The following is a 144,179-nucleotide window of genomic DNA, read 5'->3' on the forward strand; positions in this document are numbered from 1 at the left end:
TCTTTATTGCTTCCTTTTTGTTCACTTCCCCATGAAACAGCTCTCAGAAACAACAGGTGAATGCCTATGATTATTCTTGCACTGCACACTGTGGGCAAGGAGGCATTTTACACACAGTGATGGCACAATAATGTTTTCTCTTTCATTTTCAACTGGATTTGTGCTAATAGTCACTGTTAATTCTAAGTTTAATTTTTGGCTGCCAAGCATACATGTTATGTATTTATTCTTACAAAATTGTACTCATTAAACTCATAAGAGTGGTCATAATCGGTTTTGAACTTAATACTTACTTTGTGAGGTTAGTATTTTTCTTGACTTGTGTGCATTGCATGTCTCCAGGTATAATTTTGTCCATCAGTTTACTCAGTCAGGTCTTAATAGGGTCTTGTTATTTTTCACAGTAAGACATTTTCTTAATGAAATTCTTCAGGATGGTATAATGAAAAACCTTTTCTTCACAGGGTACTTACAAATATGTTGAACATGTCAGCAAAAATACCTGTAGAACACATTTGACATCACTCCAGTGGATGACCTGATCATTTATTGTTCACATCTTACAGTTTAACCAGTGACTTATCTCTGCAAGACTTCTGTCATAATAAGGCTGTTTTATTCAGACATGTTGTGGTAACCTCTGAAGCACCATTCAGAGAACTCCAGCAGAGACTGTAAGGCAGAGCTGCCTTTGCAAAAGCCAAGTGGAATCATGTTCAAATACTGGCTTGATCCTTTGCAAGTATGTAGGAATGGGGTTAGGACAGCCAGGTGTATCAGCAACAGGAGGAGGAGGAGAGAAAACCTGAGCCTGCAGCTGAATAGGACAGGGGACTCAGTAATGAAGGACACAAAATACAGTGACAGTGACAATACAGTGGCAGTAACTTTCACTAGGTGATTTCTTTTCCTCTTGGCCTTTAAAATAGGTGTGACAAGATAAATATTACAGATTAGAGTCCATGACTTGGGTGAGAGAGCTAAGTTAAATCCAGTGTTCATTTTTGAAACTTCTGAAGCATAATATGACTCAGGCTTGAAAAAAATCATTCACCCTCCTGCTAAAAGTTACTGCAAAACTTTATGGCTTCTTAATAGCAAAATTTTCAATGCTTATAAAATGAGACAGGAAAACATTATTATAGCCAGCTGAAAGTAAAATCCTAGTATGATTTTGTCTTAGATCTATGATGCTACTTACCACAAGTTCAGATCCTCATTTTAATAACCAGATATTTTGTTTGTAAATGTAAAAACACCTTTAGAATTTGAAATAGTATTTTCCATAAGATTATATTCTTACTTTTTCTTTTTTTTTTGTTTTTTTTTCTTTTCTATTTCAGTACTTGTACCCAGGAAAGATCTGCTACAGGACAACGTTCCTTACTTAGATAAACCAACAAAAAAGCAAGAATCCTGAGTAAATACTGCTACCACGAAAAAAGAGACTGAAATCAATTCACTGATTTTATTGAGTGCTGGAGTATCATCATGCACTTATTCAGTGGAAGATGGTTAATACTTTCACACTTACTTAAAAGTGTGAAAAAGTACACTTACTTAAAAGTACACTTACTAATTGTGTTACTTCAGCCAGGAATTTTTCTGATTATGACAGCTCTCAGACAGAGATTGTTTCCTAACAATGTCGAGTTTTTCAGAACTAAAAATTATAAAAATTAGAGTCCTTAATACTGATAATATTTATTGTCAATCATAAGCTTTTTTGAAGTAATGAAAAACCATCTTGTGGCATTTAATGTTGAATTTATGCTTTGCACCAAAAGCATGATTTCTGAAGTTGTCATTAATTGTACACTAGTATGCTGTGATGCTTGAGAGAGTTCTTAAAGGTTTATCTGAATAAATTATTTGTGTTTTACAGATGGGAGAGCATGTCTAGTGTTTTCTTCTCCTACACACTCTGGAATGAGCAGGAATAGTAGGGTTTGAGTTCTCAGATGACAGCACAAGAGAACACAGACACAACATAACCTAAGCATGTTGGTTTAGATCATATGGTTTATGAATTTGTGGTTTGTGTTTTAACTTGCAATCATTGAGTGACTGAGACATTTTCCAAAGAAAACTAAACTTGCTGTTTAGTTGCAAGTGAACTTGCCTAGAGTGAATATATGAAAAGTGTGATTAGTAAGGCCTAGTAATTTGCATGTTTTTAAAGGATACTTCCTTGGTTCTTGTGGAGTTCATTGCAAAGATCTGTTCACTTCCATTTTAATTTGAAGGAGGTACAACTGCAGTGATACATATATTTCTTCATGAAACTGGTAGCAGGCACCACCCTAGGATCTAAGTAACTCACCAAGTATTCAAGGATGAGGCAGTCCAGCAATGTGTCACCTCATGAATCCTGCTGTATCTGTTATCTCAAGTCTCCACGATGTCAGAATTGCCTGTGTGTGTACTTGGCTTGACTGGCTGAATAAACCAGAAAACTAGTGCCTTCATCCAGTCTCTTTCTCACAAAACATGTCAGTGTGACAAGTACTCCTTTCTTTAAAACTTGCCACTGGCTGCAATGGCCAGGGCAGCCAGCAGCAAATAGAGCTGTCAGTAACCCTCTTTGAATTGCACTCATATTCCCTGCACTGTAGCTAAAAGGCACCAGGCACACGATGGGAGAGAGAATTAAATTACTCAGTTCTTGCCATTTATTGTATTCTAGTGGCTCCACTGCAAAACAAATGTCTCTGTTTGTAGGCAATGTCCTGTTCTAGGCCCCTGGTATTTTTTTACTTTCCTAAGGACTAGCTATATTCTATGTCTGGCTTCCCATCCTTCTGCAGCCTGCCTGTATTGACCTTTTTTTTACTCCATAAGGGGCATAAGAAAGTCATATGCCAGAGAGAGAAAATACAAGGTAGTGGCAACTGTAAAAAGAAAGCAGAGCATTGCCGCAGGTGAAATGACTAACTTTTAAGCAGAAGTAATTAAACAGGGTTCTGGCAAAACTGCGAAATTATATAACCATTAAGGTGTACATCCCATGGCATGTTGGAATTGGGGGGAATTCACCTCTCATAGCTACTGCCTTAGGCTCTGGGTGTAGCTTTAGAGATTTTATCCTTCAGACTTAAAGGAATGTGCCCCCTGTTGACAGAGTAAACAAGTCACCCTTTGTCTCCTTAAAATGGACAAAAGTCCAGAGGTTTCTCTTCTCGATTTAGTTAAGACACCTCATAGGACCTTAGAGACTTCAACTCAAACTTAAGGATAGCTAATTGGACAGGAGCCAAAAAGTCCTGCCTAAGCAATTCCCTCAAAAAAGAAGAGAACAAAAGAAGATAATCGCTTTTGTGAAGTATTTTAGCAGGAACAAGAAACTCTTGCCCCACCTTGGTTTTTCTCTGTAGAGCTTTTTTACTTTGCCTTTTATTAAAACCTTTTTGTTTCCAACACTGTCACAGGAGCCATCCTATTACTTTTATGCCACCTGAGGTAGCTAAGCTATCAAGGGTATGATGTTTGTCTATGAGAACTTATAAGACCTGCCTCAAATAGATAAAACACAGATTGATTTTTTTAGACTGATGCCTGGTAAGTTTTCAGTACTGATGTAAGACAGTATTGCCCATTACCATGCAAAATAGGTACTATGACTTCAGTGATGTCAGTGGTAGATGGTGGTCTTCTATATGCTCTTTGAGGAAGCCACAAGTGGAGAAATTTGTCATGGGACTACTGCTTTGGTATCCTTCTGCTGTCATGTGTTCCAGGGTTTTATTTTTTAGTAAGAATACATCATAAGAAATACAGTAGGGAAGTGTCAACTTACAGGATCAGGCTTGCAATTCAATGGGCATTTGTGTACTTCATCTTACATATATCTTGAATACTCATAATAAAAGTACAGAATGAGTCACTTGAATAACATACACAACTGGTGAAAATAAAGTACCTTGTAAAAATAGTTGGTACAGTTTGTTGGTCTTCAGAATGATTGTTCTTACACTCCTGTGCAGTATCTTTATGGTATGTGCATTAATATTCCATGTTCCTGCTGTCCTTGTGCATTCCTGGCAGTAAAGACAAACCAAACTGCAGTGATGAGATTATGAAAATCAAGATGATACAAAAAAGGCTATTGACATAAGAGACTGACAGGCCTATTCCTTGCTCTTATTCAATGTGATCTTAAATAGGAATCCAGGGGGTATCTAGGCCAGGGTAAATGGGAATCCAAATATGTTACTGAGCCTAAAAGTATCTCAGACTTGGTTGCTGTCTGGGCCCACTAAGTGTTCACTTTCTTCAAATTTAACTTTTCAGTCTGAAAGAATCTCACAAACCTGCTTAATGAGCAGCTGCTTATTAAGATAATCAAAGGCTTCTTTGTGCTAGTTGGTCATAGTGACTATTCCTCTTCCCCTTACTTCATGGTTACCTGGTTTGCATTCCAGAATCCAGCCATCACCCCAGTTTCCATTTCCCATTTTAATTTCACTCTGGGTATGAATTTGTTCTTGATATTGCTAGGATTGTGCTCATACTTTTTTTTTAATTAATACAAATTATCAAAATTAAAAAGGAACTGTTGCAATCTCTCTTTGCAAAGGTTGAAGTAAACTGAAACTTTTCAAATCATTACAGGAGTTTTCACTTAATGGCTTGGGAAGGGAAAAGGGTTCTCTGTTTACAACAGAAACTGTAGTTGGATAGGCTCACAATAACACAATTCAATCACATTTAAGTTTTTTAGGTTTACTGGAACAGCAGAATTTTTAAAGCAAATGCATGTGCCTTTCCTTCTAGAGTATATATCATCAATCATAAAAGATACGCCTTAAATGGTTCTTTAAACTAGTTTTATTAGGTCTGTATTAAAAAAAACAAAACAAAACAAAACAAAATAGAGGTCTTCTGCAGGCAGACAGGAGGTGCTCTTGGAAAAGCCTTGGTGCTTGTTCAGCTCTGCTACAGCCCGGCTGCCACAGCCAGGGCTGGTCAGTGTGGTCTGACCAGCACACATTGCTGTGCAGGGGTGTGTCCATGACCAGTGCAGAGACACCAGCAGTGATGCTCAGCAAGACCTGGGGTTGTACAGGCGAGTTTCAGGTCTGCTCAAGGTACTCGCGTGTGTGCAGAGTTTGGCAGAACAGATGCCACCTCAGTGATTCCAAGCAGCACAATTCTTTTGTGCTTCAGCTTTTGTCTTTGTCTACCAGAAATGCAGCTGTTAGAGCCTTCTCCCTTTGTATTATTCTCTTTCATGAAGTGCTGACTTCATATACACTGTTGCTTTATTGAGAGCATGAAGTACATCCAAAGAGTATTTCTGGTTTAAATACTAAGTTCTGGTCTTGTGCGAACCACCTTTCCTTCTAACCACCTATTTACAAACAAAATAAAAGGTTCCTCCAGTTGTTTTTTACTGCAAGATTAGGCTAGGGATCAATCATGCTGTTAATATGCTTTGTATAGCCTGATGTTCATAAAATACAGGTGATAGATTTAATCTATGAATTGATTTGATTTGTGTGGGTAGGATTTGTGTTGAACTCTTAAGGGTTTCAGGTGAAACAAGGTATTTGTTCTAATGTAGCAGGGGAAAATTAATCCCCCTCTCTATTCCTGTGCATCTTGGTAAAGGAAGCATTTAGTTGCTAATTTTACAGGGAGTGCCAAACTGATTTTACAAAGATTTGATCTGGAAGTAGTATTAAAAGTTTAATATGGAAAGGTGGCTTGTACCTTCTCTAAGGAGCTGAATTCTTAGTTTTTCAGGTAACATGAGATCAGCAAACCTGTGGGAACTTCAGTGACATAATCATTTAGTCTTTTTCTTAGAGATCCTGCCAGCTGAAGGAGCAGAAGTAGTCTGAATGCTGCATTATTAGCCCTGTTTGTATCACACTGGACTTGTAAATACAGCTTCAAGTACCAGCAGTTCTTTAAACTTCCTCTACAAAAGGAAAAGACATGTTGACAATTGAAAACTAAAAATAAAGACTGACCAGCTTACAGGAAGAGCTGAGACCTAATACTTCCCAGCTTCAGAAAACTGTTTTAAAACTACTTGCAAAATCCAACCCTTAAGTTTGAAGTTTGGTAGGCTGTTAAATCTTTGGTCTTTAGTTTTATGGGAAGATAATTATTTAAAACAAAGCAAAAGTAGGAACACAATTGAATATTAAGGTTGGTGTTTGGTATTAAGGATATTGAGGTGCTGGAGTGTTTCCAGTGCAGGGCAACAAGGCTTGTGAAGGGTCCAGGAAACTTGCCTTATGAGGAGTTGCTGAGGTAGCTGGGTTTGTTTAGTCATGAGGAGGCCCAGGGGAGACCTCATTGCTCTCCACAACTCCCTGAAAGGAGGCTGTAGTGAGGTGGGGGTTGGTCTGTTCTACTGTGTCTGCAGTGAGAGAATCAGAGGAAATGGCTTTCAGCTGAGGCAGGGAATCAGATTAGATATTAGAAAACAAAAATTTCACTGTTAGGGCATGTCAGGCATTGGAATAGGTTGCCCTGGGAGGTGGTGGAGTCACCATCTCTGGAGGTGTTTAGGAGGCATCTGGATTTGGTGCTGGATAATGTTGATTAGTGCTTTAGGGGTTATGGTGGTAGTGCTGGGTTGATGGTTGGACTTGGCAATCCTGGAGGTCTCTTCCAACCTTGATGATTACATGATTTTACAGTTATTACAGGTTTGATATTTTAATAGTTAAAATCCAGTCATCTTTGAGGACAAAGTATATTTAGCTTCTTTGAGGGTAAATCTGTGGCATAGATATCCAAATACCTAATTCTGTTGAGAGACTTCACTAGTGAAGCATGTGTGTCATGATTTTTTTTTCTGCCAGCAAGAAAAAGTCTACCAAGCAGAAAACAGAGGAAGGTTATGTCTTTACACTTTGAAAAATAGCAGTAAGTTTAAATAATTTGCTCTTTTTAGAAACAAGTATTTCTATTTAGTTAGAGCTTCAGAAACCTGGTTTGCCTCAAGATGGTGGAGTAAAAACACCTACTTTTCAAATTATGCTTTCCTTTTTCTTGTGGTATGTCCTTCAGGTATTCATTTTATCTACAGAGAAAGCTGTGGCTTGAATTCAGGATTAGTCAGATTAAATCAACAGCTGATGAAATGGTGGCCTCTTGAACCTGGGGGAGAGGATGGCGTGCTTTGACACACTTGAGGCCATGAAAGTGGGAGGAGTTCTGCTGTCATACCTGCAGCTGTAGCAGTGGCAGCCCTGTTCTCTGAGGTCAGTGACTGTGGGTGAAGGTTGGCTCCGCTGCCCTGAACCACCCTTTGCAGCTGAAAGTCATCTCCGTAGCTGAGCGTGGGAATCTTGTCCCTGCTCACTGTGCACCAGAACTGTGGTAGTCAAAACAAGCAGTGACCTCTACAATACTCTGCGCTTCCCCCTGTCAGTTTGTAAAGGGAAAAGACAAAAAGGTCATTGCAATGCTTCCTTACTGTTCCAAGTGTGATTTATTAAGTGGTCTGTTGTTCTCCACCTGCACATGAGCCAGCACTGATGTTGCTGTGTGGCCCTTTTATCCATCCATTCATGTGTTTTGTACTTGGCAAGGCTGCTATCCTCTGCTTCAGATTTTCTCCTGATGCTTAAAGTCTGAAGTCAATTCCTGAGAGGATTTTTGGTGATTCAGCACAAACTACCCATGAAAATAAAGTGCTTTTAAGGACAAGGGAGGGACAAACCTGCATTTTTCACACAGAGCTGTGTCTATCGGTGTCACAAGGGGAAGAGCATGGCTTTCCACCTGTAATGCCCCAGGATAACATTTCAAAGGCGACATAATATATATAGTAACCCTTGTAGAAGTTTGCCTTGTTATTCTGTAAGATATCACACTGCATCAGCAAAAGAGATCTCGGATATTGTACTGACAAGGGACCAAGAAAGAATTCTCACCTACCTGAAAATGCCCACTGAAGAAATTTCTCTTTAATATTAAGAATATGCTAGATTTTTTTTTTTTTTTCTCTGTTTAGTTAATTATGCATGTGGTTTCCTCAGTAATTTTCCTCCAAACATGCTTTGTGGAAATACAAGCAGTCGTGTCACTTGATACTGCAGTATTGTCCACTAGCAGCTGGGGTAAGTCTGGCTTCTGTCAAACCAATAAATAAAGTCCAGAATGAGTGATCATGGGAATGAGAGCAAGAGCATTAAAATGCATAGAAGGGAGAGTAAATGGAATAAAGGAATATTAAAAACAAACTCTGCACAAGTGAAACAAAAATTTCTATGTACCAAGTGGTTTTTTAAACAATTTCCCTCTATAGATAAATCCCTTTATAGATTTTCATTGTTTAATTATAGGCTACAGTGCAGGCTGGAGGTAAAAAGAAGACTGATTATGTTCAGACTAAAGAGGAACAGAGGACTGAATATGGAAATAGTAAAGGCAAAGAGTATATTAATTTGTGCTTGGTCTGGATCCATTGCAGTTATAATTAGAACTGCAGCATGTCCAGAAAATAATTTCTTTGAGCAGAAAGGTTTAGGGTCAAGTACCTGTTTTGCAGTCATTTTTCTGTGTAATTTTGCCTGTTTCTCCTTTATTTCACGTGCATTCAATGGGACTTAGATAAATAATTACTTAGTTGTAAAGACTTGTGGAGATTTCTGGCTGTATATTTTATTACTTATGGAGAATGAAGGAAGAAAATTTCCCCTATAAGAGGACTATAAACCTCTTATATGTTACAATGAGGAAGATCATATCAAAACTTTACCCATATTACTTTCTGATAATATTGTAGATGTGCGCACATTAGGTAGGAAGCCCTCAGCTTCTCACAATTTCATCAAAATGTGGAATTAAATCATTATAAGCTTGTTAGGTATGAGAAAATAAAATGTCAACTTATGTCAGACTAACAATACAAACAAAAAAAAAAAGGACTAGAAATTGTGAGGCTCCTTTTGCAATGCCTTTAATGTGTGTTCAGAGAAGAAGCCATGTAGAAAGGCCTCAGGTGGGCAGAACTGTGACAGGTATGCTTCTCACTACTGCTGTGCTTTAGCTGCTGTGCAAAAGGTAAAATTGAGGGAATTTGTGGCTCCAGTGACAAAACACTTGACACATAGCTGTAAAGGGTGCATTATTACCCGCCTTTGTCAGATGGGAAAAATGTTATGATGCATCAGCTACACCAAATGATGAATCATACTTTAAAGCATGCTGTTTGATGTATTTCCCATTGCCCTAAGAGAGAGTTGTTTGAAATTCTGTTTTAAGATGCATGTTGCAATTTCTTTCACTATTTTTCATAACCATATTTCAGTGAGTATTTCGAACTGCAAACAAAATAGAGAAGAAACATGCAAATGCTGCCACGTTTTTTCTCCATTTCAGGGCATAACACCTCAAATATGCAGAAAAGGAGTGCAATAAAAGTGCCCAAAAGCTGGGAAAAGGGTAAACAACACTGTGTCTGCAATCAAGATATCCAGTAAAGGTTGTTGCATATTTCATAATTGTTCTTGTATAATTCCATTAACTTAAAACTCACTTTTCTAACAGGTGAAGTATTTTATCAAACATACAGTAACTAAAACCACGAAAGTTAGGTCATGTGGTCTCTCAGGGATTTCTCCAAGTGCTATTTCTCCTACTCTATGTCAAAGAAAGAAAATAATCAGGGAAAGACAAAATTTTAAAGAAACAAGCAACAAAAACCTCCAATAGCACCTCCAATAGCATTTCAACTGGATATCTTTGGACCAGATACAATATCTGGAACAGATTTGAAACTAAAATCCCTTTGAATCCTAAAAAATTCCATCTTTTTGGAAGTAATGGGGCTCTGCAAATTTTAGAAACAAGAAAATAATAAGAATTTTTGTGTTTAATTTATTTATGTATTTATTTTTGTTTTATTTAAAGGACTGTTTCATATGTAGAAATTGCTAAAGCCTCTAAATAGAGATGCAAAAGCTATCTTAAAAGTTATTAAACAGGTGAAGAACCAATGTTTTATATTTATTACAATCTGAATTTAGGAATAAACTAAGATAAATTAAGCCGTTTATTTAAATCTCCACGGCAGTATCCATATATATAAGGAAATAAAGAAGAATGAGCTGCAGTGCTGGCTGGTGTAAAATAGCACAGTTGTGTGCTGTGATTACTATGCAAATACATGCTCTCAGAAGGTAAAGTAAGGCTGGGACAATTTAACAGCTATAACCAGAGCTAAGAGGAAAATACAGAATATCAAGAAGTGCAGTTCTCACTGATGTCAGACTGTGATCAGTGACTTCTCATAGTGAATTATTGTCTCTTGTAAAGCAGTCACCCTTTTTGCTAGGATGTTTGAAGTCTTAACACCCACAGTATCAGGGCATGTTCAATAGAAATATTAGAATGAGTAGGAATGAGGATTCAGCTGGAGGCTTAGAAAATAATGTGTTATGCCAGATATATATTTGTTAAAGTAATTTAGAAGCTATGTGCTCAATCACACTGAAGGCAGCAGAAGCTGAAAGGGAAGGAGATTCCTACATCTCCACCATTGCTTACAAGAAAATTAGGAGAAAGAGAGAACAAAAGGAGATGTTGTACTGCACTGGAGGGAGTATTCCTATACCCCTCTGTAGTCCATGATCTCTACAGTAAGAAGTATTCCTGCCAGGTGACAAAAGATGAAAATCCAATGAGATGCTGGTCTTATTTTTTTTGTCTTAATGGTTTTTGTATGAGCATTGCACATTGGACGTCTACCTGTGTGTGGTGTGTTGACACTGGTTGGATGCCAGGTACATACCAAAGCTGCTTTATCCATCCCATCCTCAGATGGACAGGGGAGAGAAAATATAACAAAAGGCTTGTAGGATAAGGACATGAGGGACCACTCACCTGTTACCATAATGGGTAAAACAGGATCCATGTGCATAGTTGAATTTATTAAAAATAAACTCAGATTACGATAATGGGAAAATAAAACCAAGTCTTAAAATACCTTCCCCATCCCATTCCCTTCTTTCCAGACTTGTCTCTTGGTTTTCTCTGCCCCTTCCCCCTGGTGAAAAGGGATCGGGAAAAGGTCCTGCTTTATTCCTCACATTCTTCCTTTGCTCCAATGTGGGATCCCTCCTATGGGACACAGCCCTCCACAAATTTCTCCAACATTAGTTTTTATCATAGACCTCACTAATTACTCCAGCATGAATCCCTTCCACAGTGTACCATCCTTCAGGATCAGGCTGCTCCGTAGTGGGTCTCCTGTGGGGTCACAAGTCCTGCCAGCAAACCTGCTCCAGCTGGGCTCCTCTCTCCACAGGACCTGCCAAGAGCCTAGCAGAGCTTTCCCACGGGGTCAGGGTCTCCTTCAGGCACATTTACCTTCTCCAGAGTGGGTCCTCCATGGGCTGCAGGAGGATCTCTCCTCTGCTGTGGAACCACGCAGGCTGCAGGGGCAGAGCTGCTTCACCATGGTCTGCGCCAGGGGCTGCAGGGAAACGTCTGCTCCAGCCCCTGGAGCACCTCCTGCCCCTCCTTCTGCACTGACCTTGGTGTCTGCAGGGCTCTTGCTGTCATGCGTACTCATTCTCTCCCCCATTCTCTGCCTGTGATTGCTGCTGCACAGGTTTTTTCCCCCTTTGTAAGTACATTGCTCCAAAGGCACTGCCACCATCACCGATGGGCTTGACCTCGGCCACTGGTTGGACCATCTTGGAGCCAGCTGGCATTGGATCTTCTTTTCACAGAAGCCCCTCAGCCACCAAAACCTTGTCATGCTAAACCAATGCAGTGCACTCTTTATGAACTCCATGCAGAGCCAGTTTCACAGATGTTGTAACTTTACAACTAACTACTAACACTGTATTAGCACAGGTTATTTAATCTTCACCCAGCAGATGGATTCTGAGCATACTACTCCTGAAATGATAATGGCTAAAAATAATTTCCCGGTATTTCCAGAAAGTTAAACATGAGAAAACTCAACCCCACATATCAGTGGGATTCCACTGTTCTCACTCCACATTTCATGTTCATTCAAAAGCTATTCAGGAATGTGAGAGGGTTTATTCTAAGTATGAATTTCTAGTTCTGCTTACCTATGTAATGTTGGCCCACAGCAGACTCTGACTTGGGTACAAGAGCCAGAACAGACTTAAACTACGTACAGAAAAGAGTATTTTTTTCTCTATCTTTCCTGTCTTTCAGCCACTATCTCTCTTGTCTTTCTTCCATCATGATTTTTATAATTTTCTTGCTGATGACCAAAATTCTCCTTTTTATCAGTATATAGGGACTGATGATAACCATGTACCAAATACCTCAGATGATTGTTTTTGAGTGATTAATGGTTTCTGCTACCCCTACTAAGTTATGAGAAGAGTTAACTCCATGCCAGATAGTTGTATATGCAGCATGTAAATCACTGTGGATATCCTGAGTCCATTAAAACCAGAAACGCTGGTGCTTCTTGTTGCCTTATCTTTGCTCATCAATCTCACAAGGAAGAAGAAAGGTGCTGTATGGAAATACTATTTTAAAGCCCCTAGTTGTGTGGCCCTCACACACACCATTACTGCTGCAGCAGTGGGAGAGGGCTTTCAGAAAGGAGTGTCTTCCTTCCTTGAAGCATGACTTCATATGGAAATTTCAGCTGTGGCATAGAATTAGAACTGAGTAGCATTTGAACAAATACATGCTTCTGCTTATATAAACAGCCTAATTAATTCCACTGCTTAAAAGCTTGCAGAACTGGCAACATGCTTTATAAGGATAGTTTGCCAAGAAAATGAGGAACTGGGGACTAAATTTTTTCAATCTTGTGTACAGGAGCAATATCATTGATTTCACCATCTTGCATAAAGCAAGCAGAATTTGGCATAACCTTCAAAGCATGCCGGGCTCCTGTGTGCACTGCATGCCTTTGGGTATGCAGTAGTCTAAAAGCAATACAGAAATCAATAGGAAGAATGCATAACCACTCGTTTTATTTTTGGAGCCATTTTAAATTTTACACTGGAAAATATCTATATTGATCTTCAACATGGTGATTGATTTACTTTCAGAGAAAGTAGCTATGTGCTTCATGTCTTGTGTGTTTTATCTCTACTGACAATGTGGCTGTTATCTAAGAAGTATATCTAGTGCAGTTAAATATATACATATGTGTGTGTAACGTATCATTCCAAAAAGACAGTCCTAGAACCAACTGCAGAGAGCACCAACAAAGCCTTTTTCAGACCTTCTAACCTGTGCTTGCACATGGCATTATGGTATGGAGCAACAAAATTGTCCAGGAAACTCAACAAAGCTTCACACTACAGAATGCCTCCACAGCTGTGCAGCTGTGGACATGCTGCTTCAAAGCCAAGTTAGACACTGTCATATAAGTTCCCTCATTTGTTATGCTCATCTTTATGCCTTTACATATGGCATATTAAGGTAGCACATGACTTAAAGGGTATTTTGAACTATGTGTTTGATTTTATGAACTGTGCATTTGAAACAATAAAGTATTCTAGTCTTCTGCCCATCTTTGTACCTGAGCAGCCTTAGATAACCTTAGATGGACACAAACACTAACACAGTTGTCTTATGGCTTTCAGCTGTGCTCTTAGCTCCTTTATTATATGTAATAATGTGTCCTTGCAGGAAAAATAGGAAAGCTAGAGATGTGAATGGAGAACTGATCATTGGCATTCTAAGTAAAATGAGAAGTGCCTTCGCAGAGCTCCAAATGGCAGACAGTACTCTGGCCTATCTCCAGCTGACCCTAAGGGGCCCAGTGAACAAAACTGGGTGAGGGATATTTGAGGCAGTCCCTAGGGCACTGCACAGGGAAGAGCATGGCATGAGAGCAGGGAGGGATAATTGTACCCACACTCAGCCCAGAGATGCTGTTACTGGCACTTGGGAGTGGGTTGTGCAGACTCAGGAGTGCTGCACTTTCCAGGGTCCTAACCTCCTTGCACAATCATCCCCAGACTTTCAATATCCCAAACAATCCTGCTGCCATGATAGCCTCTCCCATAGTGTAACAGGCAGGATGGGATCCTGCCAGCATCATGTGGCACCTTGGTCAGTAGCTGGCCCCTAGCTCTGTTAGACAGGAGTGGCTGGCAGTGACCAGCCTCAGAGTCACTGCCCATTCCTGGTGTCAGAGCATGAGGAGAGAGAGGAGCTGCTGGGGAAGGCATGGGAGGTGACTGGTGTTTTGTGGGAGAGGGACATTGCCCCAGCACGAAGAGCTGGGTAAGACAGCCTTAAAGAGGATTTCTGGCAAGATCATAATGCTCTGCAGTGTCTGTCTCCAGACCCCTGGAAATCTACAGGGGTTTTTTAGTTCCCTTCAGTAGCATAACAGCTTCCTGCCTGGAATTTCTTTATCAGCTAAGCCAGGTGAGTGCAACAACCAGAGGAAGAGCTAGAAAAAGTGATTTTTATTGATCACAGAAAATCTTCTCTTTGGCTAAAATTTTTCTACCTTTAGCCAAAGAATTTGAGGTGATCCAACAGCTTCTGGGCCTACCGAGCCTTCTCTCAATGAATAATCTGTCAGCAGCAGGTTCTGCATGTATCTGGACTGTTTGCAAGCCATAATCAGCTTAGGAAGCCCAGATTTGTCCTGTTGCAAATACTTTATAACTATGCAGATTACATTTGCATTTTGATGCCACTATAGAGGCTGAGGACTAGTTGCACCTCTAAAATACTGAAAATTTCTTCATTCTTCCTTCTTGCTAGGGACAGTACTCTAGGACAGACACTATTTTCCCTTCCCTTCCCTTCCCTTCCCTTCCCTTCCCTTCCCTTCCCTTCCCTTCCCTTCCCTTCCCTTCCCTTCCCTTCCCTTCCCTTCCCTTCCCTTCCCTTCCCTTCCCTTCCCTTCCCTTCCCTTCCCTTCCCTTCCCTTCCCTTCCCTTCCCTTCCCTTCCCTTCCCTTCCCTTCCCTTCCCTTCCCTTCCCTTCCCTTCCCTTCCCTTCCCTTCCCTTCCTCTTCTCTCTGGTACCCAGGGACAGGTCTCAAGGAAAGAGCCTAAAGTTGTGTAACTGGAGATTTAGGTTGGATATTAGAAAAAGATTCTTCACCCAGAGGGTGGCACTGGATCAGGCTCCCCAGGGAAGTGGTCACAGCACTAGCCTGGCAGAGTTCAGGAGGTATTTGAATAATGCTCTTGGGCACATGATATGATTCTTGGGAACATCCTGTGCAAAACAAGCAGTTGGACATGATGATCCTTGTGGGTCCCTTGCAGCTCCATATACTCTGTGATTTTGTGTGATTCCATGATTTTCATGAAGAAACAAATCCAAAGATGCCAGAAAGAGACTGTGGGCACCTCCAGAGAAAGAAAACCATTATGTGAGGGTAGCAGCCTGGTAGTATAGAGGGTGAGATACATTAGAAGCTGAATTCCTAGGGGGGAGCTGGTTCTCACTTGACTGGGAGATCAGAACAGCAGCCCTGAGCTAAAGGTAATGAAGAGGGTTGACGAGGCCAGGTTGATAGACAGTTCTAAGATCTGCTTTATAGATTAAATGACAGTGGGGAGCGGAAGGGAAAGAAGTTTTAGCAATCATGGTAGTAGGTTGTGGGAATCCATATTCACAGCTGGGTTACCAGAACAGCAGAAAGAGAGCAGGTCAAAATCTTTTGTAGAAAAAATACTTTGTGTGTTGTTATTTCTTCATATTCTGATCATAGCAATCAGTAGTGTTTAGGATAAAATCTGCCTGACCTAGCAAGGATAGAAATACTGCACTGGTTGTAATATAGGACTGTTTTGAACAGAAAACAGGAAATTAAGCTCTGATTGAGATCTGTTTCTTATCACTCTTGTCCTACTTTGAAGTTTCTATGTCCAAAGTATTTTCCCTGCAAGCACAATATTGTTTGCATAGTAGTAACTCCCCTCCTTTCCTCCCTTCATGAAATTAGCTGTTGATTCCTTTACTTACATATCCTGTCTGAAGAAAACATCTGGAGCCAAGACAGGAGTGAGGTATCCACGTCAGGGTCTGGAGTATCCATCTGTGTGGCAACATGAAGGCACCAGGGAGTGTAATGAAACCTGCCCACGCTGCCTGGTCCAGAGTGAAGAAGAGGTCAAATGCCACTGAGCTCCAGATGTCTGGCTGAGTGAGCGGATGAATGCTGGCTGTGTATCCACAGTGCATTAATGGCCCATGCATTAAAGGCAGCTGAGGGTAAAAAAAATAGATGCTGTCAGCAGAAAGGACTAGAGCAGGTTATAGCTCTCAAAGGCAGAGAAAAGTAGAGAGCCACAGTCAGGTTGTGCTGTCTGCACAGACTTGCTTTTCATAGTGCCTCTGTCTCTCTTTTGTCTTCTACATTTAGCTGTAGGAACAGAACCATTGCAAAATCCAGCAGTGTTGGGTGTGTGTTTGCATGCAAAGCACAGAAGCAGAGGGTGATGAGTGTGCACCACAGTGACTGTACAGAATAACCAGAAATTGCTTTATTTTTCCCCCAAATACCCTGTACAATGTCAGGACACATGGGTGGGATTGAGTGATAGTCCTGGGAAAACTGAGTATGAGTTATAGTCATCCAGGCACATAATCACAACACAGAGGACACTTCTTAAATTGGAACAGAATATGCAACATGAATAGCACAACCTTGCAGCTGGCCACAAGCAGACTTGTGAAAGGGGGCTAGGAAAAAGAGAAAGATTATAGTGGCATTGAAGAGTTTCCTTAGGGGGAACTGTCTCCTCCATATTCATTGAATCAAGAGCTTGGTTCTTCAGGGCACAGGAATAAGGCTATCTGTTTGAAAGTGCTGTTTTTCATTGTGCAATCCAGGACCTGCTCATGCACCTGGGTAGCCATCCCTGCACAGCTTTGAGAAGATGTATCAGCAGAGGCAGCTCTCATTTCTCACCTTTAAATTCATTTGCCCACAAAGAGGAAGCTGTGTGAAATAATATGATGGGGTTTCACTAGTTTGGTAAGAAGAAAACACTTGCCTTTATCTCTTTAACCTGGTTTTCCATTACATGTCTGCAGACCTAAAACCAGCATATAAAGGCCTGGAGGAAAGGCAAAGGCCTGGGCTTTGGGTAATGTTGGGGAGGTCAAGTAATTTTTTTATGTGTGTCCAAGATGACTGTAACAATACTGTTGGGGGAGAAAGCTCCCACTCGTAGAGGTCATGTCTGTGTTACTTTAGTCTACTTCTTGTACAAATAACTGTACCTTGTCTTCTTATTCATCTTGTAGTGCCTAGTTTTAGAACCCTCCTCTGTTATATGAGGAGCCTGATACCCATGCATATGATTTTAATGTTTGTGTATGCACTCACAAACACATACATGAAAAGTGTTGATAGCTCTTATTGTCATCTTGTCATAGATCAGGCTTGGTAAGGCTGAGAGGTTACTTTCTACTGGTTTGTACAGTGAAATAGCAATACTTTTTAGGCTTTGTATCTGCAATAGGAAATCTGGGATCTGAAGAATACATCTGCAGGGGACCAATACTGCTCCAATTTTTCTGCTTCTCACAGCAGGAATTTTCATTAGAAATCACTCTTTAAAGTCAGTCCCAGGAGATATGGTGCAATGCTACAGTTCTCTGATGAATTACATACAGCATCACTGTGCTACAAAATATTTCACATGGAATGTATTTTCTGAGCAAAAATTATCTGTCAGATATACATTATCCAGAATAAAGTTGGGGAGAATCTGCTGGTGCCCACAACAAGGTAGGAAAGATGATAGAAAATTGCTGGAAGTTTACAAATCAAAATTGTTATAATTGTTATAATTGTTATAATAATCACTGTGTAATAATTGTTGTGTGTGCTTGTGCTTGATGTCATACACTCCTACAACATAAAGAAAAAATACAGCCCGATTGCCTTTAGCTTGTCCTAGAAGAAGTTCTGAAAAGTAATTATGTGATTAACAAAATGCCTAGATTATGGTTCATGATCTGGGGTGCTTGCATGTTTATATATAGGTAATGCTTGAATGTCTTGAGCCATCAGGTGAGACTTAGATCATGGGGCTCTATCACTGGGTAGCTGCCCTTGTCAGTGCTGAGCTCAGCTCAAGGTCTGAACTCTGTCTGTGGGTTTCTTGCTGCACAGCACAAACTGGACATTGCCTAAGTGTAGAGCTAGAGCTCTTGCAGGGGCACAAACACTTCCTGCTGCAACATCCAGGTTTCTCATGCAACTGCAATGGTTGTGTTTGAAGTCAGCTTAACCAGCTGCTGACACTGGCAAGCTGTGTTTGACAAAACTGTACTTCAACACCCCTAGTGCTAAAGGAAGTTACATAAGGAAGCACTGAAGACATAAAACCAATTGTTTCTGGTCATGCAAAATGTGTTCAAGACACTTTTTTAGCTTGGGTTAAGCTTCTGATGGAATTACCACTGAAAAGGGGATTATGTCTTGGTCTCAGGAATGTGTTCTCTTTCCTGTCAAAATTAGAAATTTTTTGGTAAGTGAGATAAGCTTGTGGATCTGGTTAAAAACTGTGCCTTCAGGAAAGAAATATTGGCCTTCAGTAAGATCAGAGAGTTGATGTCTCCTGGCTGAAGGACCCCTACAGACTTGCAAATATATAGCAAGCTTGAGCAGCTGGATAGCACAGGAGAAGCTGAACTGCTTCTTTTAACAGCAACAGGGTCTAAGATCAACTCAGGGTGGGTCTGAAACCACACCCTCACTCAGGATCAACTCAATGCTGCTCCTGACTCCCGGGGGTAATGGAGCACCTGGAAAAAAAAAGCAGCTACTGGCCTGTTTCATAAGGAAACTCTATTTTGGGTTGAAAAAGGTCTAAAAGTAACCACAGACAATTTATGCCTCTGCATTTCCTTGAGGAATTGGATATGACTGTCATTAATTCAATGGTTTTCGGTTTGGATTGTTTTTTCTTTCAGTTATAGCTGGGGACATTTGCAGATTGGCTTCAAGCCCTCTAAGGTAGTATTAGTCTTTGTTGAAATTTTCACTGACTGGTATTGCTGCATGCTTGTTATTGAAGGAAAATAAAGGAGGGAAAGTAAAAGAAAATTAGATCTAGGCCCTCCCAGCAGCTGCCACAGCTGACACTCCCATTTAAAATTATCTGAGCATATATTTTTGTGGAGTTGATGTCTCGCTTTATGACCTCTGCCTGCCTGGTCCCAGAGGGTTATTATGGATATCTATCACATAAAATTTATTCATTTACCTTGTGGTGAACAGCATTGAACAAAAATAACTTTGCCTCGGTAACAATATGAACCAGTTCCTCTTTTTTCACTGTACAAAAGCTTGTTAAAAAACATTAAGTTTTATGTTATTAGCACTTTTTTGATACCTAAAACACCTTGGGAAATGAAGGATTTAATGGCTTCTAAAAGCTGTACTCAGAACAGTTGTCAGAAGTAAACTGATTCATAATCAATGTTGCCAGGAAGGCATGCTTGAGGCAAAGGAAGTATGTGGGCAGAGGAGTAAAATAAGTACATTAAAGGAAATAACAGCTGCCTCCATATATAGAAGTTGCTGGTAATAAATACCAATAATATGAAATTTAGATCAATTATAACTATGAAATTTATTACTCTGATGAGTGATACATGATTCTTTTTTCCTGCTTATTCTTCTCCCTTCCCTACCATAAGGTACCCAAATAAGACCTATATTGCATTATGGAGATATTCCAGCTATTGCCACTTGTGAAAAAATTCTAGAGGCATCTAGACAGAAGGACAAAGCCTTTCCACTTCTGAATTTTGTATCCCTTATGTTTTTGGTGTCTAATTTAGTGGTGGAATGGAGTTGGCACCCTTGGCTTTCTCATGACTGCTTTAGATAAACTATGTGCTAAGAAGTGAGGCTCATAAAAGCCATCATTAGGAAGTTCTCAGTACAGAATTGCATAATGAGAAATCAAGTGCCAAAGTTAGCCTGTTCCTTTCAGCTAAGTGACTTTCTCTCTTTTGATCTCCAAGGAACTATCTATCTCTCCTATCTCCTTTCCATAAAACAGCCCTTGTGTAAACCATTGGTTTTTTGGTTTAAAAAATTGGTGAAATTTAGATGTATCCTTTATTTAACCAGCTGTGACCCCTCTAGTGTTATTGCATAGTGGTATAATACAGCTCACATAGCTGAAACTAATTGCTAGTGTCAGAAGACTGGCAGTGTTTTAGCAAAAGGGAACTGTACCATCAGTTAAATGATGGCTCTTGAGAAAGAGCCTTGGGAGGGAAAGGGGAAGAGAAGAAAAGAAAACAGTGAGTCAGGAGAACAGGGCAGATTGGCAGAGTGATAATCACACCTTCTCAAGATCATTTTCCACTTTTCCCAAATGCTCCATATATTTCTCAACTTCAGAAAAACTTCAACTCAAGAGTCAAATTGTATATATAGTAAAAATTATATTCATATTCAAGATGCACCAAAAAAAAAAAAAACCCACAAACAAAACCAGACTACTTTAATAGATTAAAACCCTTGGGAAAAAAATTAAATTACTAATATTTTTACTTTGGTGTTTCTAAACTATTCTCTGCCAGATTAGTGTAGGACATCTGCTAAAAAATTTACCTGCAAAATAACTCCTAGACCTACAAACCTGTGAGGTAGGTTCTGCAATAAAGTGATTGTAGGTCTTCACTATAGTATCGACCTGCAAAGTAGCCATGGTTAGCCAGCTGCACAAACCCCCAGCTCAGACCAGGGTCATGTCTGTCCTTCATAATGTGCCAAGTCCCCCAAGGCCTGGGCAGTAACACCTGGCTCTTGAGAGTAGTTCTGAACTCATGAGCTGTAAAAATACTTTCATAGTAAAATGTAGCTGGTAAGCTTGGACAGTATTGCCATTCTCCTCTGACAGGTGGAGTAACAGATGTGGAGAGGTTAAGTGGTTAATGAAGGTCTCAGATAAGGTTGGTGGCAGAGCTGAGAGTATTTCAAGAAGACCAATTCTCATGACCTTGATCTAAGTGACACTCTTTGGAAAGCATCTCATTATTCACACCTGTTTTTTTTTGGTATAATTACAGGAAAGGAGAACTATTAGAAATAGTAAATTATGAGAACAAGGCTAAAATCATTAATAAAACAGAGGAGGACATTTAGTGCTGAGAGACAGCTATGTTGAGTAAACTGGGAGCATGAATACTACTAGTTCTGGCTTCTGCAAATAGAATCTGTTAAATTAAAAACTTGCACCAGTGATCTTTTGCTGCATTTCCAGATATGGGCTTAGTTTCCCAAGGGCTGTCCTCCATGTATTCATGTTTTAAATCATATAAACTATGACTTCCTGAAAATAAAAATAGCTTTGTTAAACTTAGACTTTTAATAATGTACGTCAGCTTACATGAGGCAGGAAAAATATTTCTTTGCATAATAAAAGCTTCTAGCTAGTAACAAAGCATTTTAAGACTTAAAACATTGCTATATCTCAGCCTCTTCTCTTGTTCACCAGTTCAACTCTGAATGTAATGAATGCTACTTCTCTCTACAATTTATTTTGTCCTCGTACTGAATTTTAAAACAATAATAAACCCCTAAACTCTTAATCTGAATTGTTCTATCAGACAGAGAAGTGAAAAAACACAGAGCAGTATCAGTGTTTTGTATTTTCTTCTTCATGCACAGCAGGACATTAATCTGCATTCAAATTTGTGAACAGTCTTACTGAAGGCAATGTAACTATTCCCATACTAGGGAATAAAGAAGAAAAACAGGCATTTTTAGTTTGTGAGGCAGATCGCCATTCTGGAGTTATCCACAGGCAATCTCTTAGGCAAAATTGCAGCTTCTGGAGGTGGACTACCAGGTCATGTTGGCAGCATTTAACTGCTGGGCTACCTGCACTCCCTTCAGAACAGGCACGTGGTGAGTGCAAGCAGCACAAAGCCAGAGCACGGGGACAGGCAGAGTCAGACACGAGTGGCTTAGTGCTTTAGGACCTGTTAAATGAACGAGACAACTTGTCTGTATGAAGTTTGACATGGATGTGTGAAGGGCTAAGGCCTTAGCAATGTACTCGAGTTATTGCAATTACATTTTCAGGGAAAAACTAGAAGTGAAAGCTAAATCCTACAAATATCCCCTGAGACCCAAACATAAGCAACATACCACACCATCTTTCTGAGTTTGTTTGCAGGCCTGAATCACAGAGGATTGTTTGCATTGCATTTTGTCTGTTTACAATGTGTGTTTCAAGCAAGTTAGGGAATTTGGTTTTTATTCTTGTTCCCTGGCTAAGAGATAGGAGGACACTTTGCATCATCAAAGAATGGATGTTCATTCAGTCTAACCCAATAAAAATCACAAGCCAAGGAGATTATTCCCTTGCTGAAGAGGATACTGAGGAGAGGGCTGTTTTTCCACAGGTACTTTCATTCCTCCCTGCCAGTAGCTCTCTTTCTTGCATTTCTGCATTGCTGCAAGAGGTTTATAAGTGTTGGCAAGTGCAAACCCACTTCACTAAAGACAGCAGAGAGAAGTGACAACTGGGAAAGATGGAGAAGGAGAAGCAGCAGCTAACAGCAGCTAAGAAGAGAGCTTTCTATAGCTCCCCGTTGCCAGCCTGAGGAGACATTACAGAGCTATTCACAACATTTTCTGCAGTAGCTATTTTATCTGGGATAATAGAAGCACAAAATGATAAAAACTCAGCGTACAGAATTAGCAGCCTTGCAGTATTGGCATATTGTGACTATATAAAGACAGCAATCACTAAAGTTGCTTCAGTAGTTTCTCTACAGATAGCAGAGAGAATTGAGCATTGGCAGTGACTCAAAAATAGAATATGAATTGCAGCAGAACCAAAGAGAATAAACAAGAACAATGGGGATGTTTTTAATCAACGACTTGCTCTTTTACAGGCAGTTTAAAAAGGTTATTTTTATGATTACTTTGTATTTATACACTGTTAATTGCAAATATGCTTCTGCTAGTACATACCACTGACTCAGTTTGAAAGGCACTTCTCTACTTTTTTATATCCTCACAGCAGTACGGAGTTGTTGAAGCCTCATGGAAATAGTTCTTTTTCTCTGTCAACCATGCATGCATGCACGTGGATTTGATCTAAATATTTATTAATTCTCTGTAGAGAATATAAATACAACAATCAAATAGTCCTTGTATGGCCAGAGTCTGACAGTCTAACATTTCTGAGCAATATTGAAGTGAAATATTCTATGCATAGCTGTTCAGTTTACATCTTTTATTGTACATCAGTGAATTCGGGTGGCCTAAATCAGTTTTTAGGGCACTCTACTATATTTTGAGATCTCTATGTCATAATAGGTTTATCTGAATCTTAAACAAGTATATATAAAAGAGGTTTATTTTTGTACTGACAAATGAGGATCCAACACTAGTTCTCTTTTTCAAACATTTTCTGAAACCGAATCTGTCTCATTCCTGAATTATAAATTTGCATGTTTAACGCAGAGGTAGTTTTGAGAAGGGAGGGAGGAATTTTTTCACTTCAAGAGGAGGGTCTGGGGTTGTGTGTGTGTGTGTATGTGTTTGTATTTTTTTTAAGTCTCATTTGAGAGAATTGGTAGGAGGAAATATGTAAATAAAGACCAGGGCATATTTAGCTATTCTCTTCCTGCACCAGATCGTCTGAGCATAATAAATGGAATACAACCCCATGTCTTTAATTTGATACTTTGAAAGTCCCACACTCTCTTTTTGCCTAAGGTAGACAACTATTCTGCTATTAAAGTTCATTTAATACTACCAACGCTGAACCCAGGTCCCACTGAAGTAAATGGGAATTGTTAAACTGTGAACTGAAATAAGCCTTCAGGAATACATCCTTCCATTGCTACTTATTTCCTTTTATTTCATCACATTATGTCATCATAAGTATATCTGCATTCTTGAGGAAGTGGCATGGAAGATAAGGAATTTCATTTCCCAGGAAAAGTCACATTATTTTCCAAATCTAGAATGAGTTGGGGGGGAAAAAACTTGGAGAAGCCTTCCAAATCTGTCCTGTAACCCAAATTAGTTAGTCTTTGTTTTTGTTTAAACACCAATTAACATATGCCTAAATATTAAATGTAATTTGCCTCTGCAAATATCTTATAAAGTATCCTGTAATACCAATCTGTAACCTTTTGCTAGAGGCTAGAAATTTTTTTTGTCAAAAAATTCCAACTTTTTCTGATTGGTGTGGATGTGGTGGTGTAACACTACATGGAAAGCTCTGGCACTATGTGGAACAGGTTTGAGCAGCATTGGTTGCCAGCAACATGTCTTTGCTGTTGCTCCCACTTGTTTTCCACACTACTGAAGTTGCTCTAGCACTGACAGCATTCAGGTTAAAAAATATCTTTAAACAAAAGTTCAGTGCCTGAGATGATTTAAATAGTTTTAAAACATGACCCCACTTGGCATGGGTAAATTGGGCTATTTTCCAGCAAGACTGTGGTTTAAACAGAGATGTGGCTATCTGCACTTGAAGTGACATGGGGACAGGGCCACAAAATCTAGCTACAATATATAACCAGATGCTGACAAAGCTGTGAACACTGGGGGTGGCAGTTACGAAGCAGAGCATCATTCCCAGTCTTACTCCCACAACTCCCTTGCTTTTGGTGTCCTACACATTCTCTTCTACCCAATAAGGTCCATAACAGCCTGTGTGATACTCTCTGATGTTTCGAATTCCTTGCTCCTGGACAGTGTGTTATGAATGAGGATGTCACAGCTGGCTCTGGTTTTGTCCCACAGGTGGGCTGCAATACCTGTGGTGAAACAAGGGTGGTCAATTTGTTTCCAAGTGTGTATTTGAGACAGCAGGGCTAGAGATACAGAAACCGCAAGGGAAGCAATCACATGGCAGAGACAAAGCAGCAGAGTACACAGTGACTTGCCAAAATTGCACATCCTTATATCCTCCAGGACACAGTCCTATTTAGATATAATTTAGTGCATAGATCATGCAGCTGAGATTGCATGCATCTCAGCTGTGGGCTGTTTGAGGAAAATACCTTTTACAGTTTTTCAGTCAGGTATTCAGCATAGAAATCCTTGGAATACTTTCCTAAATATATCAATGAGTGGGATATTTTATGTAGTTGTTCCCTGCTGCTGCCCTCCATATTTTCATTATAATTCTTCTTATTTAACTTTATTTTTGTTTGGATTTGGTTTCTTATGTACATTGTAATCAGTCACTTAGTCAGGGATTTTTAAACTGGAAAAGAATTCATCAAGAATTTTCTCACATTGTTTTTTGGACATTTAAAAAAAGTATCATTTGTACTGTTTAGCAAAGCGTAGCCTGTTAAACTGTTGAACCTGGCCTGATAGAATACCTAACTGGTATTCATACACTACTGTGCTATGTTTACAAAATGAACCATACAGGATTGAATAGCTCAAATCTACTCAGACACAATGAAAATTCTATTGCTTTTTAATATGAGATGTTCCTGAAGTTGCTGTAAATTTCAATGGAAGTTCAATATCTGGAGCACATTCAGATCTAATTTGGAACCTGAATTATATTTACTATTCATTTAAAGCATAGATTGTTTTTAAGTTTGTTCACTCAATCTTATCATGCAGTGCCTGTTTTTCCTTTGCAGTTACTCAGAGTCCACCAAGCTCTACTCAAATTGTTAATTAGCAGGAGCTGAATGCTTCCATTTAAAGGGGAAAATGCATTCCTTCACATTTTTTTTTCCAAAAACTTAATTGTATGAGTTAGTGTGGTTGTTTCATTACTTTCACCTCAAATATTTAAACAGTTCCATAACAAGTTGGAGGGAAGACTTCTGTGAGACAAGTTGTGAAGTCTGAATGTTCTAGGATTTCTCTGACCAAATGGAAGATGTTTCTTAGCACTGCAATCATCTTCTGCTGTGCTACTGTTGATATGCCACAAAAAAAGGAGGTTCCTGGAACACTTGCAATAGAACAGAGAGCAGTAAATGTCAGTTAAAACAATTTTTGTGCCATAATTATCATAATTAAATGTATTTAAATTATAATTAAATGTATTGTTTCAGATGAACACTGGATAGAAATGCCACTGCAGTAGGAAGGAAGCTTTGGTCATCTCACTCTCATTATACCAGTACCAGTCTACTGCACTGCTCCTGCTGTTGGCTGCCAGGGAGAGCCCTGAAGGCACAGCAGCAAACTGCCCCCACTGAGTGCTCGTACTTCTGAAACCCACTTCTTTTGACACTTCTCAGGAATGCATAATTGATTATCTTTTAGTTTGCAATGTACCAATTAACTCAAACAACTGAACTTTTTTTCTTCCAGCACAATTTCCAAGGCATTAAATCCCCTTGGTTTAGAAATATGTTTCTATTTTCTTTTGTTTTTCAAAATAGTAAGATTGTACTTAATTCAGGTGAAATATAATGATGCTCTGATATGTTAGACAGAAATGTTGCTACTGAGAAATCAGCAGGTACATCTGAGGAAAGCCTCCCACACTTTGCATGGTTTTCTGACAAAAGGAAATAAGATTAACTATATAGTAACAGGAAAGAAAACAGTTGATTAAATGATGCCTTCTTAACTTTGTGCCATAGGGGAGAAAAGGCAGACATTCAACACTCAGAGGAAATAGAGTTTAACAGAATATGTGTATTACAGTGTGATTAGATGGCAGATTTTATTGCCACTATATATTGCTACAGGCATAAAGCTGGAAAAAATGTATTGTGGCTGTCTATAGTAGGTGTGATTTTCATCATATCAGTTGGGTAATTGGATATATTCATTTTCTAGGCCAATTCTCCCAAATGCATAAATGTGAAAATAGAGATTTCTCTAAGGCTATTTTCCTCTTATTCTATTTGTTCTCTTTCTCAGTTTTGTGCTAGAGTTCTTATTTTCTTTTTTTTTTCTCTTTTTTTTTTTCTTTAATTTGCATGAGTAAGGCTCTTACCATCTTAGTTCAAATTGTACATGCTGTACCTATCTCTTCATTTATCATAAAAAGGTAAAGTCCCAGATTTGTAGATTCTACAAGTTTGGGCTAAAGAGATGGCCCAAAAGATAAGAGAAATACTGTCCTAGAGATGGAAACCAACACAATTTTGTTTCCCTTTATTATACTGTGCAGAAATTACACAGTAGGGACTTACTGAATGTCTCCTCTGCAAGAAATACTTTAGTCATTTGACTTTTTACCACACAGTGGGGAATCAATCACAGGATAGAAAGTGTAAGAAACTAGAATACATGGGTTACAGAACTCATGGAACTTTATACTGTTCTCTTATTGATGGTCCATCTTAGTCATATTTCAACCTATATTAATACTTTTGTCTTCTTTTATAGTTTTGGCACAGTCTGAAATATCTCTTCCCTTTGCAAACTTGAGACTAGTGCTCAGAATGGATCCTAACATCCATTTCAACTTCAGGAAAACATTTTCCTACACGACTGTCAATGTTATTTGCTATCAGTGTGCTTGTTTGGTTTAGGAATGAAAAGGCAGGTGTTTGGGCACAGGCCTGTGCAGACACCCGTGCCCTGTTGTGGCAAATTCTGTCTGTCTGAGTGCAGCTGGACGTGCAGAACTGCACCTTCCCCAAGAATGAATCAGGTATGCTGATGGCAAAATGATAAAAAACCTCTGTAACCTCACACACACATTTTCTGGGACAAGAATACCAGCTGAATTTAATTTTTGAGGTGACTTCTTACATATTCTGGCTTGACCTGAGACTGTTCTGAAAGACTCAAAACTCTTGTAGCAGCTAGTGGGATTCTTGTTATAGGAAAAACTCAGCATGGTTTTCCAAGCACATCAACTAGTTCTGTTGTGAGCCCCACCTCTTTTGACCAGTACTGTGGACATAAAATAAACACCTCTACTCATCACTGTCTGACATCCCAGTTGCAAGTTCAAAGCATATGCTTCAGGCTTACAGTCACTGTTCAGATGCTGAGGGTGGTTGTTTTCTTCTCATGAATATGAATATTCTGTTCAAAATAAATGTTGGCAATCTGTGGCGGTCTAGGACTGAAAACAATGTCAAATTAATCTAGCAGGTTGTCAAGAGATCAAAAATACCATCAATGTATGAGCTGATGTAACTTACTGCAAGTTACATAAACCAGGAAGGCATCTTAATAGAGTGATTGATGGCACAGCAAATACTACTACAAGAGGCTTTTAGAGTTAACCCATCATTTAGGTTACTTTTCCATCAGCTGTGTAAGATTCCGTTCAGTTGTCTAATTGAAATAATTAAATTTAACTAGCTGCAATAAAAAGTGTAGAAGAAAAACAAAAATCAAAGATACACTGTATTTTGTAAGGTGGGACTGAACATGAAAGCCCCTGGTACAAAAAAAAGTACTCAAACACACAGAGCCCTCTGTTAAGATCTGATATTTTTTACAAGGTGAAAAAACTGGTCTCACTGAAGAGAGTAGTATGTCTTCCACTAAGTCATTCAAGTTTTAAGGTCAGGATTAGACTGAGGTAATTCCCTGTGTTTAAGTTTTAGGGAACATTTAATGGATATGACAGAGTTTACCTTATATACCCCTGACACTGGATACACCATCCTATTTTATTTTTTAGAAGTCAGAAATATAATTATTCTGAATGCACAGGGAATGCTGGTTTCCTTTCAATGTTCCTTTCATTTTGGTGATGGAGCAAGATGGGTTCAAACAGCTTGAAGTAAGAAAAAGCAATAGAGGTTGATATTGTTTTAAATGAAGGCATAACAACTTATCCTTAATCTTCAGTTACACTGAGTTGGTTTATTGCAGAGACAGGTGGCCTAATAGCAGTTAGAATGTGAGTACACCTGTTTTTCAGTTCAGAAAAGGGCTGATGCAGTTGCATTGAAAAAGAAAAATTAGTATAAACCTTTAGTGAAAATGACAATTAAAAATTAAAAAAAAATGTAGCAGGAAAATGAACTCTAAGAACTAAACTCATGTCAGCTTTCAAGAAGTGCTGACTGGATGTTAAATGTCAGAGACTTTTTTCCCAGACAAATAAGTTTCCATGGAAAATACTTGGACCTAGGGAGCAGCACTAATGAGATAAGTCTGTAAAACTCTCTGTGCCATTAGCAAGGTATAGGAATATTAACAGCAAGAAAAATTAGATGTCACAAAGGATTTCAGAGTGTTTCCTCCCATTCCCAGACCATCCTACCTGTTTTTATAGTAGCATGTTGTATAGTCTGTAAAATGCAAAGCCTGCTTTTTACTGTGGCTAATGGAATTCCCCAAAGCTCTGGTTAACCCAGCAAAACTGTATTTTCATAAACAGGAAACCAAAGTTAATCCCTAGAGCTTCAGAAATAATAATGATTTTTAAAAGTGTGGAAATATTTATAATTTGTATCACAATAGCAAGTAGAGGAGCCAAACAAATTGTGCATTGCTTAATACTGGACAATGTGCAAACATAGCACAAACACCACAGAAATATGCAACCTAAACAGACCAGACAGCCAGAGGGTAAGAGAGGAAACAAAGATGCATGCTAAATAATTAAGAATTTCCAAAGCCAGAATAAAAACTGAAAGAAATTACAGAAACTATATTAGAAACCTAATTACCATCAGGGTTCTTGCAAGTGTAAAAAATGCTATTGTTCTTGGAGTTTCACTTCTGTCAGAAAAAAAAGGACAATGAATGAAGGTATGCACATATTTCATTGCAGGCTCACAATGAAGCAACTGTATCACTGCAGCTACTTAGCAAAGCTCCTTTCTGATAGAAACTGTACTATTATCTGAGAAAATCCCATTGGATTTCCATTTGGTGAATTTCTTTTGTTTAAAAATCTTCATTTTATTATGCAGAAAAGCTTTGAGCCACTTTGCCAAGTTCAGGTCTTTACATGTTGAGTGAGAAGTTACTGAGTCGAGAAGACACACATTCTTTTCCTTTCTCCCCACAATTTTTTTGAGTGGTAAATTTGCCTCACACTACTTGGTGAAAGAGAACCTCAGCTTGTGTTTCAGTTGTCTGGATCTAATTCAGAAATGTACATATACTAGCTATAAAGCCTTAAGGGAGCACACATGGTGCATCAGCTTCCACATGGGTAGTTATCAAGCCACATACAGGGACTTGGATGCAAAACACATACAGATTAAGAGAGTTTGTTGGAGCTTCCAGATGAAACTTCTGCCTCTTCTGGAAAAAAAATCACAAGTTTTTTCTTTACCCTGGCTTGTTCATAGAGAAGAACTAATTGAAGGAATCAGTGGGAAGTGAATATCCTCAGCAGCTTCCTCTTTTACCCTAAAAGAAGACAAGCAAGGAGTTAGCTTTTCTGCTCCAGCCCTACCACGTTCATTTATTGGGCTGAGCTTAAAACTGGCAGCTGTGATTGGAGTCTCTTTCTGCACTGGCCACAAAGAGACCCTTGCAACCGACCAAACAATCAGAGCATAACACATTACCTCTTGAGCTACATGAACAGACCACACTTCTGGTCACTCGCCTCTGGCAGCTGCAAAACAATGTGAGTTTGCCTAGGCTGCCATCATGAATCACAGAATCAGCAATCATTTAGTTTGGAAAAGACCTCCAGCATCACTGAGTGCAGCCTTTGACTGATCACCACCTTGCCAACTAGACCATAGCACTGAGTGCCACTCCCTGAACATCTCCACCAGTGGTGACTCCACTACCTTCCCGAGCAGGATATTCCAATGTTTAACAATCCTTTCCCTGAAAAAGTTCCTTATGAATTTTTCCTTATGAAAATTCCTTATGAGGGTAGCCAGTTGCCACAGGTGAGAAATGCACCTATGGCCAGCTAATGCAGCTCAGTGAGCAGCTGTCTTTATGACCTTTAATTGCAGTTACATACCTTCACTGACATGTATATGGCTACGTGAGGAATGGAGGAATCCTGTTGCAGTCATGAGTGTTATACCCACACACTGCTATTTAGTTACAATTAATGTGTGCATTTTATTGGTCATTCAAAAAAGCAGACAACGCATTTTAAAATTTGGAATTATAAGCTAATTTCCCCCTTTTAAAATCAATCTTTTCTTTTGTCACAGATACTATAAATCCCAGTAATGATAGATGTTTCTATCTGGTTTTTTGGTATGTTAACTAGTAAACATTCTGGACCACAGAGTAGGAAGAATGTAATTTACCATGAAAGGTTCATATAAATGCTGAATTATTTCTGCCTGACCATTTCTTTCAGGTTTTGGCATGAGCCCCCGAGGACAGCAGGAGAGGAAGAGGGTTCTGAAAGATAAAGTTCTTGCCTGTCTTTGGATATGGGAGAATTAGTAAAAGTAGTCAGTATACAGGCAAGACTGTCTCTGAAGAAAGAAATCAGGAGAATTGTCAGCATTTAGTCAGAAGGACACTAGAGAGACATTGTAAATTGTAAAGGCACCATGACTGCACTTCTGAGGAGCTAACCATAATAAAGCAGAACAAAAACTATTGGCCAGAGCACATTTGTCCAACACAGTTCAGTCTTCTGAAGGCTTGCATTCACTTGCAAGCATGGCTGGCTCTGTACACAGTTCATTCTCACACACACCATGATTAGTACTTTGTTAGCAACAATGGCACCTGAATACATACCACTGCTGCCAGAAAAAGCCTGACACTTGGCATATGCTTTCACAAGGCATGTGAATATTCTGACTCTGCTGCTAGACCTGGCCTGAAGGGGCTGGCAACTTACAGGTTTATGCTGCTGGTTACACAAAAAGTGTCACTTTGGGCACACCAGTGTGGGTCTGTGTCTGCTGAGACACATGACAGTGGAGAGGCCTGAAACTCTGAACTGGTACCAGAAGCACCTAACACAGATGTGGATGCACTTGACATACCTCTGTTCCTTAGAGAGGAATTGCTGTGGGGAACAGCTCAAACTGTGTGTTATCAAAGTGCTTGATGAAAATGTCACAACTCTTTAGAATATAATGGTACTACTAATGTCGGCAGTCTTTCAGGATATCATTACTGTGATAGCAGTTTTGGCCAAAGATTTTCATGATGTTTCTGCAATTCACCTGCTCCTGCATGGAATGTAACCAATGAAAACTGGAAGTTCTTACATCACATACCTCAAATGTACAATATTGAAACAACACATTGCATGGTGTTCCACTTATTGGTTCATATGCTTACGAAATCAGATAGTCCTGCTGATATATGCTTATTCTCAACACTTCCATGTAAGTACACATTATTTTCTGCACAAATTCAACAAAATTTATTTTAGCATGTATTTTTCAACATTGCTTTGCTCCTTCTTACAATATTTTTCCTGAGAAACAGAGCTTGGGAAAGAAAATGAACTTGTGGTTTTAAACTAACTGGATCTGCACCAAAATTCTGGATTAAATTTCTGGTTTTACCACATACTATATATATATGACCTGAGGCAAGGTATACTGTCTCCTTATTTCTCATCTTGAAAGCAGGGATAATAATAGTTTCTCTACATAACAGGATTCTTGTGAAGTAAAATCCATGAACAGTAACGATAATCTTCAGCAGAATAGAAATAACAGTTGCAGCTGTTCTTTGCAGGTATAAAATGAGGCCAAGTGCCATGTCCTGCATTTGGGTCTCAGCAAACCCCTGCAGCACTACAGGCTGGGGGAGACAGATGCTTGGCAAAAAAGGGCTTGGGGGTGCTCATTGCAGGCGGGCTCAGTGTGAGCCACTGTGTGCCCAGGTGGCCAAAAAGGCCAATGGCATCTCGGCCTGAACCAAGAACAGTGTGGCCAGCAGGACGAGGGGCGTGATCATCCTCCTGTACTTGGGGTTGCTGAGGCTGCAGCTCAAGTCTGATTCTAACACACTCACTTTAAAGAGGACATTGAGGTGCTGGAGGAAAGGGCAACAAGGCTCATGAAAGTCTAGAGAACATGTCTTATGAGGAGTTGCTGAGGTAGCTGGGTTTGTTTAGTCACAAGAAGGGAAGGCTCAAGGGAGACCTCATTGCTCTCCACAGCTCCCTGAAAGGAGGCTGTAGTGAGGTGGGGGTTGGTCTGTTCTACTGTGACTGCAGTGAGAGAATCAGAGGAAATGGCTTTCAGCTGAGGCAGGAAAATCAGATTAGATATTAGAATTTTTTTTCACTGTTAGGGCATGTCAGGCATTGGAATAGTTTATCCTGGGAGATGGTAGAGTCACTATCTCTGGAGGTGTTTAAGAGGTATCTGGATTCAGTGCTGGATGATGCTGGTTAGTGCTTCAAGGGTTACGATGTTAGTGCTGGGCTGATGGTTGTACTTGGCAATCCTGGAGGTCTCTTCCAACCTTTATGATTCTAGGGTTCTAAATAAGGGTGTTCTAAGGGTGTTCCTCTACTAAACACACACAGCAAAAACACCATCTGCAGGGCCCTGAGCTGAAAGTGGTTTTCAGTGACTGGCTCTTGAATGGAAGATCAGTGTTAGGGCATGCCTGATGGAGGCACTGCTCACACTATGTCCTTCTGAAGGCAAATTAGACATAAGTATACTGGTGGGCACAAAGCCCTCTCAGAAAAATATCCAAAATGGTAAAAACACAGCCTGGAGAAATAATAAACCATAAACATGTAGACAATTAAAAAAAAATTATCTGGCACATTTTTCCGTTCAGCTCATGCCACCGAACCACAGATGATGTGCAAAACCAGGAAAAGTCGTGCACAGGAGAGATGGCAACCTAAGTCTCTCTGTAAAGAACCAACACGGTGTCACGGGGTATACCTTCCAGCCATACTTCTGCACCTAGCAAGGAATACCTGATATTGCATGTTCATCGTGTTTCCATTTCGAGTCATGCTTGCCACCTTCAGCATTTTCCCCTTATTTTTTACTTTTAAAACACATCGTATGATCTGTTGAAACGGAGCGGAGATAGCTCTTGTGACCATACCTATTTTGAACCACCAAACCAGCTACAGGTGTGGAGCACCCCTGACTCGCCACCTCTCTGTCGGCAACTGAAGCGGCTGCCGGGGGAAGGGGGGATGTAGGACGCTGAAATTTTACCGACACGCAGAGCGGGCTTGCTGCTGTCGACAGCTGGGGGTCAGAAGAAAGAACCCCTTCTCATTTTCCTGTCCGACAGCTTTCGTGACCTGCTTTCCGCTACTCCTTAAGGCCGCGGCGATGCCAGCACATTCCGGCTAGAGCAGTCAGCGCTGCGGTGGGAGCGGGCCGGGCAGGGAGCGCTGCGGCACTGGCGGAGGCGGCGGAGGAGGAGCGGGCGGCACCGCGATAGCGCTGACGGGCAGCGGCAGCCGCTCTTTGTCCCCTCCCCTCCCCGGCGCGCCCAGCCCCGCCGGCAGCGCGGAGGGGAGCGGGCCGGCCCGGGGATTCCCTCCCCGCGCCGCCGAGGTCGCCATCTTCACCCCCGAGCTCGCCCCGGACGCCGCCGGCCGGGCGCCCGGGGAGCCGCCGGGAGCCTGCGCCGCGCCCGCCCGCTGCATGTGACCGGCGGGCGGCAGCGGCCTCCTCCGCGGATCTCGGCTGCGTCCTCCTCCTCCTCCTCCGCGGATCTCGGCTGCGTCCTCCTCCGCGGATCTCGGCTGCGTCCTCCTCCTCCGCGGATCTCGGCTGCGTCCTCCTCCGCCCCCAGCGCGGGGCGCCCGGCGGCGGGAGACGGAGGTGCCGGGGCGCGGCGGGCACACAAAGGAGCGGGCGCCGCCGTGGGCAGCGGTGAGTGGCGGGGCAGGGCTGCGCGGTCCCCGCGCTCGGCACACCCTGCCCCGTACCTGCCGCCGGGCCGGGCTGCGGCCACTCCCTTTCCCGGGGCCCCGCTGGGAGCGGCGGGGGTGGTGCTGCGCCGCCGGTGTTTCCCGCACCGCCGGCCCCACGGCCGGGCAGCTGCGAGCGAGGGCCGGTGCTGGGCGGGGCGGTGCGGGGGAGGCTCCGGCCGTGCCGCCTCGGGAGCGGGCAGTGCCGCGGGCGCGGCGGGTGATGCTCAGCCCTGATCCCCCGCTTGACGCTCGGACAAAGAGGAGCGACCAACTAATTTTGTGGTGGGTGATTAAAAAAAAAAAAAAAAAGAAGAGGGTTCGGGCTCCCTGGGTTTTGTCGGGTTTCTTTTGATGATTTGGTTTGTTTTGGGGGGTGGACTTTTTGGGTTCTTCGTAATGCCATGCGCCCCCGAGCGTGCGGGGGCAGGGCAGGTGCGGCGCGGGCCCGGGGCCGGGCTGTGCCCGCACAGGGCGCGGTGCCGCGGCGGGGATGCCGCGACGCCTCCGTCCCTCCCATCCGCGTCCCCGAGCGGCGTGCGGAGCCCGCGGGAGGAGAAAAGGCCCTCCCGGCCGGGGTGCAGCAGCAATGGCTCTGGTGCGCATCTAGAGAGGTAGCGCTTAACAGCTGTTGTTTGAAATGTGGCGCTTGTCTGCTGGGCTGAGCGTGCGGGTTTCGGTCAGTTGCTGCGTGCGTGGGACCCTGTGCGCTTACCAGAATTGTAACTCTTCCATAGGAGAACGTTCCAGAGGTCCTCTGACATTTAACTCTGAAGCTGGATATGCATTAAACTGTAAGTTTTCCAGTTTTGTTTCCGAACTTGGATTGGTAAATTATTATTTCATGTCCGCGAGATAAAAACTTGAGAAGTAATTTAAGTGAGACCTTAGGCAGAATTTTCCCATGCCTTTTTCGTAGATATGTCTCTCCTAGACTGCAATAACGGGTTAAAAAATAAAAAAGAAAATCTGGGAGAAAGTGATGCCTTAAGTGCTTGCTTTAAGTGTTAGTGTGATGGATCTTACTTAATCCTCCAGGGCTGGCAGTCACCTTTTAGACTTAAATCAGTGTATAGGAAATACTGCTAAGTGTAATACTAGTGTGTTTCCCTACATTTGATTGAAATAAATGAGGTTAGATGCTGCTTTCTCCTCACTCATAAGGCATATTTTGTCAAGTATTTTACTTAGGTGATCTGATTAATAGCAGCTCATTGAAGGTATATATATATATTTCTGAATTGCTTTTTACAGTGTTAAAATACTGATGCATTTTTGGAAGATGTAATTAAATATTAAATTTCTACTGTAATAATGGGATTTTTTGAAGGGTGAAAAGGACTATTGTAGATGAAATTGTAGTGATCAAGCAAATAACTACAACCACTAATGAAATTAGTAGCAGATCAAATAAGCAATGAGATAATTCACTGTACAAATTTAGTATATACATAAACTTCATTGTATGTCAATAGCTGTATCACTGCTCTTTTAAATTTGGGCTCTCCCATTACCTTGAGTGAGAAGCTGTAACCTGGATATAGCTGTCTGGGCATCTAAAGTGATTTTGCTAGCAAGGATTTCAATGTTCAAGACACTTCCTGATGAATTTTCTCTATATCTGGGCTGGAGTTGTATAGCTTACAAATTACATCACACAGTCCATATAGTGTTATATGGCACTTGTGCACCAGAGGAACAAAGAATTCAGAAGCTGTTATATATAGGCTGTACAGAAATATTACAGTTAAATTATCTTTTGTTCTGTTTTGCAAAAAAATAATTGTCAATTTACTTGTACTGTCGTATAACCATACAAAATAAATTTCTTTTGAAGCCTGCTAGTAATTCTGATGCTGTGAGTGTTTTGGTGGTTTGCTGTGCAGTCTGGTGGTCTATGGGAAGTATTGAGGACATGGTGGCTGATCACAATAGAGAAAAGACAGAAAGATTTCAAATATCCCATCAAGTAAAAAAAAAAAAATCTGAGTTGATTTAGAAACAGGAAAAGAAGATGAGAAATTGAGTATGTGTTCCAACTTTCTGTATATTTTACTGTACCTTTTTTAACCTGTATATCAGAGGTTTCATTGCAGTGATAAAATATTAACTCTAAAATGGTTTTAAAAAAATCAGATTATGTGCCATAGAGTTGTTACAGTAAACAAGAAGGATTAAATGTCTAATTTTGTCTCCTTGCCCAACAGTAGGAGAACTGGAGCTTTTCTAGGAGTAATGGTTGTTGGTGGTGAAATGGTGCTGATCAACAGTTGTTGATTGTCCACTGCAGAGGAGTCCATGTAACACCCATTAACTTGAGCAAACTTGAACAAACCCTTAAGATATTTGTGCCAGACCTTTTGACCCTGAGTTGGGGGTGAAGGGGCTTCTTTTTTGGCCTCTTGAGTTTCTCCTCACTAGAATTAAAGTGCACTACTAGAAAAATAGTGCATTTTTTCCTTTACACCACTGACAGGGGGAGCATACTTCATCCTGTGATACATCTTTGAGGTGGCAGTTTAATGAAGTTCAGGATTATTTTTTTTAACTATTAGGAATAGCACTGAGATACTTGCTCTGCTTAATGTGATTTATAGACCTACCTTTTAGGAATGAAGCATAATGTGGAATTAAATTATTCAGTAAAGAAAAAAAAGAACCCTGGTGTTGAAGTACTCCCTTGAGATACTGCTTCTGTTGAAATTTTTTTATTATTGTTACTTTATTTTCATTGAATTTAGCTTGACAAATTAAATGTAAACTTAGCATACCATACTGCTAAGGAAAATCTTGTGCCAGTCTGTTTTGCATGCTCTGTCGTGTTTCGTTTTAGCTCTGGACAGAAACCCACTGGGTTCTGGTCAGTGTCAGTGAGTGCTTAGATAGAATTCAAATGAGACTAATTTTCACTTTTGAGTGGTATAATTTGTCTTTTCAAATCAGTTTTCAGCAACTCAGTTGCAGCTCTTGACAGCCTGGATCCAGGTAGTGAATAGCAGTTTATCATATAATTCATTAGTGCAATATGTGTATTTCCTAGCTATGATTCTAGCAAGCGTTATAGACTTGCCTTATGTAAATACATGTAAACACTTATCTTTGGTCACCGCCTTACCCCTGGGTGTGTGTTTCTCGTTCTACGCCTCTGTGTGCGTGTAGATAGAGAAAGTGGATGAAGGCCAGTGTGGCCCCTGTTCCTTGTGCCATATTCATTAAAATGTGTTTGTTGCTACCGTAACTTTAATATTAGCCATCCTGTGCCTCCTAGTTTTAATACTGGCCTTGTATTGTGTAGTGATTAAAAAGAGTTTTAGAGGAACTTAGGGTGTTGTGAAAGTGTTCATCACTGTTTTCATGCTTTAAAAATGCTTTCTGAAGGACTGTAGACAATTGACTGCTGAAACATGAATGCCTGTCTCCCAACCCAGTTTTATCAGTGCTCAAAGTATATTTAGCTGGGTTGACATGAAGGAGTTATTTTTCTATTATAGCTGCTGTATTACTTTTGTGTTAAAAAGTACTGAAGCAAAGTGTATATCACTACACAAACAAATTATTTTATTTTTTGAATAGACTAGATGCAGATGCACTAGAAAAGCAGGCACATGGCGTTCTTTTCTGTTACCAAGCCTAGGAGGAAAATGAAGGAGAGAGGGGGAGGAGGAATGCTGCTCTGAAGGATGCTGATCTTGAGATGGGTGGATTGGATTAATTTTTCTTTAAAGAAAATCAGTTTATCTGAAGAGAGGCTTTTGAGTATTCACAGTCACTTAAAGGTTTCATGTTATTTTGATGAAGCAAGTCTGTCTTGCATGATGAGTGTCTCATGATGACAAATTCGAGGGAGAGGCATCCTGAAGCAATTTAACGTGGGTAAAAGAGCAATCAAACAGCTGCAGTGAACGTGTTTAAGTGGAGGCTTCACATAAAGGGCAGATTGAGCAGGAAGCTCAGCAGCGAGAAAGCTGCCTAAGAGTAGCAAAGTGAATGTAGGAAAATTAGGCTGGTGAGTGTCCTATGAGAGGGTCTTGGCTCAATGCCTGTTACATAGATGGGTAACTCTGCCTGAGGACTCGTGTGGTCTTTCTCAAATGGAATTTTTGTGTGTGCTCAGAAAGGAGCAGTAGTTTCTGTTGACTGCTTCACCTCAACAACAAGGGGAAGAGAGGGGTTGCCTTGTCTATATAGAAGGCAAAGGTAAGGGAGTGCAGACCTGCTTCAGAGCAGTCTTACATGTTCTTTGTCAGTGTCACATAACAGAACGGCTTAGGAAGGAGGTGTAAGAGGAAGATGTAAGGTGTAAATGAAATTCTTAGCAGGTTTAGCAGGCTTCTTCCTGAAACATAACTGAAATATATTAATCTTCTCTTCTAATTTATTTAGTTTTCTGTCCAGTCAGATTTGCAATTTTTTTTGTCAGATGTCAGAGGGAGAGTTGCTGGTGTGACTCTCAGGGATGTCTTGTGCAGGGCTAGGAGTAGGACTTGATTATCCTTGGGGGCCCCTTCCAACTCAGCATATTCTGTGATTCTGTGGTACCTTCTGTCTGCATGTGTATTAGTGCATGAGTGGTGCATGGGAGAAAGCTAAGTGCTGATAATTGCACTGCCTGAAGAGCTAGGAGCTGCTACACAGCTTGCTTCTGTGTTATGGCTAAACTATATTCAACAAACAACTGAAATGGATCTCGTGCAATGTGAGTTGCGTCCAATAGTTTACTTATTTTGCTGATGTTGAAAGTAGGGATCCTCTTATAGGCTGGCATCTAGTCATGTCAAAGGCCTATTGAATTGCAGTTGCCTGTGCCCTTGATCTGATACCATAGTTACTATGAAAGTTACCTCAGTTCTTCACTGGACAGAATTTGAATCCTTTCCCCACCATACATAAATTGTAACAGAAGTGTGCTGGCCTGTGATGAGGTTTGTTTGCATTGTATAAAACAGTGCCTCTGTGTTGGGGAAGAGGTACTGGAGGAGAAATTACAGTTCATCTTTATAGAAAAAGAGAAACTTTGGTCTAAACAGTAATGCTGGGAGAGAAGTGCACATGGAGATGACCTCTCTGATCTGGTAACTTTTCACAGCTAAACAGTTAAAATGCTTTGAGTTGCACTTTAGGCAAGCAGGGATAAAATATTTTAAGTATCTCTATCAATTTAGGCCAAAAGAGAGAGCTTTTTTTTTATCAGTATATGAGCAGTACAAGGGCAAAACTCTGCATGAGCCAAGTAACTGATTACAGACTGCATGGTTTGCTGGGTATTTTGGTATCTTGTACTTTTTTATAAATCGCTGTACAACTCAACCTCTTTTTTTCTAACTGTATGGGCCTTGAACTTTATCAGTTATTACGAAGAGTTCAAAAATGTTTCCTTACAAAAACTTCCTTTTCACAGAATAGAACGTCCATTGCCACCAAAACCTCCCCAGTTAAAATCCCAATTGTCCTCATAAAAAAAATAAATGTGTACCTTCAGACTGAAGTTTATGAATTCTGTCTTAAATTTAGTACCTTTTTTGTCTTAAAGTTCTAGCTTATCTTTGTATGGGCTTGATATACTTTTCCCATGCTTAATTTTTGGAATGGGACCTTAAATAATCTTTTTTGTACTCATTCACTGAATTTGGAGACCAACTGTTTAAATCTCTTGCAAAAATAGGGCTTTTCTAATTTGCAGCTGGCTTCCTTGTCAAAACAGTCATGCTGCTTAGTACTGAAATATTATATGCAGAAAGTGTCTTGTTACATTTATTGGTTGCTTTTATCTTACAGCTCATATTCAATAAGTCTTGTACTGTCTGATAACACTTCTTTTAATTGGCCCCATGTGATGCAGCTATTAGCAGCAAACACCAGTCGCTAGAGGAATTCCACCTACTCCTTTAAAGCTTCCTGAGAACAATTTTTCACTTGAGCTCAACTACCTATTTCTTCTTTTAACCCTTCAAGTGAATGGTATCTTTGTATATTTGCACTGAAGTTCTTTTCTAGTAAACTGAGTTTTATAAGCTTTGTTCTGCCTTGATACAGTTAAAAAAACCTAAAATTGATGTGAGAATGTAGTTTCAAGTTAAGTAGTTCTGTTCACTTGAACTGCATAAACAGATTTTGAGATACAGTAGAAGCTGTTTCCTTCAGCCAAAATTAAATATAAATATTTCAGAAATAGGACTTTACCTATTTTATTTGGTGTAGACATGTTCAAAAAGTCAGTGTACAGTGGACTGGAAGAAAGGCTTAAAATGTGTATTTTAAGTAACATCTAGTTTTTAAGGGGAGGAAAAATAGAGCAGGGAGTAGTCTTCACCAAATAACACCAAAGTGTTATTTTTGGTATTTCATGCACTCCTCGCTCATCTGATTTTTTTGGTTTTGTCTTCAAGCATATGTGAGGAATTACCTTTTCAGAGGTAATAGAAAACTAAGCTTTGATGCATTCTGTTATTTTATTTCTTTTTGGCTGGTTGATGGTTTTGTCCTATCAAAAATTCATCTTGCACAAATGTTTAGATGATGTGCTCGCAGTAGGAGCATGTCACTGGTTACAGTCAGGGTTTGCTACCCTTGCTTGTAATCAAGTCTGTCCTTCAGTGTTGAAATAGGGACTTTTTTTAAAGGATAAATCTAGGTGTGTTCAGCTCTGCTATTTCTTATAATTACACCTTGTTTTCCTAAGCTGCCTTCTAAATGGCCAGTTCTTGGGTACTCTTTAAAAATCTTGGTTCAACTTGAGACTGCAATGAGGTGAATTTGAAGAGGCAGTATGTCAGTACAGACAGTTTCACATGTGGATCATCCTCTAGAGTCTACTGTATCCAAGCTTCCTCTAAGCTTTTCCTGTAGAAGAACCTCTAAATCCCCGCACTGGCGCCTTGACTTTCCATGAATGATTGTTAAGTGGCACTTACACTTAGCAGAAGCCTTTCCTGGAAAGTCAGCAGGAGTGGTGACTCCTTTCAGCTCTAAAGCATTGCAGGTCAAACCCAAGCTATGATTAAATTAGTGGTGAAGCTTTCCCTGAGATCCTGAATTCATTGCAATTTAAAGTCTGCAGAGGAAGTTAGCTGCATCTCTGCAAGAATGCATTTGCAAGAGTGATACTGGCCATCAACCAGCAGTTAACAGTTATGGTGGAGTCTTAATTCTTACATTTCTTCAGTAGAATTGCAGGTAATTGTATCCAGAGGTGCTTACAGACCAAAGTGTGAGCATTATCGGTTTATATACAGAAAAATACAGATGCTGGAGGTTGTGGTGGATTAAATTTTTAACGTATTTATTATTTGGTTGGGGCACCTTTGCTCCCAGTCCTTTGTCCTCTCTGTTGTCAGGATATATATGTATTCATAGTTAGATGATCCTTATTTCTTAGGATTATTTTATTATTATTTAGTTCAATTAAAAATTGTGATAGATAAAAGGAGACTGCATCAAGAGTGATCCCACTTGGGAGAAACTCACAGCAGGCACAGACCTCTGATAGTCCAAAGAAGTGTGCATTTTAGTGAAATAGTATGTAAATTAGGAATTCCATTAAAGAAAATACATTGTTCTGAAAGTGATGCTTCCACAGATTAGATAGGTACTCAAATATTCACGGAGGTAATGGGTGTTTCTAGATTATGCTTTTAATGCTGTATATATGCTAATTCGCTTTTAAAATTCTTAAACTTTTTCTTTCAAGGTCTTTTCTTTCAGAAAGTGTGATCTGAAAGCTTTGTTGCTTTGTTTCTACTGGTTGAGATCATATTCAAATATTTTTGTCAGTGTTCTTCTGTACAGACAATTTTATCAAACTATTTGTGACTTAATGTCTTTTAAAATGTAATTTAATTTGTGCTAGTATCTATTCAAAGATGCTGAGGTCAAATGCTGTACTGTTCTGAAGTCCCAGGCAGCAAATTTTGCAGATCACCATGGTAATGTGAGTGTGCGCATGTGGGAGGAAGGCTAAAGTTGGAATCTGCATTAACAGAATCTGTTAATATTACATATGCTCAGTGGCACTAGCACTGCTTGTTCTTTGACATGCGTGTTCTTTGACTGCATGTTCTTTGCTTAATTAAAAACAAAGTAATATAATGGAATTAAAAGCCCCTATTGTCTAATTTTTAATTTTTTTGTGTGCGTATGTGTGTTTCTGAAACAAATCTACTGAAATACTAAAATATGGGTAATTATGGAATCTTATTTATGTTCAGAAAATGGCATATGATGATCTTTTAAACTAGAAAAGAAGCTCCACAATTTCTTTGATCTCTCTCTGAGAGCTTACAGATAGACTTAAAAGTCATTGTGTTACAGCTAGAGATATCTGCCAAGAGCACTTGCTACTGATAGTGATTTCTCTCAAAGCACTGTGAATGTTTAAGGTGTTTGATTTTGGGTAAGCATATTTGGATTCTTTTGTACTTGCAGTTGTTTTCTCAGATATGGAATTAGTTCTGAAATATCACAATACTAGCTTAGGTTTTTTTAAATAAAGAACTGTGTTCTGCTCTGAATCTGATTCTTAATTGCCCTTAGTGCTGATTACAGATAAACTTATAAATGCCTATGAATTTGTAGGAAAAGTGGACAAGAGAAAAGTTAAAGCTGACTTTTCTTGTCTCTCTATTACTGTAGTCTAAATAAACTTGGAAAAATCGGAGACTTGGATGAAGAATGATTTATTTTCCCCATTGCTGTATTGATTGTCTCAAGCCTCAAAGTAGGAGAACAATGAAGTCTGTGAAGGATGTAGAGGGGAAGCCATACAAAGAGTAGCTGAGGTCACTCAGTTTGCTGAGCCTGGAGGAGACTGAGGAGAGGCAGACCTCATTGCAGTCTACAACTTCCTTGTGAGGGCAAGAGGAGTGGCACTGATCTCTATGACGGCCAGTGGCAGGACCCGAGGGAATGGCATGAAGCTGCTATGCTAGGAGAGGTTTAAGTTGGATATTAGGAAAAGAATTTTTACCCATAGTGTGTTTGTCCCTGGAAAAGGCTCCCTTAGGAAGTGGTCACAGCACCAATCCTGGCAGAGTCCAGAAGTGTTTGGATAATGCTCTTGGGCACATGGTGTGACTCTCTAGGCTGTCCTGTGCAGGACCAGGAGTGGGATGATGATCCTTGTGGTTCCCTTTCAGTTCAGGACATTATATGATTCTATGAAGTTTTAATTACTGGCAATAACTTACTGGCTTAAAAATACTGACCCACTGGTATTGAGAATTACAGGCATTGATATGGGTTCAAAATGCAGACCAAGTCATTATGACTTTTGTTAGACTGCCTGAGAGAATGGGCTTCTTGGCTCTTTCATTGCATAGGTAAACTTTAGAGCAAAACAACCAAGAAGGATGGGGTGTTGGTTCACCAGAGCTGCCTTTGCCACCAGCAGAGCAATTAGCCTGGCGTGACGTGAACATTCAGACTGTTCTTAACTTGGGAGGTCATCTGGAGATCTGAGCCATCTGTGTGCGCATTCACATTACTTGGTGCATTTTGTTTTTACAATGCTATTCACTTGTTGTACACAATCTGTCATAGTAATAATGCTTATTACTGTGATATATTTCCTTCAAAATGCCAGGCCTCCTTTTGAGAGTGCAAGTGTGGGCAGTGATGGCTTTGACAATCTTTGCCTTAGGAAAGCAAGCTGCTTTTTCAGGGCTCTTTTTGCAAGGGCTGAACATGCAGTGTTGTCGTTTGTATATCTAGTGACTTGCTAGGTCCATTTTTGCTTTTTGAGGAGAAGGATACTTACCATCCACTAGACTATCTCTCTTGAAAGCTCTTTAAAATAAAAAACTTGAGGGTCAGTAGGATTTCAGACAGTGAACTGTTGTAGTTTCGGGTGGTATTTTTTTTTCATTCCATCATTTCCTTGACCTGTCTGCTTCTGTTAGGTGCAGGATCTGTAGTACCACACAGATTGATTGTCACCTGGATGATCTAAAGCAGACAGATTTCTCATACTAGATTTTGAAGAAAAAATTCGAGTAGACTACATCCTTTATCTGATGAATCAGTGAAGTTACTCATGTCAGGTTTTCAAAGTCTGTATTGGCAGGTGTGGAAACAGAGTACCTGCTCTTAAAAGCATGCTACTAAATGCACTTCCTTCTGCTGCATATTAAAAAAGAAAAGCATTTAGGGTCGTAAAATAATAGAAATACTAATCTACAAATACTTCTTCTTCCACTTTAGAAAGATTTAGCCTCTCAAACTTTGTAACACATACTGAGTTTCTCCATACTCAAAATTCAGTGTGTCTAATTAAAGTGAAATACAAGGTTTCACCCTTTTATGTAGCTGAATTTCTGCCCTTTCTGCTTCTAACCCCAAAGTACTTTTCAGTATTCTCCCTAGTGTGTTCATGCAGTGTTATGTGTTAATTTTCTAAAGCGGGCATGTGTGTCTCTGATGAGCCAAGGAATTTCATTAGAAAGAGGAGAAATAGAAAGCCTGATGCCAGTACAGATAAACATGACATGGACACCCATCTTCTGGGTGTCTGACAATTCCTTCCTTCTCCTAATTCTGGGAGAATTATTTGCCTTTTTTTCTGTCTTGGGGGAATTTCTGTAGGCTAACCAAGATAATGCAAGCATTACAAAGTATTGAAATGTCTTGGTGTTGCTATCTTCTGAGGATCTCTTGAGAACAGTGTTTGCGATGAGGAAAAGGCATTCTGAGGTATGTTTAAGTAAGCTGCTGTCCCAAATTCTCTTGTAGGGCTAAATTGGTGAAAAGAAGTATCTTTCTCCTTAAGAAACAGTGTCCTTCTGCTAAAAACATACCTTAAGTGTAAACTCCATCTCTAGTTTGTCCTCTTAAGGAACTCTGAATTTGAAATTTATAACCCTGTAATAGTAATGGGAGAAACTAAAATGAACCTCCATGATTTTCTTCAACGTATCTTTAATGTTATATACTGTATGTCTATTTTGGTGCCAAATATTCACAGCTCTAAACTCATTGACATTTCACTGACTCCATTCATTGTGGCTCTGTGTAATTAATTGCTGTACCAGTTACAGGCTTCATAGTGAAATTATAAAATATGCTCTATGGGCTGTCTTGTTATTTTCTGTATGTATCTGACTTTGCCTTTGACTAGAATAGAATGATGATTGTAAATCTGTGTGTATATATGGTATATGTCTATGGAGATAAAAATTACTTAGGTGCAAGATAAATCATTGGCATTTTTTCCATTTCTGTTTTTAATAACTTTCAAAATGATGAAAAAGTTTCAAATGAAGACAGTGAAACCCAATGCAAACTTTAGATTTTTATCTTCTAATGGAAAACAGTGAAACTGCTGAAGTTCACTGTTTTTTTCCTTCCAGTGGACAGGACCGAATGTTTGCAGGCTATTTAACTGTTCATGAACTGTAAATTCATGGGCTCTTTAGCTTAGAAAATATTCTTCTTTATGGCATGAATACATTTTTAAAGTTTACAGTGTACATGTGTTGTGTTTTCAAGTTCTGTATCAAATTTCAACCTGTTTTGTGTAATTAGGAAACAACTTAGAAAATGTTGTGGAACTACAGTAATGCTTCTGCTCTCTGGATTTGATACTTAAATCTATAATACTTAAATACTAATTTTCTCAATTCTGTTGATGCTTATGATGCTTTTGTAGCTGTTCAATTAAAATATACTGCTTTGGCATTGAGGTTCTCTAAAATAATGTCTCTCTTCAGTGGAAGGACTACACTGATAGATGTGTTTCACTTTCCTACTGGCACCCATATCTCATTTACCGTGTTGATTTCATTTTTTTATCTTTGTTTCATACACAAATTTTATAGTGAACTCATAAAAAGCTAATGTGACTTGTAAGCTGGGAAGGACTAAGTAAAATAAGAAATCATCTAAGCAGATAATATCAGGATGACAATGAAATCACCTATTAATGTGACCTGTTAATCACTAATGCAACATTAATGATTTCTTGTAACTAATCAAATCAGTAATGTATATTATAATGTGATTACTATTTAGAAATACAGGCTTGAAAACAAGTCTTCAGAGAAGCAGAAAGCTTCAGATTCTCACACAAATAATACCACTTAGACAAATGCTTGTTATAACTGGCTTTTTTAATGAATGTGATATGGGCAAGTCTGCAGTAAACTGTCCAGAGTTAATAGAAAGTTGGCACAGCTGCATAAGTAGTGTGCCTTGGCAGTACCTGCAAACAACTGCTTTTTCCACTCTGCTGTTATTTAATAGCCTTTCAAGCCAAAATTCTACCATTTATAGAAATGATTTTGTTAATTAAATTGTCCATTAGGATGTATGTTTAGTCTCCAGGATTCATACATCTGGGATTCTAAATAGCTGTGACATGATGACTTGCAACCACTGGTTCAGATCATCTCATTTCTGACTTGTTAAGGTGTTACTGTACAAGGATGGCTTTCATTGTTCTGTCCTGCTGCTCTTACAGCATGGCCCCACGTTTCTAATGCTGAAGTTTAGTGAAAGTCTTGAAGTCTTTTCTTCTTTAAGGAGAGGGGTGGAGGAAGACATTTAGCTTAGAGATTGTAAATACAGATATTCTTATACCTACTGTTACCTCATTTGTATAAATGTTATTACATATTTAAAATTTTTATACAGATTGGTCTCTACATGCTTAGGATGTTATGTGTGCTATTAATGTGTTTTCTTTGCTAATTTCTCATAATGCAGTTTTCTCTCAGTGGAATTTACTAATATGAACCTTTCTCCACTTTGCTTTCACTTAGCTGCATTGCATGTGAGTGAGGAGGTCTGTATTTAACTTCAGCTAAATGAGTTGTTTCTCCTGTGTATCAGATATTGTCCATGGAATCTTAAACTAGAAGGTAGCTAAATTTCAAAGGTACTTCTGTCATAAGGTTGACATCTACTCTAAAAAGACACGATTGCCTTTCTAGCTTTAAGGATTTTATTTGCTTATATTGGACTTTCACAGCTCTTGACATGCAATGCTGTGCAGACAAGTTTACCCCTTTTCCTTCACAACATTTTTCTTTTCATTAACCATTTTTCTGCGTTTATAGTCTGTTATACCTGCTCTTGTCTGCCTTAGCTCTTCATTTCTAGTCCATAATTTCTCGACAATATTTTCTGAAAACAACATGGGTAAAGATAAAAACCCCTTAATTTTACTTTCTAAATCTGTATTATGTCAGTCTGAGAAGAAAGAGAAGTCTTGGTTCCCTAGTGTGTGAGCAAGGAAGGGCTGAGATATGATAAAAAAGCCCCCACTAGAAGTCAGCCAGCAAATGCCTCATCATATAGCAGGAAAGTTAAACACTGGGGATCTCAAGTGTGGTAGGGAGGTGGAACTTTTTGTTTGGGGAATTGTTTTGCTCTGTTTTGGTTTGTTTTGGTTATTTTAATAAAATCTGCAAAACACTGCCATATGCAACACAGGAAATGTACGAAATTTAATTTGCTACTGCATTTATCTTATTTTTATATGTACATTTGAAGTATGAATTAGATTGTTTGGTATTTTCAGCTTCCCTCATGGCATCTTCTGTCTGAAACCCATTTCTGATATATCTGTGCCGTTATGACTATGATTGCAGGTAGATGTTCTGTGGATACCATGGTGTTTTGGTTTGTTTGGGTTGAGATTTTTTTGAATAGAGTTTTAACAGCATTAAATATTCTTGTGCTACTTCAAGTAGCAGTGATTCTTCTTGTCACTCAGAGCCAGCTCTTATGAATGTCTTTCTTTTCTCTTATTGCCTGCAGTACTTGTAATCCATCCTTCCTTTAACTAAGAACTGCTGAACTCTGTAGCAGATGTCATGGACGTGATTCAGTAACAAACTTGTTTGCTAAACCTCACACACTTTGTGTCATTTAACTGCTTTGTTATTTGGAACTGGTACAAAACAATTATTCCCTGAACTACCTGGTGTTACCAGAAATTTGAAATCTGATCACTAAGAAAGGTACCTAGCTATAATCTTGCAAAAATAACATTGGAACATGCATACAGTTTCCACACCTCTGCTGTTATAAAAGTCTCATCCTAGCAAAGGATGCAGCCAAGACTAAGTAGGTACTGCTGTTGTACCCATGCTCCTTATTTACTTCATTTAACTATATCAAACACACACACACACACACACACACACACATATATAAATTATTTATGTATTTTAAACAGTGTGTAATCATACTGGAATGTAAGAATTAGGAGTATCTGAGAGTGCACAAGTCAGTGAAAGTTTCTTTCAGCAGTGCTGTAAGCAAGATAGTTATAATCCTTGAAATCATTCACAAGTGGAAGTAGCTCAGTCATTCTGACACTCGTGGTGCTTTGCAAAGGAGAAGCTTTGGAGGAACTCCTGACTCTCCCTCTTGGTAGCTGTTTTTTCCTGGAACTATGAAGTTACATTGCTCTTCACTGTGAATAGTTTGGAATAGGTGCTATAACAGATAGTAACCTAATTCTGTTTTTTCAGATTTGCATCGCTCTTTAGAATTGGGGATATCTTCATTGAAACTTGCTGCTTAAAGAAAGTAACAGAAGTTGGGAAATTCAGGTAGGCAATACTTTCAGTTTACTATTCACTTTAAATGTTGATGCAAATATGTATGGCAGATCTATAAATATTCATTGTGATACTAAAACCATCAAAGCATGATATAGATTTTTAACCTTAATAATATTTAATGTGGCTTCATGGCACCTTTTGTGAGCTCTAAGCAGGCCCTGATAAGCCCCTGATAAGAATTCCAACAGACTTATGATATTCAGTTGTTCTTTGTGCTCATAATAAAAATATATTAATGTTCATATCGAATATGATAGGAGGTCCAGGTACTTTGAAATTAATTTAACAAACTATTTTTGACAAACTGTTGTCTTGTTGCCCCAACATACCATGGTATTCATGGTATGTGCAGCCACATACACTTCTACGTCTTTTCCCAATTTTCATATCAAGGAAAATTCCTGATGGATTTGCTAATTACATGTATTTCACATTTCACTTCCTTTGTTTCAACTAAGGCTTCTAAATAGATCTCTGATGCTTAATTCTTATATAAGATGACAAAATTCTTTTGGTTTTCTTTGTGTAATAACTTTCATGGCTTTAATAATGGCACAGGAACAGGCTGTCCCTGTGTGCTGAAAGACGAGTCGACAAGGTAAACATCCAGCTTGGATGGGCAAGGAGGTTTTGAAGGAACTTAAGAATAAAAGGAGGATGAATCATCTTTGGAAGGAGGGTCAGGTCTCTCAGGAAATATTTAAGGGGGATGCTAGAGCATATAGGAAAAAAATTAGGGAGGCCAAAGCTCAGGCGACTTCTGTAAAGGATAATAAAAAATGCTTTTACAAATATATTAATGGTAAAAGGATGGGTAAGACTAACATTTGCTCTTTACTTGATGAGGGAGGGAACTCAGCAACTGCAGGTGAGGAGAAGGCAGAAGTGCTTAATGCCTTCTTTGCTTCAGTCTTTAGTGGGAAGATGGATTGTCCCCAGGACAGCTGTCCTTCTGGGTTGGTTGATGATGTCAGGCAGCAGAATTGTCCTCGTTGTCCAAGAGGAGCCAGTCAGAGAACTGCTGAGCTGCTTGGATTTTCATAAATCCATGGGACCAGATGGGTCCACACCAGGGTGAAGAGAGAGCTGGCAGATGAGCTGCAAAGCCTCTCTCCATAATTTACCAACTGCCCTGGCTCAATGGAAAGGTTCCAGGTGGCTGGAAGCTGTGACACTCATTCACAAAAAGGGTGGGAAGGAGGATCCTGGTAATTATAGGCCCGTCAGCCTGACCTCAGTACCTGGCAAGGTAATGGAGCAGTTTATATTGGGTGTCATGACGCAGCCCTTACAGGATGGCCAGGGAATCAGACCCAGCCAGCAGGGGTTTAGGAGGGGTAGGTCATGTTTGACCAACCTGGTCTCCTTTTATGACCAGGTGACCGGCCTGGTGGGTGCAGGAAGGGCTGTGGATGTTGTGTACCTGGACTCCAGCGAGGCCTTTGGCACTGTCTCGCACAGCACACTGCTGGAAAAGCTGCAGCCCACGGCTGGGACAGGAGCACTCAGTGCTGGGTTCAGAACTGGCTGCATGGCCGGGCCGGAGAGTGCTGGTGAGCAGTGCTGCATCCAGCTGGGGCCAGGCACCAGTGGTGTCCCTCAGGGCTCTGTGCTGGGCCAGCTCTGTTCAGTATTTTTACTGACAACATGGATGAGGGTGTTGAGTCTTTCATTGTAAATTTGCAGATGACACTAAGCTGTGTCGATCTGTTGTGGAGGGTAGGAGGGCTCTGCAGAGACACCTGGAACAGTTGGATGGATGGGCAGAGTCTAACAAGATGAAGTTTAATAGGTTCTAAGTGCCGAGTCCTGCATTTTGGCCACAATAACCCTGCACTGCTGTAGGCTGGGTACGCTGTGGCTGGACAGTGCCCAGGCAGAAAGGGACCTGGGGGCAGTGGCTGCCAGCCGGCTGAGCATGAGCCAGCAGTGTGCCCTGGGGGCCAAGAAGGCCAATGGCTCCTGGATCCTTTAATATTTTTCTTTACTGTTTTCGTATTTTACTGTCTAAAAATCCAAATGAACTGAGTCTAAAATGTACTTAGGAAATGTACATAAAAATCTCTTAAACATGTGGTTTCCTCAGAAAGAGATGCAGTTTGTGGAACATATTGCAAAAATTCTCCATATAGTGTTTTCCAGGCTTTGCTTTCAATTTCTTTTTCAGGAATTAAGTGTCTTTCTATTGTACCTTACTCTCTGCTTCTAATCACCATTCATGTAGTATGTAATTCAAGTACCGGTAAAAAATTTATGCTTTACCCTAAAAATACTCTAGTATGTTGAATTTTGTTTAAGTATTAGTAAAATTACATTTTACATTTTAAGATACTGGTCAGTGTTACATTTTCTGTTTCATTGTCTCCCTTCCCCCATGTTCCTTTGAACACTCAGTTCAGTGTTTTCAGTATGACTGACGATACCAGACGTGTTCGGGCTTATCCTTCATGTTGTGCACTTCCTTTCCATTATCACCTGATCTTTTTAGCTCTGATTTCACTATTACTTGTAAAATGTTTCTGCCAGGGAGTCTGAAGAAGAAAGTCTGCACAGGAATTTACCCTAGAGAGGCATGTGACAAAAAGGTGATTGTATTATTAGCATGAGAAACTGAAGCATAAACGGCATCCCAGACTGGGAGCAGGAGCTGCAGTCTCTGTTGCTGACCCTGCATCTCCTCCTCTGGCCTGCTGCTTGCTGCTGGGACCCAGGGGCATCCCCAGATGTTTTGTGTGCCCCATGTGAAAAAATGTTTCACCGCACAGTGAGAATTGGCTTTGCAGATGGGGAATCCATCCTTTCAACTCTGTCAGGAAAGGGGAGAGAGAAAGGAACAGTAGCCCAATCGTAGTAACTAGCCCAACCCTGAGGTAATTTTTAAGTAGCTTTATAAACTGCCAACCCCATAAAAATTCACAACCAGAAAAATACTGCCCTGTGAGGGTAGATGGAAGAAGGAACCAGGCAGTTGGGGTAGCATATATAGGAGTAATAAGAATAGGTAAAAGGTGATGATGATGATGATGTCTGTTTGAAAGAAGATGACTTGGAGGAAAAGAAGAGAACTATTTAAAACCAGATTGAAGTAAGGGCTGTACTGTAAGCAGCAGCAGGAGGGCACAGGGATGGATGACAATTGGTGCAGGAAGGCAAGTGGGGAAGAAGCAGAACTTCTGGAGCAGTGCTCAGTGAGTGGTGATCCCCACTGGAGCAGGAGCAGACAGGAAGCAAAGAGAACTCCGCAGTGCAAAAATATGTGTGTTTCATTCTTGTGCCAGAAACAAGTGAAGTGCAGTGGGTGTTCCCAACCTGTTGGCTGGCCTTTCTGTACAAGCTCCAGGAGTGTCTGCAGGAAGCTTCAATCATAGATCAGGAAGTACAGCCTTCCTGACTTGCCTTGCTGGCAGCTATGAAGCTGGTGATGGTAAAATCTGCATAAAAACCTTATAATGTGGCCTATTCCAGATTAAAAAAAAAAAAAAATTCCTTATAGCCTAATATTTTTCTTCATTTTTCTTGCATTTTTGAGGTTCTGAAACTGAAAGTGTGTAAGATAGTGATGGACAGTGCTCTAATGCCATTTCCTGCTGCCTGCTTGACTAGAACCCAGCAACTTTTCCTTCCCCTGCTTCACTGCAGTTGTGTGGTGGACTTTGTTCATGTGCCAGGGCTTTTGTCGCATGACTCTGACCATGTGCTTTGTGGATGTACTTCCAGTCATGTGAAGTAGAAGTATTTAGGCTTGTGGCTCTTCTTCATAGTTAGTATATTCCTCATCTGGCCTCACGATACTTTTAAACATACACTTTCCAACTGCTAAAAGAAAGCTCAGAAAAATCTGGAAGGAAATTTAAAAAAAAAAGTGTTTTTCTCAATTTTTCCACTCTCATATTGCTAATTCACTAGAGATATAGAGTACTGGGGTGAGGGAGAAGATGGGAAAAAAACCTCTGTCTTGTGAAGGTAGTGTCAAATCTGTAAATTTCTTAAGTTTGGTGAGGAAGCCTTTGTTCCATCCATTTCTAGCAGTAAAAGCTGGTGCAACATTCCTGCATTACTCTTTGCATCCAGAAGTCATTACCCTAAAATGCTGGTGGACTGTTCATATGTTGTGTGTACATCTTGATGCCACCTTAGAAAAAACACTCATCAAAATCTCAATTATGTCTTTCATGTTTCATTGCTTTTCTACTATGTGATTTTCAAGTTGGGTCCATGGGCTGGCTTTTCTGTTTAAGATTTTAGTTTCCTGTGTAAGGAAATGTTTAGGTTTCATCCACCACACATTAATTCTCTTAGAGTCTAACTTTCAGTTTAATAATTGATTCATTAATTTGGAGCAATGCCATAAAGAGAAATTTTAGTTCATTTACATAATTGAAATTTAATTCAGTGCTTTTATTTTAAGGGCAAAGGGAAGAAACCCACATAAGATGTTGGATCTCAATATTTTATGTCATGAAGGATTTTGTTTTCCACTGTAGCTTAACTACCTTTAACTTCTAAATTCATATCATCATATTAATCCTGTAGAGTAATTGAAGTAATACAAGTAGAAAACTGTTCTTCTGTTACTCCATTTCAGATGCCCATTTGTACAACACATTTCATTACTGCTGACTCTTGTACCATCTGTATTTGTATCTGACTGTCCTCCACTTCCTCCATTGTTAAGCTTGGGTCAAATCACTGGGATGCAGCTGAATTATGTGACTGATCCAGCTTCTCACATAAGTGTTCAGAAATGGTTTAGTTTATTTCCCTGAAACATTTTATTTCCATTTCAAGGTAGAACATAGCTGATCCAGCTGAGCTATATTAATGTGAAAGTCCACAGTCCTTTTGCTCTCATTTTTCACAGTATGTGAAACACGAAGCACAAATTCTCTGCAGCTTTGTGGCATTGGAAACCAGAAAACAGAGGAAAGCTAGGAATCAAAGTCTGTCAACTAGAGAATTGCAATGAGTCATGGATATGACTTAATTTACTTCAATAAGTACTTCAAATTACTTCAGTAAGTCATGGAAACCAAATTTCATTATACCTGTCTGTATGCAGAGAATAGTAAACAAAAAGGAGGATAGAAAAGTGTGTAGGGAATATTGGTTGATGTCTAAATTAGATACTTAAACTGGTTTTGTCTCTTTGTGCTGTAATGGGGAAGAGAAGGACAGCACAAGAACCACAAAGGAATTATGCTGGGAAATACACCTGCATGATGTCCAGTGTCTGTAATTTGAAATGCTGAAATCTGAGAGATCTTTCATTTTTGGAGTTTTATAATTGGACTTCTAATTTGCTATAGAATCCACTTTGTATTACAGATGGAGTAGTTCTCTACTATAAGACTTTCTTTCCTTTCTGGAAGTTGTATGCTAAAGCTTTTTCTTAAATTGGCTAATCTTATGTACAGTGGGAAATTAGACTTCCTGAAAAACCTGTGTCCTGCCCTCTTACACTGTACTTTGCAACCAGTTTTTTGGGTTTTTTTTAATATTTGATTTTATACTGGGAAAAAAAAGAAATCAGTCATTTTGTAGTTATGGCACAAAGCCCAAGAGGCATAAGAGTATAATTCTGTCTTTTTCCACCTTGAATGATCACATTGCCATGGAAAAAGGCCTGAAGTCCATTCAATACTTAATGTTTGGGACAAAGTGCTCTCTGCAGAGTGAATAACAAGGACAAATGTCCTGGATGTCCTGTACTTGAACATTGACATCCTGTTTCTTGGGACAGCCCGGGCTGAGTGTTAATAGTCCTTGCTATGTTCAGTGCTTACTGTTTGTCTGCTGTGTGTCAGGTTTGTATCTGCGATACCATCCACTCACTGAAGCTGCCAGATGATGCCCTGGCGTTACACAGTCAGATTAGATTGCTATAGCTATGAAATAATTAAACACTCCTATTCTGCAGCATGAAGTTACTTGAAATACTCAAAACCTAGTAAGTCAGGTAGGTCAGAGACAGAGAAAAGCCCCTGTGAAATCAAAGAACTGGCTGAAAGTGAGCACAAGCAGGGGAGATCTGTTTGTTCCATTAACATGTCTAAATGTTCTTGAATTCTGGGTGGAGCTTCTAATCATGCAGCTATCCATTTTCTTGAAAGGAAAGGATCCTATTCTCTCCCATGTGAATGATCCAGTATAAAGAAGGAAAGCGTAAGCACTTGTGCTAATGGCAGAAATTAATTTTCAAGTTCATCTTAGCCTCACAAAATAGTCTTGCAGTCTGTCTTTCAGACCAGCAGTTGGTACAGCCCACTGAGGGGCGTGGAATGGATTGTATTCTAGCTTTGTTATTAATATTATGTGTAGCTTACTGTCTATGTCCTTATTAGGAAAAGCACTTTGACCTGTGTCCCTTTATGGACTGGTGTGTTCCAATATACACGTGTTCAGAGTTTCGCACAGTTTCAGAATCTGTCTTGAAAATTTTAGTAACATTTTGCTTTGGAGGTGCAGATTTTACAGACTTCTTGCTTCCTTTCTGTCATTTCACAGAGACCTAATTTGCATGTCTACTCATGTCCAGAATTATTGGACCAGAATGTTTGTGTGCTGTCTTATGTCCAGGAAACAATGATCTAGTTTCTTGGAATATGCTTCATTCATATAATACTAGGCTTACCATGAGACATCACTTAGTTATGTAGTTTTCTTTTTAAAATACAATGAGTGAAGAAATATCTTGCAATTCAAAAGAAACATGTCTTAAGTCTTTCTCTGCTTTGAAATGAAATTTCAATTGCACTGAAATCAGTCTTTAAACCTTCTAGTCATTCTTCATTCCTAGTTATTAATCCTACCAGGAATGTTTTCTGTTAGTGAGTAAATTGGAGAGGAAGGGTAAGTAGGCCAGTATTTCCATTATTCCTGTTGCATAATTGATCGGCCTCTCGCTGACTGTATTATGCATGACTGACCTTCCATTTGGGGCTGGTTTATTAAACTTTGTTTCAAGTATTTGTCAACAGTTACTTTGTCAGTCACGCTGGGCCTTAATTATGAATCATGTTCAGAGGCTGCATTTATACATCCTGGGCACATTGACTTCTTGGTGCACAGTTGGAAGACCTCTGAGAGTGGATGGCATCAAAGTGTAATTTCTTTAAACCCCATTAACAGGTGGAAAAGCAATGCTGCTTTCGAATTGTCTCAGGCAGGAAAATAGTGGGGAGTTTCTGTAGCTTCAGTGGGTTTTTGTTTGCTTTTTAGTTAATATGAGTGAATTAAAAAATGAGGATAGTAAGGCTACCCTAGCTCCCTTTTTAAGAGTAGTTTGTTCAAGTTAGTGCTAGTATTGTGGGAAAGATGTTTTTACTGTGGTGAGGAGGATGTGTGGAATACCTTCTCTTAAAGAAGACTACATGGGTGATAGTTACTTGTTAACAGCATATCTTTGTATATGTATTTATGTATACATAAATTACCTTAGGCAGAAGAGGGATGGGAGGCACAGAAAAGCACTGTAATTAATTACTGGGAGGCAGGAGCACCAGAGGAATTGTTTGATTTATAAAGTAGCAAGCTGAATCTGTAGATGAATTATTTGAATCTACATCTCAAAGAATCTGTCAGGCACTGAGTGGAAACTGCTGGGTACGTGACACTTCTGACAGTCTCACAACCTAACTTTCCATCTGAGTTTTGAGGTGCTTCTGACATAAGGGCCCTAACTTGAGAAGCCACAAGAGACTGTGATATTGAATGTCTTTTAATGGACTGTGACTTAACAAGTAAATGAAAAGCCATACAGTGACATAAAGCTCTGGTCCCCATTGGTTTAAAGTGCAGATCCTCAGAGTAGTTTGTATATAGCTGTTACTAATTGATTTATTTGTTGTAATGAAAACAAATTCATGGAGGCTTGCTGAAATTTCTCATTGTTAACAGAATTGCTATGGAAGAAAAACGCAACTTAACTGTCAAAATTGTATTTACCTTCAGATAACCCAGTCCATAGAAGGAATGATTTTGCCAGCAAGTGCTCTCTCATAAATACAATGGTTCTTTTGTTTCTGTACCCTTTCTTTTGTTCTCCATCTAGCTCCTCCATATCTCCTGCAACTATCTTTGCCTGTAAATATTAATATATATTTCAGCAAAGCTTTTTAATGTAGTAGGTTATCTATTGTGCTTTTACTTTCCATTCTTCAGATTTTTTGTTTAAAACCAAACAAATCAATCCAATTATGTCGTATCATAAGTAAACTTCAGACCTGTTTCATAAGTGTAATTTCTCCCACTCTGTTACGTTCTGCCTTGCTTCTCCTCTTTGTCTCTTTCCCCCATTAGAACACCAGCCTTTCCTGTTACCTCCAATATAGCACTAACCCTTCCTGCTGCCTTTCCACCTCTTCCTTTCAGCTGCTTTTGTCTCAGATTAGCTGTAGTGGTTGGTACCTCTGTGGTGACTCTGTTAGTTTGACCTAGAATTTAAAGCCTGATGGATAGCATCACATTATGAAATCCTGTGTGGTGGGTGCTACAGGAGAAAGCCTGGTAACTATTTCTGTTTTTAAAGCCCAGTAAAAAGTTGATAGCTTTGCAAATACTGACTGTCGTGCCATTTGTAGAGAGGGATGTTGATATGTGTTACAAATTACAGAATGGTTTGTACTAAAAGGGATCTTTAAGGTAGTATTGGAAACTAATGGCTACTCTGTTAACCTATGTATTGGTCCTACCTGTTGGTTTTCTGTGACTAATAACCCTTTGTAAATAGGTGCAGATGTCTAATTCCCCAGTGTGAAGTTTTGTAGCAGAAAAATCTCTATGTCCCATAACAAACTGTTACAAAAACACATGTTTGTACCAGTCTCTAGAGCCTGATACACTTTCATTTCCATATGGGTTTAAAGAAGTCACGTAGCATTTATTCACCGGAAGCTTTACAATAGAGTTGCACTGCAGCTATTGCTAATTTGGTAGTTCAAGTTGAGCTCAAGTGTGGAAGTGGTTTTTTGTTTGTTTCGCTGCCTTTTTTTTTTTTTTTCCTTCATATAGCTGAGAATCCTCTAGAAGCAAGATGCACATATGTCCAGAAATAATAGCTTGTTTTGTGGAATGCTGTTCTGAGGGTGTATTACAAAATTCCATCACCTGACAAATTAAGAGCAGTAACTATTCACAAGAGCTTTTAAAAGACTTTTCAGTATCTCATTGTTGTGCTGTTAGTATTGGTACACTTAAAGAGTATTTAATTTTTGATAAACTGCATTTTCAATATTACAGTAACACAGGATATTCGTCAAGAAGCGAAATACTGTATTTTAAACTATTGTTTTCATAATTTTTGCAAAAATCCTAAAAACTGTGCATTTTCCATCAAAATACTGGTACTGTATTAGTCAAAGGTGACGACCACCATGCACTGACTCTTATTGCTGGTGTTACCAGTGCTGGATAAACTTTGCAGCTGTCTGGGATATCAGTATATTACAAAGCAAGGTAAATCAGCTTTTTTTTTTTTTTTTTGAGAGTGATAGGTTTGTGCACGTCTCATTAGAGCAGTTGAAGTGCTTGAGGTATCTATCTAGCTCTGTAAAAATATACACACCTGCTAGTTATTTTCAGATGTTCAGTAATGGATGTATTAGTGACATAAAAAGAAAATTCACTCTCTTTTGACAGGTGCCAGCATTATTCACTACATTGCATGTTAAAGAACTGCAGTTATTTCAGCATCACTGTGTTACTCTACTTCTCCTCTCTTATCCTTCTTTATTTTTCTACTTATTTCTGCCTTTTTGGCTGCCTAATGTGAAATACATGTGTTGTTTGTGGTGTTTTTCGTGGACTGTAGCTGATGTATGTCTTTAACATGGAAATTGAAGTTCTCTCCACTAGTTGTTCTCTCATCCCAGTTACAGAGCTATGCAGCAGGAGGGGGAGATATGAGATAAGGCTAGATGAAAGAGCAGGTGGAATCAAATACTGCAATACTTAGTATTACAAGTAAACAATTGTACCGGTACCATTTCTTGATCTGATTTTGTTTCTGCTTTAAATATTTATAATATATTCTCATGTTGCAAGAAAGCCCACAATTGTAGGTTAAGACAAAAAGTTTTTGTTGTACTAGAAGTATTTCACTCAGGGTCCTTGAATACTGATTGTATTCTGAGACAGGTAATTGTAAATGTGCTGCTTTTTTCAAAACTGAGAGAGGTAATTGTAAATGTGCTGCTTTTTTCAAAATGTGAACTTCTATTTCGTTGAAAGTGTGGTTTGCTCAGCTCTGCTTTCTTTGTGCTCTCAGAATTAACAGTTCTAGGCTAGAAGACCTCAGTAGATCCACCAAGGGGAAACCCATGAGGGAAGATCTAACCCATTTCTCAGAAAGTTTCCATGAACAAGGCTGGGCTGTCCTTTGTTAACACAGAGTTAAATCAGCATGCTCCTGCCTGTGGCCCTTCCAGTCCCAGGTTGAGTTGTCAGGTCTGGGGACAGGTACCAGCCTTTTGGTTTCAGACTGTCTGGAAGTCATCACCCCTGACTATTCAGGAGTACAGCAAGTGCACAGCCCTGCCAGCGTGCTCTGGTAATCTTACAGGCAGGAAACAATGGAATTCATATTGCCTTCTATGGAGACTTGGTTTCTTCGGGGCTGGCACAGATCCTGGATGTTTCCTCCACTGTCCAGTGTTGTAAAGAGACAGACCTTCAGGGACAGGACTGCTCACTTGATGACATTAAGTGAAAAAATAGTCTGGCCTTTAGTAAAGACCTATATAAACTGTGATTTCCTTTCTGCCTTTTACTGTGTGATAGTCTGGCACCCTGTGTGGGAGTACTTTTGTTTTCTATTGAATCTCTGCATCTGCTATTAATGTGGAACTGATAATCATTAAAGTGTATGTGTGAGATGTACATGAAATAAATATTCTATTTCCATTGTAAATTACTTGTACATGGCCAAAAAACATATTTAATGGATTGTGTGTTGATACTCAGGGTTTTCATGAAGAGTTAATGTCTTTCTTTTCTCTAATAATTTTTTGCTCTTCAGCAGTGAATTTCTGCCCTGAGAAAAGGAAATCCAAAATTAAAACAATTAATTTTGTTTCCTTTCTTCTGACACTAGAAATGCTAAACAACTTACTTTTGAGAAATTGCTGACAATATTCTGGCATTTGCAATTAACAGGATACCAAAACCCATCCAAGAAATAATGAATTTTTAAATACTTCTAATTTTATTTATTTAGCTACATTTCCTGACTGGAAACACTGCTTATAGCCCTCTCCTTCACAAGTGTACAGAATTAATCTAGCTCTTAATCCCAGTAAAGATTTAAAGTAAACCTTGGGAAGGTTGTTCAGTGCAAATGAACGTGCTTGAGACCACAGTATGCTGATTTGGTCATTGAATCCTTTTGTTTTCTGTCCTCAATCTGTATGCCCCAGAGAAGACCACATCTCTTGAGCAGAGCTCCTTGTGGAAGGCTGAGTTTATCAGGAGACTCTTCTCACTAGTTTTAAAAATACAGGTCTCATGTCAGTAGTTCTTAAATTGAACTGCAGTGTGAGCTCTCCATCAAGTCACGAGTCAAGACTGGAAAAGAGCAGGCTGGTGGTGGCAGGGAGCTCAGCCAGGGCTGTACTTTCTGCAGCTCTTCATGTCCGTGGCCACGTCTGGCAAAGGCTTGCCTGCCTGCTTCTGGTGTGGGTACAGGGGGGGATGCTCTTATCTGGCACTGGGAGGAGCAGATAATGAAACCCTTTGTGTCCCCCTCCGGAGACATGTGCTTCCACAGCAATGAACTGTGCAGCTGCCACCCTAGCAACAAGGGCCTGGAGAAAAGAATGAGGGCAGCTTCCCAGCACAGGGTGGCCAGAGGGTTAAGAATGAGCACAGTATTTAGATGAACCTGTCTGCCTGTTAGTCTTCCTTGGGATTTTTTTTTTGTTTGCTTTTATTTTGACGCTTAGACTGAAATATATCCATGTGTCTTTTAGTACATTGACATTTAGTACAATGACTAAAGACTCAGCAATGTCTTTGTTGTTTTTAGGAGTCTTGATAGTGCATATTCTGGAGAATTCACAGTGTTGTCTGGTACAGTGCAAACAGTTCAATTTCATTTTTCAGTTATGTAGTGTAGGTGCACAAAACCTTTAAAGATGCAATGGTTTAAGAAAGGAATTTATTTTTAAAAGTGTACTAATTCAAAGGGTTATTTGCATTGGTACTTCTAAAGTGATTGTGCTTATTGTGACAGATGATTTCTAGAGAAACTGATGTTAAATACTTCATTTTTTAGGTGCAGCAATCTGCTATATTTTCATGGGAAGTTCCATGAATGAGTTGAGGATAACTCTACTAATGAGAATACGATAGGCTCCATTAATTACCTTGCTGTGGATAGGGATTCACAAGCCACAGTTTGGGCTGCATGTCTGGGAGAGAGGGGTCATTTGTTTGAGGGAGAGACTGAATAATGAATACCTTAAACCAAATGATCTGTGTCTGAGTGGCAGACAAAGAGGGCTTTGGGGCAGTGACTGATTATTCTGTGTGAAAGGACCACAACCATATCTGGCTTGCATACTGAATCTCACATGTGAGCCCTCACTACTTACTTCTCCAGAGAAAAAGGGGAAATCAAATCTGCTTAGGAAGGAAGTGCACCTTGCTGGTGAAGGTGCTGTTACTAACTGCATGATGCTCATCTAGTTACTGTAATGAGGAAATTTTGGTTATTTTAGTTCTCTTTTCTAGCCTTTTGTCAAATGCAGTAGATATTTTTTTAACAAGTTATGTACAGATCTTTCTTTGTTCTCCCTTACATTTTCATACCTCCTAGATGCAGTCTGTAATATTTGTCCTACAAGCTGATTGTAAGTCACAGCCCAGAGCAAATGGAGCAGCAGATGTGGTGATTCCTGGATGTTTTTTGATCAGGCCAAAATGCTGACCTGAGGCAATTGCAAGTCCAGGACCAGTTCACTTCCACTGACTGTGCTATGCAGGCACAATTGTCCTGCACAGGAGCTGGGTGAAGAGCTGTCATCCCACTAAACTATTCAAGCAAGATTGAATGAAGCTTGATGGTAGAATGAATGAGTTTCTAATTTCTTGGCTTCCCTTTTTTGTTGCCTCTCAACCTGAGCACTGAAGGTGAATGCTAAGGAGAATATGTTCCTTTTACTAGGTATATTTGTTGACTTGCTGTAAAGTGCAGAGAGAAAGATCAAGTGTTAAAATATTTGGAGGCACTTGGATACTCAAGTTGTAGAATTCTCTGTAATTTTTTTTGTGAGGGGTAGGAGAAATGGGGGAAACGTTTTGGTTTGGGAGAGGACTTGAGACTGTACTTAAATACTTAATTGAGTAATTATATCTTTGTTCTTTTCAGAAGTTGCTAGTGAAATTAAAGCTACAGAATTAAAGTTTGACACCATCTTTAAAAGTCCTCTTCCTTTATTTGAGAAGGAAGAACACGTTCAGTAACAACTGCAACTTTTATCTGAGTGCATACTTCTTACACCTTAATCTAAACTTTTAGATAAAAACTGTTATCCCAGGCAAAGGAACTGCTGTGTGGTTTTTTGGGTTTTTGTTTCCATATATACAGAGTGAAGCTTCGTCAGCAGATACAAGGAGAGTATCTCCCACCCGACCCACAGAGAAGGAAAAATTAACAGTTTTGTGACACTAGGGGAAATAGGACCTTGTTCAAACCAGAGGAACTTTTATGGTAAATTGAATTGTCACCGTGCAGCTATTTGACAATTTATTTAGTCAAAGTAGTTGCTTCTTTCATTTGAGTTTATTTACTTAAGTCAATTACACATGCAGATTCGATCGTACCCTCTAGCAAAACTCTAATGACTCAGCAACAGATCTTTCATTGGGAAAAATTATATAAATGAAATACTATTATGCTAGTAAATAAAACAAACAAACAATTAAGATGAGTGTGAAGGCAGGAAACACCTTTCTTTTTTTTGGTGATAGAGAGGCTTCCACTGAATTTTACAGCTTAACTTGTCATGCTAATGGAGTTCTCAGCAGTTCTGTAGTATGCAGAAAGAGCACTAAAGCAAATTGCAGTTTGTGAATGTCAGTATGAAGATATTTGCCAGTTATAAATACCAGTTATATATTTCAGAGATACTACAATGTCTTTTTCAGAAGTGTCTGCAAAGCTTCTTAGGAGTTCAAGGTAACTGGAGATCGGGGAAAGTGTCTCCACAGAACTAAAGAAAATAGTGCATCTTCTCTTAAAGTCAAAAAATCTCTCATTGTACCTCTTTTGTAAAAGGCAGTGTGCTAGTTTGGGCTATTTTTGTCTTTTCAAAACTTGTGTAATGCCTGTTTTGTGATCATTTGCCATAGTAGTTCTTGAGAGAAAATGAAGCTGTTGTACTAGTCAGTGGATTCTATCTCTGCACTGCTGCAATGAGGGCATGGGACAAGTTCTGCTGTGTTAAATGAGACTACGCCTTTGTTTTGAAAGGGAAGCATGTGTTGACCATGGCAGTACCATTAAAAGTAGTAGATTTGTATATTAGGAAATTTTTATGGTATGTCTTGTTTCTCCATAATAGCAGTTGGAGCCTGGATAATGCGTCTGAATAAGGAGCTAAGTAGCCACCATGAGAAATAACTTATTAACTAAGTTTACCTGTTAGAAGAGTAGAAAAGACACCAGATGGTGAGCGTAGTATAGAAGGTTCTGGAAAAGTATTTATTTGCTGGGTTTAACCTTGAAAGCATCTGACGTGAAGTCCGTCAGGAGCTAAGCCTTGTAATTTACTGTGCTGTCTGTGGCTAGTTTGGGTCTTGAAGGAGCCTGGTAATCTTTCCTGATACAGAGTTGCACTAGTTGTCACTACCATTTTCCTTACATCTTTGTGATGTATATTACAAAAAACTGCCTGTTGGGTTGGCTGTCTGAAAAATCTGTACGTGATCGTCAGTAAAGGAACTTCTATTTCCCTGTTTCAAGTGGGTAAATGGTTTTGAATGATGTGAGAAATGCTTGAGTCTTCGTGCTTATATTTATTGAGATTCTTCCTCTGTGTGGAAGCAGCATTCTTTTCATAGTGAGGCAGCACAAGTATTATACTTCACATTTGTGTAGGACTTAGGACTTTCAAGTTATCAGAAGTACTCCATGCCTTGTGATTGTTTTGGCATGAGAAATACTATGGTCAAAAACTTCGTTTATTTTTTAGGCTTCACTTACGGTTTCTGCTTAGGTCAGAAGGTTGGAAACCAGAGGGAAGTATGTTGTGTATTTAACTTACCTTCCTTACCTGTTGGCAAGCAGGTAACTAACTGAAATAATGCAAGAGAGATTTGGTAACTTTGATAGGTCAGCATTAGTAAGTAAGCTTTCTTTCCAAACTGTGTTTTTTTGTTTTGTTTTATTTTTTTTTAACCTGTTTTTCTTGTGCAGGTTGTCTCACTTAAAAGGCTTTTGACTATTATACATAATCTCAAGCTGTAAGTATAAAGTCTGCATCTTGAGAAAAGAATGAGGCATTTTAAAATCCTGTTATGTCATGAGAATCCTTTCAAAGTAGAATACGAAATTCTAGTGAGTTGCACAAACCCTTGTAATAATCAACAGTGAGAAATGAAGTGTTATCTGGCACAGTTACAGTCCTGTATTGTTGCCTATTTGTAGCAAAGAGAACAAGTCTTCTTTCACATTTTGTTTGGTGTGTATCTGGCAAGTAAGTGTTGATAACTCTAATAACTGTGTATGTGTTTTATTAGTGTTACCTAAAGAACAGACTCGCTGTATCCATTAGGGGTTTGTTAGATGGTTTGTCAAAGAGCTGCTGAGGATACTGCAGAGCTTTTATAAATACACAAGATTGACAGAAGGGGAATGGCACTACTAAGAGTACATAAAACTTGATAAGTATAAGTATATATCTTAACTTGCCATCTGCATACAGCAATTTTGCCTGTCTAGTATAGAAGTAGTTTCCATGGACACTGCAGCCACTGCAGTATATTCATATTATATGTCCTTACTTTAGTCAGTCTTTCCACTTAAATAAGGATTAAACCTGGTCTTTTCTTAATATATGTTAATTGAGGAGTAATGTGTGTTACTAACAGACATGCAAAGGACCACTTGTTATGTTTGTTCTGAGCAGTATAACTGAAAAGATTCCCTTTAAAATAATGTGATTTTGTCATTAAATTATCTGAATATGTCTTTATAGTTGTATTGTAGAACACAATGAAAACAGATACCAAAGCAGATGTGTAGAGTTCTTTTTAAATATATCACAGATTAAAGTAATCAGCAGTGCATATTTGGTGGGACTTTTTTGAAGGCATTCTATTGAATGAACTGCAGAGTTCTGTGAGCAGAGTATAGAACAACTTCTGCTGAGGCTATATCTGCTGCTTTCTAGGAAAAGGTATATTTTACTGTTGTTATGTCTGTTCATAAAATAATATCAAAACCTAGATATTGTGGCCTGTTGAAAGGACCTCTGTCTTTAGCATCTGTGAGCAGTTCCAATGCCTTACCTCTGTGGGACTATACACATGGAAATCCTTGAAACAGTGGAAATGTATGTGCTTAGAACAAAGCTGACTACAAATGTTCTTGGCTGTTTTAAAATACAATTGTTGCATGCCTTAGTTTCCCACACGTATAAAGAGGGAGAGGTCAGGAGGATTCCTTAAAGCTTATACCTGCCATGAGGCTCCTCTTTATTTGTTTGTGTGGTTTTAACAATTATACTAATTCCTGTTAAATACTAGAAATATAATTCATGATAATTGATTATACTCAAAGATCCTTATATAAATAGATGGTATTTTTTTTACAGTAACTACTAGCCTTTGCTGTGAAAATCCTATCTCAAAATTGATACCACAAATTATGGCAAAGAAGTCACTGGATCTAAGATGATGAATCATGCCTGTTCAGTGAGAAAGCTATGGGCTGGTTACCTGCTTGGTACTATTTTACAAAGTATTGGTGAAATCTTTGAATCATTAATGAATCCAATTATTATTTTTTTCTTTTGTAATGGAGCTTTTTAGCATATATCAAGAAATGTTTCATTTCTTCTCCCACTGAATAATGGGCTGAAACTTCCACTACTTGCCTCCTGAGAGTGTTGTACAATTTAGAAAAAAACTCCAGGAATTGTATTTTGGTAATAGCTTTCTGGTTTTTCCCCTATACCATTTAGCTTCTTTTAATGGATAAATTGATTAAGTCTGTGTTAGAGTAGTAACAGTGGCCTGGAGTCTGTGTGTCAGAGTACAGAAGTGCTATTTTGCAAACTTGCCTTAGAAAGTAATAACCCAGTTATATCAGCGATGTCCTTTGTATTTTGGACATAATAATTGTTTTTGTAATTAAAGTTGTGGCTTATGCTTTCATCTTTCATCTGAAAGCATGATCATGCAAATAAAAACCTTCTATGTTTGATAAATAAGCTAGATAACTTGATCTCATGTTTATCCTTTGTAAGTTAAGTTTGAGTTTTTATTTATTGTTGAAAACACTGTACTGGTCTCTTCATTGTTCTCAGTCATTAAAAATACTCTGTTAACAGATGACTTTCTAGCTGGCATCAACTAAATGAGTAGTCCACATCTATGCTCAGCTTAGGCACCTCTGTTTCCCTTCAGAGCAACAGTGTCTTTCTGTGAAATTGACAGAGGAGTGTTGTACAAGGTGTCTGACTTGGCAACATGCTCTGAGCCTTGTTTGTGCTATGTAGTAGCTATTGACAAGTAATTCAATATTTTACAATCAAAGCCATTTATGAGCATAGTGCTATTGTAAAGCATTTACTTAGGCTGGACTCAAAATGTCTTAAGTACCTATTTTTGTTGTTGTTAAAATTATGTAGAAGTAGTTATTTTCGTTTTCACATGATGCAGCTCTGATTTCTTTGTGCTGGATAACAATACACTGCATTTTTCAGTAGAAAAACCACTTGTCTGAACTAAGTTTTAGCTAGGCCATATGGCATGACTCTGCTTTGCAATTATTACATCTTAAAAACAAGAGTTAGATTTAGCTCTGGATGCCCAACTGTCAACCCTAGAGGGATGGCCATGAAGGGGTTGAAGTACAAGAATGTGTGAGGGGCAGGGAGGCATTTTGGGAGGGGCCATGCTCTGAGGCTTGGCCAGGCACGTCTGTCTGTGGGCCAGACTCACCTTCTACTCCAGAATTCTGCTTGGTGTAGCTAACACTGCTCTGCTTGTGCAAGTCAGCTCCTCCCATGCAGCCACACTTGGCATCTCCAGAGGCGCCATCATGGGATGTGGATGCAGTGTAGCACAATGATTTTGTGTGAAATCGCATCTCAGACAGCTAAACACCTACCTCTTCTGTATGTCTAACCGTGGGCAGATCTAGTCTAATATCCAGTGTGTTCTTCTCTGCCTTCTTTTTGCCTCCTTTCCAGAATGTTTTCTGATTTCTTGGTTAATAAATTTGTCTCTATTCTGTGAATTATGTTCAGAACAGACATTCAAAGGCAGAAGTTTTTGTGTGGAAACATGAGTAACTGAAAGCTAAAAGGAATTCAGCAGCAAATGCTGTCTGGCCTTGACCTAAATAATTAAGTACCCTTATTTGGGGGAAGAGAGGATTGTGATGTGGTTCTTTATGGGCTCTTTTGTGTGGTTAAGATTTTTTGGGAACATCTTTTGTTGTTGTAATAGCTGCTTACTAATTCAGAATAGAACTCTATGATCAGTGCAAGAACATGGAACATGAACATGATAAGAAGAGCTGGCCACCTTGTTATTTTTTATTTAATGAAATTGGGATCTGATTAGGACTCCAGGTAGCACAAGCACTGTGTTTGACTCTGCATTCAGAAGATCTGTTTCTGAACACTGGGTAGCAGGATATATGAAGTAGAATTTTTCTAATTGAATTTAATTGAGAAGCAGGTAACTTTGTTGTGAGTTAAGTTTTAACATGCAGAAAACATCTTCTACCAACAATAATGTTAACAGTTTACCTTCACAGTCCCTGGATTAATTGATTAAAAAATATGTGTTATTTAAATCCTCTTTAAAAGAGGTTGTATTAAAGTATCTGGTATGGCTCAGCTTTGCAAATGTCATGTTTGCTTCCAGTGAATACAATTTATATTGTGTGATGTGAGCTTAATCTGGAATGTATTGGGAAGAAAATAATAGGGTGCAAAAATATGCTTAAGAGTTAAAAAAAATTCATTTTTAAGGAAGAGAATTAACAGCAGATATATGACTGCTTCAGAGCCAGCTGGCTGAATACTTCTGCAGTCAGAATGAATGCGTAAAGGTAATTCAGGTGAATCAGATGTTTGTTTGTGGGAAGAAAAATAAAACCTTAATAATCTGCATAGCCATCTGTTTTCTCCTTCAGCTTTTAAAAACATCAGCTACCTGCACTGAGGGTGCTTGCAGAGGTAGATAATATCCACGGGGCTGTACATGGGGGTTGGAGGGCTGTGTGAGGTCCCTGACCCAGGGCTTGCCTCCTGGGGTGAAGTCTGGAGCCAGCTGGATGCCCAGTGGTTGCACCCTTGGCCAAGAACCTGCTCCAGATCTTGCCAGTGTACCTGCTGATCTGCTTATTGTCCCCTGTTGTCACACAGCCCAGATCTTAAGCAAACCAATGCTTCTGTTTCACAGAAAACGTTCAAGCTAATGGTGAAATAGACACAACTAACAAAGTTATTTTGAGGGTAGGCATAAGACCATGTGCTGAATCCAGATGTATCTGGAAAGTTTATCTGTGTTCTGAGACACAAAAGAAGAAGTGTCCAAGTATAATGTCTTAGTCCTCTCATGCTTATTAATGTAACTTACAGAAAATACTTCGCATCACAGAGAACAGAGGGTCTTTCAGTTGATAAATTATATTTTTCACAATTTATTTAATAGGAATGTGGTTTTGACAGTTTAAGAAATTGAGGTTTGGTTGATTTTTTTTATTTTTATGAAAAAACCTGTAAAACTCAGAATGTAAAAGAGGAGCAGTCTTTTATGCTATGAAGCATGTTTTAAGCATGTTTAAATACATTCGGCTCTTGGATAAGATAGGAGAGTTTGTGACATGGGATAATCTGCAATTTATTAGACTGCAATTTATTAGACTGAAATTACATCTATCAAATTAGATCCTATCTGTGAGGATATGATATGATGTAAGAGGATATTGCTTATATTTTCTGTCTACCATATGACAGTACAATTTGGAGTTGTTACTATAACTTGGAGTTCACTGTGGAGTTCAAGTAGTGTCATCCTGTGGTTATTTGGTGTCAGAGTATGCTTTTCACTTTACCTATTTACTTCCATATAGTGAGATGCTGAGAATGGAGAGACATAACATTTCTTCCATATTTAGTGAACAAGTGCTGCAAGCTGTATGTGGCTTTGTCAGCAGCTTTCGGTTTTGGGAGCTGAAATGAATCTGTTTAAGATTTACTGGTATGAACAAGTTAATTTAAAGCTTGTAGGGAAAATGGCTTGTAGCCTTGACAGATTTATTCTAGGTTTTCCTTTCCCTGGATACCTGTCAATGTAGGTAAGCCATACTCCACTGTGTATGTGGGTGTTTCCTGTGGAAGTCAAACTGTTTGAGGTTTGCAGTGGTTTTTCACCAGCTGAAGAACTCCAGGTGAGTTCTACTCTGCTACTGAGATATTACCCACAGGACATTTCCCAGATGGACATTTTTAACAACAATGACCTTTTTGTGAGTACACAGGGAGCACAAGTCAGTGTTCCTTGGCAAGATAGGAAGCTCATTTCTGAGGAGACCATCTAGTTTCCTTTGGGTTCTGATTACAGAACAGCAGTAACTGTTCTGGTGAGAAGATGTACTTTGTTAAAATGTTTCTGGAACAATTCAAAATTCCTTTTTTTGTATAGCACTTTGTTTCTTAACTAGGTCAATAATTCTGGTATCTTCAATGAAATTGCATTGAAGTGTTGAAAATTCATGCACTGTTTGTTTTTATTTCAAGCTGACTATATGTACTTAGTTATTTTTCTACATATGTAGGAAAGATGTCATATTGTATTTTGGGCTTAAAGCTAGACATCATTACCTATTTTACTTTTCTGAATTTTAATAAGTTATTATTGAACTTAATTTGGTAAAGCTGCACATACTGTCCAATATAAAATGCCAAGTGGCAGGTGAACTAAGAAGTCATGGTTATAACATTAACTAAAAGGCTTTTATTAGTCATTACATGGTGATCAAATTACTATTAATCAGTGATTGAATGGAAATTAAATGTTAATAAATTAAGCAGTAATTGAATACAAATGAAGCAGTATTGTAATCAAATTTTCAAGAAAGGTGGGAAGGACTACAGGCCTGTCAGTCTCTGTTCAGTACTTGGTATGGGGGTTATTGAAAAACATCATAAGGGCAACTCAGTCATTGGTCACAACTCAGTCATTGGTCCCAGCCAGCATGAGTTCATAAGGGGAAAAATCTGTTTACCAAACTTAATTTTCTTTTACAATGTAACCTACGTAGTTGACCAAGCAAAGCCAGTTGATGTAATCTTTTTTGGATTTCTCTAAAGCTTTTGATACTGTTTCTCTCAGGACCCTTCTGGAGGAAATGTGCAGCCCACAGCTGGATAAACACATCATGTGGTGGGTGAGCAGCTGGCTCCTGGGTTGGGCACAGAAGGTCACAGTGAATGGAGTGACTTCAGACTGGTGATCTGGCACTTGTGGGGTTCCATCTTAGGGACAGTGCTCTTTAGAGTTTTCAAAAATGGCCTCTGAATGTAGATATTAAATAAGTTGTCCTACATGAATTAACTTCACCGATTATGCTAAATTAAGAGAAGCTGTGGACTCCCTTGAGAGTAGAGAGGCCTTGCAGAGAGATCAGGATAGACTAGAGAGCTGGGCAATCACCAGCCATATGGAATGTAAAATGAGAAAATGCCAGCTTCTGTCTGATCTAAAGTAATGCTGCTTGAATATACAAAGTGGGGAGCAAGAGTCTGAAAAGCAGACATCCAGAAAGAGATCTTGGGGCTTGGTTTTTCTGGCAAGTTGAAGATGAACATGAGCCAGCAGTGCCCTGGCAGCCAGGAGGGCCAGTCCTGTCCTGGGGTGCATCAGGCACAGCATCGCCAGCCAGGCAAGGGAGGAGATTGTCCCACTCTGCTCTGCACTGGGACAGCCTTACCTTGAGTGCTGGGGGCAGTTTTGGGATACACAATTTAAATATCTAAATATCTTTTTATCTAAAGCTATTAGAGGGGGAGGGTGACCAAGATGGTGGTAGGTCTCGAGGGCAAGGCTTCTGAAGAGTGGTTAAGCTGACTTGGTTTGTTCAGCTTGGAGAAGATAAGGCTGAGGGAATGACCCCATCACAGTCAGCTCAGGCTGGTTCTGTGAGCTCATGGTAGGGCATAGCCCAGATTCCTTAGTTCCTCTGAAGACATGGCCTAGCAGAGTTCTGCAAAGGAGGACAGACTTCAGTCAGACCTTCTTGTTGATGATGTCTGGATCAAAGCACTCTCCACTCAGAATGGGTTCATCCATCACTGACTTGCCAAACAGGAAGATCTCTAACAAAAAAAAATTAGTAAACATCTATCTACCTATCACAAAATTAAAGTCAGTGAGGATTTTCAACATTTTCAATGTTGGTAGTTACATTTTTATCATACTCCGTGGAGGTAAGCATTTTTATCACTGTAAGCAGCAAGAGCTCTCTGTGGTCAAGTACTTACTTTAAAGACTAAAGTAAATACTCAAATTCAACTCGATATTAAGGATCATTTGCTTTGAATTTCAATTTGGGAAAGGGAGAAGCAAAGAACAGTAATTCCTTTTAATTAAGGTGCATTTTATTAACGTGCTTTATCTGAATCTGAAATTTGAAGATAGTCACAAAGTAAGATATTTTGGAAATTACAGTATTTTTAATATGATAAACAACCCTGTACTGGTGTTATTGCTGGTAAGGAGATAAAGTGCTGTGCATGTGTAATGCCTTACTGAGAGCAGCTGTGTGTATAAAAAAAAAATCTCAGAGTTTCTGAATTTTTTCCCTTTTCTATGTTTCAATCTCTTTTGAAAAATAAGTGATCCTTCCAGAAAAAAAAAAAAAAAGTACTGTTGACATGAAAAATGTTATTTCATACTAACTACGACTCTAATATATGTATTATCTAATACCTGGGTTTTTTTAACCAGGTATCCCTAGGAACTTTTTTCAATTTGTAGTTGTTCTCCTTAGTACAGGCTGCCTATCTGATGTTTGTAGAGGCTTGTTAGGTTTTTGGTTGGTGGTTTTCCTACTTGCTGGATACAGCATGAGAGCCTTAGCCATAGGAATGAAATACTTTATGATTGCTGCAATTAGTAATTCTAGGTGGTGTATGTGGCTTCACATGGACATGTGCATGCACGTGCAGTTGCAGTAATTAGCAGGTTTCTTGTGTGTAGAAGTGACTGAAAGTGGTTTTTTGTGCTGGGGAAGCATAGGAGCTCTCCTTGTGTGCTTCTCAGAAGCTGTATGCCAGTTCATTGTTCTCTTTCCACTTGTTAAAGTGTTACAGAATTAGGACGCTCTTACTTGCATTATGGCATACTTAAATTATAGTACTTGGACCAGATTTCTTTGTTGCTGTGGGTATGTCTCGATTTTCCTTTCCCTAAAGTGACTTTAAGAAATGTCTGGAGGCAGGAGAAAAAAGCATTTACTGCTCTACACTGCTAGAAGAAGATGAAACTTGATCTTCTGTCTATTTATCACTTTGTGCTGTGTGTTACACGTTAATGTACTAGCTAATCTCTGGCTATTGATGGAGAATAGGAAAAAGCCAAACATTTTACCAATTTTCTTCTTCTCCACATGGTCTGGTCTGCAAACACACATAATGCTATGGTAAGGATTACTTGAATCCAGGTTTCTGACTAGAGCATTCTTTATGAAACTTGCTTTGTGAGTGTTCCCCATGCTTATCTTTAGAGTGAAATCTAAACAGGCCCAGTTAGGACTTTCCATCTCTCATAAGTTCTAAAATGTCTTTGCCTTCTGGCTCTGCTATATGCCCCAGTTACATCCTGCTTTTTCTGCCGAACTTGGGTGATATTTCTGCACCATTTTCTGTCTGAAGATGGACTGCATGTAAAATAAACCAAGTGTTCAATATACTGTTCTCAAGTGTCTAGTCAGGAAAATTTGATACCACTTCAGACCAGTCAAAGCCTAATTTAGACTCATGTATGTGTGGTTCTTGTGTGAGTGCTCTTCAAATGAACAGTAACAGCGGTAGGCTTTGAAGCCAAGAGATGTCACCTGTATTAAGTGCAGAGCGGTCATTTAAGTGAGCTCTGAGCGTACAGTACACTGAGCAGTAACAAGAGAATGTACTGCTTCTTGGGAATTGGTACACTTGAAAAAATGGACTGCATGAACTCACAGGCCTCTGCCTACAACTTCTGTGAGTACCCACTCCAGAAGTCCTACATTGCACTTCTACTCTGGAGTGACCCAAAGTATCTTGGAAAATGTGATTTGTCTTCACTTCTAGGTTTCTTTAAGCCATCTCCCATGTGCTTACATATGCATGCATATACAGAGTTCAAGTCATCTAAACAAGCTAATAATAGAGAAATTATAAAAGGGCTAGAGAACAATTATTAATGACTGGTAAGGCCTTAAATGATAGCAGGTTAAAAATACTCAGTTCTGTTGCGCTTCGAACAAAAACCTATTTCTGTTTTGTTTTTTGCAAGCTGTGGAACTGAAAGTTAAAGCAGAGACATCCTGCTGACACATTCTTGCCATTTGCAGCATGCATTGTCACATGCAGAGGAGGACTTTAACAGAATAATTCATACGGCTTTTCAGATGGCTCCATGTGAATCCTGGGTAGTTTCATGGGGTAGCAGTGAAATTGACTTATCCAGCCCCACAAAATGTAAGACTGCTTTTGCTTGCTGCTCTTGGTCTCATAATTGTTTTGCACTTGAGTGGGAGGTGAAGAAGTGATGTCCAGGTGTTAGATAAATTACTTTTAAGTAGAATTGCCTTGTTAAGACTTAGGCTTTGACATTCTTCTGTGATCTCAGACCCAAAGGGAGGTTGACAAAGCCTGGGGAGAAGAATGTACTGCTGATAGTGGACAAAAACAAAGCACAGTTTATGTGCCACAAGGACTTTTGGCACAACTCCTATGATAAGGAAGAAACTAATAAAGCAAACACAGCAACTGTGCTGAGACCAGCTCCAACTGGGTAAAAAGTAATCCTGGAAGAGGGAGACAGGGACCACTGACTCACAGCCCATGAACTAAAGAAACTTACCGATTCAGGAGAAAATCTGAGCATGTGAGCTACTTAGCATGAGAATCATTTAACCAATAAAAGATGTAATACTAATTAAAGATACCTGTGTAACTTACAGCAAATGAACTGTGCTTTCTGTGTTTGCTGAAATGTATAAATGGTGTAAAGTTTTGATGATTGGGGAGCCAGCCTTTAGTGGCCAAAGCTCATGCTTTGCACAAACTAGAATAAAAAGATAGGGATCCCTTGTCTCAGTGTGTAAATTGTCACTGCACACCAGGGACAACAGAAGTACAGCAACAATTTACTGAAATGCATTAAAAGGTCTTTAGAAATAATGTTACACTTGTGTTGCACTGCTGTTTTACAGTGGCTGGTTAAAAGCTGAAATAGTGGTGTTCCACAGTGATACATTTTTTGATGTGAAACACTCTACTATTGAGAGTTTGCCTCTGTGAACTCTTGCACTTTTAATGGCCTTTCTTCTCTTGTTCACAGTTCCTTCCTCTGTCCCAAACTAAACTTGAATATTGCTTTGATGTGTTAGCTTCCTGTGGAAAAAAGAACATTTTAAATGCTGTGAGTAATGCTTTTAATCTACTGTCATACTAAGAACAGGTGAGGGTCCCTTCAGTATCTTGTATGGTCTGCCATGTAGCATGTTGTGAGCATAGACTGTTCCATTCTCTCTAATGCTGCAGTGTTTTTAAAATTATGGTCTCCCTGGATGCCAATGCCAATTACTGTAAATCAAGGCAATAATAATAATAACAATTGGGCGTTCTTCAGGAAGGTTAGTTTGCTTGGGGGTTTCTTTCCATTCTTGACAGAAATGGTACTTTATTGACAGTTTGCCTTGAACCATTACTTTCCCCTGTTCACTTTTTCCTCCCTGGTATTACCTGTAAGAAGGAACAAGGAGGCTAGCTGAGAAAAGCATTGTTTTTCCTTCAACAGAACTTGCTACTTAAGAAGAAAATGTTATTGACCACTTAAAACCTTGTCTAACAGCCATTTTTTTAAATGCAAATGGGAAGTTGGTATGAAATAATATTTTCTAAACCATAGGAGTGAATTCTCAAAGGCTTCTCACTTGTTCTTAGCTGGCTGTTTTTGGAGGTGGGGCAAAATATGCCTAGACTATGTCTTAGGTAGGACACAGAATGTATTTATTAAGTCTGTGGTTTGCCTTCCTGTTATTTAGTAAAAAAATTTGGATTATTAGTTTTCTATTAGTCTTTCTAAGTTTTCATAGTGCAGAACTATTAGTGCTGTGGTTTCAAGAGAAGTAGGTTGCTGTGGGCATATAAGTGTGGGGAATAGTATGAGCTATGAATTGGCTGGTTCAGAAAGATGCACTGAATCCATATATATCAAATGTAGTTATTAATTAAAGACAGGAAGAAGCTTTGAAAAGAGCTGGACAAGAAGAATTTTAATATGACTAGGTGGTACTGTCTCATTTGTTGGTTCTGTGCCCAAAATAGTAAGTACCTTTCAAGGGCTGGATCCCTCAACTGAAATAAATAAATGTAAGTGAAGGGCTACAGAGTAAAATTCAAGCAGTTGCAGATGGGAGTGAAAAAAAAAAAAAGAAGAAGTAAAAATATTTAAAATCTTTCTGCTTTAAGGTCACAGCTGGCACTTGCAAATGTGTTTACTGTCACCTTCATAAGCTGTTCTTTCCTTGAAAGAATTGTGTGCTTTCCTGCTATCCCCTTCTTTACAGCTCCCTCTCAGGCTATCAGGAACCTGATAAGGAAAACCTATTATTTCTCCTTAGACACTTCTGTGGTTTCCTTTCTGTATCTTTTGCTGCTCTCCCATGTATTATTCCAGGTGGGTGGGTACATTTATTGCAGGGGACCTTGTGATGGCTTCCTACAAACTGAAAGCACAAAAGCTGGAGGTGTTCAGAGAAAGATGTGATTGTTCCTAAAGCTAGACTCTGTACTATTAGCTACAACAATAGTTAAAAAATCAACCTATCTCCTTTAACTAAAGTGTAAATAGTAACTCTATACCATTCCCCTGTTTTCAATAGTCTTTCAAAACTTTAACTCAGAAGCTGATAACTCTTATAATAGTAATTGTTTATGGCTATTAGTTTGTGTTGAGCTTCATTTGAAGTACAACCTATTTCTAAGTTGCTTAAGGAAATATACTAATGAAAATAATTTCTGTATTAATAGGGGTGAAAAAATAAGAACTGATTCCAAATGACTGATAATACCAAAGCAAAGCCCTACAGTCTTACCACTTTAGTAATTTTGTGAAAAACTGTCACAAAGACATGAATAAAATAACCTTTTTACAGAGTCAGGACATATAAATTCAGGTTTTAAAAATGCACAAGAAAGTCTAACTCAGACTTTGAAGAAGATTGTTAAATGTCTTGAAACTAAACCCTAAGGGACTTGGGAAGCACTAAGGCAGAATCAATATGAGAAAATTACGAGGAAGTTAAAAAAGGATTTCAGCCTTATTCAGGCTATGTTGATGGTGAATGTTGTCTTTTATGTGGCAAGAGTTATTTGCAGCTCAAGTATCTCAGGGTTTGGAAGTGCAGAGCATAATTGCTGCTTAAAAATCAGTGTCAAAGTGCCCAGAAGTGTCTGTTCTAGTAGGAAATGGAGGAGGAGTGCTTCTGTAAGTTCAGTGCCCTGATGAGATAAAGTTTTTGATATAAAATTCATGAATGGAGGGAACTTTCTCTGTAGGTTGTCTTTGTTTAAAACCTCTTGCTTCTTGTAGATTGTTTTATTTCAAAAAATTAGACTAGCAAATGAATAAACACCTCTCACTTCCTTTGAGAGCTGGAGAGTCTCCTCTGGTTGCTACAGCTGAGCTGTAAGTGTATTTAAATTAATACACCTTAGTCCTCCCCTCATTTGTAGTTGCCACATGACTTTATTTAGTCATCATCAAGAGGAAATAGTGTGGCTACAATAGAAATTTAAGGTGCAAAATGTGAAAGAAGTCTTAAAAATACACTCAGAGATGACAATTTTCTACTTTCAGCTTGCAGGATGGAAAGAAATTATAGTTTTTCAAATCCTTTAAGGCAAAAAAAAACAACTAAATTAAAATACCCATAGGATTAATGTATTTATCATAGGATAAATCTCCTATAGGAAGACTAACTGGAAGGTTTTTTTCTTAAGTACTTGAGACTAAAATTCTAGTAGGGGTCTTGGTCGTGACTTTGTGCCTACATGTGCTTCTTACGGCACATCATGTTGTGATATGACATACCATGGCATGGCATGATTTTTGTTCATGATTTGCCTTTTTTTTTCTTTTTTTTCTTTTTTTTTTTTTTTTTTTTTTTTTTTAACCCTTTCCCCCCCCCCATTCTTCTTAAATAGTACTTTGGGCTTTGGAGCAAGCCTAGTTAAATTCAGATTTTTTTTTTTTTTTCTATAATTTTTATTTTCTTCTTCCTGTGGTTGTATTTGTTTCAAGTGATTGTCAAAGAGCGTTGTTACCACATTTCCTGTGTAAAGCCACAGTGAACGGTACACAGTCAAAGGATATAGAAAATTCACCCTTAAAAGGATGCCTTTTTAAAAAGGCCAGACTGTTCTCAAGCTGTATATTTAATAAATAGTTTTATTCTAACTGACTCTCCACAGCATATTGTATATTCCTGTTTGTATCAGTTTAGGTAAATGCTGTCTAACCTGTTCTATATCAATAAATGTGAAAAGCTCAGAGGGAAAATAGATATCTTAGTTTACCTTTCTGTAGGAATCTCCTGTTCCCCTCTGGGAAGGGGTGGGGCGGAACCAGGAAGCCACATCCAATGGGACACAGGTGAGGAGAGGGGGGAGCAGGTCAGGGAGAGCCCATCACACCTGAGACTTAGGGAGGAGGGGAAAGGTGTGTGGAATAGACCAATGTGACATAACTCCATAGTGCAATATAAAAACTACTCAGGTTAATTAATTTATTTATTTTTACAAATTCCCAATCACCCATTGCAAAACAACAACTAAGTAAGCTATTTAGTGCATCGCAACACATTTCCTCCTTTCCTGCTCTGTACTTTTCTCACTGAAAACCTAATACTACTTTAGTAAGAAAAATGGGTGATAATGTAATAAAATACGCTTTGCCCACAAATCATTAATGCAGTGCTTGCACTTCTTGACTTTATGACTGATATTTAAGAATAAGCAGTAGTTTTGGTTTCTGCCTTAGACCAGCCATTGTGGAATAAACCTTAGGGTGAAGAAAATTGCCTTATTGGTGTTTCACTTTAAATTTTAAACAATGTATTATTTTTAAAATCTTGATTTCTTTATATTTAGAATTTCTATAAACATTATGAAATTGGTATCATAACTAAGGTATAAAAGCATTAAGATGCAACAAAGTTGTTCAGCATGATAATCCTGTGTGTTTTTGTAATGTGAATCATACACTCTAAAATAAGTTGCATTCAGAGTTCAGAAAGTTTACATGGGAAAAACAGATTGGGCTTTCACCAGTCATTGCTCTGATAAATTTCTGGTTCAGACAGAATAGTTGTCTTGTCTTTTGAATGTGAGCTCTACAGTGCCACTCTGGTTTTGCTCTTTGCTCAGTTTATGGTGCTCAAAGGGTGGCAGAGCTATTCCTGTGAAGTGTGTTCTTCAGCCTCTGTTGTGCTCTTCATCTGGCAGGTCTGCACAGACAAATGCAGCAATACTGCAAACATACTGTTAGGGTGATGAGACACTGGCACAGGGTGCCCAGAGAAGTTGTGAATGCCTCATCCCTGACAGTGTTCAAGGCCAGGTTGCATGGGGCCCTGAGAAACCTGGGCTGGTGTAAGGTGTTCCTGTGGAAGGGAGGCTGGAACAAGATGATCTGTAAAGTCCATTTTAATCCAGACCATTATATGGTTCTGTGACTCAAATCTTAATCCTATGAAAAAGGAGGGAAATACTGCTTGTATTTTGAGACCTCATTAATTGCAGCTAGGCTTGGGATGCAATTCCTACCTGCAAGTTTTGCAGGAGCAATTTCCCATGAGATTGCTAGTGTGCTAATATTACATAATTACCTGACTAGAAGCTGTAGGCCACTATGATTTTTCTTTCTTTCTTTATATAACCAATAATTTGGAAAAAAACAGTAGAATTTTCCTGCTTCAACTTGTTCTTTAAACAAGCAACTAACAGTGTAAGAGAAGTTTTAGTGTGTTGTCATTAACATCACAGCACCAATGCACCTTTTTGCTTTCAGCTTAATCGCTTTTTTTTTCCATATTGGTGCAACAGATTTATACTTGATATTCATATGAACTTGATTCCTGTAAAAATCATTTTTTTAGTGGACTGGGAAGATGTATGAAATTCCAGAGCTCTAAAAAATATTGCTAAGGACTTGTTTGCCTTTTAAGAGGTGCAGTTAATGTCAGTTTTCTCCAGACATACTGATATGTTAGCTGTGTGTTTTAATAAAAAGTCAAAAGATTGAAGAAGTGTTAGTGGTTGCAGAACCACCAAATTAAAGGCGAATGCAGCACTTTACAGGCTATAGAACTAAAAATGCCTTTTCAAGAATTAACATGTAATCAGAGATTATTCTTTACAATCATTAGCTTGGATTTGTCATTTGAAACCTTTAGATCTAAGACAGGGAGTTAGTTTTGACTGTCCTGAAGGTCACAAGTCCTGCATGCAGAGAGCAGCTGTGTAGAGCAAGGCTTCTGTGCCCTTGGGTATTCTGTGACCAGGAAGAGCTTTCCAGGCTCACAGGTGCCCACACAAGCCCTTCAGGTTTGCTCCCAGGGCTTCAGCTCTGCACAGTGCTAGGGGCTGCAGTGAGCTGGAGGAGTGTGCCAGCTGTCAGTGAACAAACACAGAGGCAGATCAACAAAAGGAATCTCCCAGCCCTTCAGAGTATGTTTTCTGTACTTGGGTGTAACAGGAGGATCCAAGTTAACCCTCTGTAAGAACAAGAATTTGGTGTGTTAGTTCTGGACTTAGTCAGAAAGAGATTGTAAGGAAGCAACAAGTATCATAATTTTAGAAGTCACAAATCAGAGTATTGGGGTACTTGCAGAGCAAGAAAAGCTGACTGTACAATATCCATTCCTTGCTCTAGCAGCTTAGAATATATCAAACTTCAAAATACTAACTTTGAGTGTTTGATTTCTCAGTTCCTCATAATCTGAACAGCTAGCACTGAGGAAGCATTGCTGTGTTTCAGAACAACTTCATATCTATCTTAGAAGTAAATCAACCAGCTCTTAAGGAGACATAAGCTGTACAAACATGGGACTAGAATTGTCAAATGTTACATGCTTAGCAGGAGTTAACATACAAATCAAATTTAGAGAAGAATTTTGTGGCATGCAAATTCTGAGCCTGTAGAGAACAGCAGAGTATTTTTCTGTCAAGGTGGTCTTTGTTACTCTTGCTATTTAATGTTAATGAAATTTTCAGTCACCAGAATAACTATGAAAATGGCTGTGAAGCCACCTAAGTGTGGAGTGAGAACTTCTGTAGAGACTTCTATTTTCATTCTTGGGCTTCACACTACTGATTGTTGAAACCTGAGTTTTATTACAATTTCTTGATTCATTCATGAGATTTAGATGGTGATCTTTAAAGGAGGAAAACCATCTTTTAAGTAGTTAAAATGTGTCATGTTAGCACTGTTCCAAGACCTTTTTTTAAGTGCCTAACAAGCAAAAGGTTCTATAGAAGTATATTTGTCAGACCAGGGTTTCGGTTTCCTTTTCTAGGTTTCCTTCTTGCCCTCAAGGTCTCCTGTTTAAAAAAATTGCTTTGTTTTATATGGTATTAGCAATAGGGTAAGCTAGCAAATCATATTCCCCCCCCCCACACCCCACTTCCTGTTCTGATCTTTAAGCAAGGAATGTCAGAAACAGGCTGATAAACCTAATTTTGACAGTATCAGTTGATTTTTCAAAGCTAGGAGACAGGAGTACTTTAGATGTGATTTTGCTATTTAGATGTTGTTCCTGCAGCATGAATTTTTTTTTCTCAAAGAGCTTCAGATAGTGTCTTAAAAGCCAAGAAGTGTGAGAGCTTCCCAAAAGCTTTGGAGATAGAAAAGGTTCTGCTGTATTCTTTTTGTGCATGTTTAGACAGCAGTTGTGGAAAGTACATGGCTAGTCATGGCCACGTAGTGCAGTGACTTGGCACGTATGTAATAAATGAGGGACAGAGCTAATGAAGGTGGAAGCACACAGAATGTGTGTATTGCTGCATGCCTGGAGCCTCCAAAGAACTTCACACTGCGAGGAATTGCATAGAAATAGAAATTGCATAGTTGTGCAAATGTTTGTGTGAGTGAAGATGCGGTTTTATAAAGAATTATTAAGGAATATGCCTGTAAAAACTTCTGAATATTCATTATCTCACTTCGCAAGTAAAGTTTAGGATGTGCGGCAAGATAACTGAAGTCTCACAGGAATTTTTATTGCACTCCTACTGAAACAAACCAGAATGGAGGTTTACCAACAAGCATAATTTGAGCAAAGGAATGGTTGGAATCTGAAGCCTCATTTGTTCCACTTGAGGAGTTATAGAGGTTTAAGGAAATAATTTCAAGGTCTACAACTATTTTGAAGTCAACTGTAGCATAGGATAGAAGGGGGTGGAAGGAAAGAAAATACATTGTGTTGACCAGATCCAGCCATTTTGCAAGTATTCTATAAACAGAACTGTATGTGTTTCCTGAACATTTACGAGACCATACCATTGATTGACAATTGTCTAACCGGGTTGAGGTTAAATACCATTTAAATCTCACATTGTGAGTGTATGATGAGAAGTATGTGTGCTTTGGGAAGTATAATGTGTTAACAGGCACAATTCTCTAAGAAGATAAAGGTGTGTATGGGTAATTATCACTTTCTGAAATGACATTTGAAAGTTAGAAACAAATCAAGATGACTGCCAAAAGTTTGAATGCCAGTTCTTGGTATCACTTCACCAAACCAAAGCGGGAATGTAAATGGATTTATGGTATATGCCATTTCTGGGAGTCACTGTAGAAAAAAGTGCATTACTTGTTTACTGATGTCTTTCAATCTGTGATTTGGGGTATTACCAAGAAATCAGTGGTGTGGGTGGCTGGCTTGGACCTTAAGATTCTTTGTATTCTCTCTTTTTGATTAATGTACTTCTGTTTTCAGGTTCATGTAACGCTAGGGACCAAAGAAGCACACGTAATATTTCTCTGGTGCTGGGATCAACCTTCTGGAAGAAGACTCTACAATAACTTTTTGCCTTCAATTTCTTTGTCCTGGGACTGACTTGTCTTTGGAGAAGAGCTCATCAGAAAAGAAGATTTTCACATTGGAGCCATTAAAATTAAACCTGTTCAAAGAACTTACTACCTGCACACAGACTTACAAAGGTTGAGTCCTGCTTTTCATCTGTGTTCCCACTTCAGACTGTAAACGATGAGTGAGTTTTGGTTGTGTTTCAACTGCTGCATTGCAGAACAGCCTCAGCCTGTAAGTATAAATATCGGTACTGCCTTGTTTTTATGTAATTAACTAAATTGTTCACATTTTTTAGTTTTCTTATGTTACATTTATTTTATTTTTTAATTAAGGCTGTTTGGCCTGGTGAGAATTAAGCAGTTAACTGATAACCTGCCTTAGTAGGGATCAAAAAAAGTCCATTCTGAACTACTGTCACTTTCCTGTCCTTGACATCAAATCTATCCAAAGTCTTTGGAAAGAGCCTATATTTGTTGGAATTGAAAAGGAGGGAAAGGGAAAAGGGTGGTGAATATGTAAACTGTCTTCCTAGAGTAATACCTTTTTAGTGGAGATGTGCAAATGTCCTCACTTCTGTGTGACTTAAGGCCTGCTTTTGGGTGTGGTTAGACAATGGTAGTAGAAGAAAATGATTACATTAAAAAATCCAAAGTGAAATCGAGTCCTTCAACACCTTCATTTAAAAAAGGATTTAATCTTTGACTCTTAGGTTAGTTTTTATATTAAATCTTTGAAGAGTGAAGGGATGCATTCATATTATAAATACTTTCTTAAAAATAAAATTTAAAATGATTGTTGTGTGAAAAAGTACACAGCAAATTATTAGATAAAAGAAAATTTCAAAGCATATGTTAGGAAAACAGAAAATACAGAAATATTCTTTGTTTTCATATATTTTTAAGTACCTTTAGAGTATGTTTCCGAGTCCAGTGCTGTTGGAAGAAATTCTTCCTGTATGAAGGCCAAATTAACCAGGAATGTGGTTAGGACTGTGAGTAAGATCATTGTATGATGTGATATCCAGATCAAGCTAAAAGCACTGTCATTTCTAATAGAAATATATCTATGTATTCTATATAGAAGTGACAGTGGTCATACAAGAGCTTTATAAATATGTTAAAAAAAAAACAAAACAGTTACTGCTGGTAGTATTACAGTAAGTAAGAGAAACCCAGACTGAATAAAGAAACCTTACATTAATATACTCAGCTGCTAATACTTTGCTTTAGGGAAACTAAAGGATTGAATAAAAGCACCTCACGTTAGGCATTGTCATTGCACAAAGCCTGAAAGCCAGACCAATGGCATACAAATATTAAAGTATGACCATTAACATTTTGAACTAATGAGTGCAACTTTATTTCAGTCTCAGTCAAGCAGAGTTGTGGGAAATGAACTCTGAGATATCAGCATGGGAAGCTGTGATCCTCCTCTCTTGCTTGAATACCATGCAATCCTTTAGAATGCTAATCTGTACTTATATAGAGCCAAAGTTATTTGTCTCTGTTTTTGAACATATATTTGAATACGATGTGACAGTTCAAAGTATTTCAGATAGCAAAATGACATATTCTGCTAGTTTTTGAGAATCCCAAGGCTCAGTCCTTATAACATCTTGAGTTCTATGATCTCTTGAAGCAGGTGGAGATTGTATATGGAAAGCGGAGGAAAGGGAGGCAACCCACTGTGTTTCTGCTGATACTGTGCATTGGCTTGCTAATCAAAACCTTCCTTGTGTTTAAGATAGTAATAGCATTTTGTTGAGCACTAACCTAGTTTCTGAAATGTGCCTTTCAAGTCTTGTAGGAGACTTGCTTGTTGTGAAGTGCCAAAATCCTTCAGGATATGTCTCAAAAAAAGAGATGTGTGCCCTTCTTGGCATGCTTGATGAAAGGAACTTAGTTGTCCTTGCCCTGCAGTTACTCATCTCATTTTGCTGTGTCGTATTGTACAGCACTTGTTCTGCCATGCTCCGTTGCACTAAGTGGAGTATTTAATCAGACACTTAAAGTAAGTACAGGAATGTTTTTACTTTGAGTAAGTACAGGAATGTTTTCCATTTCTGACAAATAGCAAAGCATGTACTGTAACTCTGAGGCAAATGAGTCTGATAAATGAGACAAGTGATAAACAAGCAGTTTTCCCTGTTTCTGCAGATGTGTGCTTGCATGTTCAAGAGACTTGCTGAAAAACATGCTAGTTTTTAGTCTCAAAATACTGTTACATATTTCCCCATATTCACTGAGTGAAACATGCAAACTTGGATAAAAGTTATGTGTCTGACCCCTGGTGTGCATTCAACTTGTCTGTTGAGCTCAGTTTCTAAGGAAAAATGCCTAATCTGCCCAGTCTCATTCCTTTCATGTGCCTTCTTTCATTTTAACTCCTGCATCATGGCTCGCCTATGTGTCCCAGCCATTTCATGTTCAGCCAATACATGTTGAGTGGCCTTCTTCTGTGGAAGGACTAATATAGTCTTGTTGCAGCACCAACATCCACCAGCCTCTCAAAATAGACCTTGGAAGTGGGAGGTTAATTTGCTTGTTGTTCTGATCAATGTTTAAAATGTTCCTTCTATTTTTAAACTTATATTTATTATGGAATATTGTGAGTCAGAAGTGACCCAAAACAATCATGGAGTCCAGCTCCTGTCCCTGTGCAGGACAGCCCCAGAATTCACTCTGTGTGCTCAGCAGCGTGTCCAAGTGCTTCTTGAACTCTGTCAGGCTGGTGCTGGTGTGACCACTTCCCTGGGGAGCCTGTTCCAGTGCCCAGTCACCCTCTGGTGAAGAATCTTTTCCTATATCCAGCCCAAACTTTCCCTGACGCTTCTTCATGTGTTCCCTTGTCACTGTTCAGCAGAGAAATGAGGATCAACACAGCAGGAAAATTTTATCCACATGATCAGTTGCCTGTCCATCCTGTTCCAGGGCCTCATGGCTGTTGTGTAAGGGCACTTGGGAAGGTGAGGCAGCCTGGGAGGGAACTTGCCTGTCACTGCAAGCAGTAGTAACCTGCTTCTATTCTCCCCTGTGTCTCCTAGGTCCCGTTATTCTGCCAGGGGACGTGTTCTGAAATTTTTTTTTTCTAAATATCTTTGGCAGATGCTGATATCTGAGGCACCTTTAATGTCATGGGTAATGACATAAATGTTAACCCTCCTTGCTAGAGGGGGAAATAAAAAAAAAAAAATCTTAATAGTTGCAGATTTATGTGGTATTTTTAGCATTCATTGAGCTAAGGTGTTACCTTCTGTCTTGAAATCCAGGATGCCATAATTGTCCTCGCTTTCTGCTGGCAAAATTCTAGCACACTGCATTTGAAATGGTCAAATACAGCATCTGTATTCTTTTCAGCCATAGTGCACTTAACATGAGAACTGTACATGCATGAGTCCTTTCAGTCATTTTTATGGAAGGACACTAAGAACACATTACTTTGTGAATTTCACAGCATACCCCAGAGCAGAACAGCAACAGTGTTGCAGTTATTTACTAGTGTTCTTTGTGGGTCCTTAAATCAAAGATAGTGTTCAAGTATTACCATCATCTTTTAGTGAATTGTATCTTGGTACAGCTTTTAGTCTTTTGTCAGTGCTAACAGGATGCACTGTGCTACTGTGAAATAAAACACCTGTCTTGGAAAGCAGTGTTCTACTCTCTCTCCCCTAAACATTACTTTGGTTGTTAAATATTTCACTTGGTATATCCAAAACGGCAGTACCCACCATCACCAAAGGCACATGTTGGAAGCTGGATCTCTAAAATTCTCTGTAATAGAGTGATAAAATGAAGAAAGCAGGTATTATTCAAAGTAACAGAACTAATTAGGGATGCAGCTGAAGAAAGCATGTTCCTTGTGGTGGCTTCTTAATAGCCTGAGGTTCTTAGCACAGTAGAATCCAAACAAAAGCCAAGGGAGAGTGTTCTTGTATCACCATCTAAGTTTTTTGGGGTTTTTTTTATTCATACTATATATTACCACAATGAAGACTTCAGACAAATAGTTGCTTTCATAATCTGTTTTTGTGATACCAAGGATGAGATATTAATCTATTAATAACTATGTCCCGATTTTCTGGGTGGTTTAGGTAGCCTGAATTCAGTTTCTTATGATCTGACCTTTGTTTTGGGAAAAGTAGCACTTTCTGTGATTGTATGTTTTCTTACACTTCCCACTGATATCCTTTCTAGGTTCTGTAAGCTGATTTTATTTCCTAGTCCAAGATCAGTAATTTTTCACATGCTTCCTCTGTGCTATCATCTCATCCACTGCTATGTTTCACTAAACTCTGCCAAATTCCCACTACGAGATGCATTGCTTGATAACAGAAGCTTAGAAATCTTGCAGGTTTTTAGAGGACGTGTCCACGCTTTCTTTCTTAGGCTAAGCTTGTTGCCTACACCAGGAATCTGTTATTTTCCTATCCTGCTTTCTTCCTGGTCTGTCCATTTTTAACTTGCAAAGTTAATTTTTGGTCTGAGAAGCCTTTGGTTATGATCTGGTGCACTCCCACCTGACTTGGGCCAAAGCTCAGTACAGCTGAGCTTTTCAGTTTGCTTTGACCTTGCAGTAAAATTATTGCTCTACAAAAAAATAAACTATGCTCTCTTACTTCTGGCTCCAGGCTTCCTTCCCTAGTTAATTTGTTGATGTTTTGTTGCTTGTCTCTTGTTTAGATTATTTCCACTCTGTGTTTTGTCAAGGAGTTGTTAGAGTTTTGTTGCATGCTATGCCATAACTGTTTAAGGTGGTTTGGAAAGTGAAGTTTGTTTAGTGCCTCTTTTGATGTATGAAAGAAGATTGACAGGTAGGTATTTAGAGTGGGGAGGCAAGTCTTGAAAGAGAAGCAGGAAAAACCCTGCACATTCTGCTGTGTAACTGAATGCTGGATAGTTCAGAAGACATAAGTTATCTTAACAGGTTACTAAGGAAATTATCCACAGATGGATGTTGTCAGCCCTAGCTTCCTTTCTGGAGGAGTCATAGATACAGCTGAGGATACATCTTAACACTGTAATTTATGCAACTCTTAAAAAGGAGAATTAAACATTCATTCATTAAACATTCATAAGGCACCTTTATGTGCTTTATAACTGCAGAATGAATCAACCCCCCAGCAGGCACACATACCACCTTGCTACTTGAAGTACTGGTTCAGGCTCTGTGTTCAGTACTACTGCTCTGTGCAAGTGCAGCTTCCAGTTTAAAATACCTGAACTCAAGCTCTTTTTTTCAGTAAATTCAATCATTCTACTGCATTCAGTAATCCTAGGACAGACTCATGTAAAAGATGACGACCTTAGAGAGCCCTTAGATTTCAGAGTTATCCTTCTGAGTTATGTTTTGAGCTTCCAGTTTAGAGGCTTGAAATTATTTATTTTTCCTATTTAGAGCTATTGTTAGAAGTAGCTTGAGGGAACACCTTATCACAGGGGGAGAATCAAAAAAAGCAGCAAAATGCTTGGCTTTTATTTATCAAACCTGAACTGCTTGTATGACTTTCACCTGATAGAGCTGCTCTGGATGTTTCTTTTACCTTTAAATTAGCCACCACACATCTTAAAATATTTTTGGAGATGTTCAAGTATTAAACTGTTTACAGAGAAAACAAAGGAAGTGTTTTGTGATTATGTATAAATACCTGAATGAAAATTAACTTAATATTTTATGTTCTTTTATTATGGCTGTGAAATTTTTAGCCTTTCATTCCTGATGCTATTTACTTAATATGATACTAGTTGATGACATGGAAAATAACTCTTTGAAGGAGTTTGGAAACAAGAATTATGCCAGCTTTCTGTTGATGATAATGTGTGTTGCCATTATCAACATACTTGGAGAAGGCTGTAATATGCTTTTAATATCTGCAGGCTCCACGGAGCTCAGGCTTTCCACTTAAACATGGGCAGGAAGTAGATTGTGCTATTTGTTGATCAGGCACCAGTGCCAGAGCGCTTGAATTTCTTGTTTCTTATTTCTCTTAAAACTCCAAAGTGAGAAGACCTTTTCAAGGGCAAAACCCTGGTATGAGTCACTGACAAAAGGAGCTTCCACAAGCCCCACTATTGATGCTTCAGAGCAAAGGTTGATAGTTTTGCAAGCACCCTTGTAGACTATGCTGAAGCATTTCCAGTGCAATTTTAAATAATTTTTCTAATGGAACTTGAAGCTGTGAAACCCTGGTGTTTCTGGTGTGCCTTAGTTCTAATGTTTGTCAGTTCAGCTCTTTTATCCCATTCTGCGTTTCATGTCAGAGCAGGGGAGATGGAGAAGCACGAAGATTTAGGGGCATTTCTACTTGCCAACAGCTAGAGGCAGTGGTAATCTGGACATAGCCTGAGAGATGTGCACTTTCACTGACAGTATTTGAAAGTATGCTTTGTGTTAGTACACAGAGAAGTCAGTCGTTGCCCTGGAGCTACATGTTCAGCCTTTTGGCTTTGGCTGCTTTTGATTTGAAAGGGAGCATTGAGATTAGGAGCTTCCTCTGCTTGATATCTTACTGTATTTTTATTGTAACTTTTCTGGAATGGATCTCAGATATTCTGTTGGTGATAATTCTTAAGACCAATATGAAATTTAAAAAAATATGTCTTTTTAAATTGCTGTTTTAGAGATCTTTGCCTGCGCTTGCATTTTCAATTCCCAACATTAGCATTTCACAATGCTGAAAGTTTTCCTTTTTCAGACTGTTCCTCAAACATCTGGTTCTGCAGCTCTTGTCATGACACTTACTTACACAGGAGATGTGCATGATACCAAAGTTCTGATTTAATTTCAATAATGATATTCTTCACTGTTCTCAAAGATTGTGAATTTATAAGGTATCCATTAAGTCAGAGACTTTACTAGATAATTGCTTGTAATTATTTTCTTGCCTTTTTCTTCAGAGTGGCTTAGCTGATCACTCTAAAATGCTGACTGCTGTAATTCTGGGTGAATATCCTGCCACAGGAGGCAGAGTGGGGAAAATAGATTAGTGGAGGCAAGGGAGAAAAGCTGAAGCTGTCAACTGCACTCAGATGCAGATTCAGGGAAGTAATGACTCTCTGAACCCATTGGGTATTTTTTGTTTGTCAAATAATTTTAGAGAGTTTTTTTAGTTACTTGGGTGTATCCTCAAGACAGCTGTAGTTAACTTTAGCCAAGGAAAGATAACCATCTCTCTTTGTATTTACTCTCTCGAATGTGTAACACTGAGTGATTTTTTGTAATATGTCATGCTCTGAAAGTGACTTGACATTAAAAGGGATGAGGTTCACATTAAATTTTTTAAATAGTTTAAACTACTTTATCTCTCTTATTGCAATTGAATATTCAGCTCGTTCAGGCTTAGAAAGTAGTCTGGGTTTATAATATGTTGTCATTAGCATGGACAGGGTCTTAATTTCTTTTCTCTGGCTTGTGGTATAACTTTTTCAGGGTGAACATAACCACCCCGATGGTCTGCTTGATAGTGTATGGTAAAGGACTACCTAGTTCACAGTTCATAAGTTTTGGTACTGGGATGTTCTCAAATCAGACTGTTGTGATTTATGTGATTCTCATCTGCTCAGGATGGTTTCAAGTTGGTATGTGGATGCCATATATCCAGAGAATGATAAATTTAACTGAGCCCAAACTGTGATTTGTCTTTTTAAGTTTGCCCAGACCAGCCTTTCTTTGCTGACATAGGATGGCATTTCATGCTCTACTGTTCAGCCACCTGGAGTTTTCCATCTCTGGGCCAGACATACAGAGCTCACCTCATCACAGTGCACAGGAGGAAATAGTTGTTGCTTGTTGCTTATCAGCGTCTGCATTCCCTCTGGTTTACATCCACCTCTCTGGGAAATGGTGTAACACAAATCCTTGTACTTCAAGTTTGTTAAAAGAAGTTGTGACCTTTTAAATATTGTACTTACTTAAAGAGTAAAAACATTTCCCATGGACAGTGTGTCATGACCGCTGAGTGTAGGTAAATGCTCTGGAAATTCAGCATTCTTTTATTCTGGCTTCAGACAGCTCCAAGTAGGTTCAAGTCTCACCTTCGCCCAAACCCTCCAGTTCTGTCACTGGTGCTGAGTTCTGTTTTCTTGCAGTTCAGGCTTGACTCATTTGAAGGTTCAACATTGCAATTCTTGTTTTACAGCTGGAAAATGTCAGGCAAGTTATTTGGAGAGCTGTGTGGTGGTCCATCAGTTGTTTCAAAACCTGTGACCTTAAATTAGGAAGGAATGGAAAAATTTGGACGTACAGGATAACATAGTGGAAAATTAATCTAATTTGTATAAAATGGAAGAAAATACTCCCAACAGGATTTATGAATAGATATTATTTGCAGATTATACCATAATTATAGAATTTTAGAGGTGGAACTGATGTCCTGGGAGGCTGACCTGGAACAGAGACTAGACAGAGCTAAAGGAATAAAGTCTGTATTTATTGAAAGGCCTTAATGGAGATACCTCGGGCAGCACAAGAGCCCAGCCAGAGCTACACCCAAGATGGACCCAAAATGGTCACAAATAAGACAACTAGTCATGAGGTCTCAGACTTTTGTAAGTTTTGGTCCATTTGCTTGTTGGAATTAGTTGTCCAATTACACCTGCAGGTTATGAAGTCCCATCCTTCTTTTTTCTCCTCAGTCCACTCTTGTGCTTTTTGGAACTGAAACTTTTAACAGTTGTCCTTGGTCTCAAGCTGGAAAAGGATTGTTTTGTCTACGTACTCTGTTAATACATAGCTCAGAGCTACACATCTGGACAGCACAAAATCTAAAAACTATGAAAGCTAAAACTTAAAGCATATTTTCCCCTTTTAGAGGGGTGAAATCAATTTAAGAAAAACAGTTGCATGAAATGAGTTACTAATCTTTTTCTCATTATGTATATTTGCATAAAACTTGTATTTTGGGGTACTTTTTTTAATTTTGCAAACTGAAAAGCTGATGCTTTCAGGGAATAAATTGCCTAAAAAAAGCACACATGCCTATGTTCATCTGGGAATTAGAGCTCTGTATCAACAGAGTATATTCCTTATGGAAGAAAATTACTCTTATGATGTATATTCTAAATGTAGGTGGCTTACAAGCTAAAATCCACTTCAAGCATATTTCTTGAAAGAAGAGAGAGTAAAACCTACAAAGGACATGTCCTGTTTAACTCTGTTTGGAACACGTTACTTTAAATACAACTTGTTGTACTGCAGTTACTAAAGCCCCATTTAATTCTTAGGCTCTCAGATGGTGGCCAAATAAAGCATTACTTTTAAAATGGGAGAATAAATCCTGCCAGGCACAATTCCAAAGAAATCTGCTGGGATATGTAAACACACATGCACATACATGCACGTGCACGTATGCAACATACCGGATTGCTTGCATTTGTGGCAGCAGCTTGGCATTACTGAACTTGAGAAGAGTGGAAAAATGCCAATACAAGAACAGGCACGCTGATCCACAGGGTAGCAGGCAAAAGAGATTACAGGCCTTTTACTCTCCATGGACGAATATCAAGTGAATGTCTTCTCTTTTTAACATTAGAACTAAACTTTGAAAATGAAATTACTTTGGAGTTTCATAATGCAAAGAAAGGAAGACTTGGGGGAGGAAGGAAGAAAGCTTCAATGTGTGTAGTTCAGGGAATAAAGAAATAAGATTTGTGTGTGAGTTACCTAATTATTGCTTTTTAAAACTATTTTAAAACCTTTAAAAGACGTGGTCATGATGAAAGCATGGATTAAACTGATGGAAAACTAGAAATTATATAGTTGAAGCCTCTTTGCATGGTCCCGCCCCTAAAGAAACAAAATATGTGCCATGCTTCTCATCAGTGAGATTCAGCTCCTCTTTTAAATTCAGGAACAAAATGCCAGCCTTTCCATTATTAAAGAAGATTAATGCTCCTGCATAGAGAACACAATGAAAAGGAAGTTCACAACTTTTCATACATTCACACCTAGATTAAAACCTGACAAAAAATTGATTGAGGCATGAAGATAGATGTATGTTAGCTGACTTGGTGGTTAAAGAGCTGAACACTGTGGGAATTTCTGCAGTCTGTAAATTTCAGGTTCTTCTACATAGCAAAGATGTTTTTTTCTGATTTGTGAAAATATTTGTTGTATTATGGGTGGGATTTTGCTGTTTAGTTGATTTTTGGTTTTTGGTCAGTGTTGGTTGGTTGGGGTTTTTTATTGGTTTTGGGGGGGGGTTTGGCTGGGGTTTTGTTGGTGATGGTGGGTTTTTTTCCTTTCTTTCTGTTGTTGGGGTTTTCTTGTTGTTGTTGCTTAGTTGGCGGGTTTTTTTTTTGTTTGCTTTGGGTTCCTTTTTGTGTTTTTTGGGATAATCTGCTGCAGAAAAACGTGACTGCCAGAGTATTTTCCCTGGTGCTTCCCTGGGATCCTGCTGACTGCCAAGATACTCTTGGATGCTTATTAGTAGTTTCTATGGGGCATGTCTTTTCTATGGCATCATGGTTTTCTTTGAAGGCAGCTCATCTTGGATGCTAGGGCAAAAATTTATTCTAGCTAGATTTTAAAATGGATTATGCTAATACTGGATTACAAGATTTTGGTTCGGATTTGTTTGTTTGTTTTAACTTATTAGATGTTCATTGTAAACTGCTTTTTTGTACCTACTGAGATTATAAAACACGAAGGGTTTCTGAAGGGACCAGTAGTCACCTGACATAACTGCTGCAAAACAAATGCTGTAACATCTCATCCCCTGAGTCAGTGAAATTATTCTTCTTGTATACTAGTAACATGTTTCATATAACCAAGATCATGTTTTACAATATCTTTGTCTGGTTTTCACTGCCTCTAAACTAGACACCTGTGTGAATAATGTTCACTTTGTTTAGTAAGAGAAAACAGAAGAGCTTACACCACTCTGCTCTATCATTATGATAGGAGAAATGACCATGTACCCTGCAATACCTTACATTACATGACGCTTTACATAATTGAGTGTTCTAGAATTAGTCAGGTCACATTATTTCCCAGTGAAAAGGAAAGAAAAATGATAAAGGGAGTGAGATTTTATTTGGTATTGGTGTGTTTGTAACTTTTGTCTAAATGACCAGCAAAATTTTCCCTTTGAGTGATGCTCTGAGACTGGTCAGGCTGTCAAACCTGTTTTACCATAGAGTTGTTTTTGATCAATAAAATGTACATGAAGTGGTTGACTCTGACAAGGAATCACTTTTGAATTTGAAGTTGCCATCTCTACAAGCTCCCACTGTGTTCAGAGAGTCAAGCTGAATCTTTTTCTCACACTGGTACAGTAAGCTTACTGTGAACAATCCCCCAGCTTCAGCTCCCTGGAATTTAGTAAATAATTTGGTCATGCCCAAGAAGGGAATGAATTCAGCTTAGGTTCTTAGCAATGTTGGCTCTGCAGGCATTGCAGGGGTGAGTATTACTAACAAAGTATTTTTTATGACCAAACGTAGTGGCCACTTATTTTTGTAATGCCTAAGACAAGAATATAGTAGGATATGTGGACTGTGCTTTGACTGTTACCCCAGATAAACAGCCACAAGCAAGTTAATGTGGTTTCATTTCTTAAAAGGAAAATGAACTGTAACTATACAATTTTTTAACACAGAAGTGTGGTCTGAAAGTAAACCTTGCTGGGAAACGTTTGAGAAGGGCAGAAAGGTTTGAATTTCTCAATACTTTTATGTAGTAGTCCCTTAGGGGTTGTGTTGAATATCATTATAATGCTGAACCCTAATTTTTTTTAGCTTTGCAGCTGGAAAGTAAACGTCTTTGTGGTGGTTTTAGTGGAGAATTTTTTTGCTTGAGTTTTGACAAATATTGGATTAATAAATGGTATTGAAAATGTATTTGCACTATTAGTATGTGCTAAAATGAACTTCAAAACTTAAGAAATTGTCTGTAATGATATTACAGAGAAAACCAGTCACTTCTTGTCCTAAATTATTGTGATGTAGTATACATCTCTTCTTAGTCTAAAACTAACACAATTGAGAAGCATATGTCCATGTCTGTACATTACAGCAGTTGTAGGTGGCTACTCTAAGGCCTCTGTTCAAGGACATTGACAGGAAATGGAAACCTGTTGAGATAGTGAAGCAAGGTTTAGGCATAGAAACCATGCAGGAAATCCAGAAAGAAAATTCAATTCTTGCAAATTCTGTGCCTTGATCATGGAAGCGTGCTTCTGGGTGGTGTAGCCTGATGACAGTATGGCATAGGGAACTCTTAAAATAATAGAAAATGGTCAAGATTTGGCAGCTGTCATGCTGCCAAACCAGTGGGTTCAAAACTTTTTTTTAATTAGCATAGGTACCATAGTCCACTGAAAACCTGGGTGTTAGTAAAGGGTACCTATCCTGTTACCTATCCTGTACCTATCCAGGTTATGAAACAGAGTGGTGGTAATATTTTATCTTGGTCATTGGCATTTTTCTTTAACATAGGAACAATATCTATCTTCCTACCAAAAATTACTATTCATTTCTGTATTCATAGTTCTAGTTGTTAGGAAGATGGAGTTATGTTCTGTCTTTTTAAATATCACATGGTTCCATTTGCTGAAGAGTAAAATGAAAAAAAAATGAAAAATATTTGCTATAAATAATGTACTGTTATGCAGCCTGTTTAAAATTCTCAGCCAGCTGCTCTTCAGAAGACCTGATTTTACTCTGTATATTCATTGTTCTTTTTACTCTTCATTCTGACTTTGACTGCCAGTCACTGCACATTTATAGCCAAAAACTGATGTTGAGTGTATCTTGGTTTTGGTAGAAGCTGACTACATTTGTGGAACTCTGAAGCAGTGTCCCTGAAGTTGCCAATAATGCATGAACCTGGAAGAATCTTAAATATCTCCATGTTCAGTGTTGCAATACCAAAGCTTCCTGTTCAGCTGTCAAAAAACCATGCTTTCCTGTCATAAGAAGCTCCAATATTTGGTTTTACTCTGGTAAGGTCACCAGACTTGACACGCTCAGAAGATCACACTGTAAATTTCCTGGATTTCTACAGTGAATTCAACTTCAGAATTGCCAGTATTAGGCTGAAAGAATTGTACGTAATGCTATCAAAAATTATGCAAGTAGGAGACATAGACAATAATAGAAAATCTGCTTTTGCAGGAATAGATTTATCCATGGATGACTTGGTGCAGAAAACCTGCAAGATAAGGAAGGATAGGCTGCCACAGAAATGGACTAGTAAGTAGGAAGGTTCTTCGGAATAGTATGAACAGCCAACAATACCTCTAGAAATGATGGTGTGATGTTGTTGATACTGCTTGTGAGTGTAGCAGTAAATTATGACTAGTGGATGTACCTGACTTTACAAAATTTCTGCAGTGCAGCTGAATTAAGAGTAAGAAGCTCTTTCTGCTACTGCTCCTGAATACAACTTTTCAGCAACACTGAATGGGACAAGTAAGTTAGAAATACAGGGTTCTTCCTTACTTGATGAAATTGAAATAGTAGTAGTGATTGTTTATACTCAAGACCTGTGGAATTGTGGCATGTCTCAGCAAGACTACACAAAAGGGTCTGTATATGTTTGGAACTGGTGTTTTTCTTTTTATGGGACACTGGACAAATTCCTTTGTTTTGCCAAGGAAAGCAGGACACTTCTTGAAAGGGCTTCCTTTTTATGTTCCTTGTTGTAATAAAATATGTAGGCTTACAGTGCTTGACTTGTTTTCCTACACAATGTCCTTTTGTCTTTATTGTCTGTCTTTTGAGCTTACAGATTTTCAGTGGCACACCGTGTTGCTCCTCCTTTGCTCCCTTGCTTCTGTTGGAACTTGGTAATTAGTTCCTGAACAGTTTCCCTTTTGTCATTTGGGGATATTTGCCACATGTCGAGTATAGGCGTTTGTGTTAGTTACTATTGTGAATATGTAAAAAGCTGAGCAGAAAGCTAATCTAAGTCTAAGCACAGCTGCTGATTTGAACATTCCTTAAGACTTTGTGGTAGACTACTCTTACACAGATGCTTCTAGCCATACTGTGTGTGGGTTTGATGTGTAAGCATCTCTAAAATACCTATTAGGCCATCCCTTGCTAAATTGTCTTGGCTGCTTGTTGTATTATATTTTAATAATTTTCTGTATAATGTCACCATTTCTACGTCAGCTGGTGAGATCACCTTTCAAATGCGTGACTGTTTCCCATAGTATGGGAAGAACATGGAAGGCTGTTCGTGCTTCCCTTGTGTAGGTTCTAACTCCTTTTTGCTTTGATGCCTCAAGGACAAGCAAAGACAGACTGTTATAATGTATTTTGGGATGCATTTTTTTACAAAATTATTTGCCTAAAATAAGCTGGATGAACAAACTGACTGTCAAATTTGGGACCTTTGCAAAAGTCCTCACAAGAGCAAGAAATGGGATTGCTGCTGAAGGAAATTTGTGATTCTATGCTTAGATATTCTGCCCTACTACAGATGAGGGTATCCAAGGCCATGTGGTAGCACTCATGCTGAGGATGTAACTGATCAGTTTGTCTTTAGAATAGGAGGGGAGGGACAGCCCCGAGACAATGCTGAGGTCACTCAGGTGACAAATAACTTAGCAAGGAAATGCCAATGGGGGGATCTCCAGAAAGGTCAGTCCTTGTGTGTGTCAGAGTGAGACACAGAAAGCTGTAATGGGATTGCTTCCCTTAAAAAGGGATTTATACCAAAAAAAAAAAAAAAAAGTATCTACATTTAGAGCAAGCTCATTTTTATAAAACTTCACTGAGAATTAGAGAATTAGTACAGTATGTCATTAGAAAACCAGGAAAATATTCAGGTATTTTTTTGCATATACACATATATATACCAGAAGAAGTTGCTGCTATGTGGGAAAACTAATGCCAAGTTTCTAAGATAATACTCAGGGAGGTGATTAAAAACTCATGAAATTACTATCTCTGTGTTTGTTGATTCCTGAGAATTTTGATACTAAATATTGTGGGTCTGTCTTTACCTAGAGCAAAAGTTCTAGATCTTCCACTCATTAATCCTACTGCTAAAAATTAAATTGTGCCATAACATATGAAAATCCATTGTTTCCCAGTAAGGCAATTGCAGTGAGTTGCATAAAGAGATTTTCTGAAAGTACCACTGATTTATTGCTATAGTTAAAGGTGAATCACAGTGTGCAGGCTTGTGAGAACATATGGCAGTGCCTTTAGGGGTATTACCTTCAGTGCAGTGGATGCTTTAGCTGGTCCAGAGAAAGTGTTAGGCTTACTGAGGGATTGGTTTTGTAATGATGAGTGTGAGGATCCTATGTCTCACAGTGGCTGTTACCTGTTTGGAGGTCAAATTTCAGTTTATTTTTTGTTCTTTTGGTTTTCTGCAGTGGAATTTTGTATATGCATATTACTGCATTGCAGAAGATTATGTAGAGTGTGCAGAGGAGTAGAGAAGACTTGCATGTAATGTACTATACGCAACATGTGTGCTTCCATTGAGATGCAAATGTGTTCAGACACTTGGACACACAGGACATTACAAACCTCTTTAAATGAGTCAGCTAAGTCTAGGAAGTCTTATTACAGCATGGAAGATAATTTCTTAAAACAGTTTCAATGCTTAGTGTTCTTAAGCACACCCAAGACTTTTGTTTGTGTTGTATCTGTGGGGAGGAGACATACATTTGACTGAGCAGGAGGGGCTACATGTTGTAGTCCTGGCTGCATCCTTTAGAAAACTACAGTTCTCATCATGCCAGATGACCTTTCAGTTATTTCCTGTGTTTTTGTTGGGAAATGTCAATAAGCAAATGGAAAGAAAGCTCAACATGATACAGGTTATGGCATGCTCTCACCAAGACCTTGGGATTTGATTTTTATAAGAAGCTATTAGAAGTTTCCAGAAAGTTTGTGCTGTGCTGAGTCCTTTAATAATTTGTTTAACCTCTCTTTTATGTTGTTAGCATTTTGCATTAGAGGGGAGAATATACAGGAAAGTCAGCTGCAGTCTGCTCTTCATCACCATCTGAAGCTAGAGGCTTGTAAAGTAGTCTAGATGACAAGACACCTCTGGATGCCATGTGGTGCAATGCAGCTGCTCAAAGCAGAACCAGCTAGACTTGACTTTTGCAGGATCAGGACCAGTTATGTTGTGGGGATCTCAAAGGATGGACATGCATATTCACTGGGTTTTTGGTCAAGTGTTTGACCACCTACATAACTATTCATTGTATTTATATGTTTAATTGGTGTTTTCTATGTTGTAACTTTGGGCTGTGGCTTCTCAAACTGCCACTGTGCATCTTCAAGGCTGTCTGTCTTCTCTTCCCTGCTGTATAGGTAATGGAAGACCATTAAGACCACAAGGAGATGTCTCTTTTCCTATAGATGAACAAATCCAGTATTTCAGTCTCTCTTCCATGTCTTGTACAGGAGAGTTTTTGTCCCTTGTCCATGTTGTAGATCTGGATTGACTGAAGTTTCAGTGATTAACTTTATTTTCATCTGTGCAGGCTGATAATGAGCACTTGATCCAAGCAATGGCTAAACTATTGGAAGTTATTCAGCTGTAAGGGCAGAGTTAATATGTTCTGATTTTTGCTGAGAAACTAAAGCTGGTATCACAGACAAGTGATGCCTACAAAGGCTGGAAAGGGATGTTTTGCAAGGGCAGCTAGTGGTAGGACAAGGGAGAATGGCTTTTAAATAAAAGAAGGTAGAATTAGATCAGATATCAGGAAGAAATTACTTACTGTGAGGATAGTGATGCGCTGCAACAAGTTGCACAGGGAAGTTACTGCAGCCACATCCCTGACTTGGAGCAGTGTGTTCTGGTGGATGGTGTCAGGAGAGGGGGTTGGAACTTGGGGGCAGAGGATGGTCTTTAAGGTCTCTTCCAATCCAGAATGTTCTCTGAGTCTATGATTTGTTGCTTTCATCATGCTCTGTCCTTTAATTGGTTACCTATTCATCTTCACTCAGACTTGACAGTCTAAAAGACATTAAAGCAGTGTTGTTACTGTAGTAGAAAATCAGTGTGATTCTTTTAGATTGCTGGAATTCTTTAATACCTTTTTAAAAAATTATGTTAAAGAGACATTAAACCACACAAAGTAATAAAAATAAAATTATTAGAAGGATGAGTAAATTTGTGGATAAAATGTCATCCAAGTTGAAAGTTGCAAATGTTAAAATTTGCATCTTAAATTTTTACTAATGTGTTGTTTGAAAAGGACAGTGCTTTTCTAGCTAATGCTAAAAGAATAGATTTGGATTTACTGTGTAACTTAAAGGTGGTTTAAGAATCTGCAATGGAGCAATTTCCCTGTGATGTGTGAGCTAAACACATTGCTTAAAAGACCAATTGTCTTTCAGAGTCATTTGACCTCATCTGGCAATTTTTTCCTGTTTATTTAGAAAACATAGGCTACAATTGCCAGTTTTATCATATGATGACTAACATCATCATAATATAATGGAATGTTGTGTAAACAAACCAAAAAGCTTATACTTCAAAAAATGCAAGAAGGTGGTGAATTTGCTAAAAAAAAAAAAAAAGGAGTTGTTTGAGGTAATATGCAATCCTGTTTGATGTATAAAGTTATGAAATAAATTAATTTGATGAAAAGTTGAAACTTAAAATAAATCTGGAAGATTTGATGATGCCATCTTTGCTGACATTTTAGATTATTTTATTTTTCCTTTAATTTTGATTTTTTTATATACATGAATTGAACTGTTAGTTGTTTTGCTGAGGTGCTTAGACAATCAGATTTCATATTTTTTTTTTTTCCACTTGAATCAGTCAATACATGCCAGGTGATTTTGCTGTAAAAGCTAAATCCAGTGTACACTTGATAATTGGTTTGTTAGATGCTAGGTGTTTTTAATAATGCTCACATTATTAAAAAAACTTAGCTCTTTTCAATCACTGATCTCAATTTCCTAACTACTTTAGCTAGAGGAATCATGAGAAATCATGAGCTTTTGGAAACTTAATGAAAGCTGAGTGTGCTGGAGACCTGCTACTTAACTCTGTTGCTTAAGAGTGGCTTGAAAGCCTGTGCCAGTTTCCTCCTGCTTCTGTTCTGATGAAACCAGATCCTTAATCACTCAGGAGTCTTTAAACGTTCTGCTGAAAACTGCCCAAGTAGGAGACTGAGAAAAATGTGTTTTAGTGAGGGCAGCACCTTTGATAGGGCACTGTTGACAGAGATCACAGCATTGGTTAGAACACTGTTATGCTGGGCTTAGATATCAGATTTTACTGCTTTAGAATAAATCTGTCATGAAATTCAGTGGTTTGGAGGCAGTGTCTAGCATTTCAATTTATCTTGCACGTTACCTTAGTTGTGCATCTCTGTGTTTCTTCTGTGTGGGAGATGTTTTGACGTGAGGCATTTGAAACTCATAGGTCTACTCTGGCTCACTGATGGAGTATGTGGGCTACACTTCCAATGGTCATTGTCACTTTATGGTTCAAAAAATTGAATTAAACACTGAAATGTTAAACATATGTTAGTGCTGACTGGAATTTTAATATTACTCTGTATGATGTCTCTTTCATCAACTTTTATATAGCACTTGGAGACTGTATAAATGATGGACTGCAGTGTAACCTCAGATTTAAAACAGCTGAAAAATGAGACTACCACAATATTCAGGGAAATGTTTAGGGAACGTGCAACCTTTCTTCTTCAAAAATATCACACTGACTTAATGATGAACATGAACATCCAGCCATTGGTTTCACAGGGTTTGATTGCTACCTAATGGTCTTGTTGGTAGAGATGGGTGTTAGCTTTCCATCTTCACAAGTATACATGCTTTTTTGTTGGTTTTAACACAAATCTACCTAATTAGGGTGGAAAGTGTGGAGAAATAAGTCTTAAACAAGCAATGCACAAAAAGAAATGCAAGGGATACCTTTGCCCCTACAGCCCCTTATGTAGAGTTTGATGCAAGATGCTACAACCCTTGTAGGCAATTTTGGTGGGTCACTACTGGGAACTGAGACACATTACTCAGACAACATCTTGTCTTGAGACACATTCAGACATTCTGTGTATGAGACTATTTTGGAAGCAGAACAGCATGTGTGTGGGAGGACAGAAAACTACCTCTACAGGGTGACCTGATACTTCCTATTCTGAGGAAGTGCCAAGCCCTTCCTGTGTCTTAATGTCTGGAGGATCAGATGGGTGCTACAGCAGAAAGAATCTTGCTGCTGGTATTTTTTTCAGAGCAGATACAAAATGCATGAAAGGTCAAAGAAGGAAAATAAAGGGAAGGGTTTCAGTTTCTCCTAATCATCCAAATCCTCCAACTTGAAATGGTTGACTATCTTGACTTTGATTAAATCTTTCCTTAGATTTCTGTCTTGGGATTTTTTTAAATCTTTGGTCTACAACTGCTTTTGAAGTTTCAGTTGTGTTTTTGAATAGAAAGCTAGCAAATGGCTCCGTTTCAACAGTTGTATCATTGAAGTGTCCTCAGGGACACTTATCTTGATTGGTAAAAAGAACCCAAAGTGAATTTGCAGATTAAGAGTTTGCTTTTTACATTGGGTAATCATGAAATTGTCACTAGTCTAAGTGGTAGCAGAAGTTCTCCAAAAAAGGCTTGCCGTTTGAGAGTTGTTTCTGAAACATCCAACACAATAGATATGAGACCCTATAGTTTGATAGCTCTTATTTAATTTTTTTTAAATCCATATTGTATCTGTATTATCACTGTCTTGATAGTGTACCCATATAGTGTGAAAACAATATATAGTGAAAACAAATATAGCAGGTAGATACAGAGGAAAACCAGGAGCATATTCCTTCTTTGCATTTGCCCTGTCTATCATAAAAATAGCAGTTGTGGTGGCGTTATTGGGATTTATTTTGCTTTAGGAGGGTTTGTGATTTGGATTGGTTTAGAATGGAAAGATATATTAGGACTTGATCCCTAATGTTACAAAGGGTGAGATGATGTTAAAAGTTATTATATTTCATTATGTTCTAACTACCATAGTACTGTTACTTAAAAGTCAAGCTTGGAAAGAAGTATGAGAGAGTGAATTGCCACTGCAGTGACTGAGCTAGCAGTTAAAATTCACCCTCATGTTGTGGAGACAAGTATTAAAAGCTGTGTAACTTTCTAGTGTTTATGAATGCCCAGTCATATTTTTGATTTTAAAAAAGAAAACTTTTTGGAGGCAATACATGTTAAGTGATTATTCTCTGACCACAGAATCCCATTCTGCAAAGCAACTCTTTAGCATGCACATGGATCATTCAGTTCTCTGCTCACCAGGGAGAGTTTCTGTGTAAGGAGCTAGCAAGTAAATTTATTAAATCTCAAATAAGGCTTTGGAGAGGCATTGAATATTCTTTAGATAGCATTTGCCAAGAGACATAAACCTGTTTTATGACAGTATTCATTTAAGAAAAGGGAAAAACTCTCTTTTGGCTTGGCAAGGTTGCTGAGCCTGCTAGCCAACAGTAAGCATTTCTGACTCCATGAAGGCAAGCCTAGCAGGTGAATGGGTCCCACTGAAGTCACATATGTTCCTGCCATAACCCACTCAAATGTAGAGTGGTATTAATACCTGGATATACACAATCCCCACTCCTTTTAATTTTATTTTTTAATACTCTGAAATTAGAGAAGAAATTAATACAAGACTGGAAAATTAATCTTGGAAGCTGATGTTTTTACTCTATCAGTTGAGATGCCAAAGCATGGTTCAGAGGTGTTTTTTTTTTTTCCTCATTATGTATCAAGCCAAAATTATATGTCATTAAAAATAATTATGTCTTGAAGAATAGGAAAAATTGTAACAAATTTGAACAAAAGTTCCTCTTCTACAGATAATTAAAATGAAAGACTAGACAATCTTGATCAAAAAAAGGAAGGTGCATCACTTGGCATTTTGCATATGGAATACTTCATATAGATTTGGATCTGGTTGGAAACACATTGCACAAAATCAGACTAGATAGATCAGATCAGCATGTTATTTCCTTTCTAATGTATTGTACTGTTCCCTGTACTTTTGGGACAAAGATAAATATGGAATGACAGAAAAAATGTCTCTAGATGCATGATATATTAATATAACTTACATAATCCATAAATATGGTATGTGCAATGTATTTTTATTGCATATGAAATAAGTAAGAACTATATATATGAAACAGTTATTAAAAATTACACTCATAACATTTGGGTAAATGCTAGAAAGTTGGCAGTAGGAAAGTTATCCTTCCCTTGTGATAGCTTGATGATATTAACAAGTTTAATTAATTCATTTAAAATATTTTAAAAGATCTCCTCAATACAAACGTAACTGTGTCTGTGTTAGTTTTAGAGAAGAATTATTAAAACAAGGATTAATACTTGTGACTTAAATACCAAATTTTGTTGTTCTGAATGTGTGGTGCAAAGATGCAGCCCTGTGTCCCCGCCACTGATTTGTTACTCATGTAGACATTGGGGACACTGGGTATTCTGTTGCCTGGTTTCTTATAGTTTATTTTACTGAGACCTTAAGGTATAAATAGCCAGGACATCATACTGGATGTCCTGGATAAAAAACATTTCTGTGTGGAAAAAAAGAGTTGGCACTTTTTCTTGTTTACTAAAGGGATAAATTAAATGGGTAAGCAATAGGAGAAAGGTGCCATATGTGTGAATTTTAATAAAGAAGCATTGTTTTTGAAGATTCTGTATTCACAATATGGCAATAATATATAATTCCTCCTGAATTTCTTCAGTTTCCACCATGTACTTTAGTGCGCATTCCTCATCTGCACCTACAACTACCCCTTTCATTTGAGGACTGCCTGCTGCAGGTAAAATACACACAGACTTTTGTGTTTTAAGGTCCTTTTCAATGCTGTTGTCACTTACATTTCACTTAGACTTGGATTTCTGATATGTTTGTCACAGCCATCTCAAAATATCTGGTGTAGAATTAGCAGAACTTGCTCTTCGGGAGCTTAACAGATTCCTTTGCTTTTGATACCCAGCAAATGTAGGCTGGCACTTGACTTGGGAATATCTTTGTATGAAACTTAATACAAAGATTGACTTCATTTGCATCTTCAGCTTCTAGCAGGAAAGCAATTGTCAGCCCCCCAAGATCTCAAAGATATCACTTAATACTTTCTCATATGTTTGAGACCTTGGTGTTAACTCTCCATGTCTTAACTTTTTTTTGTTTTTTAGAGGATCTCTCATGAAGAGCAGAGAGGGTTGCATTACTGCAGAAAGGAGAAAAAATTCCCAAACTTGTCTTTTTCATACAGGCAGAGAGCTTGCCTAATTCAGAAGTGTTGTCATCACTTATGAAAGGGCTTGAGCTAAAGCAGTGCAGCCTGACCTCTGGACAAAATCTAGAGATAGTGAAAAAAGATAACTTCCCTGAAAACCAAAAATACAGGGCAGTAGAAAGGAAATTTTACATACTTCTGGACCCATCAGTATGTTTAAATAAACAAATTACAGTTTTGAATTTCTTGGAAAAAGTAGTCTTTTGAATTATGAAAAACATCATTTCAGTGAAATGTTTGTGGCTTTGCTGAAGGGCAGGTTGAATACACAGTATAATTAGTTTAACTTTTTGGGCAAAAGTTTAAAAATCTTTAAAATTTCGAGAAACTTGCAGGGTTCAAATATTTTATGTGATGCAACTGTTGGAGACTTTCTGATTTCTAATTTGGTATTTCGAAGGAAATGCTAACGTGTGGGTGCAAAGCGTCACTCACAGGTTAAGAATAGAAAATATCAATTTTTACTTCATTTCTATGGCAACTGAAATGTGATCCTGTTTTATTGCATCTAGTACACATTCAGAACAAGGCTTTTTAGGTGGGTCTTCACACTATTTCCATTCCTCTCAAGACATTTAACACACAAGCCTGCATCTCTTCTGCTTCAGTTTCAAGATCAGTTTTTCATACTTCACAGTCTAATTCTTCCTCAGCTTTTTGTCAAAGGAACAAAATGAGTAAAGCCATTAAATGATGGCACTTCATGTTCCACTTCCAGGATCCTTTTACAGGGCTCTTCCTCTCATCTCATCATTGTGCTCCCTTGCCTTCCCAGTAAAAGGAGAAGTGCTTTGGCACAAGGCAGAGGGGACAAATACTTTAATACAGATTTTAAACTTTCTTTGTCCACTGATACTGAGTATTTTAGTAACTTGACCTATACTGTCAAGAAAGGTAACAGTCAAGTTGGCTAATCATAATGTGGACCTTTTTCTGTTTCCCTCCTGCTAGGAAAAAAAATCCACAGGGAATGCAAATAGAGGACATAGGACTCATTGTAGTTAAGTTGGCATGGTTGGGACATTTATTTCTTTAGTCAGAAGCATCTTGAAAACAAAGCTTTAGATAGTACAAATGCTCAGGGGTGTGTATGTTGAAGTTCTTTGCACTAGTGTCATAAACATTAATTTGTTTTATAGATGACCTTTAGTCACATTTCATTACTACTTATTACTAGATTAGTGGTGTGTAAATATATTCTAAGGGTAATTATTCATGGTATGATGTCAAGCAGTTTGAGGTATGAGTGAAGCCTAGTGGGATTAAATTTTGCTGAACCCTGTCAGCATTTTTTATTTCTTTTTAACATGAAGTATTTTATCTGTGTTCCCCTCCTGAAAGTCATGGTGATTATCTCAGCTGATCAGCCACAGCTTCTGTGGCCCTGGAGAAGAGAGGGGCCACTTTCCAGCCACTGCACTTTTAACTCCCAGAACACAAAATCAGTTCTTCACAGCAACAAATAAGTCATGAAAGAAGGCTTGTGAGCTGCACAAGGATAGAGCATGGAAAGCCAAAGATGGTAGAGAGGGAAATGAGCATTTACTACATTTAATTTCTTCCTAAGTAGGAAATGAATGTGATGCTTATCAGCTTCTTTCAAATTCAGTATACTGAAAAAAGCAATCTCATATCTTAATTCTTACTGTGTATAAAATATTGTTATGCATGTATTCTTGCTAGGCCTCAAAAAATGCAATTTCAAAATTAAATCCTGGCAAAGCTAATAGTTATGGTGTCCTCTGTAAAAGCTTTGCAACCTTTCCAGGCATGTTCCCCTATTGCTTTTTCCTGTGTTACACTCTTCATAAAGAGGTGATTTTTTACAGTGCTCCCCATGTCTCCCTAGACATTCTCATTGGTCATTTTGCTTCTGGCTGTGACCGTGTCTACAGGAACAGCACATTCTAGTAGGATCAGCTGTGTAGGATAGTAGAACAGTTGCTGTTGGGGAGTCATGATGTGTATTAGATGTCTTGTGATCTACCCTAGCCTGGCTCACCTGGTTCATTGGCCTCAATATCTGTTAGCAATGGGAGAGTATAATTTAGTCTTCCAGTTCAGCTTCATTAAAAAAAAAGTGTTATTTTTGCACTCCAAGATTAGTCTGAAATTGCAAGTGAATCATGATAAGTGAGAACTGGTAAAGTTGCTTCAAAAGCATTCTTGGGATCCAAGCGGAAACAGTAATGTAAATGAAGACTGCTACTCCTGCAGGAAAAAAAAAAAAAAAAAAAAAGAAAAGTAAAACAATTTTTTATTTGCTTTCACAGTGAATTATTTTGTGGCACTGCATTTAAATACTGTTCCAAAGTTTCATGGAGCTCACATCAATGGGCACATGTCAGGGGGTAGCAGGCTGATGGCCACTGATAAGGAACTCACTTAAGATAAGAGACATGGTTTGATGGCAGTTCAGTTTGACTAGTGGTTACTGTTTGACTAGCTGATGATTGGTGGAGAATCATTTACAAGATCCAGCACTTTGTTACTGGCATGGTCTTAACAAGTTAAAGAGTTAAAATAAGTTACTTTGAACAACAAAAAAAAGTTAAATTATCTTAAAAACTCATAAACAAGATAAGAAAAATCTAAAGTCTTTGAGTTTGTCTATATCTTCTCTGCATCAAAACTATTAAAATCAAGAAATTATGGGTGTATTGTGTAGATGCATACATTTGGTTGCTGTTTTTTTTAAAGAGGGAGGGGCAACTGCTGCAGGAATTAAATAATTTTAAGTATTTTAATTAAAGCAGTGTATTTTCATACAGCTGTGTAGATCATTTTTCTGTGTCAACATTACAGCATATTATGGTACAGGTGGTGTAAATACAAATTTTTAACAGCTGGAATATTTTATTTTATCAATTGATTGATTTTGCAAAATTCTTTGGAATTAGAGATTTCACTACTAATTTTAGCTAAGATCAGATCGTTGTATATAGCTGTTCCCACAGAATTTTATGTGTTGTTCCTCATCCCAGCTATTCATAGCACGCAAGAAGGTACTAAAATCTACTGAAATCTCCTTTTTTTAATAGGAAAAAGGAGCAGGACAGGACTAAAGGTGTTTTGTACTTGCTGGCTAAACCCTATGATGTATTCTCATAGCTATGGGCTCTGATTCATAAAGATTTCATCTATAGCTATTGAAATAGTAGTTAGCCCACTCGAGGTTTTGTGCCTTGAGTCTGTGTGGTCTTAAAATCACATAGCCAGTTAGAGATCATTAAAAACAAGACTGAGTGAACTTTAAGGTAATGGGAAGGTTTCACATGATCTCAAGTAAGTTTTAACTGTTAAACTCTACTTTGTACAACATACCTTAAACTGAGATACTGGAACTGTGGGGTTTTTTCCAAATGCAGACATTTTTCAGAGTATGGTCCTATGGTGACTACACACTGCATGATTTGTTCTGTTTAAGCTCCTGGCTCTGGTCTAAGAAATGAGGATAGGGTTTTCTTGTTGTTGTCCTTTAGATGTAATGCTTAGCTGGAGGCAGGCAACCAAAGCAGCTTTAATTAGGGAAATTCTTTGCTGCCTCTAATTTTTTTTTTTTATTTGCATGTTATTAGATTACTAAAAAATTAAGCTGTGACTCTGAAAACTGGGAAGCAGAGGTTAAGTAATTCTTGCCTTCTGTCCCATGGTATAGGAACCAGGACAGTCCCTGAGCTGGCATTTTGCCTTACTACTGCACTGCACCCCTTCAGCTCACAGTCGGGAATCATGCAGACTGAAAGCAATCTTGAGTGTATGGGTTCAGAATTCATAAAGATATGTCTGTGACTAACCCTGATCAAACTTAAAGCACTGTTCTGGACATTGCCATCAAGTATATTACAGTGACATAAGGGCATGCAAATAAGAAATTCTCAAAGTTAATGGCTACATAGATTATTCTAACAAGCTTTGAGCCTTAATTCTTGTTTTGAATGACTCAAATCTGTCCCACTGTGATTTAAATACAACTATAGGCAGAAATTACTGCATGAAACATTGCAAATACTGGCTAATAAATGTGGAATTTATTAAGGTTATTTACAAATGTTTTGCTGGCCTAAATGCTGGGAGTGGTATCCATGCTTGTCTGGTACACATCATCCAAGTAAAAGGGAAGTAATACTAGTGTTTTGGTCTCTGTTTTTTGACTCTATTAAAATACCTCACAGTGTATGCAATATCCTTCCTATAGATGGTTAACTTCTACCTTTATGACACATACTGTTTTTGCCTTTTCAGTGACTCTCAGATGTTTTCTGTGCCTTCCTTTTAGAAAAGACGACGGCGGATTGATCGAAGCATGATTGGGGAGCCAACAAACTTCGTTCACACAGCTCATGTAGGATCTGGAGACGTATTCAGTGGAATGAATTCAGTAAGCATGAGTTGATGAACATCATTTCATATTAGACAGAATACAAGAACACTGTATTTGTATGTTGTAGCTGAAGCAACGAGTCTTTCAGCTGTAAGAAAGAATCTGTATGAAACTGAAGAATGACCTGATAGCATTTTAATTCTAAGTCCTAAACACTTGCATTCAAGAATACAGATTATAATTGTTAAAATTCCTATATTTATTGATAACGCATTTTAGATGCTGTATAAATGATATAGAATACTTTTTAAACTAAAAACTCACTCTCTTTATATGTATGAACCAAAAGAGATGTATGCTTGAAAGTATACTCAGGTATTATATAGAAAAATCTAAGTGTCTTATAGTTGGCTAGATTTTTTATTTTGAATGCCTCAAGCTGTTTTGAATATAGTTCATTTAGAACTCTAGCTTACCGCAGTTTATGGTGCACATGAATTTATGTTTGGATGTTTTTGCTGAGCTTTTTCTATATTCTGTAGCCCTCTTTGCAGTGTGAATTATTTCCACAGCAAGTAGTGTCACAGGTAAGATTTTGTAGCTTCCTGTAGAAGACGGACGCAAGAAATATTTTTAGCTCTCTGAAAGTGAAAAAACAGAAGGTAAGATAAATGATGAAAATGAACTTACAGAAATAGGTGTATCTTTTAGAGCTTCAGATTTCTGTGAAATGTCAATCTGTTTCTAAGGTAAATAATATAAAATATAGAAAATAGTTGTATGTAGATGAAAAATACTTATTGAATTTACTAACAGTCTTTAACACATAACATATTTGGAGATGACAAAGACTTGGTGACAGAGAAGAAAAATCTCTGTCAGAGGTATCAAAATAGAAAGCAGAGCTAAAAAAGCTTAAATGTAGGCTAGGAAGGTAATTTGTAGTTTCAACTAGATTAAGTTGGTGTTATTGACCTCAGAAAAAAATTTTTGTAACTCATCACATAATGAGGAAGGGCAAAGCTAGAAAATTCATCATGAAAAAATGCAATACTTTTTTTTGGAAACAGCACAGTGGGCTGTAAATTATTTTTAGTAAAACCTTTGTAAGCAAGTTAAATGACCAAACACAGATTCCACTTAATAAAATTTAGTTAAAGCTGATTCTTTATTTAATGTGATATATTACATTAATATTTAAAGCCATTATAAATTGAAATAATACACTGATAATAATGTGACCGGGTTGTTTGATTACTTTTTTAAAGCATAGATTTGCTTTTTCAGTAATTGTTGTTTCTCCTGAGGGAACCTTCCTTATTCTCACAGCTCAGCTGCCTTTTTGAGATTTGTACAGGTGGCCTGAAGCTTTAGTTTTTCCCATTTCTGCCTGTTTGCTCTCATCTTTTTCTTGCATAATACCCAATTTATCTCCAGATAGCAGGTAATCATTATTGTCTCTCTACATAAATGGAATGCTTCTAAGTAGCTCTTTCTCTCTCTTTTTTTTTTCCCTTCTTTTAAATTTGGATAATGTGCTGCATCAATGACCAGTGAGATTTTTCTGATCCTAGAAAGTATGTCTGTGAAAAATAATCATTCCCAATCCCCCTGCTTCAGAAGCTCAAATCTCTGTTTTTTCACGCTGCTTATTTTCTGCCTCTTCTGGTGGTGGTCTCCACATTCTTTCTTTGCAGTGTAAATTCCAAGATTACAGTGCTAACCTTCACATGTTCTTCTACTCCATAATTTTCTTTATAGTATGGACATTATATTCCTTCAGGAACCTCTTTGTGCTTTATCTTTTTAAATAACTTAGTGAAAATCTGCAATTTACTTAAGTTTTTTCCATTTATATTTGGTTCTTTATTGACTTTCTTTTCTGTCCTGTGCCTTCTTTCATCAGCATTACTTCATTATACATCTTTACAATTCTGACTGAATAGTTTTCTGACTATTCAGAATATTTTTGAAATATTTTGCTTTTTTGTTTTCTTTTTCTGTAGAGTGCCTTGCTCCTTTGTTAGAGGTGTACTTAAACAGCAGGAGACCTCTTTGCATTGTTTCTGTTCAATCCCCATCCCTTTTCTCCCTGTTTTGCTTTCACAGTCCATGGTGAAATCTCTTTCTTCTGATGCCTCATATTCTTCAGTTCAGTCTTTGATTTCATGTAGTTGTCCACTGCTTTTTCTCTCAAGGTCTGTCTGTGCTGTTTCCTAATTCTGAAAGGGAGGGTTTAAAAAGGAAAGAAAGAAATTTAATGAGATACATAAGCAACACAACAATTTGCATGATCCTTAATGGGTACAATCCTCTTTCCAAAATCTTTAAAATTCTTAAGTCCCATCTAAATTAGATGTAAGAGAGAAGAACATTGCTGTTGCATATCGTCAGAGAAAGGCAATCTTTGGGAAATGGCATCTTTGGGAAAGAAAACAAATCAAAAATTGCATTTCACAGAGCTTGTTCTTGTTGCTCAGCCTTAAAAGAAGGATGCTTCAGAAAAAATGCTGCCTTAAAAGCCTACAAATGTTAGACATTTTTTGCTTAGCAATTTTAGTTTTGTATGCCTCCTACAAAAGTTTTCATATACAAAATAGTTACTGAACTGTTTATGCAGACTAGTTTCATTTGTTGCATTCTCTGTTTTAAGGGCAGCAGTCTCTGCATTTAAGACTGATATTTCCTTATCCAGTAACTCATGTGTGACTCATGAACTGGAGAAATTAGTCTAACTTTTAGAAATAGTCTCGAAAATCTACAGTTCAGCCTTGCAATTTGTGTTGATTTGCTGTTCTCCAAAATTTTCAAGTCTTGTAAGCAAGTTTTTAGGTTGAAATGTGATGTGGCCTGGAGATTTTTGTAGGTCTTTCTTCTGCTGGAGTCAGAGTTAATTTAGATAAAATTACTGGCATCCTATATTCACTCTTGTGAATACATTTATGTGTAGATTAATTTTTTTCTGAGGAAAAAAACTGAATTCAGACTTTGTTTTTTTCCATGGCAGCAAAAGATGCTTTGTGAAAAAGATGAGTGGCTTGGTAAAATGTGAAAGTTCTTAAAATATATCCCCATGCACTTCAGCACATTCTTTTACTGGATTCATAGTTTTTGATGTCAGATGCACTTGAAAATACGCTCTGAACACTTTTCCCTCAAGAAAAATAAGATGGTAATATTGCTTTGCTGCAGCTTTATCACTTATTTCAGCAAAAGGCTGAAGTGTTAAATGGTTTTACATTGTGCTGCTTAAATACATAAAAACACAATCCTTTGCATAGCATTGCAATATTGAAGATATAATGTATATAATGTTGAAGATACAGATCAAAAAAACAGGCTCTTCTGTCATATAGGCTTGGAAAACTGCATGGAAGAATGAGTTTATGGATGCACTCTGTATATGTGCATGTGTTTTGCTTGCTGTAGAAAAGAAAATATATTTATTTTGTCTTTGTAAACAGGGAATGTTGTGCAAGCTACTTGGAAATGTTCCTCCTGTGCTGTTTTAATACAGCACAGTGATGTTCCAGTGATGTTTTTAGGTCTCTGTAGAGGAGGAGCATAGATTAAATAATTGCAAGTGGTGCCCTGCAGGCATAGCCTTGAACGAATGTTATTTTCCACTCTTTGTGTAGTTGTTATGTATGCTCTGGGATGCAGAGAAAAAAGGGCCAAAGCTTTAAGATTCAAGCTGTCTTCCTGCAGGCACTTGGACATCATTATTTTGAGTCATGCAACACAAGCAGGAAAGAACAATGGGTTTCCTTTTCTGTTTGGTGATTGAGGTAAAGTCATAGCAGGATGTGCATGTCTTGAAACCTGAGGCGTGAAACAGGGGGCACAAAGAGTGTGTCTCTATGTATTTATATACATCAGGCTAAAAATACCTTCAAATCACCTATGTTCAGGAAAATTCAGATTGACTGTGTTTTAAAAAATAAATGCCCTCCATTTAAAGGAACAGTATAAATTAAGGGAAGCATTGAATGTTGGCATGTAAGTAGATAAATCAAAAATGTTCAACAAACCAAAAGGTTCTTTTTGATTTAGAAAATCTTAGTTTAGCCCTGTTTTAGCGATCCGAATTAGCCATACAGATATTTGCAAGTTGGATATTATACTCTTAACATGATGTTAATTTAGTGATTAACTTGTGGTTCATTATACTTGCCAGAGAATATTTTCCACATAACAAGATAAATTTTAGTTTGTCAGATGGAGTCAATGCCAGTAAAATATTTGATTTTTTTTTTTAATTCTTTGATTAATCAAGTGGGTCAGTGAAACCACGAATCAGCCAGTTTTCTTTGGGAGAGAGGAAAAACTTTTGCCTCAGCACCATTTCTTCGATCTTTTCTGCTGATCTATGTGCTGAAGTTAAAATTTCAGCAAGTCTTGGATGCACGTGTTCTTGTGCAAAATTAATATAGCTTTACTGGTAACAAAGGAACTCTTGGAAGCTAAACCTAGAGAAAAAATAAAATTAAAAGCAAGAAGATGCTACAGCTCATTGTTGTTCTTCTTTTCCCTTCTATCCCCAGGTCAGCTCAATTCAGAATCAGATGCAATCCAAGGGAGGCTATGGAGGCGGCATATCTGCAAATGTTCAAATGCAGCTCGTAGATACAAAGGCAGGATAACCTTGGGGATAACTTTCCTGTAAGTATTTAATTCTACTTCTTAGGCACTGTTAGAGCAGTATGAAAAACAATCATACTGCTTCATAATTATCTCCCTGTAAAAACTTGGGTCTTTATGATGACCAATTTTTAAATCCATTTCTGAGTAAGAAGAATAAGAATGTTACTTTTTCACAGAATGGACTGCAGATTGTTCGGACTTTATCAGCCTAACCTTAAGCATGTGATTAACCAAGGGTGATCTTGTAGGCTGATCTTTGCAGGTGAAGTTAGTTGTAAAACAAATCTCATAAGAAGTTTGTGATGTGACTTTTGCAGTGCTTCCATAAGATGTATGGTGTTAAGTCAATGTATAGCAGGATTGCTGTTGGAAAATGATCAGAATGCTCAAAACTTGGCTTAATGCATGTTTTCTGTCTTTTAGGTTTATGTGAGTTCCTGTATCTTCTTTCCTGTGTCCTCTCTTTTGCCTTGGTGACTGCTTTCTGTGCTCATGACAAGAGAAGTGATGGCTCATTGTTCACCCTTCGTGATTAGTCCTGTGAAAAGTTGCTGTTCTGCTCTGATGATGCCACTTACCAGATTGGTCCAACTGTGCCTTTCAGTGGCATGCACACATTGGCCTCTACCAGTATCATGGACATAGAGCTTTTCAGGATTGGTTGTCACTTTTTAGTTGTTCTAAGACAAATTAAAGTACCGATCTTAGCTTTCCTCATTCCTCAGAAATACTAATGCACAACATTCTGTTGCTTTTTAGTCTTCTAATCTTTTCTCCACTCAAATAATTTAGAAATTAATGAGTTTCCACTAGTGTCTTCAATTACCTAATGTTCATTGAATTTTTGAAAGGTCTGAGACCTGTAAGCACAAATAATTATTTCATACAAAATCAACAGAGTAGATGACCGCATGCTTTGTGAAGTTGCTTTTTATGGTGGGATGCTTGGTGCTAAAAGAAAAAAAAATTGCTTACTGCAGATGTGAAAAATTTTGCTGTGGCACCAAGTCATGCCTGTTTCTGAAAAAGGACTTGTAACTTAGCTGCTTCAGAGTCATGTCTTTATTTTAGTTTTTATCCAATTGGTCTTGAAATAATAAAGAGAGAGCTTGCATTCATGAGGCATTTGTTGTAAATGTTCAGTATATTTATTTTGAAAGAGCTGACCTTGAGACTGTAAACCAGTGTAGTACCGTATCTAAGTGTTGTGGAATCGCTTTAGTCTATTTACACAGAAGAGCAACATCTTTGGCTGCTTCTTTTTCTGTCTACAATTTTCCTTAATTTCAACCTGTATAGTTATTTCCAGTAGCAGCATGTCACACTGCCTGCAATATTGGCTGAAAAGTTCAGTAGACCTTTCTATGTAGTTGGCAGTTTCTGTGTACTAAATATTTAGGGCCATGGAAGTTGCTAAGAGCAACATACTAATCTGGCAGAACAGGTGCCAATGAAAACAACATACAGGGTGACTTTTTACTAAGTCAGTAAAATGCCTTTTGCTCAGGTTCCAAAGCATGTTTCTTTCACATGATGTGAAACTGCATTTTAATATTGCACTGTTTTCAGATTATCTCTATAAATGGTCCCTTTTCTTGCTTCTTGGTGGTGATTTTAGAGAAGTCAATTATTTGAGTCCTGGTTACATTACATTTTTATGAGGGAAAAAGACCCAAACCATCTTAACAAATAAGGCATAACTGATTTTAATCAAGTCCATTTCTATATGCAAATATGCATGTGGACTAATGTTCTTTATTCTGTTTCTGTCCTTTCCCTGATTTCACATTGCAGCAGCTGTCTTGTTGACAGCTGTCTGGTTACCTGATCTTCTCTCTCTGTTTGTAAACAACACATAAAATACACAGCTATGGAGGTAGTTTGCCTTCCCTAGGTTGTATTTCAATGGTAGATGTCACTTATCTGGTTGAATAGTTCAAATTAGGTTGGGTAGTGTTCACTGATAAAGATACTGATTCCTGATGAGATGTTAAATTGTGTGGATGCATAAGTACATGGCAGTGCAGTGATACATATATTTTTTAGGGGTTAGCATTTCCAATGCCACTTTAACAATGACTCTTAAATTTACTACAAAACTATTACTAAATTATTTGATCTTTGTTATTGGTAATAGCAGCTTAAATTTGCTTGCCAAACCTATCTTGCACTTGCCAAAATGTTTTCAGCTCAATAGCCAGGAAAGAAATTGACATATTTTTATAACAGACATACTTTTTTTGTACATTGTGTTCATTCTTGAATAAAGTCAGTTCAGTGTTGGCTTGTAGATATTAAAAGGAAAGTATTGACTTTGAATCAATAAATGTTTTCTTTCAGCTGGTGGCCTATCCTTTTTCCTTTCCATAAATTATATTTGCATTAGAAAAACACTTGAATCTTACAGACAGATTTGTGGTGGAAAGAGTAACCTATTAGTCTGAATAAATAAATTGCAGGCTTGAGTTTTTTTTTGTCGCACTTGACCCTTTTGTTGCCAAATGGATTAACCTGTAGTTTTATCAGTATTATTGTTGCATTGATTTAACATGTATGCCAAGGGCTTCTGCAAGGAAGGGAGAATATCTCAAAAATACTTTGGAAAGTTTCCTTTTGACTGCAAGTCATATGTGTGTTAACTTTCCTGATTATGCTGCAGATTACTATGGTGGTCAGTAAAAGACTTGTGACCATAATATGCTCATCTGCATTAAAAGTACCTGCAAGGCACATTTGGCTCAATCAATTTTTATATTTGACACTCCCAAAGTTTATTCCTTAAGCACTAACTTACTACTTTAAATTTCATGCCAAATTATTCTGAAGACTGATAATGAATTCTTTAGCTCATGCCAAGTCCATTAAATTGCCAGTTGAGGGGGGAAAAGGCAGCTAGAGGGAAATAAGTTCTAAATGAAATAAAGATGTATAAATCCATGTGATACCAATCAACTAAAGGGTTCTTTTTTTTCAAATGCTGAGGTTATAGACACTTAAAACTGTTTACAAAGGTGTATCTTGAAGACCAGATGTTCCACTGTAAGTGCATGTTCAGTGGCTGACAATAAAGATTCTGCTAGTAATTAGTAGAATTACTTCAAAAGCTTACCTGTGAAACTGATTTGGACTGGTTCCATTTGCTTACCCTTACAGTCCATGCTAGCTCTGACACTGATTCGGCAGTTAACTCATACACTGAACTCTAGGAAAGGTTGTATGACTACCTTGATTAGTTTCAACCTGGATCAGTTTCCTAATGCTTAATCAGAGTAAACATGGGAACATGGGAGTAAGTGTCATGGGATCAGAGATAGTCTGTTACAGGGAACATTGATAATTTAACCTGTTTTTCCAAAAACATCAAGCTTTTTGTGAATTAAAAAATTAAAAAAAACACACAAAACAACAAACACAAAAAACAACAGCAAACCAACAAGAAACAAACCAAAAAATAAAGCAAACACAAACAGCCCAAACAAATCCACAAACAAAAAAACCCAAACAAAACCAAAAGGAAAACCTACCCAAATGAGAACATTTAGGCTTTGCAGCGGTGAATACATCTACTGGAAAGACTTAATTCCACATTTTCGGAGCTCTTTTTCCATGTACTGTGCTCTCCAACTTTGTCCGAGTATTCTGTTTGGTTTGGGGGCACCGAGCACGTTGAACATGCTGCCAAAAGAACAACCACATCATCACCAAGTGTCAGCCATCCTCATGCAGTATGATTCAGTGCTGCTATCTGTGATAATTCCATCCATCAGCACTGCACAAGAAATCACTTTCTACCTTCACACAAGACAAGAGAAATTGTAAGTTCAGATTTCAAGCAAGTTTTCTATTAAGCCTGGAAAACTTGAAGTGCTGGTTGAGTTGGCAATAAATTGCTGAATAACAAACTTACTTCCTTCAATATGATGCAGAATGGTCCATTTATGAATAACTAAGTTGTCATGCAATAGCTGCATTCATTTGTAGCTATTTAAGGATTTGTGTGAGTTTATAACATTCATTGCTATAGATATGTTCATGGTTCGTTGGGGATGTTTCTCAAGAAATTTGATAGTGTTTTTATGTACATGATAGTAACAGAGCCTATCAGCAGAAAATAACAGTAGGGTGTTATGTTTGGTTTATCACTTCTTTCAAGTGAAGTGAACATCACTAAGCAGTAAGAAAGCTTTATATATTGATGTCAGCATTCTAGAAGTACTAGTCTTCTACCAGTGCCCTGCATGTTTGAGTCCTCAGCATATCCCTGTTTCCCAGGGATATGCTTTGTTTCACCTACACTATGCTTTCAGTTCAGGAAGGGGATTGTTGGTTTTCAGTTTTTTAAATCTCTCATCAGTCTTTGTAGGTCCTAATTAATTTGAAATAATCTGCCAGGCAAAATAAACATATATCAAATTTGTGCTTTTCCTGATGGGGAAGTTCCAGGTTGATTCCAGTTGATGGAACAGTGGTGTGAGAAATTCTAATGCACTACAGAGGAGCCTGGGTTTAGTTTTTGCAGCTGCTGTCACTCATCATGATTCCTCATCCAATGTGTGTGGTTGGCTGCTGTTGTGCAAGGCCAATTCTTAAAACATTGCCTCGAGGAAAATGAGTACTGCTTGAAATTGATTTTGAAGTCTTCCACTTTCTTGAAATGTGGTATCTCTAGGGAAATGGCTATTCTGAAGCAGTTTTCCTTGGGACATCATCTTTACACTATCAATAAAGCTTTCAAAGAACCATACACCTTGGAAAAGAGTACTGTTTCAAAGTCGTTGATGCTAGTGGACATTCTCACACTCCACAGATTTTTTGACTTGTCAAAATTCCACCTTCTGGTATGTTAAAAATAATCTCATATGTGATATATGCATTAAGCAGTAGAGCAATGCATTGCACAGACATTTTATTTCACATTTATAATGGAGAGAAACATTTCCAAGGGTTGAAATAAGGAATAAAAAATCACATTTCAGTAAGCAGTATTGGGTTTGGAGGGATGGAGGACAGCAGGGAGGGCAGATGTAAATGAGTGAGTGAAAAGAAAGAAGTATGGGAGAAGGCTAAACTTTGATAGATGACCAAGTACTGTATGTATTCCCTATGGCATCCTTTTCAAGAAGAAGCTATTGGCAACAGCCACAAAAACCAGAGCCCAGTGCAGCAAGGTTTATTCATTTTTCACTGTTTTAGGTAGTAGGTTCCAGGACAGTTCTCTTTCTGGAAGTTGCAATGCATGATTAGTTTCCAGCTGGCATAATCAGGATCTGTCAGAACGGGCAGTAGAGCAGCCCAGGGCAACAGGGCTGTGTGGGGAACAGAGCTGGGAAATGAGACTCTTTTTGACAACTTTTTTTTTTTTACATATTAAATGTAAACTATTTTTCTTACTGTGAACATACATAGGATGGTGAATAGATGACCATGTAGCTTCACATCTCTAAAAACTTACTTAGAAGTCTGTTTCCAGATTCATGTACTCGAGCTGGACAAAATCAAGATGATACTTGGACCTACTGCTGTAGATTCAAGACCCACTATTTAGTTTTATTTATTAGAACCACCCACTTCTATCTGCTTACATCTAACTGCAATTGCACAGATGCTGTTTTCCTCAGAGACTGCCAAAATGCACCCAGCCCAGTCCATGGAAGGGAATTAAATTGCCATCCCATTATTTAAGGACTTTTTGCTTATTCTCTGAATCACAACCAGAGCACTGGAAATAGGTGACAGAAGGAAGTCCTGTGGCTAAAACAACAGCTTTATAAAACCTTGAACTGTGAAGTTATATGAACATGACTGCTTACTAAAACAATTTTAAGTAGGATTTCCAGCCTCTTACAGCACACTTGCATAGTCTTGTAGAGCAAAATTAAAACTTTCTAATCTATATAGATGCATAGCCCATACTGTCTGCAATGTACGTGCTGTAAGGAGATATATTTTGTCTCTAAGAGGTCCTAGCAATTTCTGAGAACACAAGGCACTTCTTGTCTCTTGTTTGAGAGTCCTCCTTTTTGGAGCAGCTCTTCAAGTCCATCCCACAGCAATGTGGAGGCCAGCGCAGCACTGATAAGATGGACATGGTATCCCAGGCCAAAGTGCCAAAGCCATTTGGCACAAGGGACTTGCAGATATTTTTGTCAGTGCTTGCAGCAGGTAGAGTCTGATGCAAGCACTGTGCCCCCAGCTCAGTGGGCCTACAGGGTCAGTCAACATGTGCCCTGTTCAAGGGGCAGCTGAGGCAGCCCAGACTCCTCCAGCCTCCCCACACACTAAGTGAGGCATTTACATCACATTCCTGGGCTACACTGCTGTCTTTCCAAATTTGCACATTATTGCACTAAGAAAATTCTTTTCAAATCACATTTTCTAAGAAAGGGCACGTAGTTAACGCTGTGGAGAAAGTCAGGTCCTCCTGCTCCCTGCCCCCATATAGCAGAGTCAGCTCATGGAAGGGCCACTGGAGCTGGCTATTATCAATACAATAATCAGAGCTGTCACTGCTTGGAAAACTGTGATCAAGTATGTGCAGCTGCTCATTTGAATAGCTTTGTCACTGAGGAAAGCTATCCACACCCATGGTGAAAAGTTCTCCAGGGAACAGACATGCCTTCTAAATTTAAGCTCTGTAAGTAAGAATTTTCCACAGCCCTTTCCAACAAACCATGGGCCACAGGGCCCATAACCTTTTCTGCCCCATTATTTGCAATATTGATGTTCACATTGCAATATGTTTAAAAGTTGTAATAAATATTTAGGTAATTAGAAAGTGGGCGCTGGCCTTTCTGGATGGGCAACTGCTTTAGATTCCCTGTTGTCTCAGGGTAAAAACTGTTTCACAGCACACAGAACTATTTCCCGGTGAGAAATCTACAGTCCAGTCCTCTGACCATAAATGAACCTGCAAATGAGAATGGCCTTTTCTAATCAGACCAAGAGAATCCAAAATCAGAGGGCTGCAAAGGGTTTAAGAGGATTTTACAGAACTAAGAATACTTTTCCATGGTTCAGGATTTCAGTGCTTTACTTTTTCCTCTAAACAATGTTTTGCCCAAATTTCAGGTACACCACAACATCTGATTTTTATTCCTTCACTGTGTACTGCTTAAGGTTTTGGGGCTCCTGAGAACTGTTTCCAAAGACTTTGTGTGCTGCTGCTTCTGTTTTGCACCATTGTAATAATGTCTTAATTCTCACACCATAAATGGCATCGTAGTCATATCTCAATGGATTGTCAGGAATATGCAGCCAGTTAATAAATTTAAGTGAGACCTGAAACAGCAAACATAGGAACACTGCCCCTAAATATCTACAATGCTCCTAAACTAGTAGCATCAGCAATGGTTTGAAATTTGTTTGGGGGTTAAAACCTTCTAAAGGGTAACAGCACTGCTTTTGTAATGTAGCATCAAATTACTGTCATCCCATGCCTTACCCTCACTTCATCAGTAATACTTATTGTAAGGTTACTTGTTACTTCAGAGCTTCCTAGTGAGGTGCACAAGCACACAGGGAATAATAGACCCTTTGAAAAAGAAAAGCTCATCTATTTTTTTAGTAATAATTATATTAAACCAGCCATTTTTTCCCATAAACTAATTGCCTTCTCCCTTGCCTGTGTTCTGTAGTCAGAAAGATAATACCCCTACAGAAGCAGCAGGGTAAAAGAGAGTTCTTTGCTGCTTCAAGCAATTACCATGACATAAGAAAAAATAGATCCTCTTGAGAAAAGTAAAAAGGGTCACAGCATTCTTGTCAAAAAGCCTCATTTGTTGTAATAAAAAGATTTATTTGAACAAGGACTGCAGGAACTAAGCCAGAATAGGACAACTTTTCTTACCAGAGGTCACTGCAATTTAAATTTACTTTGTTCATCTATGTCATTAAGAATACTTAGAATCATCTGGTGAAAAAAAACCCTTCCACTTCTAATACAGCTTCAGATACAGCTTTTAGTGACATCTATCTCAATTACTCATTTGTTGGGGCACAGGAACAAGATCTGTCCTCTGACAAGCTTCTGCAGAGACAGTTCTGTTGCTGACATCTTGACACAATGAAAGAAACACCAAAATATGGGGAGTAAGTTTCAGGAACTTACACAGGTAGATGGGATACTTCTTTTTCCTATACTGGAAACTTGTGGTTTCTATAAGCAATACATCCAGCGAGAGAGGGAAGAAGAGCAGAAGGGTGGCTGTCACAGTCATGACTGCTGCAACTGAGAGCTCTGTCTACAGGGGCTGTTCATCTGGCATTTTGCTCAAACACAGTGTCACAGTATAACACCAGCTCTTTGCAAGAGTCAGAGCTCTCTGTGCAACTTTGCATGGTTTTGACAAGTATTTCTGACTCTATGCCTGCATATGATCATCAGAGAAGTTGTTAACAACACTAAGACATCCTCTTAGTCAGCCCCAAAGACACAACATTGTCACTGATGTAATACCATCTTCAGCTCTTATCTTTGAGAACAGAGGTGTGAAAAACATACCACCTTCTTCTCCTTACAGAGAGTGTGATTAATTGAGAAATGCTTTTGTGAACACAACACCATGCACTCCTCAGAGCTAAATGCTTCAATATTGATTTTGATTGTTTGAGATTCCTTAATCAGCGAGTGGTTTTGATTGCATTCATGTGTTATGGGAAGCAACAGAAAAATCTCAGCCTGCCTGGAGGTGAAAGTATACTAAAAGATGTGTGTGGGCAGAATCAGCTGTTCTCAAAAAAGTCAGATCCACAGTGAAGCTGTCCAGCTGCTTTGAGGCTGAGCACAGATCTCAAAATAAAAGCCCACAAATACAACCTTGGCAGCAGTTTTTGAGAGTGAAAAAAGGAAAATACAGCAGCGATTGTACTTCCAGGTTCCACCTTCTTTGGTCAGGTAAAACTGCCTAGATAGAGGAAAATGGGAAAAATCTTTGGAGTGATGCCAGACCTAGTCCCTGAAGGAACAAACCCTTTTGGGACAGACACCTAGTCCTTCTGGACTGAGAAATAGCAATCTGGAAAGTCTCAGATAACACAACTGTCACTTCAGGACTCAAGGAAAATGGCAGACTAAGTGACATGAATTTCTTTAATCTCTAGAAAGCTAGAAACTGACCTTGAACTGCAGCAACTGCCTTCAGGAGGTACAGTGATGGGTTTGATGCAGAAGTGACTAAGTTCACTTGAAAGACATAGTGATATCTGCTGATGAACTGAAATACTTTGTCTGTTACAGGAGTATTTTCCAACCATGATTTCCCCATTAGGTTTTGTCACTGTGCCATGTAGTCTGAGGAATTGTAATTCTGAAGAGCAGTTGTATTGTCCAGCTCCACTCCCTCTACTTTTGACCCTTTTGTCAGTTTGCCAGCTGTGGTGGGTTGACCCTGGTTGGACACCAGGTGCCCACCAAAGGTGCTCTATCCCTCCCCTCCTCAGTTAGGCAGTGGAAAGAAAATATAACACAAAGCTCATGGATCAAGAGAGGGTCAAGAAAAGATCATCAGCAATTACCATCACAGGCAAAACATGCTCAGTTTGGGGAAATCAGTTTAATTTAGCTAAGTCTTTTTCCCAGGCTTAGCTTCACTCCAAATTCTCCATCTCCTGCCCTGTCGTGGCGTAGGGGGACAGGGAATAGGGTTATTAAATCATACATCTCCACTGCTCCCTCAGCAAGATGAATTCCCACAATCTTCTCCTGCTCCAGTTAGTGGTCCCTCCAATGAGACACAGTCCTCCATGAGCTTCTCCAACATGGATCCTTCTTACAGGCTGCAGTTCTGTGAGAATTGCTCCTGCTTGGATCCCTTCCAGAGGGTGCAGTGCTTCAGCAGCAGACTGCTTCAGTGTGGTCTCCCATGGTGCCACAGATCCTGACAAGACCCTGCTTCTGCATGGGCTTTCCACAAAGTTACAGCATCCTTTGGGTTGCTCTGGCATGGGGTCTTCCACAAGCTGCAGTCAATACCTCCTCCACTGTGGACACTCTCGGGGGGACAGCCTGCAGGAGGACAGCCTGCCTCATCATAGTCTTCACCAGTGGCAGAAGGGCATCAGTATCTCTGCTCTGATGTCTGCAGCACCTCATTCCCCACCTTCTTCACTGACCTTGGTGTCTGCAGAGTTCTTTCACTCACATATTTTCATTACTTTCTCCCAGTTGGTGTTGCACAGTGGGGTTTTTTTACTCTTTCCTAATTATGCAGTCACATAGTTTAGCAGTGTTCCTGATAGACTCAGCTTTGGCCAGCAGTGGGTGCATCTGAGAGCCAGCTGGAGCTGTCACTGTCTGTTGGGAGCTGCTTCTGGCATCACCTCACAGGAGCCATTCCTGCAGTCCTCCCTTCTATCAAAACCTTGCTGCATAAACCAAACAACTCCAATACACGCCTGTTATTAAGCTCACCTTTCTACCTGAAAGCTTATTTGAAAAATATAATGGGCAAACATTATCCTCTTTTGTACAAGGTGAACTGGTGAGTGTTGAGCTCCATTTTCTTCACAACACTGCATGGAACAGGTGGTGTAAGATGTCTGCTGCCAAAATTCATATTAACAGGTGACCTACCTCTGAGAATATAATGGTGATTTTAGCTGATACAGAACCTCAAGAGTTTAGAGGTCCTCTGGCATATTGCAAGTGGTGGTGGGAGTCACCGTGTAAGTCTCTGTGGTGCGCTGCTGCCCTTGGTCCTCTGCACATCTCTCTGGAAGGAGGCACCACGAACAGGTGAGAAGCACACTGACATGGTTGGTATATAGGTTTCTCATTCCAAGAGAATAATAGAAACACATGAATCAAGACCAGGATAATAAAACTCTATCTGCTTTTTTTCTCCCCATTGACTTTATTTTCTTGGCGTTGCAGAACACTCTGCAGCTTTCACAGAGACTTGTCTCATGCAGGGCAACCCCATTTATCACTGAACATTTGGTTGTCTGTCTTAAAACGGTCTAAAGTCCTGAAAAATAATGTAAATTAAGAAAAACCCCAGTGTGGCATTATCCACTAGATCCCGAACACTTGATAAACTTTTGCTACAAATCGGCTTGCAGTTGGTGGTTTCGTTGGGCTGTGTTGAGACCGGGACTCCTGCTGCGTGCCCATCTGCACTTTGAGCCTCTCTTCCTCTGGGCTGTGCCTTTCGGCAGCGTAGGCGGAGTTTAGTGCCCGCTATGATTAGCTCTGTGATGACGCTCACGGAACCCTCAGCTCCAAGGAAAGACAAAAAAGGGAGCAAAGTTCCCTTCTAAAGGGTAAAACAGTTGCTTGTTTGACACTGTGCCATATGTACCATATTACTGTCTGCTCTATCTTTTGCTTTAGCTAAAACTGAAAATCCTAACTGGCACTGCCAGCGGCTTTCTCCTGGCAGCCCTACCTCCTGTTGCACTGTCTTTGCTCACTTCTAGTTCTGAGACTTGCTACCAGCCATTTTAGTACCAGTTCCACCCAGAGACTACCCATTTACCACCAGACACACTGAAAAGAAACATCTGCCCTAACGTTTACCACCTCACAAACAAAATCTTCTCTGTCTGTCACTTAAGATTTGGATCTCTGAGGATCAAACCAAAGAAATAACTAGAGACAGTGCTTTTTCCTCCCTCCTCCACAGAAATAGACTAACAAGTTCTAATAAGTATGTTCATGACCAAGAAGAATGTTACACATTTTCTGCTGCATTTGGGTCTCAGGGATAAGCCCTAGTTAGCACAAAAATATGGATGAGGAGAAGAAAATACATTATTCAAACTATGATACTATAATTTTCCAACAAATCTGGCTGAATTCTTGAACTCTTGTCTCATCTTAGACCTGGCAAGCAATTGACCTGGCAAGCAGTATTGAAACCATTGCTGGTTTTTGACATCTTCATCTCCATTATTTCCCTACAGATAAATTCAAAGAGCTGTTTGTGCAACCACCTTTATTCTGTCTAGGTGGAATAAAGACAATTCTGAACTAGATAGGAAATATACTTTTTGTGAAACTTGCTGTACAAGAAGAGTGTACGCAGGACAAATCACTACATGCATAAGCATGCCTGGCTCTCAGCTCATACTACAGCCTGGCACTGCTTTTCAAAGCTTCGTTGGCTCTAAGCTGCTTCTGAGAGCAGTTACCTGATATGGTACTATGTAATAAGAGAGCACAACCAGCCTTTCAGCCTCATCTCAGGCCTTCCTGCAGTGTTTTGTTCTCACACCCCACTCCATCTTTCCTCTTCTAAAGCTGATCCTGGCAGTGTAGGATATGCAGGACCAACATGCATGAACAGCTCAAAGCATAAGGAGTGAGCCCCACAGACAGCACATCATATCTGCAGCAATCCAAAGGGCCTCGTGCTGCTCTGATACTGCCATTTCCCTTGGGAAAGGCTCCAGTCTCTTTCCACTAGGGAATGGCAGAGCAAATCAGTGTTTCCCACTCTGGGCCTCTGGATTTGCTTTGCCTTGAAATCCTGTTCCATGAGGACAAGCTGGTTTCTAGCACCACATTTAGAACTTCCCTACCAACAGCAGGAAAAGAAAGCTGCCCATCTCTCAGCCCTGGGAATATATGCTTTGTGCAACAGCAAAGCTCATATGTATGCATCTCCAGATTGTCAGGACAAGAAACCTGCTTGCGGACACATGAAGTATTTTGAGAGCAGATTTTAAAGCTGCCTTGGCAATCTACAGGGCACTGTTGCAATTCTTGATTAATCCATTTACATTGAAGGTATTATTCTGTTCAGCTACAAAGGGAATAGCTGCTCTATGCTTCATGCAGCTCTGCTACCTTGGCTGTTTCCTGCACACTGAAAATGGTGGCAGCATGACTGCTGGGTACCTTGCTCCATCAATTTACACATAGCCCAGTTTCCCTTCATTCCATGTGTCTGCACACCTTGGATTGTTAGAAGGTGTCAAGTACATGTACCACACAGATAGGGCCTGTAGTCCCACAGTAAAAAAAAAAAAAAAAGTTAGTACTCTGTAATATAATAACCAGAGCAAGGTATGCTGCAAGTACAGGGCATGAAAATTGTCACACATGCATTTAATTTACCTATAAAACTCATTGGCTTGTGTCAGTCTATGTATGAAAATCTTTGAGACATCTGTGCAGCAGTTGGTTTCTCTGCCAACCTCCTACTTGTTCCCAAACTCCTCACACACTGATAAAAAAACTCAATCTTCTTAAGCTGCATTTGAACAAAATGTGACTGAAGAGGCTTGAACAAAAGCACCAGAACAGGAGCATTTCTAAAGCTCTGCTACAGTCTGAATGGAAGCTCTAAACTTGGGTCAGCAGCATCAGAAGCAGCCACTTTCTCAAGTCTCCTCTCCTAACAGATCTTATCCTCAGATCTGTGGCCAAAGTTCTGGCTAATCTACTACTGCTGTTACCTTATGGACTTTATGCCTTATCTCCATGCTCTGATAGTTCCCTTATTTTTTTGTCCACGTGCTGTTACTGGTGACTTTCTGTTTGCTCTCTTTTGCCCTATTTTATTCTGGTGTTGTTGCAGAACCTTGTGGTGTGCGTCCCTTTTTCCAGTTCCTCTGTGCATGACCACAAAAGGACAGTGCAAAGCACAACTCTATTTTCTCAACCTTTGACATAGAAAAAAAAGAGGAAAAAAATAGCAGGAGAGAGAAAAAGATTAGTAAACGAGCATACGAACAACACATCTGGAACTACAATAATAGGTGCATTGTCCCATTAAGTGTGATAAGCGGCCAGCAACTACATACATAGGTTTAACTCCTGCTCATATAATTAAGATTCTTCATTATAGCAATGAAGCATTTGGCAAAAGCTGCTCTGCAGAAAAATATTTCAGCTACCAAAACACTTCGCTCTCTGGTGAAACATGTCCTCACCTCTGATGCTAGTGTCATTTCCACAGATAATTATCTCATTTGAGTAAGCTTCTCTTGGGCCCCATCTATTGTAAGGAAGATTCCTCAGGCTGGGAGTTCTCAGGAAGTGGTGCATATTGGGGTGGAAACTTAAGGGTGCCTTGATTACCCATACACAATCTATGAGCTTTTCTTGAGTAGTTAAGAAGCGGTTATACTCTTGAAGAAAGATGCATGGAAGTTTTTATGTTAAGAGTTTCCAAGTCCATGACAGAACACAGAGACTGACAAAGTAATAGCACCGTAAATGGTGCTTTTGCACTTGTACTTCAAGTATGCTCTGCAAAATATGGTGATTTTCTCAACCCCTGCTAACCTCTTCTGCAGGCAGTAGTGAAGAGAATGTGTCTGTTAGAAAACAACCTCCTAAGTAAATTCTTTTCCTGTATTTTCTTTTTGTGGTTTTCATTCCTTAGGTAAGAATTTTACTAGGGATGAGGAAACAGCATACCAGCAGTATATCTCATAAGAACAAGTAAATGAAGCACAATGTACGAAGATCAGAGAGCATCTGTGAACTTAACTTAAGGTTGAGGGTTGTGTGGAGCCTGATTCCAGCTAAGAGAAAACAGGGACTAAACAGAGCCTGTAGCTGCTAACAACAAAAATTTCCAACCTTCACAATTAAAACCTGTATATGAGGACTCGAACAAAAGGCAGTAACAATGGACAAATGCCATCAGGGACTATGCCATCAAATGCCATAGTCAGGCTTCTCTAATTTCTTCTCTGTCATTCATATATGGGTGAACTGTTTTAAAATAGTTTTGTCATGTTGAGCCAGGATTAAACAGCTTTGTGAAAAGTATAACCTCATTGGCCAGTAGGTGATGAGACACACAAAACACCATGTGCCTATATTTGGTATTTCTCCATTTGGGCTCTCTGTTCTTAACAAGATATTCTCCCTTTGTATTTAAGCTGTAGATCAAAATGAATCTGCCTATATACAATATACATATATAAGCAAGCAATTGCTACCAAAAGGAACTTGGCTGCTGCAGTTTTGGAAAACATGCTGGAGCACCCATTCATTTCTTTTCCATGACTCATAACAGTAAATGCAGTGAGAAAGAAATGTGTGTGATCCACATACCCTCCAAGCTGTTGGTGCTCCCATAAACAGTGAATCCTAATTACAGACATTTCTGAACGTGTTGCACACCTTTTGTGATGTTTTTGCAAGAATATGCTGACAGAAAAGTTATGTCAATTTATGTCAAAATAGGAGCCAGAGGGTCAGAAAAATATCTGCCTCCCAAGAATGTGAAAATTGTAGTTTTGGTTTGCTTTGCTTTTTCCTTTCTTTAGAAGCTGTTGGGATTTTTTTTTTACCCTTTCAGTACCAGGTTATGTATTTGTTTTAACAAATGTCTATAATGATAGTTATCAGTCTTGCTAAATTAAGTAAATCACTATGATGTGCAAGCACGCATACTGTAATGCTGATTTTAAATTAACAGCAGATTTAGAAGGGGCAGTTATTTTGAAGTGAAATTTGGAGACTGTTTCTTGTTGATATTTTTGGGGACTTTGAAGGAAGATGTGTAGGACAAGGATTGAGAGGAACTGAGTCAGGTCAGGTCATTCTGACCTCTTCTGTGTTTTTCCACTCTTCCTTTCCACTTCTTCCTTTCCAACCCCAGCTAATAATGGGGTTGGTACATCTCTGAAATCTCTGCTCAACTATTAATCTTTCTTAACTGCTCAAGCCAACTAAACTTTCAAACAATGTCAGAAGAGTAAGCTGTCATGCTGACTTACAAGCATGAATTACATGCATTCCCTCAAGGATAAGCAGCGAGCAATGGGACAGAGAAGTGCATTAGCAGCAGTCTTCAGACTACATCTGCAATGTCATGCTTGTTAAATAATTAATATACTTAAAATTACTCTCAAGACAGAAAAAGGGCCTTAGGTTATCTACAAATTCATCCATGTAGTACCCTGGATTTTTTTTTTTTTTTAATTTTTTTTTTGTATTAGAATCATGCCTAGAGGCTCCAGCTTTTTCTGAGAACACCATTTTCAATGGGCTCTGAATAGCCAGTGTAAGCTCTCCAGGGAAATCTGAACCCAAAACAAGAGATTCAACATAATTTCTGGGAGCCAAATCAAAAATACAAAGGATCTCCCTTTTTCAAATCCAAAAAATGTAATGACTTCAGGTTGTGGCATAATTTCCTGTGAAAGAGGTAACAAGCTAAATTGGGAAGTATTTATGCATAAATAGTTTGTGATTTTCTTCCATCAGTCCTAAAACCATGTCAAAGCCTTTGCTTTGTGTTTCTTTCCATTCTATTACAGAATATAACTGATGCCCACAGTGAACAATAATTTCTGGATGAATAGCTTTAACAGCCATAGCTTTTTCTCTAGGTGATAGGTGTGCCAGTCAAATCTTTGAACTGGCATTGATCTAGTTCTTATTTTTTCCATAAGCCAACTTACAGTAATGAAAGAAATGCAAGCCAGATGGCTTAGTACATTGTAGGTGGCATCTGGTGTAATTAAATGCTAGTTTAAAGGAAAACCACAGTGCCTTCTCTATAATTTCTCTAGGAATAGCTCTTGGGAATACTTCCCAATGAAAAAACATTCCTTAGAAGAAAGCTACTAAAAAAGTAGGAGTTAGATGAGGAATGTCCATTCCAATGTGCTTTCTCGTCTGAAGATAACCAGCATTCTTCAAAAGTATTATCTGCTCATATCTGCTAGATATGACATACATTCTACTCATAATTTCCTCATGTTTCATTTCCTTATTTTGTTACACAATGATGTTAGAATGACCTCATATCAAACAAGCCAAATCTACCTCAACACAGCCAGTGTGTCACATTTCTCTTGTTCAAAGGCACCAAAGCATTTCTGCCCTTCCAATCCCCTTGCTAAAGAAAAAAGTGATTTTTGCCTAGCTTAGGTAGAGCCATCCATGCAGAAAGGGTATCAGTAAGGAATTTTTTCTAGAGGGAGACTAAAGGAGGTAAACTACTATTTCATGAGCCCAAGTCCTAAGGCTGAAGAAAGGCTCAACAGTCATATGTAGCTTTTACTCAAATAATGGAGTATATGTACAGAAAGGCAGAAAAACATTCACTTAGTAAAGGCTTTATTTGTTTAGTACCTTAAGTTGCCTGTACTGTTTACTGGCAAGTTTTTTATGGGCTGAAGCAAGCCTGCCTAATCCTGGACCTCTCAGCCAGCAAAAAAATACTACTGCAAACAAGATATTTAATTACTCCCATGTATGCAAAAAGATATTTTCCATGCCTGTAAAAATGCTAGATGAAAGCACACTGAGTAGGTTGCTGAAACACAAGAGCTTCTCCATATTTTCAAATACATGTCTGACAATACAGAGATGCATGCAGAAACTTACTAATTTCAGATTTGTCTGGAAAATCTTTAGCAACTTTACAAGGGAGAAAAGGCCATGAATGTCATCATAATTTGTTCCAAAGCAGTATATTAAATCATTCACAAGTGTTGCATTCATTATAGCAATTTTCTTTCAAATCTATAAGATCAGAAAGGAAAAAGCAAAAACAAACATCAGACCCTAAATGGAACCAAAACAAAACAAAACAAACAAAAAAAAAACAAAAACAAAAACAAAAAAAAAAAAAACACCAAAGCCTAACAATTTGTACTCTAATTTTATTAGACAAAATTCAGAAGCTATTGAAAAATGTGCATTATATGAACATCAAGAGAACTGTTATAAATCTGGAGATATATTAGATCACAAGATTTGTTGTATTATTAGCAGGAATTGACCCTGTAGCATTGGATGAAGAAAGAAAATGTGAGGAAGCAGCTCTCTGGGGGTCTGGTTCCTATGTTGCAGTAAAATATAAAAAAAGGACATGGATCCGAGAATCCAAGCAAAAATGATATTGTTTATCTTGATGGATGAAGATAAAAATATTCTGAGCTAAAATCATGCTCACCAGTGATAGGATAATGTCATTGTCCCACCAAAATGTGTCCTTTCTTACTGTGAATTCCCAGCAGAACTGTTCAAAATTGAGCACTAAATGTTTCACCCAACAGCCATTGACTTTTGTTACCCACATTTATTGTCTTCCAAGAAATGAGATATGATTTTTGACAATAAATGTTTTAATTGCACGGAGCAGAAGTTTCTAATAGTGAAGGCAGCAGATCCTTTTTTTCTCTACACACAGACCATATCCAAGGAAATCTTATACAACAGAATTAAATCTGTTCTCCATTTTGCTAATCAAATATGACACATCTAAGAACAAGCAGAAACTGATGATTTAATGAAGTATTAAGGAGGGGACAGGAAACAGGTATACTCCACACAGCCCAAAGCTACAGAGCAAGTTCAGCAGGTAGCAAGAATTACCTCTTCTATATAGAGTTATTGAAAAATAAGGTACATCACAGCATGGAACATATACTGAAAACATTTTCCCATGTGGCTATTGCTCTGAAGCAGAGAAATTCTACAGACAGAAATTTGGGTAAGTCTGTAAAGGAAGAGTAAATGCAGATTAAAAAAGCATCTGACTTAAAGCATCAGTTTGTCTTTGGATGGACCACAAGGGTTTTCTTCCTCCTTTGCACTTCTTGATTAAAGAATCTGGCCTGGCATGAGGCAGGAAGCTTGGAAACAAAGAAGGGAACTTTGCATCTCAACAGGAATATATTTAGTCCCCTAACAATTTATGGTATCTGCCTCATGGTGTTAAAGAGAACCAAAGTTAATAATCCATAGAGAATGAGGAAGATAAATTTAAAGAAAAAGACTTAAACTGTATTTTGAAGTTTTGAAAAAGAACATCCTGGAATCTTAAAAAAGAAATCAAAATATTATTCTTTAATGAAAGAGATAAGAAATTCTGAAAGTATTACTGTGTTCTGTGGTGTATAGTAAGAGCACAAAATGTGGACTTGGTATTAGTCACACTGTCCTTTTTTTGCCTGAAGCTACCATCAAGGGGCTGCCTGGACCATCATTATATATGCCTTTCCAAAAGCATACACATTTCGAACATTCCACTAGAAACTGAGACACTGACAGGGTGACAGGAAGGCTCTGCTAAGCAACAGCTGGAAAAGATATTCCAGAAACAATGGGAGAGCTACAGAAGCAGCAAATTACTGTGCAGAAGGAGCCTGTTGCTCTGCATGGGAAAAGAGTAGCAGCAGCATGAGGAAAGCAACAGAATGAGATGTCTGCCCAAGCAAATCCCTTTACTTTCAGTTCTCTTTTTTGACACAGATCACTCACTCTCTTTGTGACTTCTGAACATCTCTGCCACTCAAATACCCTCTCCTAAGTCGTTCTGAGGAAGTAAACCTCACAGAACTGCAGTTTGTTGGCCTCAGGCATGAGAGTGATAAAACCTACAACATATATTGTTACACTTGTTATATTATACAGTCACAAGCCCCAGGGGTTTTTGCATTAGAGATTTCCTGCTGGCAGTAAGTCTCAAAATACTAAGTAGTAAGAGTGCTTTGCTGACACAGGAATTGAAAAAATTTGGGGATGCTTCTGTTAGGCCTTTGACTTACTGACCTCAACATACTTGTGTCTTACAAATACAAACCTGTGAGACATTACTCTAGTTTTCCTGGATTGTCAAACCAGTCACAAATTTCCAATTAACCTGCTGACCTAGCGCTTGCAGAAAGGTTTGAAATACTGATCAGATAAAGGCTTTGTCCAAGACAGTAAAGACTTATCTTGTGGGACCACATATAGTGTTAGTGCTAATACATATAACACTCATTCCTTGTAGAGATAAATCAAAACTCTAGGCAACACTGTCTAGGAAGGCCTGTAATCTAGCTATTGTATCTTAAACTGCACATCCTGGTTAATTTTTGTAATACTTCCACATGACAAGATTGTTTCCTCCCAACAAGTGTGGAATAAGCACTATTCTGTCCTAAATACTTAGCCACCAACAAAAGAAATTGACAACATACTGAATTAACCTGGCAATGGTTTGCTCAACAGGTGCAAAATCCCCCTCTTCTCCTGACTCACCTGTAACCCATTTTTTGATAATTTCATTATTAGCTGTTTCTAGGTTATGCAGAAATGGGTTTTTTTCTCGTGAGTATTTGCATAGAATGTGGCACCTTCATCACCTATACAATGTGAAGCAGCAATTAAAAAGGTCAATGTGTCTAGTTGACATATCTGCAAAGTCAAGAATTGCTTGTGTCTATCCTCAATTATATATAAGCACAATGTAGTATGCCCTGCTATGCAGGCCAGGTAAGAAGTCCCAGAAAAAGGGCATGTGTCTGTAAAAGCACCTCAGCTTTGACATAATAGACAATACATATACAATAGATACACAGGTTATAGGAATCTGGCAGAGGACCCTGTAGCAAATCTTTTCTGTATTTACCAGGGCTCAAGATCTCAGGAGTAAAGTCAACTTGCTTAAGAAAATTAAAAGTCATTCCACCATTACAGAACTTCAGACACTTCTACAAATCAAGTTGCTCTTTTTTTCCTCTCCTTTTTTTAATTAGCATACAGTGATATGACTTTTTCAATGTGCTTTGTGGTTTTTTTATCTATATCTTCAGGTCTGTGCAGATTTATGTACTGATGATGATAAGTTTAACATCGAAATCCTAAAGATGGTGTTCAAACACACAGCTTCTGAGTTCAATATTCTAGTTTAACACCTACAAGGCACTTGTGAATGGGCCTAGGAAGATTAACAAGGTATTCTGAAGAACAGCTGACTAGTGACACAGATTGCTAAACTGCTGAGACAGTTTATCCTAGAGACAAATTATGGCGTTCACATGCTGTCTAGACATTATTAAACTGTATTTGCAGTAGGCTCAGCTGCAGGCACAGAAGCACCTCCTGTTTCCCACAATCACCATTGTTCCCTGCCCTGCTGCTAGCTGCAGTGACAGAGCAAAGTTTTGCTCTGTCAAAGTTTTGCCAAGTTTTGCTTCCTGTCAAAACTAACACCAGCAGCTCCTGCCTCCCTGTCCCCTGGCATCTTTGCCCTGTCATGTCCTCACTCAGTTTTGGTGGTTGTGAAGTTGGTGAGACTGCTTCTAAAGCCACAATTGACAAAACCAAGGAACTGACTAAGGTTAAAATTAACTCTTAAATAAGTAAATAAAAACCAGTAGCTTTGCTCTGGAGTCAGCTATCCATGGACCCATCTTTTCTACAGTGAGGATGGCATATTCTTTACAGTCCTACCACTGCTTCCAGCCTGACATGCATAAACTGCTGATGATCTTAGTTTATATTATGAGCTAAGGAGAATAGGGAGAAGATATATATGTTTGCACTGCATGCTTCTGCAGTGCTGGGGTCAACAGTCTGTGAGGAAGGCTTGAGGAAGGAAGAGAAATCAACCACTGGAGCTGAAGTTCCTTGTGATGATGAGTCAACATTCTTGAGCTTCAAGCAGCAGTGTGCATCTGATTCCATTACTTACATGTTTGTTTTTCCTTTTCAGAACTAGTATTAAAATGAAATTTCAAATTCTGGAGTGCAGTTTTGTGGTAAGGGCTTGCCTAGAAGGCCAAGGAGACTTGTTCAGTAAATTAAGTGGGAGTCTGTAGTTGGTTGTTTCTGCAAATATGTTATTTCCTGTCACTTCAGAATAAGTCTAACTTGGCCCTGTGTAGTTTTTGACAGACTTTTCCTTTAGAACAATGATATTAAATTTATCCTAAGCCACTCAGTTGTGGTTCTGTTCCAGTTTCAATACATTCAATAATAATCAAGTAATTATTCTTTCTCACTCTCATGACTAATCAGGAATCATTTTTTTTCTCATTATTTTCTTTCCATTGGAGACTTTGGTCACATATATTTCTCAGGCTTCTGAAGTTCCTGCTACTGTCCACCATAGGTAGGTCAGCAGAATTTTCTTTTGGAGATACTATTATATTTTCTCTTGTTTCTGCAGGAGATGAAAATTTGAGAGAGGGAAAAAAACTCATCTTTTTTTTCCACAACATAACTATCTATTAAGCACCAGAAGAGTTTTCATTAAGTAATATATATCCCTTTTTATAGAACCTGATGCTTTTAATATATATAAGCATAACTTCTTTATTTTTTGTGAAGATCTGTAATCTAACTTTGGCACTTGTAAAATATGTAAATAAAAAGGAAAAAAAAATCCCAGATATTATATCACACTTCTATCAATAAATTAGAAGTTTGAATAAGTTGACAAAAACAGATGTAATTTTTATATGAAGTCAAGTGATACCACTAATGAATTTAAGTCTCCAGATACTACTCTTGGGAGTGCAGCATAAGAACAAGCATTTCCGAATGCATACTAAGCAATAACATAAGCTAATAATTTTCTGCAGTCATTAAATTTAAAAGAAAGACATTCACTAGCTAATTCTGGTATGACATCAAGCTAGTTTTACTTCTGTAAAACTCAATCTGCTTTGACAATGTCTCCAGATTTCCCTCTGCTGGGATAATGAGATCATTGCTGACCAGAAATAAACCACTGCAATCTGTTAGTGATACTTTTGTAGGGAACACCCTTAGAAAGTTTATAAATGTAGAAAGACAGGAGAGGTTTCCTTATGCATGGGCAGAGAACTGCAAATAATCAGACTGATCCAGTATCCCAGTTCTGTCTCTGCTAACAGCTTAGATGGAATCAGACACTTTAGTCTTCCTGGATGTGCCTGGCTGTTTAGGAATAGAGAGCAGATGTAACAGATGAGGTGCTGGGAGAGACATCTCAATGCTGCTACTTAGAGAATTTTAATTTTATGTGTTCATGAAGGTGTAGCATTGGCTGCTGCCCAGTAAAACATTAAATCCTCGCTGTCATGACCTTAGAGTCCAGTCTTCCCTATTTCCTGACCTCCCATGGGTAAACACTTGCTCTGAAGGCCCCTTATTCATATCCATGCCAGCAGAACTGGCATTGGCATCTCTGATTTTCATTTCCATTTAAGCAATTCACGACTGGTACAAGAAGGTAACATTATGCATCAAAAGAGTGATTGATCTGAAAAAACCTCAACAGGCCAGGTCCTGTTCTGCTTACTGGGGTTAAAGAGAGTAGGGTAAAAAGGCATAGTGTACATCTTTGAAATATGCATTTGTTTGCTGTGTTGGCACACAGGGTAGTTGATGAAATCAGACCAGTGAAACTTCCAGACTTTTTTGGCTCAGCATGATTGTAGAGGGTCTCATGTTTGAGGATATAACTGTGTGGGAGAAGGAGTAGCTAACAGAGTTTATTAAGCCTTGTTTGACAGCTCCCAGTAAGAAAAATTCTCACTTAAAAATTCTTTGTGCTGTCATGAGAGATCAAAATGAGTATGCTTTAGAGACAAGATGACAAGCTGCTATGTTAAATATTAAATTGGGACCTCTACATATATTTTTCAGGTTACAAAATATTTTGCTTCACAATAATTTTCAGGCTATTTCAGACATATATTTTTACACTTATTTCAGCATTTTCTACAAAATAACATGTAGATCACTGACAATTTCAAAGAGATCAGCATGTTTTATCTTGACCTCACACATGCACCAGCTAGAAATTTCCTCTACATCTCTAGGTACCAGTGCATACTGTGGTCTTACTCTGCTGAATGCAGACTCCATTTGCATTGCTTGGAGACTATTTCAGTGTTCATGCATATGGACAGTATTAAGTTTGTACTGCTAGATAGCAATTTGGTCTAGATACTACCACATTACACAACATTTCTTTACTTACTTACCACAATAATTTTCCCATGTTCTTGGAGCTACTCTCAGACAAATAACAGAGCTCACTTGGTAACAGTGTGGTAGATTTGACTCCAGGATATGGATCTATTCATTCTTCCCTGTATTTCAGCCTGTTACAGACCTATGCTACTCCAAACAATGTATGTAGAAAACATATTTACAGCTAATTTCTCTCTCCCTTTAGAGTGTATTCATTTTATAGGAATAATTTTTGGATTTTCTAAGAATCTAATTTGTCTGAACTGCCAGGGAGATTTCTTCTTTCACAAGGCTAGGAAACCAAACCTACGTTCAAACAAAATTTCCACCACTGACTCACTGTGGAATCCTGTCCAGCTTGTGTATTGTATCTGTAGGGAATGGACTTAATTTTCTCTACTGTCCTGATAATGCTGTACTTTGTATTTAGAGCTAGAAGGGTGTTGATGACGTACCAGTATTTTGGCTGCAGGGCTCCCACAGCATCAAGGATGCCCTTCACTCAAGGTTGCCCTTCGCTCAAGGATGCTCTTCAACAAGGACAGCTTAGACAAACTGACCCAGGAATAATCCATAAACTGTGACAACTGTTCAGCAATAAAAGATAAGAGAAATGGGTGGGAAGCATTTGTTCTTCAGATGTTTGTCATCTGGACCAGCTGGTATGTGTTCTGAAGCACTACTTGACTGGACCTAGCCTCCTGATGAGATGGAGAGAATATATATTTTGTTCTGCTTTGCTACCATGCACGGCCTTTGTTCCATCTTTATTAAACTACCTTTGTCTTGATCAACAAGGCTTTTTTCATCTGATTGTCTCCCCCACCATCCTGCTGAGGAGAAAAAGTGATAGAGCAGCTTCCTGGGGAGCTTCCTGGGTATAGTAATTCTCCTGACTTACTCCCTCTTTAAACATTCTTCTTGGGTCATTCAGGAGGTTTTATACCTCGGGTGTCTTGCTCAGGAGAACTGAGTTTGCTCAACCTAATCAGTTCCTATTAGTTACAGGGTTACCCAATATCACTGGTTACATAACATCAACACATACCCACCCTAAACTCAGCCAGACACACCCACAAAATCCTCAGAAGTGGCACACATTGAAGCTCTGGATACAACCTGGTCGTTTTACACTGATTCACAGGTCTGTGCTCAAACACACTGAGAAATATAATCCCTGTTTCCCAAAAATTTATTCTTGATATTACTATTGTTCAACAGAATTTCTTTCAAATCATGTTGAAATGTTTATTGAAAAGAATCCATACCACTGCAGTAGGCAATTAATTGTTGTAAGGCCTAAATGCGTTCAAGAGAATCAAGCTCTGTGCTCCATCACACTAAGTGGATGTACTTTGCCAAGAATGGAAATGTTCCACATTTTTGTCATTGTATACCATATACAGCATGAGAAAAATATCCCTGGTCTGATTTCCACCTATGTTGCTTAAATGTCAATACAGGTCTAAGATGGACAGGATTTTTATGTATAGAAAACCTAATCTTCTCCATTTAAAATGCATGTACAAAGAACTACCTCTATTCTTCCATCATTCATGCAGGACTGCCTAATTTGGAAAGAATGGCTTACGAGAGGTTGTAGTAACAAATCACTCCTTGTAAAGAATCCTTTTGCTCCTGATCAGACTGAGGAAGCAGAAAAGAGAGCTATTTTTTCCCATGCAGTGTTGAGAGATCTTCTCCTGTAGCACAACATCATCATGTGTGATCCTGAGAACTGCATCTGAAGAAAAAACATTTGGCCAGGGCTATAAAAATTCAGCATTGTTTTGTAGTGCTTCCTTTTTCTTCTTCATTATCTGAAAAAAATCCCAAATGGCAGTCTAATTCACTGGCATTAGAAAGGAAGTGTATACTATTAATTAAAAAGTTACAACACTCTGTTATAAATGTCCAGTTCTTCACAGAGATGCCCAAACACAGAGTTCTCTGGTATTTTATGAAAAATTAGTATCTTGGGGTGTGGGAGGAAGAGGCCACTGAGGTTTGGGTTTTGTAGGTGGTGTTTTTTGCAAATGTACCTGAAATATACAATTTTTCCTGACTGTAGGGTATGCATCAGGTTTAGTGTAAGATTGGTACTCCACATAACAGCAGTACATAAAAAATCAGTAGTGCTGCACAGGCACTCTTTGAAGCTTTTACACTGATACTTACAATCAACAAAGCTCTTATCTGAACAACAGTGGGAATGGCATGGGGCAGACTGAGGAGACCACCATTTAAGACAGGGATTTTTTTGATACAAATAGATTTAGGAAAAAGGCATTTCTTACCTACTAGTAAGACTATTAAACTAACTGTTTTTAAAACTATTTTAAAGTAACTGTTTAGTTACTTTAAAATTATTTTAGTTCAAGGGTTTCCTACTTGCTCTTACTATTTTATATTCCTTAAGCTTATTGGTTTTCCTTCTATGTACCTGTAAAATCACTAAAGAATCCAAGTATTAGAGTGCTTTCCAAACTGGGCAATGCCAGTTTTCAGAGCTTAGTGTCAAGTAAGGGAAAGATGGAGACAATAAAGGACTCATGAAAAATATGTAATATCAAAAAATATTCTGAGTTGGAAGGGACTCACAAGTCTAACCTTTCCCTCATATCCAGCTTAAATCTCTCCTGGCACAGCTGAACAAACCAGGTGATCTCAGACCCTCCTCATATGGCTTCCCCTTGAAGCTCTTCACCATCCTTTCAGCCTTCCTTTGCCCCTAATTACTTCTTTATGTTTTGGCACCCAAAACTGCCAAAATATAAAGCCTCAGCACTTGAGGTGAGGCAACCCTGGTGCAGAGCAGAGCAGGACAATCCTCTCCATCACCCTGGCTGGTGATGCTGTGCCTGATGTACCCCAGGATGGGACAGGGTTGGGCCCCCAGGCTGCCAGGGCAGTGCTGACTCTTGTTCAGCTTGCCCTCTACCAGGGCCCCAGGTCCATTTCTGTAGTGTCACTCTCCATCATGTCATTCCCCTTTCTGCCAGTTCATCCAGGGTTGCCCCCTCCCAGGTGCAGAATCCAGAACTGGCCCTTGTTAAACTTCCAACAGCTGCTCATTGCCAAGCCCTCTGATTTGTCAAGGTCTCTCTGCCTTCCATCTGTAGACTTACTTAGTATCCCTTCAAGTTCACATGTATTTTAAGTATTAAGAATTATCTGAAGGTAAGGAGCACACAATTGTAACCCAACAGGTGCTATTGTTCTCATTTTCATTAAGAAAGGAGATTTTCAGATTTTAACAGACACTTGTTCCTGGTTTATGTGACTAGTGGGGGAAAACACCATGTGCTATGAATAATGAAGCAGGACATGAATGCAGCAACTAAAATTGCTCTATGTAACACACTGTGAACTACAGAGCTTGAGAAGACAGAAGAAATTGCCCAGATTTATTCTTGGAAAGCCAAAAGACACGTGAAAAAAAAAAAAAAGAAAAAGTAAAGTGCTGTAAAAGACAAGTCTAAGTAAGTAGAATCAATCCACTTAAATCTGCTGCAAATAGTGAAGACTGAAGAGCTGAGGGTTACAAGTTACAGGACTCCCAGGCTTACATGTTCCAAAGTGGCCTTAGAGGGGAACAGCATGGTGGTTGGGAATGCCTTAATGCTCCAAGGACAGCAAATTTAGTGTAAAATGCAGCTTCAAGATGTACATAAAATGCTAGGAGTACCAATTCTAAACTATGACAGATACCTTGAAAGTCTATGTGAACATGTGTGTGTTGATATCTTTTTTGCAGGGAAAGGAAGAAATATATAAAATTAAGGATCAATCATTTTAATCTGACCAAATAAAGTCGTTAAGTAAAATTTATTTTTAGAATAAAGTAATTAACATATTCTGTGATTAATTCTGTTGTTTTTCTGCATTAGGACACTAAGGTGCTGCAACTGAGGCAAAAAAAGGGTCCTATTACCTCATTTTTATATTTGTACTAGGCAACTAAGTAAACTCTTCTCCTTGGACAAGAATTCTCTCATTTTCTCTTTCTACTTTCCACAAATACTACAGTAAAAAGAATTAGTAAGCAGGCCAGATTCCAATCTAATAAAACACAGTTTACCTGGAATGGTTCCATTGTGGCTGACAAAATCCATCTGGGTTTGCACTTGTCACCCAGATCAGTAGCTGACTGTTGACCTCAGAGTTTTTGAGAAGATGGAGCCTGAAGGCAGCAGAGTGAAGTTCACACACTGGCAGCTAAGTACCTAGTGTTTAGCTGAACAGAAACATCTTGGGAGTCTGCCAAAACCAACCAACCAAAAAAACAGGGAGAAATCTAGAGAAGAAAAACATGACTTCTCTTGCCTTTTGCCTTCCACTGGGTAATTTCTGGGCAATCTATGCCACGTTCTATAGCTATGTTACAATTTAGGAAATTACTTCACTACTGAAACGCTGAGTCATCTTTGTTGAGACAAGTCTATAACATAATGGTGACATAATTTAGGGATATCTTGATCAGCATTTTAATCTATCCTTTTATGTGGTTTGGCTAGAATAAATAAGGGATATACAGGCAGCCTTGTTCCTCGCAGTATTTTATGCTGTGGATTATGCATTAAACTGTACTTACAGTACTGTGCGTGGTGGGAAAAGACGTGTAGTTTACCCAATAATCCTGACTTCATTCTGTGTAGGAAAAGAGCTTGAGTCGTCAGTAGAAGCTGAACACACAGTGTGAGATGGTTATGTTTTTTTTATCAGTTACTGCCTCTACAGACTTACTAGTATTGAAGAGTTCCTCACAGATTGCCACCAAATTTGACAGTGTTCTGATGGAGGATTTTGTCAGCTCCATTTAGCAATTGCCTGTGAAAACTGAGACAGATAACAGACTTCCTGACAGTTTCTAATCTTCATCTCAGAGGGACAAAGGTTAATTAAATACTGCTGCAAGACAAAATTAAATTTCAGCCAAATATTCTTTCAAAAGCTGCATAGGATGGAAGGCTGCCAAAAAACCCCACTGAATTTGGAATTCAAGAAAGAAGAAGGGCCTCCAGGTCTGCAATGCAATAAAATCATACTTTTGATCATTTCTCAAAGGAGTAGGCCAGAGGATGCAATTATGCATAGATTTTCTCTAATAGTTAACAAACTACTAAAAGGTAGGATTTCAACTAAAACTCCTCTCTGTTCTTCTGGAACACATCAAGACTCTAGCATGTCTTCCATCTTACTTCATTTTTCATAGAATAATTTCACATTAAAATTTGGTTTTGGACAAAACACTTCTAAAAACAAAATTAAAAGCAAACAAATAAACAAAAACCACGAAATGACACTCCCTCCCTCCCTTCAAAAAATCCAAACCAACAGACCAAGAAAAGTCCCAATCAAACCAAGTAAAAAAAAAATACCAGAGATTGAAAACCGGAACTCTAATCCACACATTTTCACAATCAGGATTAGACGGTCACCTGTGATCCTTCCAGTGTTTTCTTATGGCAATACAACTTTCCCCCTTGCTTAGTGGCAGCACCAGACAAGGTGGAAGGAGAATGCTCTAAATTCAGTTTGTCATTATTATTTTGATCTTCCAGTATCTACAGAAATGGATTTGGTCCCTGATCTCTTGCTTCTTGATGACAATTTTCACCAGCAGCCATTACAATAAGAGCAAGCAGCATCAACAACCCATACCAGATTCACTGCTTTTGTACTGGCAGAATCCCCTATCCCACTGATGTCTGTGCTGTATATCCTGGTTTGGTATGTATTTCAGGGTGTATTGCTATGCTGCACTTAACTCATTTGCTCTCTGTGCTTATCAGAGGAGGTAAATAGGACTAAGAATTTTTAAATTTCTTTTTTTTTACAGTTCTAAAGTTCAGAACTTGGGAACAGAGGGGGGATGTGAAGGTGGGCCTCCCTCTCACCAAGGGTTTCAGATGAACTCACCCGGTAGTTTGCCATGAGCCCCAAATGCTACATTCAACAGCCCTACCAGGCCAGGTTTCCCAGTTCATTTCAACACACCAGCTGAGCCACTGGCACTACTGTGTTCATTGAATGCCCATTCTACTTTCAAAGTATTTAATTGTGAAAGCATCCAAGTGAGGTCAACTTTTTACTTATGCAACATTCATAAAACAGGCACTAGATTTCCATGCTGATTACATATGTCTTATTTTAAATGCAATTAAAAGCTAAAGCATAGAGCCCTGGATTCTCCAAAAAGCTAAAACATTTGAGATCTCTGGTTAAAGTGAGTTCAATGGTAAGAAAATAAGCATTTATCTTCTCTTTCCAAAGTTTACATAAAGGAATTATAATAATGAATCGTTCACACTGCACAAATGTAAACCATTTAATTAGTAAAGGACATTACTGCCCATAAGGACTTTTTTTCCTTTCCTTTTCTTTTTTTTTGTTTAACCATTATTTAGGGGCTTAAATGCAAGTTTTTAGAGACTTTCCCATAACTACCAATATAGAGTCTTGCCCTTCCTCCGAGGTCTCTTCTGGAAGTCAACTGGGCAAGACAAAGCAGAATTGACTTTGTGACACACAGACATTTTTAGAGGTGTCTAAAACAAGAAA

The 144,179-nt window shown here is 38.6% G+C and overlaps 2 protein-coding genes across 5 annotated transcripts in view; both read left to right on the plus strand.

Moving 5' to 3' along the window:
* LYRM7 (LYR motif containing 7) overlaps positions 1-1,886 on the plus strand; it is an 8,065-nt gene extending 6,179 nt beyond the window's left edge. Inside the window, exon 5 of the mRNA XM_021530393.3 lies at positions 1,344-1,886. Within this exon, the coding sequence (XP_021386068.1) occupies positions 1,344-1,420 (77 nt within the window). The 3' untranslated portion in view covers positions 1,421-1,886. The remainder of the gene's footprint in view (positions 1-1,343) is intronic.
* Positions 1,887-34,370: 32,484 nt separating this feature from the next.
* Positions 34,371-116,433, plus strand: CDC42SE2 (CDC42 small effector 2). Of its 4 annotated transcripts, none has more exons than XM_021530395.3 (7): positions 34,371-34,608; positions 35,384-35,440; positions 49,115-49,195; positions 82,650-82,973; positions 109,280-109,381; positions 113,869-113,986; positions 114,392-116,433. In XM_021530395.3, exons 4-6 carry the CDS (start codon positions 82,920-82,922, stop codon positions 113,965-113,967), a joined length of 255 nt encoding a protein of 84 aa, XP_021386070.1. In that variant the 5' UTR covers positions 34,371-34,608; positions 35,384-35,440; positions 49,115-49,195; positions 82,650-82,919; the 3' UTR covers positions 113,968-113,986; positions 114,392-116,433. The 4 variants fall into 4 exon arrangements, with proteins under 4 accessions (XP_021386070.1, XP_077646157.1, XP_077646156.1 ...); XM_077790031.1 differs by lacking the exon at positions 34,371-34,608 and adding an exon at positions 34,809-34,931; XM_077790030.1 differs by lacking the exon at positions 34,371-34,608 and adding an exon at positions 35,170-35,260.
* Positions 116,434-144,179: the final 27,746 nt, after the last annotated feature.

The sequence above is a fragment of the Lonchura striata genome, chromosome Z, assembly GCF_046129695.1.
Source record: "Lonchura striata isolate bLonStr1 chromosome Z, bLonStr1.mat, whole genome shotgun sequence".
NCBI classification, from domain to species: Eukaryota; Metazoa; Chordata; class Aves; order Passeriformes; family Estrildidae; genus Lonchura; species Lonchura striata.

Excerpts from the sequence above, each read along its gene's own strand:
- CDC42SE2 (XM_021530395.3), top strand. The coding sequence starts at position 82,920 with ATGAGTGAGTTTTGGTTGTGTTTCAACTGCTGCATTGCAGAACAGCCT. Across the intron at positions 82,974-109,279 it reads TTGCAGAACAGCCTCAGCCT|AAAAGACGACGGCGGATTGA; the intron begins GTAAGTATAAAT and ends CCTTCCTTTTAG. Across the intron at positions 109,382-113,868 it reads TATTCAGTGGAATGAATTCA|GTCAGCTCAATTCAGAATCA; the intron begins GTAAGCATGAGT and ends TTCTATCCCCAG.